Raw genomic sequence first — 121,896 nt, forward strand, 5'->3', positions numbered from 1 at the left:
CAGATGGGTGGAAAGGACTTCGCAGTGACTCAAAAGTGACTGCACGTGGACCCCTAAGACTTATTTTTCTTAAGGTATTCAGGCACTAACTCAAAGTTGAAAATATATGTCTATCAGCAATAGGTCTGTGGTAAAATGCAGCGAACTTTTGCAACAGAAATCTACTAGATAAGAAACAAAAACAAATGAAGGTTTCATTTGACTCTCCCGTTTATCAAATAAACCACCTGCCATATTATCGGAATATCAATCAACGTAATGATCCAGAAATCCATAAACTGGATTATTGGACGCATAATCCATCTGTTCATATCTTTAAATAGCCTTGATTTTTGTCGAATGTCTGCACAAAGAAACATTACAACCACTTTTTCAAGATAAGCTGCATTTGGCCAATAGCAAGCAGGATTTTTTTTAAAAAAAGTTTCTTACTCAGCGGATTCTGTAATTTCTAATATGGAAGTACAATGTGTATTTTTTTTGCAGGATGGTACTATCATATCTGAACCTGAATCTAGGAATAACATAAGTGTGTCAGTTGTTGACGCAAGCAGTGCGGAACTACAAAGCCTTCGAAATACTTGTTAAAAATGGTACAATAAATAAAAGCTTTTTGTACATTTTTAAAAATTGAAAATAAAAAAAAGAAGTTAAATTGTTTACTTGCAAGAATTACCTATAAAGTTCTATTATTTTTCTAACGTACTCGTACATGAACACACAGACACACGATAGGCTATATGTATATCAGTGTTTATGTTCATCTTGCATCCACATATTTATTTGAAATTGGCGCTGTGTGTCCTGTCGACTTGTGCATGCTCATTTGATTTGATTTAGTTTATTTTACTTCGCGTTTTGTGCCTCTTGGCTAATTTGCGAAGATGGGGATGAGTGATGAAATGATGAAATTGATGAATGGACATTCACAAACAACCAAGCCCGACCGGGATTCGAACCCGGGACCCTTGGCGTCGCAGCGCGATGTGCTAACCAGTCGGCCACAGGGTCGGGCCTTGTGCATGCTCATAAGTTGCAGCACTTAGAGACAGACAATGTCGGTTATTTAACAAATACAAGAGCCTCGCCGATGGTATAGTGGTAACTTCGTCGCCTTGTAATCAAAGGTTCGATTCCCGGTTCGGATCCCACTTGAAACTGTAGGTCCAGTCCCGATTAACATTCCTGTGTACAAGGTGGACTTAAAACAACAAATCTCTGGAACGAAAACAAGTCCTCTGCGCAAGTAGTGACTCGAGAGGAGAAACTCCGCTGCAGCTACCGGTTGTTTGCAGCAGCTCGCCCTGCTTTGCTCCGCCCACTCGCTTTCTCCCCTTCCCTATCGTTATGCGCGGCCTTGCTCTACAGATTCCCGAGAGAGAGTGTAATTGATGAAGTCTCTGTGTTCCCTACTCTATTGTTAGTCCACCAACTGACGCTGCGGAGTGTCCTATTGTAGATGTGGTCAATGTAAAAGGGAGCCAGACCGAAGCGACACGCACCTCTTGGAAACCAATCTTCAGAAATAATTGCAACTTTTCGAACCGAAGAGACACGACAAGCTGCATGTATCGCTCGGGCTGGGCAATTTTCTCAATACCACATCGCCTCGGTCTGTTCGCGCATAGGCATCGATTGCTTTCTCACACTGTAGGGGCCGGTGTCGCTTCGGTCTGAAAGTTCCCTAGGAATATTCATATCAAAAACAAGCTGGCTGACATAATCAGACCACCTTATTTATTTCTGTTCGTAAATCAGATTGTGCTTAGTTTAATTTCGTATCAACAGTGTTGTTTTGTGACGCACGTCTTTTTGGAACGTGTCCTTTATCACCAGAGACTTAGTGACATAAATAAAACCAAAGCGGCAATGAGACTGTCATAAAATAGAGATAAGGTTGGTAGCATATCCTTGTATTGTTTAACCTTTGCAAATAAGATAGAACAAGATTGATATTTACAGGAAAGACCATAATCAGGGAATACTTCACATACGATGACTCATTGGTTGATTGACATGGGCGTCCGGAAAGGGAGAGGGGCAAGGGGGGCCACGGCTCCTTGGAAAATGGATTTTACCATGAAATTATATTATTTCATTTCATTCACACTAATTTATCTTGCAAGAACATGATAGCTTTAATCTGGATATGTGTTTTTTGAGAGGGCAGTACTATTACGTGGGGAAATATGCCTCGTTTGCCCCCCTGGAAAAATTTACCATCCTTGCCCCTCCCTGGAAAAAATCCTGTGGACGTCCTTGTTCATTGAGATCTTAGAAATATTATACTGAAACGGATGCTACCATCTACAGTAGAAGCGAAAATTTGAAGTGTATACAATGGGGGAAATTTTGTGAGCGGTTTAGAACAAAGAATTGTTATGTACGTGAAAACAAAATCGGGCAGAAGTGTAAGGAGACTATTAAGGCTCCTTCATACCGCGACGAAAACGCGCAGTGCAGACGTTCCGTTTTAAACAGATTTTTCAGTTACGAGCAAAGATAGGATCTCGGGGTTTGTTTTCTATCCTTCAGAAAATATGGCTGCGTATCTTCTACAAAGCAGAAATTTAAAAAAGAACCTGCTTAATAAGTAAATTGGGCATAAAAATGGGGAAAACCGTAATTTTCACATGCAATTATCTCGTTAACCACACAAGCTTATGGAAAACTGTTTTGTTGGGGACATGCAATGTTCATTGTTCTTGACATTAACATCATCACTGTAGAAGTCAGTTTTCCTATTTTAAGACTGTTTGAGGAAAACGAAACCCTTGCAATACGTAAAAGTGTCCCTGCACTGTGGCGACACCTCATGCAGATAGTTAGAAGCGCTCTAAACCGCACCCACAGTAGAACGCGGAGGGATACAACAAAATAGCTCGTGAAGACAAAACACGATCGCAAGTGGCAGGGAAGTGTGCATGCGTCAACTGGACGTGTTCAATTTAGTGATGGGTTCAAGCCGTTCATTTGTGCGAGTCGACTCATGAGCGCTCGCTCACTGAGAAGAGTCGTTCAAATGAGTCGTTCAAAAGAGTCGTCAAGCTTCTTTTTCTCGAAACACATGCCTGAAGAGGAGGAAGGGGGGTAGGAGGTGTTGAAGCACATGATTGTATTTAAATAAACGAACACAACGGAATATATCAGCCTCTGTCCTTCAAGATTAATAAATTGTATTGCATTTTTGTGTATGTGTGTGTGCGTGTAGCCGACTAGATGGCCAAGATTCTGAAGTAATCGACATTTGATCTTGTCACAGAAGTTCCTGGGTTCTAGTCCCGGTCTGGGCAAGGATATTCTTTATGAGTGTCCCTTCATCTATATCATCACGCATCATCCTCATCGTCGCGATTACTTAAAATTTGAAGAAAAGCGGCATAAAATAAGAAAAATACAAATACGAGTCTGTGTGTGTGGATATACATATGTGTAAACAGTAAACACACACGCACAAACAAAATTTATTGCACATACTTGTTTTCATTACTCTGCCTCATGAGTGAGATTTTCTATATTTGTATCTTGTTTCAGTTTACATTTCATGCTGTGGATAATGCAAATTATGCAGTACGATAGCATACACAGAAATGCTATATAATTATATCAACCTTTTATTAGTAATAACGTGCATTTACATATTCTTCCTTTTTTTGCATTCGATCACTGGTTTTAATATCGCAACAAATGTGAGAAAGCGAGTCAACAAAATGCACTCCAGATCTGCGCTGCGACACATGCTTGCATTTCCACGAGCATCGCTCGTTCACGACTCTTGAAACAGCACGAAGAGTCACAGCACAGTCCCACGACTCTTTCCCCATCATTCGTTCACGACTCTCGAGACGGCACGAAGAGTCATTAAGCACCTTAACGACTCGCTCGCCTTAGCGACTCTTCTCCTCCCTCATCGTTCACGACTCTCGAGACGGCACGAAGAGTCATTAAGCACCTTAACGACTCGCTCGCCTTAGCGACTCTTCTGCTCACTCGTCGTTCGCTCGCGAGTCGCGAGCTCTCTTACACAAGGCGCGGCGGCGGCAGTCTCGCCAGCAGACTGGATCTACAGTTTAGAGTAGGATCCACCCGCTCGCTCTCCGCGGATGGCTAACAGCTGTGTTTAAGAAATATATATCGCTCTTGAACATTATCCATGTCCATCCCATGCCCATATCCCATGTCCATAGCTTTTTGTTGTTCTACAGTCATTCAATATAAGTTTCTGCCAATATCATAATGTATGATCGAATTTCTATAAAGCGGGCCAAATTATACGTATGTATTTTTTTTAAATGTTGCTTTCTACTAGTAAAACACCTTAACACGTAGGCTCACCGCAGATGGCCAACAGCTTTTTTTTTTTTACTTCGCTTTTCTGTCACTTTTTTTGGGTAATCGCGAAGATCAGGATGAGTAATGAGGTGTACTAACCACTCCACCATGGAGGCCGGCGCTTTAGAAAATAATTAAAAGTAACAATCGCTTTCCACACTAAGTATTTTGTGTTGCAAATTATAAATTACTCCCCCCTTTTCTGATTCACCCTAATAGCATAGTGGTTAACGCTGTCATGTATTAAAATGCTTTGCTTGGCAAAAATTGTTATAAGTCCACTTTTATGCTCCAATAGGCTAATCGGGTCTCCCCGATGGCGTAGTGATAACGTCGCCGGTAATCAAGGGGTACCGTGTTCAATACAAAGTGGAGGTTCGGATCCCACTTTAAACTGTAGGTCCAGTCCCGACTATCCTATCTGCACATAAAGTGGACTTGAACAATAACAACTCAAAATAGGCTAATCGGAATATTGTAATCAAGAGGTCTGTGCCTAACACCTTCCCAAAATTTTTACAAGACTCCCCTAATATTTTTTACTAACATTTAATTTCTTGTAATTTTAGCGCTAATGGTATGGCCGAACTTGAAATTACAGGACAAATTTGTTGGCTGTTCTTCGCTGCCCGTCATGGGCTGGGGTTGCGCGCTCTCTCTCTGCAAACAACAGTCGCGAGCTCGCGAGTCGACTCTTTCCTTCGTTCAAAGAGTCGTGGCACACTTTAGCGACTCTTTGAACGAAGGAAAGAGTCGACTCGCGAGCATGCTCCTTCCCCTCTCATCGTACACGGCACGTTTCTGCCCGCTTCACTCAACTAAACCGCGTTTGGTAGAACCTGTCCCGCTTCCCGCGCTAGGGAGCGCTCAACAGTTTCGGTGTCAATGAGAAACGAGGAAAAAATCGTCTGCTGGGCAGCGAGGAGCGAATGAAAGCCAGAAGAGAGGCGTTTACGTAGACGCTGTTGCGACGTTGCGTATTTTAATTGGCTGCCTGGCTTTGACTTTCCCCAGCACGGAAACTGTTGAGCGCTCCCTAGCGCGGGAAGCGGGACAGGTTCTACCAAACGCGGTATAGGGGTAGGGAAAAGGAACAGAGAGGACCCCCCCCCCTCCCTCTCCTCTCCAGTCCCCATTTTCTGCCCGCAGAATCGACTTGCTTTCTTTCAAAAATTCCGGCCGCCAGGCGAGTATACACTTGCGCATGCGCCTTCCTCGCAAAATTCGTGGAAAGGAGAGGGAATAATGGAATAATAGTTGCTTGGCGGGCGGAGGAGTCGTGGCACACATACGACTCTTTGAACGTGTCGTTCAATTCTGGTGAACGAGTCGTTCACCGCTCACAAGAGAGAGTCGTTACTTTTGAACGACTCGTTCACGAACGACCCATCACTAGTTCAATTGCAAAATATGGGTGACGGCAGCAAGTGTGTTTGGCGTAAGATGCGGGCTCCGAGAAAATCGTCTGCTGCAGAAACAACAATGAAGTTTCAAGCGCTACAAAATCGCCGGCAAAATAACTACACAGACGTTCACGTATTGTGGAAGGGTTCAGAATGAAATATAAATAATACCTATCCGTTTACTACATCCTCAAATGTGGAAGTATTTATCGCTTTCCATTAGACGTTTACATTGTACGTACGTAAACAGTAATGTTATTTTGAGTAATTCAATTAAACCGGTCTCCTTGGCAAATATTACGCTATAATACATAGAACAAGTTTCCTGGGGGTCCGGATCCCCCGAAAGGATTATAAAGTACTAAATTAAATAATGTTAATATACTCCATTAGCAATTTTTGCATATTCGATGGATAATTTCCTCTGAACGCGTATTGGAATGGAAGGATTATAGCTATAAATATAATACGGCTTTGAAGTATAGCATCCGAAATACTTATCAAGTACAACTATTTTTACTCTGAATATATTGGAAGGCAATGATTAGGATTGACATCATACGGCTTTGAAAGACAAAGGATTTATTTAGGGCGTCTGGACATCCTCCCCCAAACGAAAAGATTACCAAGTAATAAAATAATAACAATACTCGTTTAGCATTAGTGAATTTATTGGAAGGCAAGGATTATATTGGGATCGTACGGTTTTGAATGATATTAGAAAGAAGGTTTATGCATACTACAACTCATAACAATATGTATACAATATTAATCAGAAACTTCACTGTATCTAACATTTATTTCGTTATGCAATAGTATTCAATTCTTCTTCTATTTTACATTAATTTAATTGCCAGGCACTTGTTCTTATGTAAATGTTTCTACTTTTAACTACAGGTAAGCTACAGAATGAATATACAATGTTTGCCTCTTTACCTAGTCACGTAATAATAATATATTAATTTATATATTGAAATTAGTATTACTTTAATTCAATTAAAATATTATTATTATTATTATTATTATTCGTAGACATTTCGTTCATATCCCCCCCAGAAACATTTCTGGATACGCCACTGATTGTGCAGAATTTTCTTTGTTCCACTTCGAAACGGTTTATTACGAGGTGTAAGAGCTATCACGAACACAACACAGCGAGCGAAAATAAACTACACAAACAAACGCACACAGATGAAATATCACAGCATAGGATGACCAGATATTTGTTGACCAAAAAGAGTATAGTCTATAGGTTGAAGGTGCGCATGCACAAAACAAAAAGAAAACTAAAATAAGGGTGGCTATTTGTTATTGCTTCTATTATAGCCCCTATAAAATAGGCCTACACTCTACAGATTTAAATTTTATGGGTCCAATGTAATTAGCTAATTTCAAATACTTTCTCACCAATGACACCATCGTTCATACTTCTGGGATGATTTTGCTTTCTTGAGTATGTTTAAGTCGTCCTTTATTGCCTGTCCAAACTCTTCACAGGTCATGTCCACATTGAATTTCACTTTCATTACTTGTTCGAGTGTTGACACCAGGAGTGTACTTTTTTCCTCTCGCCAGTAAGTTTTAATAACACTGAAGAGTCTTTCAGAACCAACATTTGTACCAGGCAGAGTAAACAAGAATTTTATAAGAGGCACAATCACTTTTAAATTTGACCCAGCCTGTACTAAATCTTTGCACACTGACCTCCACCTCCACATCATTGATTCTTTTCTTTCCCCCCAATCTTCAAGATGTTTTTCAACGGCTTTCGAAATTGCACAGTAAGTTTCAAAAATATCATTATTAAGCCTATACTTTCCAGCATTTTGGTCTTTCACGGGGTCCGCAAAAATCCCGTGCGACTTCTTGACAGTCTTAATTATCCTGAAAATTATGCAAAATTAAAACTTCCTTTTCATTTTAGACTATCGGTGGGAATTGGTAAGAGTATCGCTTCAAAATGGTATCGGCTCAGCCCTAATCATTATCATTAAATTCCAATGAATTTGAAATATGTTTTGCTTGTTGATGGAATATGAAAATGACTCTTGAAATTGTTCATAGGAAAGTCTTGAGTCAAGGAGTAAATACTTCAGTTTGTTGACATCTTGACGTTTTCCGTTCTGTGGATTTTAAGGCATTTTTACGCGTAAAATAACGAATGAAATTAAATAGCAAGGAAAAGAGTATATTTGGGGATTTTTGCAAATTGAAAAGAGTATAGAGTATATGAACCTCTAAAAGAGTATAATACTCTTATAAAGAGTATGTCTGGTCACCCTATCACAGCATTGTTTAGAGCTTGTTTCTACCTGCTTCCCTTCTCGCGTTTGGAATAGTCCTTCCAGATGGTTTTGTCTCCCGTGGCCAGACTGTCCAGACTATAACTGCTACTGAAGTGTCGTGTTCGTTTCATCTTTTAGTGTAGTTTGTAACATGAAGCCGAATATAATTGTGGAGGGCTTTAAACGAAGTTTGGAGTTGTACGGTGTGAAGTTCGCTACGCTTGTGACTGATGGGTATTCAAGCGTGCATGTACAACACACACACTCCATTTTACAGCCTACACAAAGAAATGTGCGCCGAGAACAGCCCAGGATTTTTCACGAAGTTGCTAGAGTCAAGGCGAAAGCGTCGACTAAGCCTCTCCAAGAACCGGCAGCATCCCAGAACCAGAAAGAGGTTGCGACTTGAGCCTACGTCTGTTGGTAATACGCATAACAAGGATTACGGTCCAAATGCCCAAAAACCAGAACTTTCGCCTGATATGCTACAGCAAAGATGTCAAGAGTTCCTGCAGTCGTTATCACGCACAGAACAGGAACGCCAAGAGCTCGAAAGGAGCACTGTAATGCAGAGGATCTGCGGGCTTTGGAAGCAAGAGAGGCGTAAGTTACTCACAGCATCCCATTTCGGGGTAGTGTGCAAGAGCTACACTGGCTGCGAGAAACTAGTCAAAACCCTACTCTACAGTGACTGGGACTGTGAAGCAATGCGGTACGGTAGGGAAAAAGAACTCACTGCCATTGAACATGTGGAAAAGGAGGTTAACGTGACGGTAACACCGTGCGGCCTGTTTGTTGACCCCACCATTCCCTATTTAGGAGCGTCCCCAGACGGCCTGGTAGGTGATGATGGCATTATCGAAATTAAATGTCCCTTTTCTGTCAAACATATAACACCTGCACATGCCATCAAGACGAAGAAAGTAACTTTCTGGAAATTTGACGAAGAGCTTAACGCCAATATCGTGAACACCGCACATAATTACTATTACCAAGTACAGGGGCAACTCCATGTCACACGGAGAAGGTACTTACTGTATCTTTGGTTTGTGGACACAGAAAGGTGTTAAAATAGAATACATCCAGAGAGATGATCAATTCTGGAAGAATAATATGGAAACGCAACTACAACAATTCTATGTTGAGTGTCTACTACCAGAACTTGTCGATCCACGGCACACACGCTCAATGCAGATTCGAAATCCCACAAGAATAATCCAAGCCCAAAACAGAAGGAAGGCGAAGTCGTCAGATGGGAAGGGAAAAAAATCACCGGCAAACTGACCAAGAAGGAGAATCTTTCTGAACGAGGTAACCTTTGTATGTAACGTATGCACTGATTGTGGCATAGTTGAAAGTGGTTATTTCTGGGAGGCCTACACATAACGTACAGCAACAGATTTCACTTTTGTAAGTGTTTAGAGGCTAATTTCTTCATGAATTTGATCTTGTTTATGTATTGCAATGCACAGGAAGCGTTTTGTATAGCAACAGAGAATATGTACCTTTGAGATTGATTTTGTCATATAAATTGTTGGTAAAGTATTTTTAGCTTATGTAACGTAATGTACAGAAACACAGGGCGCTTTCCAATTATTGTGAGAGTTTCGTTGTCATGTATTTGTTCTTATTGTATTACATAGTGTATCTACGTGCGCTGCTGTTCATGAATTTTTAAGAAGCTCGTTGTTTGTGTCCGTGTATGATTATTTTGTAGCCCAGTAATTTGTTACTGTTTGTCAGAATTTTTTCTTTTATTGTTATTTGTACTTCAAATAAGCAAGAATTGGGATAGTATACAGGGTGGGCCAGACTTAATTAGGCAGTTTTCGAACATTAGTAACCAATCAATCCAACAGCACACGGAAAAATTGGAAAGTACATTTTGTTGTCGATAGATTGCTGCATCATACGGTATGCTGTGAACGAGGTTGATCGCTGGATTGGTCATCGAGGACCTGTGGAGAGGCCAGCCCGATCACCCGACATCAACCCACCAGACTTTTTCCTTTGGGATTACCTCAAACACAACGTGTACGCTAATCCCATTGACAGTGAGCAACATATGCGTGAGGTGATTGTTCAGGAGTTCAAGAATGTTCCGGTTAACATGTGTAGGAAGGCGTGTGAAAATGTTGCTTTGCGTCTACAAGCCTGTGTAGAGTTACATGGTGCCAAGGTCGACAACTATCTTGAAAATCAATGACTTATGTGTGTGCGTAGCTATTGGAATTGTTAACATTTGTCAATAAAAATAAAATAAATAAAAAAATAAAAATAACATCTAATCAAAAACTGCCTAATTAAGTCTGGCCCACCCGGTATGTCTACATACGAAACTCTTACTTATGCAAGAAAAATAAATGTACCTTGAGAAAAACCAGTCTACCCCGTTCTCTGCGGTGTAGATGACAATGTTCTCATCATCCCACGCATTACTCTTCACCATGAAATAAACTTTATCTGCAGAAAATAATACACAGGGAGACTACTAATTCAGTAACGCACAACTTTACTCTTCCAGTGTGAGCGTTGTTCGGTGTAAAAGCAAAGTTGTAAAATTACAATTTTAGCATACGTGTAGTTAATTGTGCATGACCAGAATGATATGTGTATAACTTATGGAACACTGTTCATTCAATGAACCTGTTGCGATCACTGAGTGGGCAAACTCAAGAAATGTTTAATTCGGGCCCCGTTTTAAACTAATTAGTGTCACATCCAGCGAAAAAATAATCAGTTCATATTATTAGATTACTATTGTTAATAAATGTTATAATAAAAACAATGTATTGTTATTATTACTATAAATAGTAAAATCTAAACAAACTTGAAAGACCTCGAGACAAAATTCTGCGTAAGCCAATTATAGTTACAAAAATTGTAATTTCTATTTAGAAACTGTAGGTTCAAAATAGGAACAGTTTTCGGTTTTCCCTTCATTGCTCTTTATGGAAGATTAAAAAGAGAAAGAGAGAGAGAGAGAGAGAGAGAGAGAGAGAGAGAGAGAGAGAGAGAGAGAGAGAGAAAGTGCGTTTTTCCTTCCCTGCCTCTCCCACATAATGATATATCCAAGATTCAAGACATGAAAGCGCGGCTGTGTTTACTATTCCATTTCATGAATGTTTGAGAATCTTTTGTCATCAAATTACGGATTTACTATCCATGAAAAATTCGTTACGTGTTAAAAGAACGATAATTCGTTTGTTTTCTTCGCTCGCCTGAGCGCCAGATGGTCAACTGCTTCCTCCCTTGCAAGCGATTGTGTTCGTTTCCCCTCAGGTACCCCACCCCAACTGCTCTCCCGTCAGCCGTGAACAGTAAACAGCGAATGCCTACATTCAACGATCTCATATGAAGATCTGTTTCCATGTGTAGGTAATCTTTTATACTTTTTTAAAATCATTTCGCTGTTTCTTTAACATAACTTGTGTAGGTTCGTTAGGGACTATTTACTGTGTCGGAGCTCTACGAGGAAGTAGAAGCTGAGACCCAAGCAAACTGTGAAGACTGCCAATCTCGTGACGTACTCGGTTACGTCCGAGATACGTTACAGAGTAAGCCACGCAAAAACCAACCCACATGACCCTCCCTTTTTCTTCTTCTTTCTCAGATTCGACTTTCGTCAAATGTATGAAGGAGCCTTAACAAGAAAACTTTCTAAAAAAATATGTGGCAGAAGGACATTTCAAACACCATCTATGTACAACAAAAGTGCGTGATTACTTGTAATTGTGAACTATTCTAATTGAAATAATGAAAATAAAAATCTAATCGCTTGAGTTGAGAGTATACGTAGAGTCGCCGGCAATGAAATTGGGATACTTAGATCCTGAAATACTAACTTCCCTGCAACACGGTATGTGTGCTGCCAAAATCTACAGCTAAATTACGGCAGAAGTTGCCATTTAAAATTTGCTATTAAAATCCACTTTTTGCCATAGAGTTAGGCAACACACATGACGTCTTGCAGGAAAGCGAGCATTTCAGGATCTAAGTGTCCCATTTTTATTGCCTGTGACTGTACATCAAATTTCACCGGCTATCGGCGTGATTTCAACCGTTACACGGGCAGCGTTTGAACGACACAATAACCAAATGAAGGCACAGTCTGTGTGTGTGTGTGTGTCGAGAGAGAGAGGGTGGGGAGGGGGAAGGAGACACATGGTGGTAAAGTGGGACAGTTAGTAATCCCTCTGAATCAATTCCAGGGGTTTGTCATCGTATATAGAATTTTCCAAAAATGAGCATACACTCCCCAGCAAAAAGGAATCGCCCACTAGTAATAAAATGTAAAAATGTTCTTGCTCTGTTGGGATCGTTTCACTAAGCATTTTCATTCTTTATGCCAATTTAATTTTCTTCAAAATATCAACTTTCTTTCTATTGTTTCAATTACATTTACGGCAGTTGGGGTATCCATATTTACTTATTGTTAAAAGGTGCCAGCAATGGTCGACCAAGCCTCATTGTTGGAGAATAAATAAAGATGGATGCCCCCAAACTGCCGTAAACGTGGATGAAACAGTTCAGAAAGTTGAGATTAGGAAGTTCAATAAAATTGGATAAAGTGTGAGAATCCATTGTTATAATGTATCAACAATGGAGGAGCAAGACTCATTGTTGGAGAACAAGTAAAGATAGATGCTCCCAAACTGGTTTCAACATGCTTCAAACAATGCAGGAAGTTGAGATTAGGAAGGAGAATAAATTTTTATAAAGTGTGAAAATCCATTGTTAAAAGGTGCCAACAATGGAAGAGCTAGCTTCATTGTTTTAGAATAAGTAAAGATGGATGCCCCCAAACTGTCGTCAACATACCTGAAACAATAGAATGAAAGTTGATATTTTGAAGGAACCTAAACAATAGCGGAAAGCAATAAAGGTATAAAGCTTAACAATTTAATAAACTAACCTGTTTCTTTGTTGATTTCTGCATTATTACCTTCATTGTTAGAGTAAGTAAAATATCAGAAAATGTTAAAATTACGTACAGTATGTACAATTGTCAAAATAATTACAAAAAAATAAAACATACTGCTTGAAAGAAAATATTAGGTTTTTTCACTAGCGGGCGATTCTTTCTTGCCGCGGAGTGTACTTATAGAGCATCAAATGGGGGAATCCTGTCGGGGAAAAAGCGGTTGCAGTGCGTTACCGATCACATCACCTCCTCAACGACGAAGATTGTGCATGTGTGGGCCCACACCTCCGCACCCCCTTATGTACTCCCATGGCAATGTGCAGGATCAAGCAGGGTTGTAAAAGGTCTCACACAATTTAAATTCGTTCCAACTTGCGCATGGTTTCATTTCAATACTAAACCAGGACCGTATTTAAATTGATCCGGGAAAATCTTCTCGGACCGAATTGAAATAATTTAAAGATATATAAGTTCTTTACTGTTCAGAACCCATTTCCGCGTGCTGATTTTCTCTCCCGGACCGGAATTTACTTTATTTACAATTCCTGGATCTTTAACAACCCTGGGAGCAAGTTTACTGACAACATACATACTTCGTAACCCTCAAATCAGAAACGTTCTTGTGTCACGGACTCAAAGCCGAAGAATAGTACAGGTGTTCTCTAACAGATATTCTGAGATTACAAGCAGGTCCCTACACGGAAATATGGTCAGAGTCAGGCAGTAACTTGGAAAGCTATTGTCTATAAATCAATGTTGATTTATTAGTGAACTAGCATGTTCTAACCTGTTCTTCCTCACGACACTATAATCACATGCCTATTCCTGTGTACTCTTTCCTCCACTAATCTTCACAGGAAAATTGTAAAAAGTTCCGACCCGAAGTTTTCCAGTTAACTTATTTAAAGGAAAAAGAAGAAAGAATTACAAAACTGGTTTTACCGCAAACAAAGGAAATATCTTCAACTGATTGATATTAAAAAAACAATACAAGAAATGTAGTATGTTATGGCTACCGTAGATAATCGTTCCAAGGCCGTATCGGAAAGGTGCAACACTGTACTTGAAGCGAACATTCCCCAGAATGGTCTCGCAGTTCAGTCTCGAAGCCGTGAAGGTCTTTCGAATTGCACTTCGACTGTACACCAAATACTATAACCAATATACCAATTTACCAATTACCCGAATTACCATTACCATCGATCTTTCTACACATTCCCCCGAAAATTTCATTTTTCTCCTCTCTAAAAAAAACAGCTGTCTCAAAAAACCAGCATTCTTGCCACAAAGCCCCTACTTCAAAATAAAAAAAACAATGTGTCCCGCAATAAACTCTCGTATCCATCCATAGCCGTCCCCGTCCAAATTCGGCTCACATCAACATAAATTCAAGCCTAGATGGAGATAATCGCGGAACTTCGGCCATTTTAAAATTTAAAACCCCAATAAAAACCTCTTCATAAACAAAAACCCTCTGTTCTCACAAAAATTCGCAGATGGCCAGGCTCAAAATCAAAACAATTGCTCTACACATAGCAATCTGGACAAAACATCATAACTTCCATGATCACGCCCGCCAGTCTGGCTCAATAACAGCAAAATAACAAAAATAAATAATACAAAATCTTGAACTACATATCTCTTCGTATCTCTTCGACTCAGCGAAATTTAACAATCACAAAAAACATAACTTTACAAAATGTCCAAATTGTAAACAATATAAATTGAATTGTAAGCAATAAAATTTAATTAAAACAAAATACTTTTCATTCTCAAAATCAACTCTCAAACAAAGTGCTATTGTGTTTTTGTGCTACACAATTATTACCCTTCAATGTAAAAATTATCACCCTTCGAGGCAAAAATAACCACGCGTGGGAGGAGTTAAAAATTCGACAACCAATAAAAAAAAGAAAAAAACAATTCTCCTGGAAACAAAAGAAAATTGAAATAAAAACTTGACAAACACAGTTCAATATTCACAGTTGAAAAACACAGCGCAAAACTCACAATTCAACTTTTGAAACTTGAACTCTCGTTTCAATACCTTCAAATCAGCTTTGAAATTTCACACTTAACTTTTAAACTTGATAAAAATAGTTCTTACATAAAAAACTAGTGTTTACATGCAACATCGACCATCAGCGGTCTGCGCTGCTGGATTGTTTTGATCCGGTGCATCATAGATCCGCGTGTGTTTTGTTTTGTGTAGACAAGCAACAAAAAATTGTAAATATATCAACAATAATGCATTAAATATTATATCATAACATATTTCAATGTTCAATGTCTTAATTTCTAATTTCTACTTATAAAAACAATATTTGGCTCGTAAATAAAAAACAATATATAAAAAACCTGATCGTCCTTCTCCATCGGCCGAATTCTTGGACCGTCGACACAATAAATAATACCGTGTCTAATTCTAATAGTACATTTAATTTCTCTTACATAAATAAACATCCATGCCTTAATAGTTAACATAAAAACAAATTCAAACCAATAAAAATACCCCCCTATATTTTTATATCTATTATAAATGGCGCCCGAACAGGGACTTGTTTACAAGCCAAATTTAATGTACCGTTGGTAAAATTCTAAAATCGTTCTAAATTTTATATTTGCTCTAAATTTCATAAAAAATCAAAACACTGCAATAGTTTCTTTTTGCATGCCACGCGAGTGCACTAACCTCGCTAAAACTAACAACAAACACTTGTTTGATATTTTTTCCTCTCTTTTGTAAATTTGAATGCCTATAACTAAAAAATAGCACTGACCATAGAAAAGCTTAGAGGCACCCTAATAGAAATGCCCAAAAATACAAGTGAGAAGTTAGAAGCAAATTTAAGCAAAAAAAATAGATGCAATTAATAGGGGAAATAAAAAATTGGGGAAAAAATAAAAAATACAAAAAACACTAATTCTCGGGTAGAGGCACAAATAAAAAAATATAAAACAACAAAAGAGAAAATAGACCAGTTAGAGAAAAGAGTAGAGAAGTCAGATGGAGAAAATAGAGAGCTAATTGTTAGGGAGGTACAGCAGGCTAAGGGTAGACTTAACAGAAAAACTGTAAACTACATAAACTCATTAAGGGATGCCAGGGAACATAAGTTTAATACTTACAAAATTAGCTTTGAAGCTAGAAGTAAAAAAAAGGCTTAAAATAATTAAACACAGAATAACTGGTATTAAAAACCTTAATAAAAGAAAGTAATCAAATAAATGCTAAATTGGGTAAATTAGAAAAAAAAACAAATTCTAAATAAATTACAAAATAGATTAAATAAAATTGAAAACCTGTCTAAAAATATAAAAAAAATAATAGTAGAAAAATTACCAAATTAAAAAAAAAATCAAAAACCTAAAAAAAAATATAAAAGCAACCAGGGGGAGATTAGCCAATTAAAACTAAAAAAACAAATGGTTAAACCTAAAATTCAATCCCAAAACACCCCTTATGCTTCCTCGGACTCGGACAGTGACTCCGAGGTAGAGCATAAACCAAAGCCCAAAAAAACTACCATCAGATTTGGGGATCTAAAAAAACTCCCCAAATTCAGTGCTGCAAAACCTAAGTACCTAGCCTCTCAGATCCTGGCAGACATTGAAAAGTCGTTTTGCTTGCTGGGTGTGCAGAAGAAGGATATTTTATCCTACCTGCCAAAATTACTAACAGGGGTAGCCAAAAACTGGTACCTCCAAATAAAAAACAACAACTTCGATACATATTCGGAGTTCAAAGCATTGTTTCTGTCCATATATCAATCAGATACATGGAAGTCAACATACCTAGCTAAAATAATAAACAATAGATATACTAACCATAGCAAAAGCTCCATGCTTTCTTATTTTTGGCAACAAATCAACTTACTCAATAACATACAAACTGGCATGACGGACCAGCAAAAAACAATCATCATAGCCAACCAGCTCCCCAACAAAATTAAAAAAACTCTCTTAATCCACCCCTATATTAGCCTAGAAATAGCAGCGGAGATTCTGGCCAGGTTGGACATAGAGTCTGAATCCAGCCAAAAAAAAAAAAAAATCCAACCCCGGTACAACCCAAAATAGACAAAAAAAACTTTCAGGCTAGGCAGATCAAAGTACAAAAACCTAGATTCAAACCCAGTCCCCCACAAAAACCTAAAAATAACTTCCATCAAAGTAGCGCTTGGAATAGCAACCCGCGACGCAACAGTTCATACAAAGGCAGATCGAACACCTACTCCGATAATCATAACGGGGGAGGTAGTAGTTCCAGCTACCGTAACAAAAAAAACTCCCCGGTACATAGAAACAACAATCAAACTAGCCAAAGTCGGGTTCCCATTTATGCACAAATGGTGGCTGCGGATCGAACCCAAACACCAGAACAAAATCCCACCTTAAATACAAACAGCCCTCCATTTAAAACTAATAACCAGCCTACCAAATCTTTAAATGCTTAAACTCCCCTCTTACAAAAAATAAACAAAAAAACTTCATTGATGCTAATAACAAAAAACACAAATAAAACAACTAATAAATAATAACAATAAATATAAAATTTATAAAATTGACAAATTTTTATAAAAATTTTGAAAATAATAAAAAATATTATAATACAAAAAACCTTTCATTGCCAATAAATATCAAAAACAAAATAAAATATAATTAATTTGTTAATATAAATTTCAATAATAAAAAATATAAAACACTTGTAAACTCAAAAGCAGAAATTTCTATAATAGCTAAAAATATTTTTAAAAAAATAACAAATAAAATTTCAAAACCTACCTTGCTTAATACTAATAATATAATACTAATTAACTAACTAACTAACTCTCTAGCCTTCTTAAACCCGAAGGTTCATGGCTGCAGCAACACAGGCCTTCCATGTTTCCCTATCTTGAGCAAGATCTATATACTCTTTTCCATCCCTACCGATTTCCCTTAGGTCCATCTCAACGTTGTCCCTCCATCTTCGTCTTGGCCTTCCTACAGGTCTCTTACCATAAGGTTTCTCAACAAGAATCCTGTAAACTCCTCTTTCCTCTCCCATTCGTGCCACATGGCCTGCCCACCTAAGTCGTATTGATTTAATTATTCTAATAATATCTGGACATGAATACAAATTATGTAGTTCTAAATTATGTAACCTTCTCCACTCACCTGTCTCCTCATCCCTTTTAGGTCCAAAGATTTTCCTAAGGATCTTATTTTCAAATACTCTCAATTTATGTTCCTCTTTCAATGTAAGGGACCAAGTTTCACATCCATATAATACTACAGGCAAAATTACGGTTTTGTATATTTTAACTTTTAGCTTCTTAGATATTAAACGAGAAGACAAAAGTTTATGAAGAGAGAAGTAACATGCATTTCCTGAATTAAGCCTACTTTTTATTTCCTCTTTAATATAATTTTCATTTTTTAATATTACTCCTAAGTATTTGAATTTGGAAACTGGTTCAAACAAGTTATCAATAATTAGATTTTGATTATTACCTAACACTTGGTTTCGGCCTGTAAGCATATATTTAGTTTTCTCTTTGTTAACTTCCAAACCTATCTCTTTAGCAGTTTTGAAAAATATTTTAGCATTATTCTTAATTGTATTCACATCATCCCCCAGTAAGTCTACATCATCTGCATATGCTAACAACTGAATCATACCATTTAATTTTAGTCCTTCTTTAGTTTCTTTTACCTTCCTAACAGTATATTCTAAGGCAAAATTAAAGAGCAATAGAGATAATGCATCTCCTTGTTTTAACCCATCATGAATTGTAAATTTGTCAGACATATTAATACCCACACGAATTTTACTTTCTGTTTCACTGGTGCATACTTTTATCATGCTAACAAGCTTCTTAGGTATTCCAAACTCTACTAATATATTATAAAGTTTATCTCTTTTGACTGAATCATATGCTTTTTTTAAAATCAATGAATAGCTGATGGACATTTTGATTATATTCCCACTTTTTCTCAAGTGTCTGTCTGATGTGAAAAATTTGATCAGTAGTTGATCTGTTACGTTTAAATCCACATTGATAATCACCTATAATTTCATTAGCATATGGGGTTAGTCTTGTTAAAAGAATGTTAGATAATATTTTATATGTTGTTGAGAGTAGAGAAATTCCACGGTAATTATTGCAGTTCATTTTATCACCTTTTTTAAACACAGGAACAATTATGGATTCTTTTCACTGTTGAGGTATTTCTTCTTTATTCCATATTAAACAAATTAATTTATGAATTTGATATATTAAGGAATTTCCACCATATTTAATTAACTCAGCTGGTATTAAATCAATGCCAGGTGCTTTGTTATTCTTTAGCCTTTTAATAGCATCTTTAACTTCAGTCAAGTTAGGTTCTGGAACTAAAGGTTCTGCTGTGTGTACTTTATTCACTTCTGATTTATCTCCTATATGGACATTTAAAAGGTCATTAAAGTAGTTCTTCCATCTATTTAGAATATAACTTGGGTCAGCTAGAAAATCACCGTCTTTATCTTTTATCAAATTTACTTTAGGTTGCCACCCCTTTCTAAACTCATTTACACCTTTATATAAATCTCTGATATTTTTATTTTTGCTGTTTGTTTCAATTTTGTTAATTTTGATTTTCAAGTACTCTCTTTTTTTACTTCTAAACGTGCGGTTAACTTCTCGCTTTATTCTATTATAATTGTTTAGATTTGTATCATCAGAGTTATTTAACCACCTAAGTCTAGCCTGATTTCTTATTTCTATTAGATTATGACATTCATTATCAAACCATGGCTTACTTTTTCTCGGTTAATGGTATCCTATACTTTCTTTAGCTGCTGATTCTATTGCATTACGTATGTGCTCCCAATTCTTATTTACGTCTGTTTCATTTATATTTTCATCATCATTTAAATCCTGCAAAACATCAAATCTATTTGACAGTTTAATTTGGTAATCTTTCTTAATTCTTTCATCAGTAAACTTTCCTGTATCAAATTTTAGAATTTTTAGATTTTGTTGCTTATGATTTATCACTGAGAGTCTTTCTCTTAATTTAGCAATTACTAAATAATGGTCACTGGCACAGTCAGCACCTCTATGTGTACGAACGTCAATTATACTAGTATGCCTTCTCTTATCAATGAGAATATGATCTATCTGATTATGAGTTTTACCATCTGGAGAAGACCAGGTATATTTATGGATATCTTTATGTTTAAAAGTGGTACTTTTCACAATTAAATTCTTTGAGGTTGCAAAAGTAATCAATCTTATACCATTATCATTACTTAATTCATGAAGACTTTCTTTACCAATTGTGGGTTTAAATGTCTCTTCTTTGCCAATTTGTGCATTACAGTCACCTAACAGAATTTTCATATCATACTGGGAAAATTTATCAAAGACCTGTTCTAACTCTGTATAAAAATCATCTTTAGTATTATCATCTTTATCTTCCGTTGGTGCATGTATGTTTATTAAAATAATTTTACACCACCTACCCTGTAAAACTGCATATGATATCCTATCATTAATAAATTCTACTGTTTTAAGAGCCGAGATAATTCTATTATTTATAAAAAAGCCTGTTCCAAAATTATGATTTTCAGTACCACCATAGAAAAAAGTATAATTTTTAGTTTTACAATTCCCTTCTCCTGGCCACCTAACTTCCTGGACAGCTACTACATCTAATTTATACTTAACTATATCATTAACTGTACACTGAAATGCCCCAGGCCGGTAAAGGCTCAGAACATTCCAGGTGCCTAATTTAATATATTTATTCCTAATGTACATCTTATCCTTAGTCCAGAGACCTCCCAAAGTAGTCCCCACCCGGAGATCCGAACGGGGGACTATTTTACCTCCGGAATATTTTACCTTGGGAACATCCATGGCCTTATATTGTTGTTTCTTGACATGTGTTTTTACAGTGCAGAGTTGTCAGCTCTACGCCTAACCCCCAATATGAATGGAGGAACTACTACACAAGACAAACACAAACACATTAGACAGCACAATTACTACACAAGACAAACACACATACATTAGACAGCACAACTACTACACAAGACACACACAAACACATCACAACTATAACAAAATATAAACACAAACACACCACAACTATACTACACAAGACAAACACAAACGAATTAGACAGCACAACTATTACGCAAGACAAAACCAACATACTAGGCAACACAACTACTATACAAACATACTAGACAGCACAACTACAACACAAGACACATACATACACACCACCGATACTACACAAGACAAACAGAAACACATTAGACTACTAGGCACCACAACTACTACACAAGACAAACCCAAACACACTACACAGCACAACTACTGCACAAGACACACAAACACATAACAACCACTACACAAGAAAAAGCACAAACGCACAACTACTACTACACAAGATTATATATATATATATATATATATATATATATATATATATATAAAAAAAAAGTTGTAACGTGAAGGGTAGTTTTCTTGTTAATATCATTGGAAAATTTATTACATAAACTTTTAAAACTGTATTATCCTAACTCAGCATGAAATATTTTTTCTCACACTTTTCTCCTTCAGCAATGTTGAAACATGCGTGAGTTCAATATTACTTAAATAAGGCGAAAATTATTCACATACAAATAATGAACATAAATAATTTTCAGAATAATTTACATAGAGGAAAAATCAGAATGAAAATAGAATTAATATAATAGAGAGGGAGAAATGGTGATTAAAATTGCAACATAGGAAGACAGAAAATGACAGAATGGGTGAAAAATGAAGAAAAAAGTGAGAGGTAAAGATGGAAAGAGATAAGAAAGAAACCAAGGAAGAAAGTAAGAAATAAAGATAAAGAGAAACTGAGAAAGAGAAAGAGGGAAAGACAAAGAGAAAATGGAAGAAAGAGAGAGAATAAGGAAGACAGAAAAAAGGAGGCAGGAAGAATAAAAGTGACATAAGAAGTGAGCAAAATTACGGAAAAGGAAAAGAGAAACATAGAAAAGTGACAAAGGAGAGTGAGAAGGACAGAGTAAAAAATTTAAGAATATAAAGGGAACAGAAGAAGGGAAAGAAAGAGAGGGAAAGGGTAAGAAAGATGTAAGAAAAGCAAAATTACGAAAGAGAGTGATAAAGAGGAAAGAAACAGAGAAAAGGGAGAAAGAAAAGAGAAGCAAAATTAAGGAAGAGAGATAGAGATAGAAAATAGTATATAGGAAGAGAGAGTCTGAAGATCCAAGAAAACCACAGCCCAATGCTCCTTACGCCCGTGACTCCAATGCGAGAAGAAAATTATGTTACCTTGTGACCTCAACTGAAACTGCACTTAGAACAGATGAAATGTGATCGAGAAAAACACAAATATCTTCGCTCGTGATAAATTTTGCTGAAATGAGCGAAGTTAGAAACTGTTTGTAGGAAAAGAAGAGTTTAACTAAAATAAACATATGATAATAACGGCAGCTGATAAGTGTAATTTTCAGACAAATTAAATTAATGTAATTAATTTATTAATATATTATATATATAATATTAATATAATACTAATAAATTACAATAAAAAAATCACTAAAAAAATTCATTACAAATATAAATATTGGAAATAAAAGAATAACCATACAATTTTTAATAATCAAAAAACTACCAGCAAAAATTTTGATTAAATTAAATTTACTTTTTGCACTAAAAACTAAACTAAACCTAAAAAAAATTGTCACTAAACACTAAACAAAAAATAAAATAATACCATTGTTACCCCTACCACTAGCTGAAAACACTCAAAATTTAAATAATCCTTGTAACCAAATACACAAACAACCTAAATATACAATACCAATTAAAAATACTCATTGTAATACACAAACCACATCCCAAAAACTCTTTCAAAAAACACAAAATACAAAAATTTAAAGTGGTAAAGAGACTTGAAGTTGTGACATGTGAAGAAAGTGCTTGAAGATAAATTAAGACTTTCAACTAAGCAAATTCTAATGCCTTTGAACTTTCACAGAATAAGATACTACAGCCAATAAGATGGAAGAAGATATGCATCAAGGAGACCCCGGACACATTTCTTAAGCTGATACGGGAGTTCCAGCCAGGCAGACCAGATGGCAGAAGAAGAAGCCAGGACAGGCTACTATTCCAAGATGACTAGGCAATGAGGGCGGCACACCATTATTACCAACCGTACTCCTGAGCCACTCGACGCCCGAGTTAGCAGTTAGAAGAGGGAAGAAGATGCCATGGACACCAAATGAAGCAGCGAGGGCACAACTCACTTGCCCAGAGCCAATCCAGGCAGGAGGAGAAGAAGCAGCAGTTATAATACGATCAGTAGATAAAAGTAAGGATACATTATTTTTCCCGCGTTTTAGACACTAGTTTTTCACCATAGAAATCATCTTTAAAAAGTTCTTATGGTTACTGTGTTTGGAACAAGAACAAAGATCATGAAATCAGTATTCATCACCTTTGGCTAGAAATTACATAAAGGCGGTGTTAGCCAGGAAAAGAAGAAAAAGAAGTTACATTTCAGCACATTAGAAGAACTACAACAAACATCTGACTGACTTTGGACTCCCACGACTTCAAACAAGTGAACAACGAGTGCAGAAGTCTAACAAAGAAGACTGCATTTTCTAGTCTTGCCTTGCTGCGAACTCGAATGCTCGTTTAATTGGCGATTTCGAACTACACTAGGTGACGTCATTTCCAACAAGACAATACTTCAAGCCTGAATTTTGGACGTTTCGGAAGGAACCTAAATAATAAGATGCAAAAGAGAGAGCCGAGGAGAATTTTTTTGAAGGGGTTTTGAAATGGTCAGCAAGAGAATGACACAGTTTATGGTAATGCTATGCATAAAGTAAAGCAATGATTTTGAGTGCTTACTTGAATGCCAATTTTTGCTCAAACATTAAAATTTTAGTTGTGCTTTTAGTTAGAAATAAAATGTAGACATTTTGAAATTAGTAAATATTATAAATATATTTCTTAAGGTTGTTTCCCCCAAAGCAAAAAATCTGAGTACGCCCATGGATAGAAAAACAATGTCATAAAATAAAATTCAGCAAATAAATATTAATCAGCCCACTCCTTCCTTTTTGTGTGATACGAGTAATATAATATTTTGATTAACTATACTTATGTATATTTTAAAGACTTTCATTACTTTTTCTATTTTTCAAAGTTATATTATCTTTGTTTCCCCTCCCTCAAAATTCCCTACGATCCAGCTCGCTTCACAAACCGTCCTTCTAGGATTACTCCATATGTAGTTGCTTAGTGTCAAGACGAATATATGCACTGCTCGTTTTTGGTCTGTGTTTAAATTTCCACTACAGCTCTTCCATTTCGTGCAAAATCATGTAACAAGATTCCTTATGTCACATCACCATGCACCTACAGTACTAGAAACTGAAATGCCTTTTGTCTGTGTCACACACCTTTATACTAATGCATGTCAATTCTACAAATGCAGCCATGGCAGAAGCAAGCGCTGTACAAGCATTTAATCTAACATTCGGTTATATCAGAAAATAGGATTTCAAATTCAAGGTAAACTGGGTTCGAGTGTATCGTTTTGAATAGACAATCTTCCCATTGCTTATCAATGTGTAGGCAGAGAAGGGAACTGGTACACTAACCTCAATTAGTACTCCGCAGTTTGTTTCTTTATACAGCATATTTGCAGAAGATACAATTCAACAATTCAATTTACAGGTGTATCAATATACGCTGTATACACCTTATTACTAACATCATTGACCCTGTACAAGTTCGTGTACTCTGCTTTGTTAAATCGTCAAGTAAGTAGTGAAATATTCCTCAACATACTTATTCATATTAGTATGTACTTGGTTTTAACGTTTGGACGTTTTCCTTATATTTTAAACATCTGTAATATATCTATATACACAGTGGCGACGATTGGGTTCCGAAACTGGGGGGGGGGGGGCAAGGTGCCAAAACTGGGGGCAAAGACCGTATATTTCCATTGGAAGATAAATGTTTAGCATAGTGCAGGGGCAAAAGTGGCGAAAAGTGGGTGGTACCCGCCGCCCCCTAATCGCCGCCACTGTATATACATAAATATTTTATTAACTTACACCTGACAACAGGACAAGTTCCTCAAAGCATATCCAGGGGTACCCTTGACCCTCTTGTGACCCTGCTAGAAATTAGAAAATTTGCATGGTCAGTGGCGCCGAATCGGTTCCAAAACTTGGGGGGGGGGGGGAGGATGGGGTAAGGTGCCAAAACTAGGGGTGCAAGGGAGGTTTACTTTCCCTTGGTATATAAGGTTTAGCAAAGTGCAAGGGCAGAAGTGGCGATGATAGTAATTTTTGACGCTTTTGTTTGATTGCGGGTGCTATATTTGTTGTCTTAGCATTTGCACGTGTTTTCTTATCGCTTCGCTTTTTGAGTGTGCATACGACAGGTTTTTACGAATAGAAAACGAAAGTTGTCCCTCATGCAAGGTTTTTAACTTACGCAGGGTATACTTTGGAATCGAGTATTTCAGTTATTTGTCGTTTTCGTTTGCGTGAAACAATTTTTATGTTACACAAAACATCGAAATCTATCGATTAAGAAGAATTCGATGTAATTCTCGAGTGAGTACGTACAGTCCGCCAAAGTGCCCAATCTTAGTAGGCACATTGGAATTGTCTAGTAAAGAAGGATGTAAATTTTGTTCGAAACACAATTATACATGTGAAACAAATGATGTGCAATGATGGGCAAACAAGTTAAACTCCCTCTTTGTAGGAAATCACTCATCTCTGCAGGGGTGACCATCCCCACCGCAAGGCCTATGACGCACTCCCCCAAAAAGGTGTAGAACATCCCCCCCACCATTATGCAGAATTATTTACTCAAATTATTTTAGTCAGGCAAAATTTTCAGAACAATATAATACAGTTATATTTAAGCAATATATGTTTTCTTTAGGTATTGTTTACAACATATTGTATGTTACTTTGACATTGATTGAATTAACATTTTACATAAGTGGTATGGTAATAACTTCTGACGTTACAAAGTTGTTGCAGCAAACTTATTGATAATCTCCTCATTTTGTACCACTTTAAAATATCGGACTTATAGGGTGGGATTAAGGTAGATATTAACCACTCATCAGCCATACACGAACGTAGGCTGTTCCTAATGATTCTTGTGACACTCATTGTGCGTTCTGCGGATCAACTTTAGTTGAAACAGCATTTGTACGGTACAGCTGTTGGTTTGTTTACCGGAACTGAATGAACTCACGTGCTAACTACACACAGTGCAATGGGCAGATGACGTCAAATTTAATACCATCCTTTTCTTCCATCCTTCTCAATCCCATCTTCCACGTCGCAATTAACCACAATGTAGAAAAGCGACGTTAAATAACTCAATATGAATAATGCCTTCCATTGCAAATCTTCAGAAACACTTTACAATCAAATCCTGTGAATAGGAACGGTAGTGTAAAAAGTTTTAAAATAATTACCATTCATGTTTCTCGTGGCTCATCTCATTAAGCTGATTTTGTTCACCTGGTCATGAACCTGAACTACATTCATCATTTTTGTAATTATGCCAAGGTCCTCTTCCAAACTTTACTTCAACAATTTGTACTTTATGGGAAAATTATTTATAATTATATGCACATTTTTAAGCTCAGAGTGTTTCTTCCACTTATCCTGGCGATGAATGTAATCCAAACACCTGTTTTTGAACTATATTATAAAACTTTTTGGCATGACTGATCCAGATGCGAAGCGTCCGGTCATTGGGAGATGAGGCGATGACCAAGCAAGATAATAAAAATATTGCATTTTAAATATTTTAGAGAAGAAGTAAAAAAAGTCAGAATACTGGCATATTTGTGCGAAATAAGCCAAGCGACAGCATGAAACAACTCGAAATAAGCAAGAGATTCGCTAATCTTAGCGCATCGAAATGTGGGCCCAGTACTACCCCTCGTGTCGAACCCTCCCGTCAAGTTTCCTATTGAAGGCAATGGTGTTAGAAGCCTCAGCTCATCGCAAAAATGGTGCTAATCCTTCGGCCGGTGGCGGGGTACAGCCAAACGCTTCCGAACAGACAGACCTGGGTCATAACAGGCCCTTTTTTAAGCCCCAATCCCCGTGTTTACAGCCACGGCAGGGTTTCTCTGGAGCCATCAAGATTATTCCGCGTGTCCAGTGGCGTGCTCAAGGAGGGGTTGGTGATGTTCATAATCCCTGCTTAGGCTCAATATTCTTAAAAAAGAAAAAAAAGGTACCGTGACAGGCAGGAAAAGATGGTAAAATGAGGAATTGAGGAATGACTACTAAAAAGTAAATTTAAGAGGAAAATCCCATATTGAACGATATGAAATTTGCTTTTCTTTATCAAAACAACAACTGGAGGCGGATCATAAAGGTTCTTACCTTTAAACGCGACAATTGAGGTGTTTGCATTTCAGTTTCAATCATATTTAATAATTCTCATCGTATGGGATAGAATTATGTCTTTTGTAGTCGTAAGGTCTGTGGTATGAGCTTTTACATTGAATTGGCAGTGACCTTGGCGTTTATCGCAGAGAAATATTGTGCCCCCATCCCTCCGTTAAAAGATCGACCCTGACGTTAGGCAAATCTTGCGATGACTACGTAAAAATCTCACGGATCGCCACTGGACTGTTCCTTTTCAATTTACAGTCAAGAAAAGTATGCTTTATGCAACGAAAACTGAAAGTATTTCACGATTATCCAGACAATCGCAGCACAGGAACACATACAAGCGAAATAAATCGTGCCTGAAATCATCCAACATTAAAATTGAAGTTCGCATGTCTGAAGTTCCGAGCCAACGCAGAACTACCACAAGGAAAACACCAGATATAGTTTACCATTGTCCGAGATGTCAAGAATCGAAAGGCCAAAGGCGCATGACATTCGAAACGTTTCATTGTAGTTGAAATTAAAAGACTAAAGAAAAGGTAACGGTTCCGATTGTTTTATGATTTTTCATAGCACAAAGACTAATGATCGTAGAATTCTGGAAATCATTGTCACACGAAATTTGAACCTTCCTCAAAGTAATGAGCACTGTTTGGACTCGAAAAAGTTATTTATGTTGAAAAAAACAACTTGAAAATTACCTTACGCACTTCTCATGAAAAAGATATTCTCCGTCGACAAGCGACAGTAAATATCGTAGAAGCGTGCGAATGAATGTAGAAGTAAATCAGAACCTTAGTAGAATGCATTTAGGGACTTTATTTTAATTCTAAGGGAACCAAACCTAACCTGCCTAACCTAACCACGAAAGCATATATTGAACAAAACCTTAAGTAATCGCTAAAACTCCGCAGTATGTGTTAACAGACGTACATCAAAATCGAACCATGTAAAAATTGCATTCGTAGCATGATGAAATCACAATAAAACAAAAGGAACTTGGATCAAAATGTTTCACTTTATAGCAGGGGTATAGAATATCAAGGGTATCTTTGCGTTTATCAATTCATTTTAGCAACTCAATTATCGCATAGTATTGATTTAATATATTTATGTATTCAATGAATCAAATCGAGGATATATGTCACTTCAATAACATCCCTGTTTATGAAAACGCTACGCCGTTGAGGCTTAATAAACATAACAAATGCTTACGATGTTGTTCACAAACTCTGTGTTATTTCATAGATTGCACAGTATAGTCCTAAATGCTGACTGTAGTTCTTGTTACCTACATGTATGTGCACGCAACGTATAGGGGAAAGTGGGGGAATTGCAACCACCTAAGGGAGATTTTAAAAATCTCAGAAACTGTACGCAGTGAAACAAAAAGAAAATGTGGTCCTGAAAAAGCAATGTTTGTAGTACATCTCTGCGTATCACTTTAATAGTTATATCTGTAAACGCCAAAAAGTAACAATGTGCGTGTGAGCGCAATTGCCCTATTGGTAGGGTAATGGCACTCAGTAATCATCCTAACAGTAAATCAATACAATTTTTGTACTATACAGAAACTATATCTTTAAGTACTTATATTTATTAATATGCAGATACAAATTAAATTGAGCACAATTCTGCACAAAAATGCACACATGGGACGCTTATTATGAGAAACGTGTTTGCACCCTTCATGTTCCCATCACAAACAGCGTGAGCGTCATTACCCGATAGGCGCCATATTATGTTATTTGTTTATCGTCTCATGAAGAACCTCAAATGTTTACTTTATAATAATTAAGAAATAAACAGGAGATACTATTATTATATCTGTAAAATTTTCAAGACTCTAGCTTAAACGTTCCGTCTACTTACCTTGCACTTTTTCCTTCCCAATTTTATAAGAAAATATGACGAATTCGTTTTTCGCACCCTGCTTCTTAAAAGCCAACTCCACATGTGCCGACTTTTGTTTGGTGCCTCGTAGTACTGGGTTCTAGATGTCAGCACAGGTTACTCTTCAATAACACCCTCCTTAACGACTACAGAGGAGCGAGCGCCATTGCCCGCTGAGCGCCATTCCCCCACCTTCCCCTACACGAGCCTTCCCACTCCGACACAAATTTACTCATGCACTTGTATTTAATAGTTGACACCGATACGATGTAGGCTATAAAACTATGAAGAACATTACAGTTTCAACTCACCTCGACTTGTAAGATGTCACAGTTGCTGTTGAAAACACGAAAGAACGAGCTTGGCAACTAATGACTTTCAGTTAGGATGGATAGTTCTTACTCGTTATTAATGCTGAAGGGTCGTCATAAACCGCTTTTGTTCCTACACGCGACAAAACGTCAGCTTCTTGAAATGTAGGATTAACACAACACATTCTACACGACACAACACAGAACAAGTAGCCACGTTAAAAAGGCAGAACTTAACCACAGCTTCAACTGTCAAACTGAATCTGTTCAACATGAGCTGGGGCCAGTGTTGCCAAATCGAATCCGCATAAAATAGCTAAAAATGACGTTCAAGGGGCCAAGATTTTCGAAGGCGAGAAAAACTGCCTCCTACGGTAACTTTTGGGGTATATCAAGGAGGAGGAGGGCTGGTTTATCATTAACTTTAAAGTGATGACAATTATTCTTAGTTTTCACCGTCTAGATTGGGCGGTATCACAACCATCAATAACCAACCGATGGTCGCATGAAATTGAAAATGAATGATTTCTGGGAATCAGTATTATGTAATCTTCATATCAGAGACGACGCTATAAAAAGTGGCTGGGGAGGTTGGGGGAGCGACACAACCAATCTAACTCATAATATCACATGCAAAATGCATATTCGGGGCAAAATTAATTGATTTATCAATTAATTCTTGCTTTGAGGAGCCCAGTGCTGAATCCAGACACTTTCCTCTGGGAGGGGGAGGATTTAATTTCACGGGGGGATGGATGCCATAGACTTCAAATTACAATACGAATAAAACAATAGTAATATTCTAAAATTACCCCTTACTTCTGATATGTAATGAAATTAAATTAAGTAAAGTGGAGGTAATTGAGTGTCTCTTGGTAGACAAGGTAAGCACTATGGGGGCATAATGCGTGGCAATATGTGTCAAAAAGTGGGGGGCAACTGCACCATAATCACCGTCTTGATTAAGTGTAATTAAATATAATTAACTATCATTTTAAGATTAAGATTGTGATAATCAAAAAAATAATATTATCGCATGCAATAATTTACATTTACAGCAAATTATGGCGTCTAAGCTTTATACAGCTTATCTGTGGATGACGTCATCAATGTAACTTCTCTGTGGGTTCCTCGTCCCCCTCAGTTGACACCTTCACACAAGCTTGAAGCATATCCTGATCCATCATATTTCTTGGCAGTTCTCAAAACGGGCGATAATATAAATACGTTAATAATTTTTACTTTATAAAGAAAACTGAATCAGTGTTTAGTACTAGGAAAAACCCAGAGCTACGTGAAATTAAAGTGAATGAAAGAAAGACCAAGTCAACATGGTTGCAAAATTCCGTAGCTATTGCCCGAATACCATGCTAGGTCACTGAAATTTTCAGGGAGAGGGCTTTTAAATTTCCGTAGGTGTTCCCCCAGCCCCCCTCAAGTCATCACTGGGGGAGCCGGAGCAATGGTGGCGGAATAGGGGGCAGGCTTCTCCAGTTCACAGATAAATTTTGAATACTTGCATTTGTATAGACACGTTTTGAAAACAATAACATTCGTAAATAACATAGGTGTCTCGTCGCAACAGCTGAAGCATACCACCCTCTCCTCCCGTTTTTCTCTTGCTAGAGCTTAATTCCCTGCAGTAAACCTCTTACACATAATATGATCCTTACATAATAAGCTCGCAGCACTGAACGGTCTTAGATATAAAAGAAGATACTGTGCACATGAATATATTGACAGTATAATACTAAATGGGATAGATTTCGAGCTAAATTTACCCTCGTTAGGCTAAAAAGCTCCTTGGAGCACTTCGAAATTTTAGGAACCACACAAGTGTGCGAAAGAGCCAGATCTGGCTTCAAAAGAGCTAAATTGGCAACATTGGCTGAGATAGGCTTCCACTGCAGCTACACAACTTGAGGTGTGTGGGAAAGGTTCTGCTTCGTTGCTGAAGACGATCGGCTAGTGCTTCCTGATAACAGATCAAGGTCATACCGACAGCAGAAGAACGTGTTCCTGCCTTATAAACCGAACCACAAAAAGAGACAAAGTGATCAAACCTCGGAATGGAGGAAATGACATCCCCCAGAATTCAAAGGCAACCTTCCTAAGTATACTAGTCGATGAGTGCCTCATGTATCTAACGTAGAAAGGCAAAACACGTATAGGACAATTATATACAACATGGAAAAGCACAGCACTTACAACCAAAAACAGAATAACGATGTGAACAATGTTAACTTATGCGTGTGTTGTGTGGCAGCACAGTGCCCCAACCTACCAAAGGCCACTACACAGTATCCAGAACAAGGTACCAAGAATAATCTTAGGCGCAGATCGATACGTACCTAACATTCAACATATTTATTTAACGTGATTTAAAAAAAATATATGTGAAATATTTGTTAAAATATTAAAGAATCCCATAAAAAAATTGTGGATTTGAAGATTGCGGATAATGAATGATGTAGAATTGTTCATAATTTTTATTTTAAAAATGGATACAAGAATACATTACAATATACAATAGATATTTTAAGAATTGTTTTGAAGACACTGCAGTTCCGAACCGTCTTCCTCGTTTGCATATACTTTTAAATTAGTCTTAGCTTCAGACTCGAAAATGTCGATAACCTGCAACAGAGTTATTTTATATAAATGTGCACATTGTTTACTGTAATGATTAATAATGTAGACAATAAATTTCTAGAACATGCAAGGTAATTTATGTAGTCTATGAAGTATGTTTTGATCACTTTTGAACAAAGAAGTATGAAAGAGACTAATGAAATGTTTTATGTGGAGTGTAGCGTTGTCTAAGCGAGTGAAACAGACTGGTAGGTTTCGTATGTGGCTATGCCGAAGAATGGAGTGTGTGAAACGGACAGACAAGGTAAGAGTGTTGAAAAGAGTTGATGAAAGAAGAGCAATTCTGGAAGTCATCAAGAAAACAACCCAATATGCTGACCAAGGCAGAAATTTATTTTATTATAAAACATAAACTAAACGTAACGTTATGTTTTATAATAAAATGAATTTCTGCCTTGGTCAGCATATTGAGTTTTTCATATCATAGAAACAAGGCTTAATGGTGTTATAACAAGAAAACAAAAAGAAATAGGAATTATTTAATTCCGGAAATCTCCCTCACCACTTCAATTGAATGTAAAGTATATTCCAACAGTGGTTTTTCACTTTACTCTTAGAGACTCTTCAATATGTTTGTAAGTATTTGGTAACGAGTTGTATAACTAGATGGTCTTACGTAGGTAGCTAGGCACACTTTGAGAGTGTCAAAGGTTTTTTTGTCTGATATTGTAATTGTGTCTAAGTCCTTTGGATAGTTTGAACTAGTTTCTTACATAAAAGTAAGTACTTCAAGTAGATCATACAAACTTGGAAGTGTTAGTAGGTATGTTGTGTACTTTCCTCTCGTTTAGGCTATATTCATGTTTTCTAAAACCAGTGTAAGGTGATAATATCGTCTTTACATTAGTTAATATCTTCCTTCCTCATTTAAAATTCTGTCTATATGCTACATATAAAATGCATATAGCATCTGCTCTAACCTTTCTGTTGTTTGTGAAGTCCAGTCGTAGCTTCCTCTTGATGTTTGTGGGCAATTTTCGAAATACCCAGAGTGCAACGGGAGAGAGCAAATCAGGATCCAACTCTCTCGGGTCTTGCGGAGATGTTAGAAAGCTCACGAGAAGTCCGGTGGCAACGCTAACCACCAAGCATATAGAGGCATACCACATGTAAGAAACTTCGTACAATGGCAAGACTTGTCTGAAATTATATGCATACATTACATATCTACTAATACAAGGTGGTTATAATTAAAGTGACGGTGTTCAGAGTGGTACAGCACGGGCTGTAATGAGAGTAGCAGTCTGAAACTTCGTAGATATGCTAATGAAGCAATGCGCTCGCGAATTATGCAAAAAAAAAAAAAAAAAAAAAATAGTTCCAATTCTCGCCACCAGGGTAAAAAATGGCGCTGTAAGCAGTCAAAACGTGGTATAGTTACAGGAAAAAGGCAGGAAAGATCAAACACATGAGAACAATGGTTCTGGCATGTTTATTAGGAACTATGGTTACAAGAACTGTTCAATATGGCCTCCCAATTCAGCAACATGCTGCATTCGTAACACGGCATGGTCGACGGTTGCTCGCAGCATGTCTGGTGAAATCTGAGCGACATGTCGTTGTATGCTAGCCTTCAGATCAGGCAGAGAGCGGACATGTCCCTGATAGACACGATCTTTTAAATATCCCCACAGCCAGAAGTCACATGGATTAAGGTCGGGGGATCTGGAAGGCCAATCATCTGGAAACTGCCTAGAGATGATGCGGTCATTAGTGAAGGTTTCTCGCAGCAAATCTTTCACGTGGCGAGCGACATGTGGTGTTGCCCCATCTTGCATGAAAATGGTGGTGTGTTCACAGTTCCGTTCTTGCAAAGCTGGAATCACGTGTTGCACTAGGAGGTCCCTATAACGTGCAGATGTCACTGTACACTTAACAGGCCCTCGAGGTGTCATCTCCTCAGAGAAAAACGGACCAAGAATGAAGGAGCTAGTGAACCCACACCATGCAGTCACGTAAACTGAGTGCAATGATTGTTCCTGCACAACATGTGGACGAGTGGAACCCCATATGCGACAGTTCTGAGTATTCACTGTACCGACCAGAGTAAAATGCGCCTCGCCAGTCCACAGAATATTCCCCGGCCACATGTCATCCACTTCCATGCGTGCCAAAAACCGATGGGCAAACTCACGGCGTTGTGGAATATCTTGGGGTTTCAATTGGTGCACAATTTGAATCTTGTAGGGATACCAGTGTAAAATGCACCGCAATACCTTGCGAACGATGGCCGCGGTGGCTCAGTCGGTAACGCGTCTGACTACCATGCTCAAGGTCCCGGGTTCGATCCCCGGCCGGTTCAAATCCGGGAACTTTTCTAACGGTGGAAGCGGCCCCGGCGCCTACCCAGCGTCGAATAACATGGGTACCTGGGGGAAACCCTGGGGGGTAAAGGCGGTCAGGGGCGTGATGCTGATCACATCACCCCCACTCACGACTGGATCAAGAAAGTGTGGGGCGTTACCCCTACACCCCCTATACGCCTTCATGGCGTGGTGCTATGCACAGGGGAACACTTTACCTTTTTTATACCTTGCGAACTGTTGACCAGGGGAGTGACAATTCACGTGCCACAGCTCTAGCACTGGTTGCAGAAGTTGAGGCATGTGCTGCACGGTCAGCTACATCTACAGCAACTTCGTCCACAACTTCCACGGGGATGGGCCGCCTTCCTCTCCCTGGTGCAACACCCAATTCACCTGTTTCCTCGAATTTCTTCATCATCTTCTTCAGCCCATTAATTGACATGGGCCCTCTTCTCAGCCCTTTCTGTTGGCGATATTTCCGCAGTGCAGCGTTACTATTGCTCCCATTCTGGTAAAACAACTTCACTAGCAGTGCACGGTCTTTCTTCGCAATAGCCATTGCTTTTTACACGGGAAAAATCAAACTTTTAATGTTCGGCGAACATTCACATCACTGAAGGAAAAAAGCAACAAGCGTCACCAACAACAACCAGGGAGCTCACACAATGGTTAGGCAATGTCACCGACTTTGACGTCAGAGTTACGGAAAATTCCACGTTTTGACTGCTTACAGCGCCATTTTTTACCCTGGTGGCGAGAATTGAAACTATTTTTTTTTTTTTTGCATAATTCGCGAGCGCATTGCTTCATTATCATATCTACGAAGTTTCAGACTGCTACTCTCATTACAGCCCGTGCTGTACCACTCTGAACACCGTCACTTTAATTATAACCACCTGGTATATATCAATAGATGAAATATAAACACCAGTTTGGTTACATTTTAGAAGTTGCAGAGGTCTAAATGTTCTAAAAATACGACACAAACAAATACCATCCAAGAAGGGAAAGATACTATGAGTTTGTGTAGCTACACTATGTCTCGGGAATCTCTGGAGCAGGCAATCAAAAACAAGTCTCTTCGTAACTATAGCTCTTTTCAGTTGTTACGGCGTGCGCTCTAGAAGCTGGCAGGGGAAGTGGAGAGCGGGGAAACGACCTATCCAGCGCAACGAGACAGGCCGGTTAGAGAGAGAGACTGCAGCGTTGCCAGAGTAGCGGGAAAGGGGAGTTGAAATCGAAAGAACCATGAAATACAGACATCCCATTGTTCGCGTATGGCCTGAGAATGTGTATTATCCCCATCTTGTGGTCAGTAGAATACCGATAAGTGTATGATATCAAGTGTATACGTTGTATGAATTCTTTCCAACTGCACCGAATGGTAGCTAGCATTGTCCATTACAATCACTGCGTCTTTGATGTTCCTTTCGTCAAGCGTATCTAAAAACTGCAAAAACCACTGAAAACTAATTTACATTCCTGTAGAAAACCAGTGTGACTGGAACCTACGTGACAAACAATAATGCGCCCACCTTTACCCACGGGCACTTTTAAACCCCCTGTACCCTCTTTATTTTGCCAGATTTTCGTTGGAGCGTAATTCTGATGTATGTACGTTTCATCTAAATGAAATACCTATATAGGGCAAAGGTTCCTTATTTTTTAGAAGATGCATTTTTCGCAAAAACGTTACTCTGGCTGTAACTATATCGGCTCTCTCCATCAGAAATCGTCTACCGTCATTGCTCTTTTTGTACTTGAACCCCATATACTTCAGTATCCTCCAAAACGACAAAACTCCCCACTGAAAGCTTATTTGTGTATGCAAATCAACGAAAACTTGTTCAGTGTTGGATATTCACCCTTTACATAATACCCGAGGATAATTCTTCTTATTATATCTTTATCGCAACCGTCGATTGCCTTTGTGATACTGTTCCTTTTGATTCGTTTGCGCGGTGATTCAAATGACGTGGAACCCGACGCCTCAAGACTGTCTTTGCCTTCCCTAACAATATGCTGCACAGTTCGCGTCACTCCACAAGCTTCCGACACTCTCTGTTGCACTTTGTGCACACTTACCAAGGGAAAACTGTTTTCTGCTTCCTTTTGAAAATATCCATGAAACCTACTGATTATTTTCCTGCCTTGGCTACGAACTACCTCCTTCCTGTTCTCCATCCTACGATACTTACTGCGTTGATAAACACAAAGCTCCCAATCGAACAGCGAGAGTACAAATAAACGTCACATCACATGCCACATACACGTTTATCGAAGAAACAATGCAGTTAGGCAATACACGACGCGACAACAATTACTCCCACATATGTTATTCCTACATCCCGCTCATAACAAACAGGAATCAACACTGGGGCAAAAGACCATCAGCAACGCGGTGAATTGGCAACACAGCAACGTGCAGAACGAAGTTAGCGCTGCAGCTTCCTCCCGCGACTGCGTAACTCTCGGCTCCACCGCTAGGTGGACGGTTCTCTGGTTGGTCAGCGGCATGTTCACCGCTCCCCACTTCCCCTGCCAGCTTCTAGAGCGCACGACGTAAGAACTGAAAAGAGCTATAGTGACTCGAGAAGCCTCGCCCAGTGAACGCTTAAGAGGGAGAGGTGAGTGAATGGAGGGGAAAACTCGGCTGCAGCTGCCAGCCGTTGGCAACAGCGGGCACCACTTTCCTCCGCCCACTCGCTTTCTCCCTTTCTCGTCGTTATGCGCGACCTTGCTCTACAGATTCCCGAGACAGTGTATAGTAATACATTTATGGTTACTTACCCTTTTACAGGTAGGCTAGTGGGAAGGACCGATGACACATTGCAGGCACAGCCTTCAACTGACACAGGCTTCGTGGCGTAAACGATCAGCCCATTGGCTCTTCCTAGCTGAGCACCAATCACAATCCACAATATAAACGCCATGCCAGATACTGATCCAACCAAAGCACCCTACAACGAATACAAATATATATATATATATATGTACTGTAGATATGTATATTGTAGTACTTACATGGAGTTTGTCACGTGCCAGTTCCGACGACACAATGAAAAAAAAATGCAAGGAACGAATATTTGCCGAAAGCGACGATAGATGGCTGCACGCGATATAAAGAAGAGCAGAGTTCATTGTAGAAACTAGGAGCGGAGAAGAGTGATTATATATATATTATAGTAAATGCAAAATACATAAAGGAAAAGTATAAAAATTATAGAAGGGGTGAATATAATGTTGTAAATAGCGAATTAAGATAATTAAGAATATGCTCATATACGAAACAATTAGGAAAGTAAATAAGTGAGCAAATGAATTCAGAAATGTATCTCCTTTCTGATCCTAGTGATCAAAATTTGATTTAATACCTCTGACGAGGAGAACATCGTCAGCTTTCGTGTTTGTCCGTCCCTCGGTGGCGTTGTGTTCAATTAGATGCCCCGAAGCACTTACGGTTGCGCTTCTTATTACACGCACTGGGCCATAGACAGTGTTTGCTGTTATCGATCCTGGGCTATTCCCTTTTTGGTCGTTACATAGGAGGTGGCGCTATTGTCAGTTTAGACAATAATCTTTCTATAAGTATAGCTTTTGTCGTTTGTATAATGCCAAAGAAGCGGGGAAAACGAGCGCATATATGTAATAAATAAGATTACGCTTTAAAAGGAAAGACAATAAATTAGAAGAAAGAAAAGAAGAATAAGCCTTTCCCAAAAATAGAAGGAAGAAAAGAAGAGGAAGCCTTTTCCCTAATCAAAGACAGAAAAGAAGAAGAAACCTTTTACCAAAATAGAAGGAAGAAAAGAAGCCTTTTCACTAATCAACGATAGAAAAGAAGAAGAAGCCCTTTCCCAAATCAAAGATAGAAAAGAAGAAGAAGCCTTTTCCCAAAATAGAAGGAAGAAAAGAAGAAGAAGCCTTTTCCCAAAATAGAATGAAGAAAAGAAGAAGAAGCCTTTTCCCAAATTACGAGATGAAAGAGGAAGAAGATTTCCTTTCAATTATTCATATATAATTAAGAAGAATATAACCGACTTAAATTTGGAATCAGCATATATATATATATATCAGCATATATATATATATATATATATATATATATATATATATATTTCAATGAATATACAAGCTTAGTTATATATATTCTCTGTATTGTATATAGTTTTCAGAATATAGATCCGCATTTAACTATATCCTCTTGGATATAAAATGCTTTTTTATTTGGAATTCTCGAATAAAGAACCTATCCCCTGAGATTAAGATATCTGTATCCGTGGTATAAGTTTATTTTAAGAAGTGCACTAGAAGGACGTTGCAAGTTTCACTCGCTCTCGGCTCCTGATGTTCCCTCATAACTTTCAAAATAATGAACTTAATTCAATGAAATTTGATATGGTCATTCCTTGCTTTACGAGAACCATGATGACGTCCTAGGGAGTGTTGAAGGTGGTGTTGCCTTCAGCATCGAGGCATGCCTGGACATGCCTCACCATGTAACAGAAGATATTCGTAATCGGGATTCAATTAGCCTGGTGGCGCAACATGAGTTGCAGTAGAGAGCAGCGCCTCCACGTTTGTATCCTTCTGTAACGTGCTTCCCATATGCCAATGTAGTTCGTGTCAAATTTCACTGAATTGAATCCATTAGTGTAAAATTATGAGGGGAACATCAGGGACCGAGAGTGAGTGAAGTACCCAGTAGCAGGGGTGCCCACAAGGGGGGGGGGGTTATGGCGCAGACTGCGCCATCGAAATTTCTAGGGGGATTTTTTCCCTTAATGTAATATAAAATTCAACATTTATATATTTCTCCGAAATAAATGTAAAGACTTTTACACCTTAGGTACACCATATTTAATCCATTAGATGAAGGAAATGAAGTATTTAGAGGTAGCGATGCCCACAGTTTGATGTGAAACAGTACAGCATTTGGCACAAGTTGAATTACGTTATTAACTATCCATTGCTGTTACATAAATAGGATTACTGCCAAGGAAATTGTAACGGGTAATATTATTATTAAGGAAGGGGGGGATATCCAACTTTTACACATTGAGTCCTAAATCGACACGTGGATTCTGGTGGGGGATTGAGGATTAAACGTTGAGGGAAGAGGCAATATCCGACTTGAATATCAGTGTTAAATCTTAGATTATTCTGGGAATTTTAGTTAGGGCGGCTGAGCATTAAATTTGGGGGGGGATATCCAACTCTTGTGTATTAATATTACGTCTGAGATTGTAGCGAAAAATGTGGTTTCGGGAAGGAGATTTTTTTTCTTTTGGAGGGGATAATATCTAGGTACTCTTCAATATCAACAGTAAGTCCAAAATTTTGTTTGGATTATTGAATATTAAATTTGAGGGGAGAAGATATGGATCTCCTAAAAAAGCGTAAAATTTTAGATTGTCAGGGGATTTCTTTAGGGTTCGAACATTATATTTGGGAACCAATATTTAGCGATATGGTATGTGCACGTTTCGCGTCGAACATGGAAAAAGAGAAGCTGGGAGAGAGTAAATATCGAGGGATCCTATGAAAGTTTTGACGTCCCATTAAATTAATATTCTTGCAAACCTTCAAAGAAATGGATGTAAAAGTTTTCTTGCTCGCTTCGCTCTCAATCTTGCGTTACAAAAATACGTGTCTGCCATTGTTATGAGACGATTGTGAAGAATTATACTGTAGCTGCATTACAATATTCTCGATATTTATTAATCATATAATTTCTTAAAATATAATGTTTATGTCTGTATACTGCTTAATTTAAAGCAGGTGAGTCATTTTGATGATATGATTCTATAAGCAATATTATTGTATTATTGATTCCCTGTAGGCTATGCTGCAATAGTTGTACTAACTGTGTACTTCATAGTAACGCCTTGCACATTACTCAATAAAACAGGAAAATAAATAGTGTCAAATTCGCATTTCTAACTTATTGTTGAAGGGTAATTTTGCTTTAGGAAGTGAAATTTGCACTTAAGATGAAATCCATGTAATTATTGGTATGTATTACTAAAATAACTGTAATTACCCTAAGCATAGAGGGTGAGTTCTTTGAAGGAGGCACCTTATTAGTAGTGTGTTTTGTGGTATTATTGGCGCGAGAAAGTATGAACCCCCCTCAGGCAGATTTGGCTACATTTAAAACAAGCTCAACATGCCCATATGAGCTTTTTGCTCAAGTGTGGAACCCTGTCTAATCCAAGATTTTTGTAAAAATGCCCTCGGGAATTTCCCGTGAAAGTATGACACCCCTCAGATTGATTTGCCTACACTTATAAAAGGCACTTCTGTGAGATTGTTGTCCATAAATTTGTTAAAAATATGCCCCTCTTGATATTTTTTTTGGCTACACTTAAAACTAGGCCAAACGTATTAACACACACACACACACACACACACACACATATTTACTTCCGGTTTAAGTTCAATTGGGCACCTGGCTCAACTTGTATATCTAGTATTAAGATAATGTAATTCTTCTAGAATTGCTCTGTGACTCTCTCATTTCTTACATCATAAACATATGATTTTTCACCTATGAGAATAACACTACATATGGTGTCATCAGGGAGTGTATCGTGGAATTCACAGATAATTTTAATGTTTGTCCTGTCATTAACCACAACTTGTTTCCTTTTTGAAGTATTGATGACAAACATGGGTCTCTGTGCTTTGAATTCATCTGGTGTGTAATACATGTCAGTATTGCCAGTACTGACCCTTTTGTATGCTGTAAATGCTTCATATAATTTAAGGAAATCATCCTTGGACATGTCTAAATTATAATTTTCTCTAGGGAATACCTCATTTCTGCCATTTTTAAGATATATGTTCTTGATGTTGCAGTTATCAAATCTACTTGAATTTTTTTCCTGATTATTGTGTCTTCCAGTCTGAAACAGTACCACCACAAAATCCGGCATGTCATATTGTATACTGGAGAATGAATTTGTAGCATCAAACTCATAATAAGTACCAGCGGCAGGCTTCTGTACACATTGATATGTATAAAATTGTAAAGGAATCTGTGGATTTTTTATTATATCTGCTTTGTATTTAAGAGCATAACTGGCTTCATATTCAACAACTGGGATTCTTAGCTCCATAGTCTGAATAATGCATTTGCCTCCATCAGGTAGGGTATTAGGCAAAGCTTCCCCTGTAGAGTTTAATGTGCTGTACCTCATCAAAGCATTATTATCATTGGCAGCTCTTCTAAATGTGATTCTTAAACCACCCTTCCACATAATATCTTTGTAATCTGAGAAGAATCCTGGCAACAGGCGCATAGGGAACAGCACTGTGTGGCTCTTAGACATTATTTTATCACCAGCCTCAAATCCACCTATTTTGTAGTAAGAAGCCTCGGTTTCGGATAATTTTAGTGTGGCCAAAGCTGTGGAGGTAATGCCGGGATAATCCACTCTGTTTATAACAACACCGTGCTTTCTGATCTCAATTTCAGAGAACAGATGCGGCACAAAATTGTCCACCAATCTTATATTTGAATTTGCCGGATAATCTGTTTTCATCGAGCTTTACAGCATCAAATTTGATTTATAGATCTGCTCTGTGGGGGTGTATAAAGCCATCCCCTACATCAAGATCAACCTCAATTTCTGTGTTGGGTTGATTTAAATTTGCAAATGTCCTCCTGTTTGGGGGGAATGATTGTAGCTCATAACTCTCAATATTTTCCATTTTTTTTGTATGTATTTTTATTTAAATATTAATCTCTATGATTGCAGTTGTTGTGGCTCCAGCAAAATCAACTAATTCTTCTTTTTCATTAGTGACCATCAATTCAATGTTATCTATTCTATTATGACACACAGGAAAATATAATGTTGGGGATGGAGTGTAGATGATTGGCTCCATAAATTCAGAATTAGGTTTGAATGTTGCAATGATGCCAGTTTGATTGTGAGTGCCTATGCCATTTGATTTGGTGATCATACCCTCGGCCACATTACAGTGAATATTCAGAGTCTCTATGGCTAAGAATTTAGGTATATTAATAGCAGTGTGTTTGATGGCCGGTTCAAGTTTTGTGTTGTTCTCAAAGCCTAACAGCTCTCCTATAGTACCCAGATCCACTGTTTCTGTAGCAGATACAATCTCTACTCTGTGAGTGACAGAATTTTGAGTTAAGACTATACCTCTGGGTAATTGAGCATTTAGAGTGGACAGATTATATTGCCCTGGAGTGATGACAATTTTTTGATCCCCTACTGCAATTTTGTTGTTGTGGTGAGTAATATTAGGGATCAAGTACATGCCATAAAATGCTCTGAGAGCTATTGTTTTGGGATACACTATATCATCATGTAATTTGAGTTTCAATATTGAATTTTGGCTGGTGAGATGGAATACCCCCATGATGTTTTAAATACCAGAAAGCCTTTTGAAAATTTTCAATTGATGGTTTATTTATTTGAGACATATATCTAAGAACAGATAAACACAAATGTCCACAATTAACATCTTTGAAGTTTTGAACACTGGCATTATTGTAATAAAGATTAGCTGATTTTAGATATTTTATTAAATTTTCAGGTGGAACACCTCCAAATGAATCAAACACAAATGCCTCATTTTTTAAATATTTAAGATAACAAATCCAGTGAGTGCCCTGATTTTTGTACTTATCCAAATTAACAATGCCACACTCTTTGTTGAGTGGTTGTTCTGGTAAAGAATCAGACATGTACACACCTCTAAAATTTTTGATGCCCAGTGGCTTGATTAAAGCTTCAATATCTTGGTTTGTAAGCGGCTCTTATTTTTTTTAAACTTATTCATGGCTCTCTTAACACCTTTGCCTTATTTCTCCATGGCCAGGTTATGGAGCTTCAATTCATCTAATTCTGCCTTATTTTTCTTGGCATCTATTACTGTTTTTGCTATGGCAGCTGATCCCCCAGCCAAGCTCCCAACAGCCCCAAGTGCTGCTAAGATGGCCGGGATAGTAAATATGAAACCCCTCACATGTGATTTTTTCCTAGATTGCTGTAATTTTTTTAATTGGGGGGTACTAAGCAACAATTTCATACCATGGCCCTTGGCAATACAAGAGCTTTCTTTCTTGCGCTGCTTTTTGGTTAAAAGACTATCAATAGTTTTAAGAGATTTAAGACCTGCATAAGGTATTTGATACATAACACCCTTGGCCTTCATTGTAGGTTTATTATATACATATTCACAGCCCCCACCCCAGTTTTTGTTTGGTGTTCATAGCTATGGTGGTCCCCAATGCTGCTATTCTCTCACTTAAAGAAGCATCTTTGCTTACAAATCTACCAAATGCAGCCTCTTCTAATTTCTTGTCTGCAACATGTCTCTTGTCAAGATCAGAATGTATGTTGTATGCTATGTCATGGTCTCTACAAGCAGCATCTAGGGGATTAACACCAGGATCACCTCTGTTTAATCTATGGTCCAATTTTGTGCCTGGACCACAATACTGATAGCCCGGAATGTGTAGTTCAAATGGCAGCTTGTTTATAATGTCATTAACCAACCCCCGGCCCTCAGAAATATTCCAAAATTTAGGTGGTAGAGTATTAATAATTTTTATAAGATATCCAATCCCCTTAGTGTCAGTCACAATAAAATTAGACAATTTTGTGCTTATCATGTCCATAATTCCAACCTTTTCATTGTAAAAATTGTGGTTGCCAGCATTTTCCTCCCCAGCTATCACCAATAACCTATCTACAAGTTTCCTGACATCATCAACCCAGACAAATTCTTTAGGCAGGGTGTTGTATTGTTTGATTCCACTGCCTGTCTTAATTTGTGACCATATGGGCTTGATTAAATTGTTGTATTTTGCTCCACTGCTAGACTTGACTCTTTTTTGTGTGGGATCATTGTTCTGGTATAGAGCATCTGATTTTATTAATATTTCTTTGTAGTGCTCATAATCTTGATCTGTATAGCTGCCAGGCCTTTTCCTAGTTATCAGTTCCCACAATCCAGGTGTGCCGGGATATTTAACAAAAGCACCTCTTTCTCCAAGATGAGATTCTGAATATACAATTATATCATCTCCCATAAATGTTACTCTGAAATTGCCAATTCTATGTATGATGTTACCATCACGCTCTGTGTCAGCATATAAGCCAAAGACCTCATCTTTGTTGTCTTTAGGTGTGCTTAAATATTTTTGAGCAAGAAGACCCAATTCAATAGGATCCTGAGTAGCTTGAAAGTGGGGTGATTGGATAATCTAATATGTTCCTAGCAGCTACAGGTACAAGCTCTGTGATCAAATTTTGATTTTGCTCTGTAACAGTTTTGATATTTTTACCTAATTCACTAATAGCATCAATAATAGGCTGTTCTGTTTGTTTGTGTTGTTCATAAATTCCTCGGTTCTCTGATTTCCATCCCTTAAATCTTTTTACAAGATAATCTCTTAATTTAAGATCATCAATGATTGGCCTTTTCATGGTTATTTATATATGTTTCAATGTCTAGAAAATTGTTAATTTTATTTCTGTATTTGCCACTATTGGGTTTTCTTGTCATATCAATTGTGACAAACCCATAACTGTCCTGGTTCCAGCACCTACTGCAAAACTTGGAAAAATTATTGTAGCTCAAGTCCCCACCTACATATTCATCATGTATGTGTTTGAGGTTGGTATGATCTTGATGAAACACACATATAAAATTGCTCTTGTCTCGGATCAGCTGCTTCGGAATTTTAGAAAAAGTCTGTGCCAGGTAGAAACAATCAATGTTTTTGTGTCGGCCCTGTGTAAAGAAATTTCTAACCTTGTTTTGATTATCCAGTATAATGTCATCAAACACAACAACAGAATTATCGAGACATTCATGGAGTGGCTTAACATCTGGTTCAAAAGTGGCAATATCCAATCCATCATATAGCTTCATCAGCTGCTGATATTTTAATTGTTCCAAGCTCTTAGAGAAGACATACAAGTGCTTGTTTTTCCAGTCTAACCAGTTGGGTGCCAATAAAAAATTATCAATCATTAGTGTAGTTTTACCACAAGCTGATGGCCCAACAATAAGACATCTAATATTTTCAGGCAGCAACTTGCCATTTCTCTTAATCTGCTGTTCAGGTTCTGGCAGCCTTTTTATAACATCCCAGGTGTTCATATTATCACTTTGTCTGCATCGATCCAGCTGTGTTCTGGAAGTCCTAGCCATTTGACAAATAACTTGTTGCCTTTTCTGCGGATGATTTTTTCTATGAGATATGTGTCAGGCTGTTTAGTTTTGCTGAGTTCATCTTCATAGAATCGGCCTTTGAGAATTTCTCCTCGGTGGTCTTTTATTATATATGTGTTAAGGGTCCCAGGTTTAACTTGAACCACTGTAAATAATTCAGTGCTCCAGTTTCTTGTAAAGCCTCTTTTGAATAAGTGCTTATATTTGCTGATTCTTACTTGATCACCCACCTTGTATTTGGCTTTTCTTGTTGTTGGCTGGTATCTAGGATAATAAACAGTCCTGATCAATTTTTGCTCATCAGATGAAGTTACTTCAGAGGGTTTCATGTTGATTTTGGAATGGACCGAGTTGTTATATTTATGTAGAAGTTCTGGAAGAATATTAAGCCATTTATAATTACCTTGAAGTGTAAATTGTTTATACATAAGATTTTTTAGGGTTTTGTTGAATCTCTTTACAATTGAGGCCTTGAGATCACTGTAACTCGAATAATGTTGTATTGACTGGCTTTTAATAAATTGTTGGAACACAGAATTATAAAATTCTTTGCCATTATCTGTTTGCAAATAGCGCGGTGATCTTCCACTCTGATTGATGATTGTCCTGAAGGCTTCTGTAACACATTTTCCAGTCTTGGATTTGAGTGGCACAGCCCAGGCAAATTTTGAAAATGTATCTATGACAGTGAGTAGATACTTGTAGCCCTTGTTGATTTTGTCTAAGTTTTTCAGCTGTCCACTTGCCATCTCAATCAAGTCGCACTGCCATAAATCATCTATGCCTTTTGTGACTACTGGCAGCCTCTTATAATTATGTCTGGCTTGTCTGTGTAATTCATCAACAATAATTTGTCTAGACATAATATGAAAACAAGAATATTGCAACTATGGGGTGTTCAGCAGCTGATACTACAGGATTTTCTAAATATAATTTGTCTCCTATTTGTATATGAAATTCCAGAGAGCCATCATCTTCAGCATAAGATGTTTCTAATGTATTGGGATCTGTAAAATCCTCTAACTCTACACTGGTGATTTTTGGTTTGTTGTCAGCATTTGTTATTGATAAGGTGGGGTAGTGGTGTGCCTGTGGTTGAAGCCAATATTTGATCTTGATTGGTCTCAGTGTGCCCCCAACAAAAAACTGGTAATAAAATTGTGCAGGGGACAGCATATATATTTTGCCACCTGGTGTAAATGGTGAATCATATTCTTTGTTGGGGATGCTGTACAATTCAAGAATTACTGTATGTTTAGGATTCTCGATTATGCCTGTTATTTCTTTTTCTGCTGTAAGCAATCTACTTGTTACAGATTCAAGGTGCTCATTGATAGTCCTAACAACATCATCATGGCCTGGCTTGATCTTTATGTCCACAACAAGTTTCTTGTACTGTTGCACAATGTCTTGAAGCTGGGTGGCAAAAACAGACAAAGCATTTGCTTGATTGGATTCCATGGTCCCTAGCTGTTGCTTGATATTAGCTACAATTTGCTGTAAATTTTCAACAACTGCCAATTTTGAATTTTGAGCAGTAAGATCATGGACTTGTCTTCTGATATCCTCAAACAGGGCATGCAGTTCATTAATATGTTGATTAGTTGGTAGAGTGGCCACTGTCTGAGTAAGTTGTTTGATCTCTGTCTGGATATTCTTGATATCTTCTGATTTCAATATGCGATTCACAGCTCTCTTAATATTTTTAAGTTCCTGTGATGTAGGCAGATTTGATACAGTATTTTGCAAAGATTCAAGTGCCAATTTTACATCATTTAATTCAGAAGCATCAGCCACACCACGCATAGCATTTTGGAGCAGGGCTATATCTGCCTGAGTGGGTGTTGATTGTTGTAAAATTTCAAGTTTTGTTTGGATATCATCGATCAAGAGATGAAAATGAGATAGCTCAGATTCCGTGTTGAGGTTTTCAAGCTTTGTGATCTGTTGCTGGACACTGACAAGTGTGTCTACAATACCAGGCAGGCGGGATTCTTGTACATTTGTCAAATCACTTTGCACTGCTGCTATTGTACCCTCAAGATGGGTTATGGTACTTTGAATTTTTCCAAAATCTTCATATGTTTCAAGTTGCAGCTTAATATTGGCAACACTCCGAGTTATTGCACTCAAAGCATCAGAAGATGGCAAGTTGTTCATAAAATTTTCAAGTGTCTCAATTTTTTCTTTAACCTCGGCTATGGCATTGTTCATTGGTCCAGATTAGGTATCTGTAATGATTGAATCTGTTCCTTTAGAGTGGAAATCACTAGATCAAAATCTTCTTGTGATTTTATGCTTTTGACAATTGTTTGGAGCTGTGTCTGGACATTATTTATCTGCTCTTCCAATTGCTGTTTCAATTGCTCAGAGTTGGTGGCCTGGGTCTTAAATTTGGCTTGAAGAGCTGCTACAGCCTCTTCTAAACTTTGAAAATTATCTAATGTGGCCAAATCAGTATATTTTTGAAGCAGCAATTTGAGTTCAGAATCAATTTTAAAAAGAGGGTCCATGCATTGTGATTGCAAATTTGTAATTTCTAGTTGAAGACTGGCATTGAGTGTGGTTTGTAAAGCTTGTAAATCACTTCTTAATTTCTTGACTCTGACATCAAGCATCAGAATCTCATCACTGTGATCTTCATGCCTTGTATGGCCAAATATATCATTAGGCATTTTGTTTTAGTGGTTATTTATTATTGAATATCTGATTCTTAATTCTATAAAAAAAGGTATAAGCTTGTCATATGATCCCGGGACCTCAATATATAAGCAGTCACCAGCAGAAACAGTATATACAGTGCCAGAAATCATGTTTGAGTGCTTAATTCTATAAATATTTCTCCCTACTGAAATCTTGACATTACCCTCAGGGGTTGTAATAAATTGCAATTGACCACCTACAGGTAATTGGTAATAATTTAAATTATTGTTAAATATGTACAATGTTTTACCTGTTTCATCATCAACATCTGTAAGTATGCTGTTCAGATGAATAATTAACAAAGCACTTAGTTTAGATATTATATCAGAAGAGGGTTGTGGTGTTGGCAGGTCCACAATAGCCTGTTTTTTGAACCCAAATAAGTTCATAGGCATGTTTATTTATTTCAAATCATGCTCTGTAATTGGGCATTGTTTGCCACTTTTCAAATCACAATGACCCCATTGTAGAGTATGTATGCCACATGATAAAATGCATCTCTTATCATCATGTGGGTCCAGAGCCACTTTTCTTACAATATTGCTAGTCAACAAGTGATCCACACTCTGAATTCTATTTTCTGATGTTCTGATTGTGCTACATGATTTGAGGCAATTTTTGTAATCTTCAAATTCAAGCTCTTTGTCTACAGTCACTCTGCCAATGCCCTTGGCCTTTTTGGCAACAGCGCCACTACATGTTTCAAAACTGTACATCTTGGCCCTTAACCCAGCAAATGCCACAATAACATCACCAAGTGTCTCATCTTTTAACTTGCCAGGCACCTTTTTGTTGTGGTGTTGAATCTCTGTATGTTCACTGGTATCAAAATATTTAAACAATTCAGGCTGTGTTATATCTTGATAAACATCTTCTTTGAATATCAAGAACAAAACTATCTGTGTCCATGTACATCAGTTTTACACGATCCTTATAAAAAGACTTCAACACATCATAATACAATTTTAACATGTGTAATTTGGCCAATTCCAATATCACAGCCCCTACATAAATAGGCTTATCAAACTTAATCTTTGTTTTTTTCATGTTGAAAAGTGCCATATTCTCATCATAAATTCTTCTGTAATTGAAGTTGGGCTTTGCTATCAATTTTTTGCTCCGGCTGGGGTCAGTAATTATTTTAACATCAATATGTTTTCTGACATTTTCAATAGTTTTGCCATACACTGAATTGACCATCAATTTAAACAAGGTCTTATCAAATTGGCTCTTTGCAGATGTTCGAAGCTCTGTGTTTGTATCAATATATGGCTTCAACCATCTTGAGTGCCTGAACCTCAAAACTTTTCCAACTTTGATCACTTGAACACCATGATTCATCAGGAACTGGAGGTTATTGTAATATATGACATAATCCTGTTTTGGCTGCAGAGTCATCATCAATTTCTTCTGTTTAGAGCCAGGTGAACACTTAACCTCAGGAATTGGGGGCAGATCAGAAAATGTGTTGTGTAAATCATCAGGAATTGTCAGATCAACCTCTAAGAACAGGCCATAGTGACTGTCATCAAAATCCTTAAGATTTTCAATATTGAAATCTTCAACCCATTCAAGCCCTGCATATGGCAGTTTTTTCATCATACCATAACCATAGAGGCTGTTGGCATCTACATACAGTATATAATTTGATGGCAGTGCTGGATCATAATCAGGAATATATTTGTTATTTGCTCTGGCATATCTCTGAGAACATTGCACCATGCCTCCTCTTATACATTGTTCCATAAACAGATACATATCTTGATCTTGGATCAGATCCAACTGCATTTTAGTGTTTAAAAACATTGCAGACCATGCTAGGCCCGGAGCACTGTAAAAATACATTGGATCCAGCTTATAATTTTGCATGGAAGATTTTTTAAATGCCTGAAGTATATCAGCTAAGAGAGTGACATCAAGTTTTAAATAAGCCTTGTGATAATCACCAAATGTCTGGCATTTTAAATTGTTCCACATCAACTGGGCATGGTGATAATCTTCATCAGTGATTCCAGATCCTCTGATTTTGCTGTAAAACTCTTGTTGTGGTGGCAGAGAACACTCATCAAATTTAGAAAAATCTGTAACATAATCATATGGATATACACCCTTCCGCCTAATTAATTTCAGCTCCTGATTTGGAAACAAAGCACATGTGATTTTGAATTGATCATCAGATAATTGACTGGCCAGTGTAGCCAGGCTAGAAGACAGAATTCTGTAGGAATCAAGAAATCTTAAGTGAATAGGAACACCATTAACTTTAATTATTTTGCTAATGGCAATATATTTCTCATTATTTTCAGCTAAAATATTTAAATTCTGCTTGTCAAACCCCTCGTACCTGATCAAATGATGAAAATCATAATTGGATGCACCATGGCAAAATATAGGGACAAAATTTGGTCTTTGGATCTTAATATTACAGCTATTACACAGGGCCATTAAGAATTTACCATCTGTATGAGAATGGTGTTTCACCTTGATATTTGCATCTGAAAATTCAGAATCACATACCGGGCATTTTTCTGCATTGTTGAAATCTTCAATCTGTTTCTCTGTTAAAGGCAACATGGGTTTTGATTTTAATAAGACATTAGATGCTATGTTATGGCACTCATTTTCTATTCTATGTGCAAATTTTTTGATGGCATCTGCTCCCATGTATAAATCTTCTTTACTAACAACCCCATCCTGTACAACCACATAATAAAAACTAGAAGGTTCATGTAGCTGGTATGATGTAATTGAAGATTCATCAGGATCTGGGCTACAGAATGCAAGGGGTTTGAGGTTTGATTCAAAATCACAGACTATATATGCTGGGTGTTCCAACAAGGCTTCAAATTTTTTGAATTTGGCATTTTCATTTGGATTAGACATAAGCATATGAACAGGTTTATGGTTGCCACAGTATTTCAGATGCTCAATTAACTTGTTTTTGGCAATTTCTGCATTCTCTTCCCGAACCCCATTCACCATTTTTCTACCATCAAATACAATTGAACATCTTCTGCACAACTTGAATATTGTATTGGATTTGTCTAGTTGTGTTCTCACTAAAGCTTCAAGAATATGTATCAGAGTATAATGGCGTGTAGCATCCCCTTCAATTAAGAGCAGATCAATCGGAACAGCAGAATCATCATCAAATGTACTGATTCTGAGAGGTGCTATCAAGCAATTGCCACGGCCAGTAGAACAAATAAATACATTAATAGATAATTGTTTACCATTGATATTCCGGGCCTTTTTTTCAAATTTATCAATATTCTGAACAGACATTGGATATTCTAAACCCTCCATTGCTTCATCAAAATCATTTTCATGCTGTTTATAATAACTTATTCTCTCAGGATCCCTTGAAACTGGATACAAAGCAGCTAAAATACACCACAAAAAGCATTTCTCATCATTATTTTCTATGTTAACCACGGCTCTTTTGTTTTTAATATTGGCAGGTAATGGCATATAAGTGGAACCTTGTAATGGGCTGAATTCAGAAATATTAACATATAACTTGTGTGGAGATCCGCATAGGCTCCATCCAGACTCTTTTGCTGCAAATTCAGAGTGTTTAATATTCAATTGATCTATCAAACTGCTTATTATTTTGTCTGAATTTGCATTTGAATATATAGGTACAGTTTCTGTTATGTGGGGCTGTGTAAATTTTGTGCCATTTGGCTTCTTATATTGTGTAAACAATTTGAGGAACAGCTTATAAGAGCCATTTTGTGCATTTAGAATTGCCTGCACATCAGGATTTACACTGTTCAAAAAATTCTTAATGTCACATTTTGGCTCTGATACAAACCGGTGATCCCTAAGTTGGCCATTAAAACTGCTATGGATAGGTGGTGCATAGCGTGGCTGCTTTGCTGGTCCAGCATTAACAGGTGTTTCATGCTTCCTTTTCAGACCAGATGTAGATGGTTGTGGGGGCAATGTTGATGACTGTGCAGAACAAGTACCTTTATGTTTATATGTGAAATATTCCAGACTATATTTTCTATGGCATTTTGGGCATATTTTTGTGGGAGTTCTGCATTTGTCTGGATTACAATTCTTTTGATGCTTAGCCCAATTGGGGCTGGATATATTCTTATTGCATTGATTACAATATTTTTGATTTGGCATTTTTTGTTGTTGGTTTATTATATATATTTCTTGGGGTTCAAATCAAAATTCTATACTTAATAAAAAATATCAGTTGGGTTCAGCAGTGTGTTTTGTGTGTGTGTGTGTGTGTGTGTGTGTGTATGTGTGTTAATATTTTTGGCTTTGCTATTTATATAAAATTTCTTGGGGTCCAAATCAAAACTTTATACTTAATAAACCTATGACAGGTTGTTAAAAATTCTGTATATTAAATCAAATAGATTTCTAATTCAATTTATACAAATCTGCAATATTTTTGTGTTTAAAAAATATAAGCAGCACTGCAACAACACATCCTTACTCTTCAACAACTCTCACAATACTGGCTGATATGCAATGCAAAATCTCTTTATATAGCCTAAGCACAGACCGCATTGAAAACATCTGAAACAATAAGCCAATCAGAATATAACACATCATCACATTATGTCATAACCAACCAATCAGAAAACAACACATGTCTAATAATTTATTGCTTAATATTGGGTAATAATTTGTTGCAAAACATGATGCAATATAAATAAACCAGAAATAGGCCACAAGTGGACCGGAAGTAGGCAAACCGGAAGTGGACCGGAAGTGGACCGGAAGTGAACCGGAAGTAGAACGGAAGTGAGCCGGAAGTGGACCGGAAGTGGACCGGAAGTAAATGTGTGTGTGTGTGTGTGTGTGTGTGTGTGTGTGTGTGTGTTAATACGTTTGGCCTAGTTTTAAGTGTAGCCAAAAAAAAATATCAAGAGGGGCATATTTTTAACAAATTTATGGACAACAATCTCACAGAAGTGCCTTTTATAAGTGTAGGCAAATCAATCTGAGGGGTGTCATACTTTCACGGGAAATTCCCGAGGGCATTTTTACAAAAATCTTGGATTAGACAGGGTTCCACACTTGAGCAAAAAGCTCATATGGGCATGTTGAGCTTGTTTTAAATGTAGCCAAATCTGCCTGAGGGGGGTTCATACTTTCTCGCGCCAATAATACCACAAAACACACTATTCTTATTATATTCTCGTCCCGGCCTTAGGAATTTCTAGCTAGGGTTCTGTAATTTTCGATCTTAAGTTGTGTAAGACTTTGTGTTAAACACCCAAATTGTGGGTTATTAAAATCTTGTTCTTGAACCACAAACAATGTTTAAATACATATTTATATAATTATGACACTTGAGATTGCTAGCTGTCCGTTATTTCAAAAATTTGAACTATTAAAAAGATATATGGATAGTTTAACAGACTATTGTATTAAAAAAATGAATTATTATGTATTTACCCAAAATATTTTGAGCCGGACCCTGTGGCCGAGTGGTTAGCACATCGAGCTGCGACGCCAAGGGTTCGAATCCCTGTCGGGCTTGGTTGTTTGTGAATGTCCATTCATCAATTTCATCATTTCATCACTCATCCCCATCTTCGCAAATTAGCCAAGAGGCACAAAACGCGAAGTAAAATAAGCTAACTCAATCAATCAAAATATTTTGAGGGGTAATGCATCCACGGTCTAGCTGGGGGATGGAAACCTCGGTTTAAGGAGGACGAGCAGATCAAGTTTCGTATTCAATAAAGCTTTAAAAAACGTTACTTTTAGTAGATACAGTATCGTAATTAAATACTTCATGTGGATTACCTCATGATTTGGGGTGGAATTGCGGCATTGGCCTTTGGGGGGATGGGCACCCCTGCCCGATAGTTCAATCAGGTGTCAAAAGTAACTAACAATACACATTCATTCCACTTCCCTCCCTCCCCCTTCTCTCTCTCTCTCTCTCTCTCTCTCCTACTTTTAATATCTTTTGTTTGTTGCAATTGCATATGTGACTACGAATTGACACTGATTGTATGTGATAGAAAATTTAGCTACACAGCTTGAATTTACATACGAATATTTTGTACTCGCTAATACACGGTTGCACGCCAGTAAAAACTTTAAAGAGAATCAAATGCAATTCAATTTGTACTCACCGTTGAGTTGCACCAAGGATAGAACATCCCTAAGGTAAACATTGAACAGATTCCCGAAGTAACAATGCTTGTTATGCCCCAACTCATCTGAAAATACACATAATATTTTTATCCAATGACAGAAATGTGCAAATATTGAGTACACAATATAGAAATGAAAAAAAAAATGGTTACTAAATATAGTAGATATTTGTGGATTAACAATTTTTCTCTGTATGTGTAAAACTAACTATGTCGATCTCCGTGGAGGAGTGGTTAGCACAGCGCACTGTGACGTCAGGGGTCCCGGATTCGAACTCCGGCATCAGCCACGGCTCATGAACTGACATATGAATTGGAGTGGGTGTTCCGTGTAACCTTCAAAGCAGGGATGTCAACCACGAAAACGAAATCATTCCGAAGCAACCGAACGCCACCGCTCTGTAGTTGGGCGTGTTGTCTCCTTAATAAAATAACTTCCTATTTCCTTAAGTCTCTGCTGTTTATTCTCCACATTCGTTTACAAAACAAGGAGACAATGCTTCTTTCGTAGTCCTCACGGGAAAACTGAACAGCTACGCTGTTTTGAGAGAGAAAGGACAACAATGCAATGAACAATGTACAGATAATCTTGAACTTGACGTGTCATGTCAGATGCTTGTATCTTTTGAAGTAGAGCGATTTTCTCCTGAGTGTAAAAATATTATTGCGTAAATCAGGAGTATACAGCTTGAAAATTTGAGGTATCATGTTGTAATCAAGTGCTGTCATGATAGGTAAGGAATGTAATTTTCATTTCTTTTATAAAGCAGCAGTGTAAATAAGAGTGTGTGGAAGAATTCAGAACTATAACTTTGACGTTTATTACAAGGTCAAGGTTAAATCGTATGAGATGAAAAAAGAAAAAAAATCTATTTACATGTTGTGTTTTTGCGGCAACTCAAAGAAAAAAAGTGCATATTTGCATGCATATTTTAAGTGCATGACTATTTGGCCAACTTGGACTAAATTCATCAGACCATAGACATTAATTTATCACATCACGCAACAACGGAGAAAGTTTATAATTTTTTTGTGTAATAAAGAATATGTACCTGCAATAAGGTCCCCATTCTTTCAACCAGAAATATTAGAGCAAATCCTATCAATCCATAGAGCACTGATAGCCACTTGGCCAGTAGCAACTCCTTCTCGTCAGACAGCTTCCAATTTGGCATTACGAAGTCTTTGACGGTGACGGTGGCCATGGAGTTAAGTTGCGTTGACACAGTGCTAGGAAACAGAATGAAAAGTATAGGAATTTATTTCATGTATGCCTAAGTTTATTTCAAATTAGATTAGTTAGATAGCGCTGTCCTCCCAGCGTAGGGATGTTAATTCATTGAAGATCAGGCACACACAGGAAATGTACTACGTAGAAATTTTCAATGAAAATGCACTAACATCTCTACGCTGGGAGGAACCAGGCAATGTCGAAGTGTACTGTGTTTCAAAGGCAACAGATCCCATTGCGGTAGCACTGACAGAGACGATTCCACACATGTAAAACAGCGACAGCGAGAGATCAAGCGAGGCCAGGCCAGGCTGGCTCAGTAGTTAGAGAAATCGTACGGTATGCCAGAGACCCAGGTTCGAGTCTTGGCCGAGCCTGCATTTTTCGCTGAAAATTTCTACGTAGCACATCTCCTGTGTGTGCCTAATCTTAAATAATAATACCTAGGGGCATGCATATTTCGTTTTTGACGAAAAAACAAAATTTGAAAAAAAACAAAACAACATTGTAGTGTTAATTTTTCATGTTTTTGAAAGGTGTGAGATGCATTTTGTGGCCATGTATTGTCACGAAATAATGCGAAATGAACTGCAAAAAGCGAAATTAACTCTTAAACACGAAATTCAGGGTTTATTCACCGACGCGACACCTTCAGAGGTCTGAATTATCCTGGGAGTTATGCGATTCCCGGAAAATTGATTAATTCTGCTGTTAATATTGGAGAAGCAAAAATGGACCCCTTTACACAGAAATAAACTTAATACTCTGATAACTACATAAATGTGCTTAGAAGTGAAATGTTAATTCTGTGGAATAAGTGTAGTTTTTAAATCGAATTTAGGATTATATTCACAATTTTAAAACCAGAATGTACTTTTATGTACAACTTTTCATCCAATTTTTCACCGCTATAACACCGATATTTTATTTTCTTTACAGCTTTTGAACCCGAAATTGACTCCATTTTTGTACTGAAATGTTGCTCTTTTATTTACCAAAAATATGTGCCTCTAATAATACTAACTCTTAACAATTTGTGGGACTAGCCGTAAAACAGTTGCTTTGTGAGGTACAGCAGAAACAGGGCATTTTCCTTGGAAAACCTCTTGCACATGAGTGTAAGAATGAGTAGTAAAATACTCTTCAGCAATGCACACGCGCTGCTCCAAAGAATACGCCATGCTGAATCAATTAAAAGAATAGGCATAGTAGCGTCGAAAGTGAGCGAAGAGAATTCAGTGTAACCAGAGGCAGACTATACCTGCCGCAAAATTAGTTTGGTATTGAGAGCTGAAGGAACACGCGTCACGGTGTTGCCATATCATGCGGTACGGTACGGTACGCAGGGCAGCCGTCTGACGCTGTGTCGAGGAAAACGTGTTATGAAAAGGAACAATGATGAAATGTGTTATTGTTTTTCGAGGAAAACGAAATAACAATGATGACAACAATGATGAATGTGTTATTGTTTTCTCTCTTCATTTCCATCTCCCTTACAACATGAACGAATTAACGAAACGAGCATTGTTTACAGGTTACCTTTTCAATCCATTCTGTATATACACTTTCAATAATCATTTCTTTCCGAAGTCCCCGTTAAAGTCTGCCCGTCTTTCAATTATACCGCAACTGAGTTGGTGGGGCGTCTGACTTTCACGTGTGAGACCCGCGGTGGTTTGTGGAACTTTTTCAAATATCCCGAGCGGCTCCGGGGTCGACTCAGCCCAAGTGAGTACCTGGGGCAAACCTGCGGTAAAGGCGGTTGGTGAACCACATCACCTCCATAATATGGCCTAGGTCGAGGTCGAGGTCGAGAATGTGTGGAGCTTTACCTCCACATCCCCATATGCCTACATACTTTACTTTATTTTGCGTCCATTATTTTTTTTTTGTATGAGAATCCCAGATATTTTATGACTGTCCTTAAAGATGTTTCCCCACCTTGAAAAAATGCCGAATCTTTCAACGAAACTCGCAGTTTCCCAACAGTGGGATAATCTTTCCTCCTATAATAAGAGTTGCTGAAAGGTATCTAAATTTGTCACGCGTTTATTGATATTCCTCTTCTTTCCTGGGGTTTCCAATTTTGAAGCCTCGCATTTATTTATTTATTTATTTATTTATTTCTACCACATTATATTTTTCTTTCCCTATGGTAACAATAGTGTTCTTAGACAGGCCGAAAGCAGCAGCAGTCCTGTCCAGAACTTTATTTACAGAAATGATTGGACCCCCATTGTTTTTCTCTTGCTCAAATTATTTGCGCTCAGAACAAACCATCTCCCGCGTTTGTCCTTTGAGAAGAATTCCTTTTTCTTTTAGTGCATGGCCTCTTTGGTACATTGTCATATGGAGTATTGCCTCCTGTGCTTGACGTTCTTCACACAAGCTCACGACACACTCAAGAACACAGAAAATTATGTACAAAATATAACAACTAAAACAACACGCTATATACAACAAAGAATGCTCTAAATTCAATAAACACAAAACAACGGACCGGTTAAAATATCACAGCAACGCAACAAACAAACAACACGTCCTCTCCCAACAACATGAAATCTGATCGCAGGAAGAATCGCCCGACAAGCGGCAACACCGAGATAAATGTTTTCTGTTGCTAGGTAACCAGGGCTTGGGTGAAGCACTGGGAAGATTTTGATTGGCTCGCATGCCAGCATCCCACCCTCCCGCAGTGCCGTAGACCCGATTTCAACACGTGCTTCCCAAGCGTCAATACCAAACTAATTTTGCGGCAGGTATAGGATTCTATCAAGAGTCCAATTTCGGCACAAAATCTTGGTTTATGATTTTTCACGTAAATGTATAGCCAATATTCAGGCACATGTGGCGTGCGTCTGTTGATAATATTTCGACCTGCTAGCATTGCCATATATGTCCAAAAAATGGCACTTTTCACTCAACCGATAAAATCGCCAATAAAAAATGCATCAAATGTTGCACATGAGCAATATTGGTCGCTAATTATAGATTGACATGGCATCAGTCATCAGACATCTAATTATTACCCTTCGATAATTTCTTACGTATTTTCTAATTGAAAAGTGCATTTCTGGAAAAAATTTAACGCTGCCTTCCGCCAGTTATTAATTTATCTAAATTTCCTGTATGGAGAAAACTGATAATTTTAAGCATTGAAAAATATCTCAATGGATGAGACTTTATAATGCAGAAAACCGGGTGTAAATATCTCTTACGGTTTTCATGATATACATTTTCAAAGTTGGGGTTGTGCAACTTTTGAAACACTCTGTATAAGAAGCTGAGCATCACGGAATTCAAAACATCGCTAAATCATTCGAGAAAACAGGAAATGGTGTGTTGGGGAACAAAGAGTAAGAAACTCACTCTCTGGAATGTTCACAACGTTGATTTAAAAAAAGGATCATTTGCTAACTTACGCTGTAGTGCAATATGAACTTGAACCATCAAAATTTCGTACATATTACAGCACAAGATCACAGTCGCCAGGCTGAAATTTTTAGTCGCCATGGCGACCTTGCGACCGGAATTTTTCGAGCCCTGGGCATCACAAACACAAGAGAATGATAATAAACCAAACAAGGGAACGCATACAAGCGAAATACTACAGCTTCAAGGGCGCCCGCAGATTGGGGGGTTCAGGGGAGCACTTCTTACCCCCTCCCTTGAAGTAGCTGGGAAGAATCCATGTAATTCGAATGTTGAACTTTTCACTAGACACGGTGAAAATCTCGACTTCCACACACTATTCGCCCCTCAAGTAAGGGGGGGGGAGGCAGCTCCGAAAATGTAGGGGAAAAGATATCCGAAATGCTGCTGAAGTAATACATATGACCACCGACCCGACAATCAGCTTACAACGACTGAAACACGGTACACAGGTTGGTGCTTATTATTTACATTCAATTCTCATCAGTATTCGAATAGTATTCAGCAAATTAATGTTGTTTTCATTTACCAGCACAATTGAACAGTCATCATAATTCTATCTTTAGAATATATTTATAAATTAAATGATAGGGAAGGTGGGGGACTTTGCAACACTTTTCAGTTTATTTTTTTTTATTCAAAAACTGTTACAATTGGAACAAGTTACAAATATGCTATGAAATGGTACATCTTTTGGCTACTTAAGAAACAAATATGAAATTTTAATTTTGAACGTCAAATAAAAAAAGTCTGTTAATTTAAAGCAGGTCCGAGTGTTGCTATGTGCCCCATGCATGGGGTAAGTTGCAACAGTGTTTGGGATACGTTGCAACAGGGATTATGCGTGGTCTGAATGACACTATTTGCAATCAATGCACACATAATAAGGATTTCTCTCCGCGCACAGCCAATGGGACCACATTTTGCATTGTTTGCACTGCACCCAGTCTTCTTCTTCTTTGTAGGATTCTCCACACACTAAACAGTGATATTTTTTGCAAGAACTTTGGAATAATGTTTTCTTGCACATAATTTTCTTCTTGCCCTTTTCCTTTGCACTACTCTTTTTTGCATCTTCCAAAGCCTTTTTTTCAGGTGTGTCTGTTAGAATGGCACTTCGTTTACGTTTACGATTCGTCGTTTTCCTGGGTTCAGCCTTTGGGTATGGACGAACATTTTCAGGAGAGAAGGAAACTTTAGGTCTACTCACTACTGAAGACATTTGTGTGCCACTTGGACCCGGCATTTCAATTTGCGAAGGCAAATGTTCATTTTGAACATCACCTGAAGATGATTTTGTTGGCAGTGCATCGCACCTGGCAGTTTGGACTATGTCATCACTTTCAGATACGGGAGGCCTACTATCTACCTGTCGTGCTGGATTTGGTCGATCTGAAACGAAACACGACGCAAAGTCGCTTTCTTGGAATACCTCAGAATTGAAGGGAAATATTCCTGTTTGAACAAAACCTGATGTTATGTTGGTAGGGGTAACTGTATTCAAAAATGCTGTTTTAACTATCTGTGGTATGTCGTAGATTGTAAGAGTTTTTCCTGGATGATTCTTATGCCAAGAATAAATTGCTCGGCCACACACTTTCTTAAATGGACCAAAAAACACTGACATCTAACGGTTGTAGTCGATGCGAACAGTGTGGAGGAAATGACAAAAGGGTAATATTATTATTTTTGCATTCATCTAAAGCTTCACAGCTGAGATGGGAAGAGTGATTATCGATGAAAAGAAGCACAGGGGAGTTTTCGTTAGGATTCACCTGAGAAATGAAGTGTCGAATGAATTGGACAAACGTTTCCTCAATCATCCAACCTGAACCAGTAACTGCTCCAATGCAGTCTGTTGGGCCATCTCGAATGAAATGGTCCCGAAAGTTCTTACGTGGAAATATTAGCATTGGAGGTATAAAAGTCCCTTGAGCACTAACTGCCACTGCAACTGTCACAAGTTCACCTCTTTCTGCACTGCTCACTATGCCAACCTGTTTTGTTCCTTTTCGAGCTACAACCTTATTTGGTTTCATAACAGTTGTGACACCAGTTTCATCCATGTTCCAAATTCTTGAGGATGAATAATTGTTTCTGGACAGAACTTCGGAAACTTTGTCAAAAAAAATGCGCACATTTTCTTTGTTGAAACTGGCCATTCGTGCTAAAGAAGTTGATTCAGGCAAGCGCACCGAAAGATCTTTGTTTCTCTGTAGGAATCCCCTGAACCATTCAATACCAGCCATTCCGTTTACCGACCACGATGAAGGAGCACTTATATCAAACTTAACTGCACAGAGATGAGCCAATTTTCGCACTTCCTGTGGTGTTAATCCAAACATAATCTCACTGGAACGCTGCAAGTACATTTTTAAGATATTCTCCTCTTCCTCTGAAAACACTTTCCATGGTTTCGCATAACCACAACTTATGTTCTGTCCCTCACGAGGACCACTTTCTTGTAATTTCTTCTTTTGTATGTATCTTGAAAGGGTTGAATAATGAATGTTGAACTCTGCAGCCACTTGTCTTAAGCTGACATTTTTGTCATCTTCGTGTTCCAGGACTAAATTTGTTGCTCTATCCATCACATCAGGCGGTGTAGTCCCCTTTTGGGTCTTCCTCTTGTAGTTCCTCATCTTGCAGGCTACCTGAAACAATATAAATAATAATAATAATAATAATAATAATAATAATAATACGGCAACGATTATACAGCAATTCGACAACAATAGTTTCGGCGGGAACATAAGGAACAATTTTTTAGAAATAAATCTGCAAGACCAAGACAAAAGAGACCATATCAGAAAGCATAACAATATTAATGTTTCGTGCTGCTAGTAGAAATTACATGCACATGATTATAAACAAAAATTCATTCACAATTTACGTATTTATTTATCTAGCACTACTAAGTGAAATATAGTGTTTTCTTGCCGTACTGACGTGCGTGTAATTTTGTATAAGAATAAATAAGTGAAAATTCAAAATATGTGTTGGTTACTGAATATAGGACTAAATATTTGCGATCACATTTTTCTTTTACTTGAAAAGATTGTAAAATTAGTAAACAATAAACCTTATTTCGATTTATCACATTCGGGACAGTGAACAATTACATTCAATATCTTATTAAAGCGCTGGTCTGTCATGGGGCAGTTTGCAACATTGTGGGGTAAGTTGCAACATCTGTTGCAACTTGCCTCACCGACATGTTTGATTACGAAAGCTATTCTTGCCTCCACAAAAATTGCATAACATAAAAAGAAATATCACTTTCCACACCTTCAATAAACATGCTTTCAATTGACCACATGTCGCATGCTGTGGTCATTTATAGGAATTGCGTATTAAAAATTGTAAGAGATTCTTAAAAATTACTCACCGTCCTCAAAATTCTTCTTTCTTCCTCCACTCTGACAACATCTGAAAAACTGGCGTAACGAATGGTTCATCAGAGACACCTACCAACGTGTGTTGGAACGACAGTAAGCGCAACGTAGTAGAGCCATCCTACATAACAGAAAAAGCACTGTTGCAACGTGCCCATGTTGCAAAGTGCCCCACTTTCCCATACCTATTAGCAATAATTCTAATAATGAATTCTAAATACGAGTTAACAAAAAAACTGGAATATTTTCGCATCACTTCTGAAGTTCGAGAAAAGGTCGGAATAGGAATTTAAATCTGGACATCTGGTAGCTTTGCATGAATGTTTACGAAAATAAAATTTCCAAATATTGCGGATTTCATACTTCCGGAACCTGCTTCCCTCCAGAAACAACCCATTCATTTATGCAAGGACAAAATTGAAATTCTTGAAAAATCTGAAAAATGTCAATTTCTCGGTGGGTTTTTACAGGTTGAAATTAAATTACTTCTCAGTTCGAAGGGGACCATGACCCCCATTGAGTACGGACCTGGACAAAAGTACTTATATAATTATGTTCACAAACTTTAAATATAAGATACGTACCTTAAGGCTGCACTAAAGATCCCGGCCACGAAAAATCCTGGGAATCCTGGAAGATCTCCCATCACATCCAGGACAAAAAATGGCACCAGCTGGTCGGGCCTTTTAACTTTCTGCATTCAAGAACAATCATCATCAATTGTTAGAAATAATGAGCTCGGCATTTTTATGTACCTTAATTAGAATTAATTTAGAATATTAATAAAATAAACATTTACTTAAAGTTATTACAGATGTATAATGTCTCAGATTTAATCGTTGATAACACTTACTGAATCTAGCATAACAAGTTCTAAAATAAGAAGTGGTTAAAGAAAATGGGTTACTTATAATAATTACATAATTAAGAGACACACAGCTAATAATAGAAGAAAATCAGCCACAAATACATACAAACTATTGTTGATTTGTTCTAATATAGTACATCTTGCAATCTTTACTAACAATTCAACCCTACATGACTTGTAAAATGACAAAAATGTTACAAAAATTCTCACAGATAAGAGTTGAAATAAGGTAACCAATATCAAATTTCAACTGATAGTTTGACAATCTCAAAATTGAAACTTTTATTTCGCAAAAAAAAAAAAACTTCCTAATATATCTTTCAATATGATACAATTACTTTACAACCTATAAATAACACATTTCCCAAATTTCAAACTTAAGCATTATTTAAAAATGTAAAGGTTGCTTATAAAAGTTGTTCAAACTTCACGGCAGTTGTGCTTGGGTAAAATCAAGCACTAAAAATGCTCAGATGAATTCTAAAACTTAAATTCCTTGCTCTCAACACCTGGATTGAATATAGTAACAATATAAAACTAATATAATACGACGAGAAGAAAGAACTACATAATTATGTTATATGAAGAATTTGAACACTAAAATTTAAGTTATGCAGAACTATGGAGTTATTTTTAATGTAGTTTCCTTTTCAGTGATATAAATGTTTTTTCAAACGCACATTGAATGTTTCAAAATGTATCCATCTTTGGAACTAATGACGACACAATTACAAACGACAAAATTTGGTACTATTATAGTATGGGGGTAACACCTATAAATCATATATTTCGCACTTTTTTTACATTGCTAACGTACTATTTTGGAATGCGGAACATTTGCTAAGGTGAAATAATGCACTTCTAACTAAGATAATGTCTATTTCTTACATATGCGAGTACTTACTGTTACTTGTTATTTCGATTATGTAACACATTATGGAGGGCGATAGCGTACTGGTTCAGGGCGCGTTGTGCGAGTGTTATGTCGATTTATGCAGTGCTGCAATCTCGTTCACCGGAAAATATCTACTTTCGTGCCCGGATTTGAAATTATGCTAATACGTCACAAACCATTGACGTTAGCCCCACAAACCATTGACGTTAGCCCCAAAAACCATTGACGTTAGCCCCAAAAACCATTGACGTTAACCCCCAAAACCATTGACGTTAGCCCCAAAAACCATTTTCCGTAAGATTAGGTTAGGTTAAGTTAGGTTAGGCAAGGATAGTTAAGAAAGAAAAAAATACTCGACACGTCATGTTCTAGTGAAAATACCGCGAGGCTGAAACACTGACTATGGTGTTGCATCACCTTAACACACGGAACATTGTACTCTCGTGCAGAAAGCAAATGGCGGCAGCAGAAACAGCGTGATTTCCGTAAGTACTTTCTCCTGTAAATTTGAAGAACCCCTATACTATAATGTTACCCAAAATTTAATTACTTCATTAATAAATATGCGGAATATTATTCTGAATGTTCTCGAAATCATCTTTAAAATTACGTTATTATCAGATATGTAATATCCACGTCTACAATTCCGAACCCCTCCGAAATAAATGCTGCGTACATTAGCGGTTGTGGCTGGGCTTCCCGTATATCCCAGAGGATATAAGTTAGTTAGCAAAAGCATGAAGTATGAATATCGACTAGAAAGAGAGAGAGAGAGAGAGAGAGAGAGAGATTCTTACTTTAGCAGCTAATGGATCACAGTCGTAGTACTTCGCAAACAACAAGATGGCAACGTATGAACTCATGAGAAGGGAGGATCCAACTAACATCGATCCTGTTACAAGAGACCTGCGTAGAAAGAATTATTCATTATTAACTTCAATCTAAAAGTATTGTAAAAACCTGTACTTGTATAAAAATTCATCAAACATTACTACATTATCTCTGAACTATTTAGAGTTCTGGATAACCTCAACACGTAAGTGCCTAAATGAAAATCAGTGAGGTATACTTTTCTGAACATCCAAAAAAACTACATTCGGATGTTATCATTAAAATCAAAACTTGAACGCCAGTCTGCTTCAAGACTGCCTCTCTCTACCTCAAACGTACAGAATTTAGATGTGATGTTGAGGGGTATAATGAAAGTTATTGCTCCCCCTCTCCATACCTAACACCACCTTCTTTCATCACTAATGCTGTTCTACAATCTAAAAAATAACCAACTGAGTTGCCACCAAAATGTGGAACAGCTCACACTTAACCATTGAATAGTTAACTAAACTATAACGGACATTCCATAGTTAACTAAGGTAATTTTAATGTTAAAGTCTTAACGGTCATTAATTGAAATAATGTAATTTTAAAGTTAAAGTCTTAAGGCATTACATATTTAACTAATGTAACTATTTCTAAATATCTATTAGAGGCGTATATACGGGGCTATCTAGGCTATCTGCGAAGCCCAGACTCAGTGAATAAAATACACAAAAAATATCTATCAGAAAATGTACATAAAATTGTTCATTTCAATAAGAAGATGAACCTGAATTCTTAGAGGAGTTGGAAACATTGCCCACTTTCTTTGAATTCGCGAGACGGCTGGCCCATCGCCGGCGGGCAACTCCACGGGGGTTACCGTGGTCAAGCTTGACAGCACCCCAATCAATGTTGCAAACCAATGTTTCCCAGCATGTAATTTCCCCAGGATCGGGGAATTGTGGAGCCAACTGTTACAGGAGAGAGAACAGGGTTCCATATGGCGGGGGAAAAACCCTCTGAACTTCCTCAACAGCCTGGGTCAATGTTGCAAAACAATTTTTCCCAGCATGTAATTTTCCCAGGAATAGGGAATTTTGAAGCCAAATTATCGCAGAAAGGGAGAAGTGTGTCACATGGAGGGAAAAGAACACCATTGAACGCTTGCAGAGGAGTTGAAAAAGAGGTCGTTTAACTTCAAACAACTAGAGATACAGTGGGGAGTAGACAATTGTTGGCTGAGAGGGAATAGTTTATGAGTGCATCTAAAAATTACCGAAATGAAGGACCAGATCTAGTCTAGATCGCGTCGAGTGGTCTTGGTGCGTGGAATTTATTTACAGCCAGCGTGTGAATACAGTAGTGAGTCGATTGTATTTTTGTGAATGATATGTGCTGTGTTGAACTGAAACGAGGCACATAATTAACAAGCTGTCTATTCGACTTACGAATGACGATAAGCTCCAAATCGTTGTGGATTTTTCTTGTATGTCCACTTTATGAACAGATAAGCTAATGAGGATCGGACCTACAGTTAAAGTGGTATCTAAACCACCATGTATCGAACCCGGGACCCCTTAGATTAAAGGAAACTACGTAACCACTGCGCCAAACTTAAAATCATGAAAATAGGTAAGTTGAAATTTTATTTTTATTCTCGTATATAGGCCTACATAATATTTCACAATATGGGCCTTTCATTTATGCAAATAAGAATGAAATTCTTGATATCCTTTCCTTACTGACAGTGTAGATCCATGTTTTATTTATGAGGTATATATTTTTAATCAGAGTCACATCACTTCAACCTGCCACCCCAAATGATTAAAAAAACAAAAACACCCCCACCAGCAAATTTTTGTCCATTGGAACACTATGATATGGTGCAATAGCCCAGGTTCTTAACCCAGTATATGTCACTGATATCCATATATATGGTACAGTCAACTGCAATGTATGGGTCTGACTGATAGTGTATTGGTACTATCGCTGTAATTAAGGCATCCCTGGTTCAATACCCGGGGGAAGAACATGGTAGATCGGATCCCACTTTTAAACTGTATGTTCAGTACCGATTATCCTCCCTGCGCATAAAGTGGACTTAAAACTGAAGTTCATACACACTTCAATGTATAATCATTATCTCTCTTTATGTATGAGAAAATACTCAAATTAAGTAAAAAAAAAATAACGATAGCATCCCGTGTTTGTAAATTGACAGGTAGAGAGGAATCTTTTACTTTTAATATGGTATTTAGTATTTACTAATATTTTAATAATAGCCTCAAGCTTCCTATTGTATCTTAGTGGAAACAAACTCACCAGTGCGCTGTCTTCAGTGTGGGAACTGAGAGATACCGCTGAATCACTCCCTGGTTGGCCACAAGAAACGAAATAGCATGTACCATGCCTCCCACAAAGGTGGTCCAGAATGTGAATCTTACTGTTGGGTCAAGGTCGAGGCTGCGAAATGAAAATAGCCATGGTAAGAAAGTATTTCATAATTAAAACTGCCACATTGCTTATACAAAAAAAAAAAACATGTACAGTCACAGTCACAGATCCGGTCATTTTTACCCTGAAAAACAACAAGAAAAGAAAACATGATTGTGAAGAAGGTTAAATATACACAATCAATGACAATTGTTCACTCCATTGGCACGCCTAGGCAAAAATCAGTGTTGCCAATCCAGAGAAGATTACAGCAAAAGTTCATACTTGTTGACCGAACTTCGTATATAGAATTGTAGAATTATTTCTTCAAATTTCCACCTTTTGGCATTTTTCATTTGATCTGTCCTAACGCTGGTGAACATTCCTGGAAAAATATTTTCTCTAGTATTTAATTCCGGGTTGGAGCAAAATTTTAGCTAATTCCACCATACTAATAGCCTCAAAGTATAATAAAAAGACACGTTTGCAGATCAAAGCAATGTGTTAGTGACAAATGAGGTTTTTTGATTCCTGGTACCAAGTCTACTAGCTTCGTCTTTGTGTTGTGCTAGTCACTACTATATGAGGAAGTGGTGAAGGTTCGACACTTCATTTCGACTATGATAGTCCTTGTGATATCATCCCTATCGTTGCGGTTAACATAAAAACTTGAAAATGAACATGCAATAATTTTAATAGCCATAATAAAAGAAATTGTGTTACTTGAAAAATTCAATTCGTCCAAAATCTTCGTTGCGTTTCCATGCTTCGAAAACTCCTCCAACGTTGCTGGTTCCTCGAATGATGATTGCTATTTGAGCTCCACATATGATTAGCGCTTGCAAAGTGTCTGTCCACATCACTGCCCTGATTCCACCCTAGAAAGCAATGGGATATGTGCACATGTACTTCGGCACTCATAAACTTGTTAGCAGTGCTAGGAAAGTTACTTTTAAAAGAATCTGAGTTACAGTTGCAGTTACTGGTTCCAAGAGTAACTCAGTTACTTTTACAGTTACTTTCGGTTGTAAATTATCTTGTACACAAATTATACATAATAAATTATTGTTAATTGAATGGATTGGGGTTAAAACATGGTAAGTGACATTTTGGTTATTAATGAGTTACAAAGTAAAAGAAACCATCATTCAATTTCCACGTGTAATTTTAATGTTGCAATCTGCACAAACGTGTCTGAAATTGGTAAGCGCAACACTGAAACAATTTATCTAAAGTACAGCTTCTAATAACCTTAATCACTGGTAAAAAAAACTGTAATCTTGTTAATAATTTCACATATTATTTTAATTATGTATCGACGTTTCTTATGCTTACCACTGACGTGTAAAGTATGCACACACCAAATGTAATGGAAATAACCACGTAAATATTCCATCCAGTCACTGAAACAAGTTAAATACCAATTATTAGAAATAGTTAAAATCACATCACTAGCGATATAGTAAGTATATTCAAATTGCAAAGATCATAAGTTAAAATAAGGGGCAGTGATTCCTTTAGTATATTCGTGATAAATTTGTAACGAGTTAATAATGGTGATAATTTATGTCTGATTAATTACCATTAGAATCCGATTTCATCACAACGTTTAGTAGTATAAAAGTATATACTATTGGCGCGATAAATGATGAACCCCCCTCAGGCAGATTTGCCTACACTTAAAACTTGCTCAACATGCCCATATCAGCTTTTTGCTCAAGTGTGGAACCCTGTCTAATCCAAGATTTTTGTAAAAATGCCCTCGGGAAGTTCCTGTGAAATGATGAGCCCCCTCAGATTGATTTGTCCACACTTACAAAAGGCACTTCTGTCAGATTGTTGTCCATAAATTTGTTAAAAATATGCCCCTCTTGATATTTTTTTTGGATACACTTAAAACTAAGCCAAGATACACACACACACCCACACCTACACACACACACACACACACACACACACACACACAAAGCATATTGTTGAACCCAACTGATATTTTTATTAAGTATAGAGTTTTGATTTGAACCCCAAGAAATTTTATATAAATACCAAAGCCAAAAAATATTAACACACATACGCACACACACACACTAAATATACAAAACACACTGCTGAACCCAACTGATATTTTTTTATTAAGTATAGAGTTTTGATTTGAACCCCAAGAAATTTTATATAAATACCAAAGCCAAAAAATATTAACACACATACGCACACACACACACTAAATATACAAAACACACTGCTGAACCCAACTGATATTTTTTTATTAAGCATAGAATTTTGATTTGAACCCCAAGAAATTTTATATAATAAACATAACAAAATTCTAATATTTATTTTTGTTTAACAGGTACAACAAGTTCTGAGCACATAAGCAGTTTCTGAGGAATACATGGCAGCAGCAGCAGCAAGCAAGTAACTTATAGAAGGCAGTGTGTATCCTATCTAATTGCATGGATAATCTTGACACAGGATTTTTTGAGAGAAGATGTATTTCAAAATACATAAAATCTAAGTCACTTGTTGATGATTTAAAGCTTAGATTCTTTGGCCTGTCCGAGTATGACCTGTTTACAGTGCAAAATGAAACTGAAATGCAGTGGGTGCTTGCCAGTGACAGGCCATTCCAATGCCTATTTCTCAATTTTATCAGCAAATTTGAAAGGCTTGTATACAACAAGTACAAGAGAATTGTTGGATTGTTTGTTAATTTTTATACAGACAGGTGCCATTATTATTTAAGGTTGAAATTGTTTGACAATTATTGGTTCAACAATTGCTATGAGCATTGTTTAGAGTATAGGATGCCTATGATTGCATCTCAGAGTTTAAATTGGAGACATTATAAATATTCAAATAAAATTATTAACAGGATATCTAAAGATAAGAAGATTGAATTTGTTACAACTGATAATGGGAATTTGTACAGTGGTGAAGATTTCAATCCAGAGTTTGTATCATATTCCAACTATATATATTTGAATGAGCTTGTCATGTATTTTATAAGGCAAAAATTTAGAGATTGCACTTATGATTGTATTGTTGAGGCACTGGGGCAGAATAATTTGCATGACATATGCAACTGTGGGAGAGTTTTGTCCAGCCTCTCAGTGTGATTTCAGGCACAGGAATCTGGCAGTTGGGAATCAACCCGCAGCAGGCAGCCCTGATTATTTCAGCAGAGACAGCAATCAAGGTAAATAAATATTTGCTGCAAGTGTAATTTAATTCTCTTCTCATCAGTGTAACACATTTCCTGTCTTATGCAGTTCCAAATCCCTGCCCCATCAGTGCTGTAGAAATATCAGCCAGGCTCGGGTCTGTATGCAGGAAGAGGCAAGACATTTGTTTGAAATCTGTTTTGAAGCCTGTACCTAATCACAGCACAGCTCTGTCAGAGATAGGGACAATGAGTAATATCTGTAATTAATAATTCAGTAATCATTTCTAACAAGTTTAATTTTCAATAGGCTCTTCTCATCAGTGTAACACATTTCCTGTCTTATGCAGTTCCAAATCCCTGCATAGCAGTGCTGTAGCCAGGCTCGGGTCTGTATGTAGGAAGAGGCATAATTGAAATCTGCTTGGGTTTAATTTTTTGAAGCCTGTACCTCATCACAGCATAGCTCTGTCAGAGGATAGGGACATTGAGTATAAAATCTATAATCAATAAGTCAGTAATCAATTCTAACAAGTTTAATTTTTAATAGGATCTTCTCATCAGTGTAACAAATTTCCTGTCTTGTTTCACATGCAGTTCAAAATCCCTGCCCCATCAGTGCTGTAGAAATATGAGCCAGGCTCGGGTCTGTATGTAGGAAGAGGCAAGACATTTGTTTGAAATCTGCTTGGGTATATTTTTCTGAAGCCTGTACCTAATCACAGCACAGCTCTGTCAGAGATAGGGACATTGAGTATAAAATCTGTAATCAATATTGTCAGTAATCAATTCTAACAAGTTTAATTCTCTTCTCATCAGTGTAACAAATTTCCTGTCTTGTTTCACATGCAAATCCCTGCTCATCAGTGCTGCAGCCAGGCTTGGGTCTGTATGCAGGAAGAGGCAAGATATTTGTTTGAAATCTGCTTGGGTATAATTTTCTGAAGCCTGTACCCATCACAGCATAGCTCTGTCAGAGATAGGGACATTGAGTAATAATTAATAATTATTCTTGTCAGTAATCAATTCTAACAAGTTTAATTTTTAATAGGTTCTTCTCATCAGTGTAACAAATTTCCTGTCTCATGCAGTTCCAAATCCCTACCCATCATCAGTGCTGTAGAAATATCAGCCAGGCTCGGGTCTGTATGCAGGAAGAGGCAAGACATTTGTTTGAAATCTGCTTGGGTATAATTTTCTGAAGCCTGTACCTAATCACAGCACAGCTCTGTCAGAGTGTAACAAATTTCCTGTCTTGTTTCACATGCAGTTCCAAATCCCTGCCCAGCAGTGCTGCAGCCAGGCTCGGGTCTGTATGCAGGAACAGGCATAATATTTGTGAAATCTGCTTGGGTATAATTTTCTGAAGCCTGTACCCATCACAGCACAGCTCTGTCAGAGATAGGGACATTGAGTAATATCTGTAATCAATAATTAATAATTATTCTTGTCAGTAATCAATTCTAACAAGTTTAATTTTTAATAGGCTCTTCTCCAGTCTTGTTTCACATGCAGTTCCAAATCCCTGCCCATCAGTGCTGTAGAAATATCTTCCAGGCTCGGGTCTGTGTGTAGGAACAGACAAGATATCTGCTTGGGCATAATTTTTTGAAGCCTGTACCCATCACAGCATAGCTCTGTCAGAGATAGGGACATTGAGTATGTATTATTACTGCACCTGCCCCATCTAACATGTTGCTGTGTTTCTTCAATACATTAGTCATAATCAATAAAATATTCAGAACAAACCTCTATAAGATATGACAACCTGCAACAATCTGGATGTATGAGATGTTTTATTTTCTGTGTTTTTCAGGCTCTCTTGTTACAATCTTGTTTCTCTCTCCAACATTGCCATCACTATAATTCCACATGTTCTATGCTAACAACTTCAAACCTGAAAACATATCTGTAATCAATAATTAATAATTATTCTTGTCAGTAATCAATTCTAATATTTAATTTTTAATAGGTTCTTCTCATCAGTGTCCTGTCTTGTTTCACATGCAGTTCCAAATCCCTGCCCATCAGTGCTGCAGCCAGGCTCTGGGTCTGTGTGCAGGAAGTTTGTAGTTAAAATCTGCTTGGGTATAATTTTTTGAAGCCTGTACCTCATCACAGCATAGCTCTGTCAGAGATAGGGACTTTGAGTATAAAATTATTACTGCACTAAATTTTAAAACCTGCCCCATCTAACATTGCTGTGTTTCTTCATAATCAATAAAATATTCAGAACAAACCTCTATAAGATATGACAACCTGCAACAATCTGGATGTATGAGATGTTTTATTTTCTGTATTTTTCAGGCTCTCTTGTTACAATCTTGTTTCTCTCTTCAACATTGCCATCACTATAATAATATCTGCAACATATGTTGAAACGTTTATATAGGAACAATGGTGGAAAATATCAGAATCAGATTATCAGCAGCAGCTATAAAGCAGCAACAGTGTCTTCTGGATTTACCTCCAGGGTCACTGTCTTGCCTGTCAATATTTTCACAAATATCTGCATTATATGTATATTTATAATAGCTGCTTCTCTATCAGAGCTATGCTGTGATGCTATTATTAGGTACAGGCTTCAGAAAATTATACCCAAGCAGATTTCAAACAAATATCTTGCCTCTTCCTGCACACAGACCCAAGCCTGGATGATATTTCTACAGCACTGATGGGCAGGGATTTGGAAATATGAAACAAGACAGGAAATTTGTTACACTGATGAGTTAGAATTAATTACTGACAAGATTATTATTGATTACAGATATGTTTTCAGGTTTATTTTTTTGCATCGATTATGAAGTTGTTAGATAGAACATGTGGCAGATATTATTATAGTGATGGCAATGTTGCAGAGAGAAACAAGATTGTAACAAGAGAGCCTGAAAAATACAGAAACAAAACATCTCATACATCCAGATTGTTGCAGGTTGTCATATCTTATAGAGGTTTGTTCTGAATATAATTAAATTTATACTCAATGTCCCTATCTCTGACAGAGCTGTGCTGTGATGAGGTACAGGCTTCAGAGCAGATTTCAAACAAATATCTTGCCTCTTCCTGCATACAGACCCGAGCCTGGCTGAGCACTGATGTGAAGGGATTTGGAACTGCATGTAAAACAAGAAGGAAATTTGTTACACTGATGAGAAGAAAATTAAACTTGTTAGAATTGATTATTGAGAATTATTGATTATAGATATATGTCCCTATCTCTGACAGAGCTGTGCTGTGATGAGGTACAGGCTTCAGAGCAGATTTCAAACAAATATCTTGCCTCTTCCTGCATACAGACCCGAGCCTGGCTGAGCAGTGATGTGAAGGGATTGGGAAATGTGAAACAAGACAGGAAATTTGTTACACTGATGAGTTAGAATTAATTACTGACAAGATTATTATTGATTACAGATATGTTTTCAGGTTTATTTTTTTGCATCGATTATGAAGTTGTTAGATAGAACATGTGGCAGATATTATTATAGTGATGGCAATGTTGCAGAGAGAAACAAGATTGTAACAAGAGAGCCTGAAAAATACAGAAACAAAACATCTCATACATCCAGATTGTTGCAGGTTGTCATATCTTATAGAGGTTTGTTCTGAATATAATTAAATTTATACTCAATGTCCCTATCTCTGACAGAGCTGTGCTGTGATGAGGTACAGGCTTCAGAACAGATTTCAAACAAATATCTTGCCTCTTCCTGCATACAGACCCGAGCCTGGCTGAGCACTGATGTGAAGGGATTTGGAACTGCATGTAAAACAAGAAGGAAATTTGTTACACTGATGAGAAGAAAATTAAACTTGTTAGAATTGATTATTGAGAATTATTGATTATAGATATATGTCCCTATCTCTGACAGAGCTGTGCTGTGATGAGGTACAGGCTTCAGAGCAGATTTCAAACAAATATCTTGCCTCTTCCTGCATACAGACCCGAGCCTGGCTGAGCAGTGATGTGAAGGGATTTGGAAATGTGAAACAAGACAGGAAATTTGTTACACTGATGAGAAGAGCTACTGACAAGAAAAATTATTATTGATTATAGATAAGTTGTTAGAGCATATAATCATAGAACATGTGGCAGGGCAATGAGATTGTAACAAGAGAGAACCTGAAAAATACAGAAACATAAAAACAATAAAACATCTCATACATCCAGATTGTTGCAGGTTGTCATATCTTATAGAGGTTTATACTCAATGTCCCTGTCTCTGACAGAGCTGTGCTGTGATGTTATTATTAGGTACAGGCTTCAGAAAATTACACCACAGCAGATTTCAACTATGCCTGTTCCTGCATACAGACCCCCCGAGCCTGGCTGATATTTCTACAGCACTGATGGGCAGGGATGGAACTGCATGTGAAACAAGACAGGAAATTTGTTACACTAATAAAAAGGAATTGATTACTGACAAGAATAAGGATTATTGATTACAGATATGTTTTCACAATAAAGTTTATACTCAATGTCCCTGTCTCTGACAGAGCTGTGCTGTGATGTTATTATTAGGTACAGGCTTCAGAAAATTATACCCAAGCAGATTTCAACTATGCCTGTTCCTGCATACAGACCCCCCGAGCCTGGCTGATATTTCTACAGCACTGATGGGCAGGATGGAACTGCATGTGAAACAACACAGAGAAGAGCCTATTAAGAATTAAACTTGTTAGTGACTTATTGATTACAGATATGTTTTCAATTAAGTTTATACTCAATGTCCCTATCTCTGACAGAGCTGTGCTGTGATGAGGTACAGGCTTCAGAAAATTATACCCAAGCAGATTTCAAAATTTTATGTACCACTGCAGGTATCATGCCTCTTCCTGCACACAGACCCGAGCCTGGATGATATTTCTACAGCACTGATGGGCATTTGGAACTGTATGTAAAACAAGACAGGAAGAGCGTATTAAAAATTAAACTTGTTAGAATTGATTACTGACAAGAATAATTATTAATTGTTGATTACAGATATTACTCAATGTTCTTATCTCTGACAGATCTATGCTGTGATTCTGTTATTAGGTACAGGCTTCAGAAAATTATACCCAAGCAGATTTCAAACAAATATCTTGCCTGTTCCTACACACAGACCCCCGAGCCTGGCTGATATTTCTACAGCACTGATGAGCAGGGATGGAACTGTATGTAAAACAAGACAGGAGAAGAGCCTATTGAAAATTAAATGTTAGAATTGATTAGATTACAGATATGTTTTCAGGTTTATTTTTTTTGCATCGATTATGAAGTTGTTAACATAGAACATGTGGCAGATATTATTATAGTGATGGCAATGTTGAAGAGAGAAACAGGATTGTAACAAGAGAGCCTGAAAAATACAGAAAATAAAACATCTCATACATCCAGATTGTTGCAGGTTGTTATATCTTATAGAGGTTTGTTCTGAATATTTTATTGATTATGAAGAAACACAGCAATGTTAGATGGGGCAGGTTTTAAAATATAGTGCAGTAATAATTTTATACTCAATGTCCCTATCTCTGACAGAGCTATGCTGTGATGAGGTACAGGCTTCAAAAAATTATACCCAAGCAGATTTTAACTACAAACTTCCTGCACACAGACCCAGAGCCTGGCTGCAGCACTGATGGGCAGGGATTTGGAACTGCATGTGAAACAAGACAGGACACTGATGAGAAGAACCTATTAAAAATTAAATATTAGAATTGATTACTGACAAGAATAATTATTAATTATTGATTACAGATATGTTTTCAGGTTTGAAGTTGTTAGCATAGAACATGTGGAATTATAGTGATGGCAATGTTGGAGAGAGAAACAAGATTGTAACAAGAGAGCCTGAAAAATACAGAAAATAAAACATCTCATACATCCAGATTGTTGCAGGTTGTCATATCTTATAGAGGTTTGTTCTGAATATTTTATTGATTATGACTAATGTATTGAAGAAACACAGCAACATGTTAGATGGGGCAGGTGCAGTAATAATACATACTCAATGTCCCTATCTCTGACAGAGCTATGCTGTGATGGGTACAGGCTTCAAAAAATTATGCCCAAGCAGATATCTTGTCTGTTCCTACACACAGACCCGAGCCTGGAAGATATTTCTACAGCACTGATGGGCAGGGATTTGGAACTGCATGTGAAACAGGACAGGAGAAGAGCCTATTAAAAATTAAACTTGTTAGAATTGATTACTGACAAGAATAATTATTAATTATTGATTACAGATATTACTCAATGTCCCTATCTCTGACAGAGCTGTGCTGTGATGGGTACAGGCTTCAGAAAATTATACCCAAGCAGATTTCACAAATATTATGCCTGTTCCTGCATACAGACCCGAGCCTGGCTGCAGCACTGCTGGGCAGGGATTTGGAACTGCATGTCAAACAAGACAGGAAATTTGTTACACTCTGACAGAGCTGTGCTGTGATTAGGTACAGGCTTCAGAAAATTATACCCAAGCAGATTTCAAACAAATGTCTTGCCTCTTCCTGCATACAGACCCGAGCCTGGCTGATATTTCTACAGCACTGATGATGGGTAGGGATTTGGAACTGCATGAGACAGGAAATTTGTTACACTGATGAGAAGAACCTATTAAAAATTAAACTTGTTAGAATTGATTACTGACAAGAATAATTATTAATTATTACTCAATGTCCCTATCTCTGACAGAGCTATGCTGTGATGGGTACAGGCTTCAGAAAATTATACCCAAGCAGATTTCAAACAAATATCTTGCCTCTTCCTGCATACAGACCCAAGCCTGGCTGCAGCACTGATGAGCAGGGATTTGCATGTGAAACAAGACAGGAAATTTGTTACACTGATGAGAAGAGAATTAAACTTGTTAGAATTGATTACTGACAATATTGATTACAGATTTTATACTCAATGTCCCTATCTCTGACAGAGCTGTGCTGTGATTAGGTACAGGCTTCAGAAAATTATACCCAAGCAGATTTCAAACAAATGTCTTGCCTCTTCCTACATACAGACCCGAGCCTGGCTCATATTTCTACAGCACTGATGGGGCAGGGATTTTGAACTGCATGTGAAACAAGACAGGAAATTTGTTACACTGATGAGAAAATCCTATTAAAAAATAAACTTGTTAGAATTGATTACTGACTTATTGATTACAGATTTTATACTCAATGTCCCTATCCTCTGACAGAGCTATGCTGTGATGAGGTACAGGCTTCAAAAAATTAAACCCAAGCAGATTTCAACTATGCCTCTTCCTACATACAGACCCGAGCCTGGCTACAGCACTGCTATGCAGGGATTTGGAACTGCATAAGACAGGAAATGTGTTACACTGATGAGAAGAGGTAAAAGGTAAAGGTAAAGTGTTCCCCTGTGCATAGCACCACGCCATGAAGGCATATAGGGGGTGTGGGGGTAACGCCCCACACTTTCTTGATCCGGTCGTGAGTGGGGGTGATGTGATCAGCATCACGCCCCTGACCGCCTTTACCCCCCAGGGTTTCCCCCAGGTACCCATGTTATTCGACGCTGGGTGGGCGCCGGGGCCGCTTCCACCGTTAGAAAAGTTCCCGGATTTGAACCGGCCGGGGATCGAACCCGGGACCTTTAGCATGGTAGTCAGACGCGTTACCGACTGAGCCACCGCGGCCACCAAGTCATTATATAATCTCACTGATGAGAAGAGCCTATTGAAAATTAAACTTGTTAGAAATGATTACTGAATTATTAATTACAGATATTACTCATTGTCCCTATCTCTGACAGAGCTGTGCTGTGATTAGGTACAGGCTTCAAAACAGATTTCAAACAAATGTCTTGCCTCTTCCTGCATACAGACCCGAGCCTGGCTGATATTTCTACAGCACTGATGGGGCAGGGATTTGGAACTGCATAAGACAGGAAATGTGTTACACTGATGAGAAGAGAATTAAATTACACTTGCAGCAAATATTTATTTACCTTGATTGCTGTCTCTGCTGAAATAATCAGGGCTGCCTGCTGCGGGTTGATTCCCAACTGCCAGATTCCTGTGCCTGAAATCACACTGAGAGGCTGGACAAAACTCTCCCACAGTTGCATATGTCATGCAAATTATTCTGCCCCAGTGCCTCAACAATACAATCATAAGTGCAATCTCTAAATTTTTGCCTTATAAAATACATGACAAGCTCATTCAAATATATATAGTTGGAATATGATACAAACTCTGGATTGAAATCTTCACCACTGTACAAATTCCCATTATCAGTTGTAACAAATTCAATCTTCTTATCTTTAGATATCCTGTTAATAATTTTATTTGAATATTTATAATGTCTCCAATTTAAACTCTGAGATGCAATCATAGGCATCCTATACTCTAAACAATGCTCATAGCAATTGTTGAACCAATAATTGTCAAACAATTTCAACCTTAAATAATAATGGCACCTGTCTGTATAAAAATTAACAAACAATCCAACAATTCTCTTGTACTTGTTGTATACAAGCCTTTCAAATTTGCTGATAAAATTGAGAAATAGGCATTGGAATGGCCTGTCACTGGCAAGCACCCACTGCATTTCAGTTTCATTTTGCACTGTAAACAGGTCATACTCGGACAGGCCAAAGAATCTAAGCTTTAAATCATCAACAAGTGACTTAGATTTTATGTATTTTGAAATACATCTTCTCTCAAAAAATCCTGTGTCAAGATTATCCATGCAATTAGATAGGATACACACTGCCTTCTATAAGTTACTTGCTTGCTGCTGCTGCTGCCATGTATTCCTCAGAAACTGCTTATGTGCTCAGAACTTGTTGTACCTGTTAAACAAAAATAAATATTAGAATTTTGTTATGTTTATTATATAAAATTTCTTGGGGTTCAAATCAAAATTCTATGCTTAATAAAAAAATATCAGTTGGGTTCAGCAGTGTGTTTTGTATATTTAGTGTGTGTGTGTGCGTATGTGTGTTAATATTTTTTGGCTTTGGTATTTATATAAAATTTCTTGGGGTTCAAATCAAAACTCTATACTTAATAAATATATCAGTTGGGTTCAACAATATGCTTTGTGTGTGTGTGTGTGTGTGTGTGTGTAGGTGTGGGTGTGTGTGTGTATCTTGGCTTAGTTTTAAGTGTATCCAAAAAAAATATCAAGAGGGGCATATTTTTAACAAATTTATGGACAACAATCTCACAGAAGTGCCTTTTATAAGTGTAGGCAAATCAATCTGAGGGGTGTCATACTTTCACGGGAAATTCCCGAGGGCATTTTTACAAAAATCTTGGATTAGACAGGGTTCCACACTTGAGCAAAAAGCTGATATGGGCATGTTGAGCAAGTTTTAAGTGTAGGCAAATCTGCCTGAGGGGGGTTCATCATTTATCGCGCCAATAGTATATACTTTTATACTTCTACGTTTTATGTTTAAAACCATTATGGATCGCTAAATGTTCAAATCGATGTAATTACTTCTTTATTAAAATTACTAGAAAAAACATACTTCTAATTTTATTGGTTGTAGATAGTTCGCTATAAAGGTTTATTGATAATTTTTCACCTGGGAGGTTACTTACTGTATTTATGTTTGTAAGTGTAAATTTGGAGCCCACATGTTAGGTGCTACTTGTCAATGATAAGATAAGTTTGAAAGGTGAGGAACTCAGGACCCCTTGATTACAAGCCGACGATCTTACTACTACACCATCACGTGTAATTGCGTCGCAAAAACACTACACAGTGATTCTTTCTACGTAACTGACATTTTATGTAAGTTCATACGGTTCATACTCCATTAGTATTTATCTAATTTTAAATAATGCTTTAACGTAATTCTAAGTATTATTTTTAAGCATGTATTCTTTGACACTCGGTTCGTAGTTATATATTTCCAAACTGATATTTCTAAGATTCTTACATAATCTACATAACCTTGAAAAGACCAATAAGTACAACAATAACAACCTTCCAAATTGCACTCTGAGTAAAAATTAAAGATTTTTCTTCAATAACATTATATATAGCATGTAACATATATGAACTTCCACATTGTCGTTTCGCTAGCGTTCACCTCTCGCGCGCGCGATCCCGGATTCGATTCTCGAGCTTACTTCAGAATTTCGGCGCTGACCCAGCATCGCGATGACAAACTGCAGAGATATTTGAAAAACAAAATTAAGCGCACTCCTGTCTCCAAAACCGTAAAACATCGGCGATGGGACTCGATGCTCTGACCATTCTCTAGAGAAAATCCGCTTGGCAAGCCCTATACAGGGTGTCTCATAAGTAATAGCGCAAACTGACACAGGTGAAAGCACACGATAATAGAAGCAAAAAGTCTCAACAAACATGGGTCTGCAAACGATACGTTTTCGAGACAATCGCGAATGTGTGATAACAAGCCGCCATTGACTTCATTGTTTGTAAACGTCGTTCTAATTGGTAAAATGCTAATAATGTGTGCGAATGTGTGGTTAGAAACCGTCACTGATTGCATTTTGTAAACACCGATTACTTTACTCCTTGCGCGTTCCGAGGTTTGCTCTTTGTTAACAAAATAGAAGATTTCCGAGAGGTGGCGTTGTAATCATACAGGATGGATACAATCAGTACACAGTCTAGTCATACTGTGGGAGTCACGTCAGTTGTGCTTCACTGCGTAGTGAAAATGTAAACTTACAGCAACAAAGAGTATGCGGAAATGCATTCATATATGATTTTGCTAACCACAATGCACGGGAGTCTTCACGCTTGTACCAAGAAAAATACCCTGCTCGAAGGCACTCCGAGAGTCGCACATTTACAAGGGTACGGTACATCAGCGCCTCGAAGAACATTATTATCACTGTATTATTAGCATTTTACAAACTAGTACGACGTTTACAAACAATGAAGTCGGTGGCGGCTTGTAACCACACTTTCGCAGTTATCTCGAAAACGGCTCGTTTGCAGAACCATGTACCATGAGACTTCCTTGCTACTAGTATTGTGTACTTTCCACCTGTGTCAGTTTGAATTATTACTTTTGAGACACCCTAGATACTATAATTGTGTTTCACAGCAGACGCACAGCTATTAACGGAATCTTTAATTGAACAGAAAGAAACGTATCCCATAAACAATCAGTAATTTTGTGAGAAATAAGTTCTTCGGAATAGAGCTAATGCTGTTGCGTTTCAATCGAGGAGTGTCGGGTTCGATTCCTAATAGAGGCACATCATAATTTCGACTGTCATTCTAGTCTCGATCAGTATATCTGAGCATAAAGTGGACTTGTCCAATTTGACCTACAAATTTTGAGGCAGGAAGAACTCAACCCTTCAGATATACTGTTTGTTCTATCACCACAAAAGGATGCGATAAATGTTGTGTTTTTGTTATATAGAGTCGCTTTTCCTTGCCTAACAGAGACGTTGAGGATGAGTGACGATTACATTAATTGCTGAAGGGGCACTCACAAATAACACCCATTTCATGTCTAGGATTCGAACCCGGGGACTTCGTGGCGAGTCCGAAAATTGACCACTTAACACTAACACTTGGATGGCCATGGAGCCATCGGATTCGATAAAGATGGTTTATTTTCTGAAAGAATTTTAACTTAGAATTTAATAAAATTACTTTCTTACCCTGATTTAATGCCATACTTGCTGCGTATATAGATATAGCAGAAAACAAAGTCTGAAAATAAATATTAATTGTGATTTTAAATTTAGTATATAATAATCTCTCTGTCTCTCTTTTACGCACACACATATACTTTTGATAAGTAGAGAATGTGGTGTTTTATTCACTGGTGAAATTATTTGTAAATTTATCCAACACAAAACTGCTACGTTTTAATTTCAAAATACATTTTCTCCCTTATACGGGAAAACATCATCGCTAAATTCTGGCTACTATAGACTCTCAAAATATCAAAAAATGATAAAAATCTATTGAGGGTGTATTTGAATTCAACACATCGCACACTTGATCGAAAAGCTTTCCAAATACTAATTTTACGATGTAAAACGTAATATTGAATCATCATCCACAAATTTCTAGCAGCAGACCTCCGTGGCGAAGTGGTTATCACATCGCGCTACGACGTCAGGGGTCGCGGGTTCGAGTCCCGGCCTGGGCATGTATGTTTGTGAGTGTCGACTTATCAATTTCATTTCATTATGTCATCTTCGCAAAATAGCCAAAAATGGCAGAAAATGAGAAGTCAAATTAATTAATCAATCAACCAAATTTCTAGCTCTATTCATTTCGAGATATAAGTATTTGAATATACTAGGTTTCAAAAATAAGGGATTTATTAAAAAAAAACGTGACAAATGTAATTTTTATGCAAAGTCCCTGTAGTGAATTTCATAAAAGAGGATCCACACAAACTCATCAAAAAAGGTCAAATTCAAAGAGGTCAAGGGTAGACGTCTACCCGATGGAGGCACATAATGGTTCGGATCAAACTTTACTATAGGTCCAGTCCCGATTAGCCTTTCTGTCCATAAAGTAGACTTAAAACACAAACTCCACAACAACAAATATATGAGTTATTGGATGCAAAGGAAGTACCAGTAACTTACCCCAATTATGATAGATGATCCTGATGCAATGCAGCGCAGTAAGTTGTTGAACCTTATATTCAGATACTGAAATAAATGAACATACACATACATTACACATATGTATACAAACACACAGAAAAGTCCAAAGAAAGAGGCAGACAGATAGAAATTTCTTCTTCTCTCCCCCACCCCTTCTGCTCTTCCTTTGTCTCACTCTCTCATATCATGCTGCAAGTTAAGGGATACATTTAATTTTTAAAAAAGAATATCCTTCATTGTAAATTTATTTTCAAATATAAGAAACCCTAGTTAACACAGTAAGCTTGCTTCACACCTGAAACAACCTCTTCATGTAATGTAAACAAGCTTGTAGCAAGCATATAACGGCAAGCTGTAAGTTTGCAGCAGGTTTGAATCAAGCCAACTAGTTACCGCGTGTCAACATGACAGCAATCCTGCATCAATCTTGTCAAAGAAAACTGCATGCTTGATGCAAGCTTGTCAAAGCATACAGTCAGTTTGATTCATGCTTTTCACATCCAACTGGGTTTGACAAACTAGAATAACTGTATAGCTTAACACATTAATGTATGAAGGACACACAGCATTTTTATATAGTTAGAATCAGTAGAATGTAAAGTACTGGTAAAACGAAAGTTTGAAGAATATATTTTATAGCAGACATTTACCTCATATGAAGATGTCAACGATAATTTACGAAATACAGGCATATAGAAGCAGGCTACAATAAGCACGATGATGAATCCATTGAAGCAATGTACAATTATCTGTGTACCAAAGAGGTATATTTCAACGGGCAGTCCCAGTATCATAATTCCATTGGTTAAACTGGAAAGTAAATAAACAACTATGTCTCAATATTAAAAATTTCATACTTAGATCAGTGAAGCACAATGTAATTGATGTTTGCGACAGTTCAAATTAATATAAATGTTTCTGTTATCACTTACTTGCAACCTTAATGCTTATCACAAGCTATCTTTTAAACCTTAAATTTCTATAATGAGTTAATGGCCGATGCAAATGTACAGTAATGTTTTACTCTATAATAAGATGGATAATACTTGTTTATTTAGCAACACTGACATTGTTGTGATATAGACATAATTTACTGTCATGGCTAATAAATTGAATTTAAGAAGGTTTGGTTTGCTATATTTTCCTATCTATGTTATACATTCCAGATAATTTGATACTGTAGTTAATCCACAGAAATCCATACTCAGATTTGTGCGTTCGTAGAATATTTTGCCTGAAAAAAATATAATTGCGAACAGTGTTTATTAATGTGTGTTTTTTAGAAATACTAAAATGATTATATGTTGTACATTTCTTACATTTGAATTTCGGTGTTACTAATAAATAGTAACGTTATCTGAACATTTTTATTCGAATATTTCTCTCAAAATTTAGATATAATTTCCACCTCTCAAACTTCATATCATCAATAATATCATCAGTCTGAACGTTATATTCAGAAAAGTATTCGCATGTGATGACATGTATTTTCCCCTTTCAAGCAAACTGAAACTTCAGTCAGCGTCATAATATTAAAATGATCAATTAATACTATCTGCTTACGTTGCGTATATGGACATAGACGCTGGCAAATAACTCATTTTCCTGCCACCAAGAAAGAAGTCATTGGAGGTGTTTTTCTTCCTCCTAAAGAATCCGTAGAAAACTCCAACGGCAGATGACACCACCAGCATTACCCCGAATACAAGGTAATCAGCCCATCCTATCCCTGGTAGGGCGCCATTTTCAGTACAAGTGTCTTCCATGCTGCAAACCTATTTTAGAATGAAGAAAGTAATCTCTTGTAATTTAATACAAGTTTAAGTATAAATATGAAGAATGTTATCAACCAATGAAATTATTTATTTAATTACTGCCTTCAACAGAGATAAAAAACTACAATTACAGTGGAGTTAAAAATATATTATTTCCTGTTAATTCCAATGGATGACGTCTTCACGCAGTGTACTCAAGGAAAAATTCCCGGCAAACAGATTCGAGTCTGTTCAGAAAAGCGTATGAGAAGCCTTCTTACAGCAAGAAAATTTGCATTTCACCACCTTACACATCTTTCACGGTTTCTACGGGGCTTCGGAAATGGTAAAAGGCACACATTCCTCATGTGATAACGATCATTATATCTTGAATCACTTTTCAACGCGAATCCACACCGTCGTATGCGACACCAGCATTACTGCCGCCATATGCGACACTGTATGGAAAATATATTCCATGACAGTTGCGACACCGTCATCTGCGACACAAAGTCTGTGAAAGCGTCGGCCCCCTGTCCCTTGTTTTCATCCGGCCCTCTGGATTACTTCCTACTTTAATCCCTCAAATCTCTCCTTTCACCTCACCCTGAGTGCCAAGCGAGCAGATTATATTGCACCGGAATTACAAAAGGGGGGTTTCACATAACAATTTATATTTTTTAGTCCCTGGTTCGTTTACACATGTACAGCAAGTGAATATACAACTGGTTTATAATGGAGAGTACCTTATTTCTTGGAATCATAACATTTCTAGTAGGCTATATTGGTTTATTATACGTTGTTATATATATATACATATTACTTAACCCTACACCTTGTAACTAGCCAGCAATTAATTAATACAAAATACCAAAACCAGTAATGGTCAATCCGACCATTACAAGTGTAAATAGCTTCCCGTCACACTTTATCCAGGCTTAGGACTGGCAGCATCATGGAAGCTGGTGTGTTTTTTTAAAACCTTTATTAGTTTTCCTTCACACTGGCATCATGGAAGCTGGGTGTTTAAAAGCTGAAAGTATTTATCCTTTGTCAATGACGGATTTTTTAGATCCCTTGTCCGTATAGGAGCAGACTGCAATCCCTTGTCAATGTAGAAATGTAGAATGCGTCGTTTCTCTTGTAGTTGAACCAACGTCTTACTATTTTCATTCTAATTTCTGAACGTACGCCATTCTCCTCAAAAAGCGCTTAAGATCTCTATGCATTTCATAGTCGGCAAACGCTCTTTGTTGTCTCTCATCTAATGTAATATACTCCTGTCGTCTACTTTTCCCTTTAAGATCCAAGGCCCTCCTCTCACATAAGAAGTCGTTGTACACAGCTTCTAATCTTAAAGTATTCACTAATTGGTACACGTTAGGACTTGACTTTTCCGTCAATACATTAACTGTATGCTTCCACCCCTCGACTGCATTGTTAGTCCTGTGCCGCTGTTGGGAACAGTTCCACATGCAAATGTCGAAAACAGAGTTGTTCATTCACAGATCAACGAAATAATCCCAAAAAATTCTCAATATGTTGTGGTTTGGCGCATCTTCCATCACACACAGTTATCCATCATCGACGTCAGCCACAGGGAGGTAAGCCAGAGCTGAACACATTGTTATACACAGCCGCACGTTTGGATCTGTTTTGTAATAGTTTGTCAGTCCCAACTCCTGCACCTATCGCCACAAACATTGGTAAAAGTGATAATTACAACCACTGATCTGAGCCCTTGGAAGTACTTTCTTCAGAGACGCTATTGCTGCTTCACGTATGCAAATGTTGCTAATTCTGGTAAACAAATTAGAAATCGTACGGGAAAATCCAAGCAGTGTCGCTTATGACGGGAGAATATCAGTTTTTGCCTTAGTGTCGGAAATGTCGGAACTCCTTCAACGCAGGAACAGATCTGTTTGCCAGAAATATGCGAAATGATTTGTGGGGGAAGTTGTTTGCTGAATATCATCCACTGGGATCGAGTGCTGTAAGTCGACTATTTTTTATTTCTTTAGTTAGAATCGAGTACTGGCCCGGAAAACAGCATTACTAAGATAGTGTGTGATAAATGATGAAGGAATGCAACTGTATTAATATGAAATATTGTCGTACTAGTTAGTGGATTAAGTGTTAGGTAACATAATAGTACTAAGAAATAGACTAAAAAATGAAACAAGAGAAATAACATTAGAGATTATTATTCTTCAAAGTGTACTGAATTATCAGGAACAACAAAAACAGATTAGCTGCACAGTGAACATTAGCAGCTATTTTCCGCTTATTTATGTTTCTTGACCCAGTCAATGCAAGTTCTACGCAAGCTGTCAATTCCACTGACCTTGGCCTCTTTCGTACATTTCGGTACAAAATCTTTCCGATGGACGACACATGCATATCAGAAACCACTTGCCACAAGTGTTGGCTTGTTTTATCACATACTCATATCCTGCTTGTGTCTATCTCTCTCTTTTGACGTTTCCCAGCAAATTCCTTGTACTCAATGTTTTTCGACCTTAGAGTATGGAAGGGTATAGAGAGAAAGCATGTGTGACGTCAGCTGATGCCACAAACGCATGAAGCGGCAGCCATGATTGTTACTCGTAGTAGCACTCACCTGTTATGACCACCTGTTAAGTTTCACTAGAGGTAATTTAAATCATCAGAAACTTTAATCAAAAGTTCTTGAAAACTAATTTTGAGGAAAGAACAAACAAATCAAGACATTTTATATATTGTGGTGCGTTAATTTACCACATCTGCTGTATTATATTCGGGTAGTAAACAAGAAAATATTTCAATAATATAGTTAACAATAGAAAATCCAATAAAAAATATGAGTTACAGTATTACCAAGGATAATATACATGTAATCCTTGGTACTACTCTTACACTCCTAAATACAACACAAAACAGTCTTATCGGATTACCACATATTACGCCACAATAGTTGTCAAGCTCTTGATTAATATACTAGCATTCTCGAAACTAAATGTTCCCAGTTAGCTCTCAGTTTCCTTGCAAGTGTATCTTTATAAATTTTATCCAATCACAGTTCATCATCTTCACGATTATAAAAAACGTGATATACAAGCGAGGTAAAATAAGAAAATTGAAGTTCAACACATTTTAAACGGAATTTAAACGATTTTCTTGGATGGGTATAAATTATCAATTCTCTCGAGAGGTGACACTGTGTTAAAGTAAAATAATTTATTTTTATTTAAGATTTAAAGCAATGTTTCAAACAGTCGCAAATATTAGTTCTTGAATGAGCATTACATGGGAATAAATTTATAATTAAGAGGCTATTAGAGGTGGGAATAACATTTTGTATTGAACTTTAATGTCACACACATCTACCATTCAAACAGAAATTATTATTTGGAACCTTCAAAACAATTAACTTTAGAGAAGATTTACATAACTTTTAAACTTCTTTGGAAAATCGAAACTAAGAGTCTGCATGATGAAAACAATGATGATACAAAGAACACATCCATGCTTTTTGCTGGATTTGAACGCCGGACCACTACCATCGTAGTATGTTACACTAACCACTTAGCCACGAACTAAGATAGAGATTTGAAATCCTATCACATGGTTGGTTTATTGATTGATTTAGTTTATTTTACTTCGCGTTTTGTGCATCTTGGCTAACTTGCGAAGATGGAGATGAGTGATGAAATAATGACATTGATGAATGGACATTGACAAACAACCAAGCCCGAGCGGGATTCGAACCCGGGACCCTTGGCGTCGCAGCGCGATGTGCTAACCACTCGGCCACAGGGCACGGCTCCTATCACATGTTTTACTTACCTGTCTTTGGGTATTCTAAATCTTATCGTCAATTTGACTGTCAGTCAAAAATATGTGTGTCCTTGTTCCCAAGTCATTGTTGGTTTGAACATGAAACTATTATCCTAATAACGCAGAGTCGTAATCAAAGATAATACCAGGTAAATTTCAACCGAACACTTGCATTTTCACCACCTTCCTTCACGTCTCTGTCTTCTACCGTTTCCCAAAATTGAATTTCAAGTGACAGCATATTTTGCAAATTAGCAAAATGTAGGTCTAGAGACAAAATACAACGCAACAAATGTTATAATCTGTCCCAGGAATCTCTGAAGCGAGCGAATGAAAGCAAGTCTCTGCGAAGGTAGTGACTCGAGAGGGCTCAACCAATGAACAAGTAAGAGGGGAAGTGAGTGCACGGAAGGGAAACGCGGATGCAGATACCAGTCGTTTGCAGCAGCGACCACTGCTTCACTCCGCCCACTCGCTTTATCTCTTTCTATACCGTTATGCGCGAACTTGCTGCAAAGATTGCCGGTATAGAGTATAGGTGTGAAAGAAACAAGGTTAACCAAAGACACAAAAGCTTTTCGTCCCCGGAGCAATTGCCGGTTCTGCCTTTGAACGCGCTTGAGGGAAGGTTTCGTTTTGTTCCCCTCTCATCTCAGTTACGGCCACTTCCTTCAGGGGTCCCGGGCAGGGTTTCGGAGCGGAGCTGATCAAACATCCGGCTGCTGCACACGTTCCGGAGCAAGGAGCGAGATTCTAAGAAATGGTTCGCTCTGCTCGGGAGTCGCTATCAGAGCGCTCCGAGCTTGAATGATACGAGTGTATACAAAAAACTAACGATCAAAGGTTCCGAGTACATTTGTAATTATGTTTATGGAATTTGTACGGCACTTGAACATCGCCCGTTATTGTTGTTATAAAACTGATCATTACTAAAGCTAACGCCAAGAAAACAGTCCAGTGAAGATCACATCACCCACCTAAAGTGTTGCCAATAAGCAAGGAATAATCCATACACAATACACCAGACGAAATCAACCGCATACGTACAACGCGCAATGTGTCAACTGTGAAGCGTAGGAGTAGTGTGGCAAATCTTGAGGGACAGGGGTGTGGAGGAGGCAAGGGGAAGCTCTGACCTTGTCTGGAATGTTTTCGTGAAGATAGAGATAATACTATTCATATTATTACTATTTTTATTATCACTTTTACTACTCTGTTACTACTTCTGAGAACAATATATTTCAGTAGCAAGTGTGCCACCTGTGGTTTTATAAGTTGAGAGAATGCAAGCCACTCTCCCACTTCCTGTCACCAGGGACAGGGGTGTCCATCCCCCCATGGTCAATTCCGCATTCCCCCCAAAAGCCAATGACGCATCTCCCCAAAAGCCAATGAAGCACTCCCCTCCAAGTTCATATAATCCCTATAAAGTATTTAATTAGGACTATTTTTAGTTTTAATGAACACTTCTCTTGATATTGCACGTCCTGAGTTATTCCTTTCTTCACCTAACATGCCACTATTACATGAAATACTGTGTAGTGCAAAGTGGAGACTCGATGATCTGTTTTCTTTCTAGTATGAGCAAGATTTACCATTAATCAGGACATAAGAGATGAATTGCCACATCAAACTACATCTATGCATACATATATATATATATAACTCTTAACATATTTAACGTCATATAATGCATTATTATTTTTAAACTGCTTAAATTTATATGAAATAACGATATACGAGTTCTGTTAAGAGAAAATATGCTGCATATTTGGAAATACAATAGGTAATAATAATTATATGAATTTTAGTAAAGATATGCATTGACTTTTTACTATTAATTTCTTGTGCTTATTCATTAGAAGATGTAGATGAACAAAATGTAGAATTGCTTTCCTAGTAAGAACAAAAAACATGATGTGTTTGTCCTGTCTTGTAAATAAACACTAATTTGAAAACAGCACAAATGTTCTACTTCTGACATTATTTTTCACTGAGTAATAAAAAACCAAAGCAAAAAGAGTAATATGGCTTACCATTCATGTGATGGTGTTTTTGTCTTGTGTAGTAGTTCCTCCATTCATATTGGGGGTTAGGCGTAGAGCTGACAACTCTGCACTGTAAAAACACATGTCAAGAAACAACAATATAAGGCCATGGATGTTCCCAAGGTAAAATATTCCGGAGGTAAAATAGTCCCCCGTTCGGATCTCCGGGTGGGGACTACTTTGGGAGGTCTCTGGATTCTTGTTGGGAAACCTGATGGTAAGAGACCTGTAGGAAGGCCAAGACGAAGATGGAGGGACAACGTTGAGATGGACCTAAGGGAAATCGGTAGGGATGGAATAGAGTATATACATCTTGCTCAAGATAGGGAAATATGGAAGGCCTGTGTTGCTGCAGCCATGAACCTTCGGGTTTAAGAAGGCTAGAGAGTTAGTTAGTTAGTTATTCATGTGATAATCTGAGAACTTAAGATTTCTTATTTCTTATATGTTTGTAAGCAGTAACCTGGAAATCGGCATGGTTGTTGAGAAAATTGGAAAATTTTGGAAAAACGACGAATGTAAGGTTACTATATTTAACTTTCGGAGTCTACAAAGCCAGAAAACATATACCTATGAAATAAATGTGCCTTTTTATTGGGTACGTTGTACACAGCAAACTGAAAGCAAGTTTTCAGTAATGAACAATGTTTAGTCAGCAGATAAGTCGAAACAAGATGTAGCCTATGAACCTTAATAACTGTGATAAACACAAAATGTAATATTACCTACTTGCATATAGGCATGTCCTGAATTTTATGGTTTCATTTTGAAAAACAGAGCTGCGAGCAATACGTGCCTCACTGTTGGCATTTGATTTGATTCTTGTTACATAGCGTTGCATTTTGGCCACTTTTGGCTAATCGCGACGATTATAATGAGTTTCACCCTCCTCCCCTCTTGAAACGGTCACAAGACCAATGCGCTAGCCGATTCCACTGACGTCAGTCACCTGCAAGGAACACGGAGACGGAATAAGGCACAAAACGAAGCTGTTGTATGGGGGAGGTGGGTCGGACAACTCAGCAAAGCAGAAAAACTGATTGCTTGAAATGATTTGTATCCCATTCAACACATAACATTCAAACTCTTATATCTAAGAGTCACAATACAAAATAGTACATCTCAATACAGAAATACTATTTACGTAATTCATATTTCAACTGATATCAAATGAAGGATTTACGTACTATAGCTCTCTCTCTATTGAGCCAAAACAGCATTCTTGTATTGTTTTACCAATGTTTAATGTGTATGATTGACTGATTGATTTGGTTCATTTTACTTCTCTTCATTGTACCTTTTGGCTAATCGCGAAGATGGGGATGAGCGATGTTATGAATAAATTGATGAAGGGACACACTCAAAGATTGTACAAGCCCGTGCCGAGATAAGAACCACCCCACGATTGTAGGGCGTTGTGCTGTAAGGCGAGCACAAACAAAAGAGCTTCGGCCAAAAGTTCCCAAGCACCTCCCCTTCAACCGTTCCACTCGGGCCATAAGGAAGCATGCTCCACTCTGTCCCTCCCCTCCAAGCGGGGACGATCATGCAGACAAACCACTAGAGTACGATGCACAGGAGAGCAGGCTCTTTTGTATGTGGTTCCACTATAACCACTCCGTCACGGAAGTCGGCTTTAATGTACTGCACATTCCCATTATTCATAGTTGCATTTCAGCATTCGTGTAAAGCACCACGCTTCGGATCGGAGCGTGTGTCTCAAAAAGCCGAACCACTCCGTTCCGAAACCCTGGTCTCGGGTTCGAACCCGGGCCTGGCCATGACTGTTCTTTATGAGTGTACCTTCCATCAATTGCATCACATCAAAACTCATCCTCATCTTTGCTATTAGCTAAACGTGGCGGAAAAGCGAAGTAAAATAAACTAAATCAATCAACCTTTATACTTAATGTCTACTGGCTATAAAGGGTTGGTGAATTGTGGATGAAAAACACACAAAAGTAATGTAACTCACTAGTTCGCCCAATGCTGAATACTCTACCACTTGCGATTTAGAAGAGTTTTCCACTTCTAATAAAGCTAGTCAAAAGTTGCCTCCACCTTCTAAACTCCACGTCTCTTTTTCTGGTTTCGAAAATGATTCCTGGTTGACAAGAACATGTATGCTTGCAGTCACGACACCAATTATGCACGTGCCGAAGATATACACGTGTCAAGATAAATGTAAGAATGCACTCATGGCGTATTTCTCACCAGGAGAGGGCAAGGGGTTTGTACCGGCGCCTTCAAGATACTATAGGCCTCAATCTATAATGCTAAAAAGGCTGATGACGTCAACAGAGTGGTCCTATGTATTAGGGACATATATCTACATTTCAGAAATTTTATTTCAGAGTAAGAATACTAAACGTAATAGCAAATTAAATATGATTATATCCTGATCAATTACAGGTAAATGTGTGCCTTTGTATGTAATACAAAATACCTTAATTATATGTAAGTGCTAGTGTTGCCCACGAGACGAGATGAGACGAGACTTTGGTCTGTCCCGTCCCGTCTCGTGAAAATGCTGTCTCGTCTCGTGTCTCGTCTCGAAGGGTTCTGTCTCGTCTCGTCTCGTCCCGTCTCGTTTTGTCCCGTCTCGTCTCGTAAAAGTGATTCGGGATATCATGCCAACAAAAGTCAAAAGTAGCAGAAACACGAAATATTTTTCCGGAAAGTGGAATAAAGCTCCAAATATTGTACCCATTGCGTGGTGAGAATAAATAAGGTTCGTTAATCATGAGGACATTAATATTAAAAATGCAGTTTGTTGGTTACTGATTGCTAGGTATCTTATGAACTCTACCTTGTGGTTTTTCTCGCTTCATACAACTGTCTATCCATCGTACATTTATACCAAGTTTGTTAGAACTTGTCCCGTTTCTCGCGCTAGCGATCGCTCGACAGTTTTGGTGCCAATGAGAAACGAGAAAAAAGTCGTCTGTTGGGCAGCGAGGAGCGAATGGAAGCCAGAAGAGAGTAGTTTACGTAGACGTTGTTGCCACTTTGCGTATTTTAATTTGCTGCCTGGCTTTGGCTTTCCCCAGCACGGAGTTCAGGCGGTCTTCAGCAGCAACACCGCTTGGTTTATGCTAGAAAAGCCAGCGATCAGCTACCGCGGGAAGCCGGACAGGTTTTAACAAACACGGTATTAGTGAGTGCTCTTTTTCATTACTGCTAAACCTTTTGGAAGTCTTGAAATGTTTTCCAATAGACCTTCTTTCTTTCTGAATGTCGAACTTCCGTGCACTATGAAAATGTACATTTTTTGTTTAAATTCTAAGCTTGGCGCTGGGGAGCAACAAAAAGGTTTTTAAATGTGTAGTACGAACACAATAGACTATTTAAAATTTCAATATTTAGTATATTACAAATAGAAAGCATTTATTGTTCTTAATATTGTTAAACATCTTCTATGACATAAGTTTCAACAAGTGTTTCTTTGTGATATTGTGCTGTTTCTTATGCTCAGCTTATGACGCACATACTTCTTTGTTTTCCCTTTAGCCTCTAAGTCCGGTACCACCACCGCTTGATCTAATTTATCCTTCGGCAGGCACGCATCTAGAAATATATGTCGGGGGAGGGTGTCTGAGCCAAGTGTTTCAGAAAAAATGATAATTATAACATTAACGACAACAATTAAGCAAATGTTTAAATTAATGCATTAATATAATTCATAGGTCTATTCACTTGAATATGTAAATTAATCAATTCTATTATTGTTATTGCATGACATGTTACAAAGATTGTAGAAGAATAGTAATATAACAGCACAAATATTAGCTAATATCTAGTTTACGTGTAGTTAAGATCGTCAAAATCTGCATAAAAACAGCTGTCCTGGCAAGAAAATTAATGTCAAATATATGATGAATTGAATATTTGCTGAATAACAAAAAAAGATGTTACATCCAGTTGACGAAAAATAAAGTTTCTGATTAATATTTTATGCTCATTATTATAAGTAGTAGCGTACATAAAACTTCATTGATACTGTTATTCAAAGCAGTATGATCCCAATAGAATCCTTGTTTTCTAGTAAGTTCGGCAGGAATATGTAACCCTCGATTATGCTAAACAAATATATTTTTTGTTTAGCTAGAGCAAGGCCCCAGGAGGATGCAAGAAGCCTTTCCTGCAAAAGTGTATGTTTCACGAAACGAAGAAACGTGACAAAATCACCACGTATGGAAGGCAAACCTGCATTAATTTTATATCGCACGTTTACAGAGCCGTGCCTCCTGAAGTTATAAAAATCCCAACTTCAATGATTCTTTTAGACATGCTATAGTTGAAAAAAATATGTTTAGATACACCCAAAGTGCATCATTATCAGATTATGCATATAACGTGTTATTGGAATGAACATATTTGTGTAAATTGGGTGCCTCCCCGATGGTGTAGTAATAACGTCGAGGTCTTCTAATGAAGGGTCCTCGCGTCGATACTCAATGGAGGCACAAAGTGGATCGGATCGCACTTTAAACTGTAGGTCGGTTCGCGATTTAGCCTATTTGCGAATCAAGTGGACTTAAAAAAAAACAAAAAACAATATCAACCTTAAGAATATTAGAATAAACTAATTCACCCGCAGGTAAGTCAAATTTCACATATCCTTCCCCATCTTCGTTCATAGACTTCCTGCAATACTCTTGTGTTGCATCCCACCAGGTGCGAAAAATGTGAAGTTATTATTTCCCCGTACTGCGTTATTTCTTTTCATAACAGTAAGGCTAAATTCTCGTTTTATCTGAACTTTTAAAAAATGTGCAAAATACGTCTCTATCTTTAAACAACCACCCTTTCCCATGTATGTGTAAAATAATCCCACTCTGTCTCAGAAAACCTCTTCCTAAGATCAAATGAGGGAAACAACTCTCAAGTCTCAACAATTATAAATTTTTGCTTACATTTCCTATCATTTATACAAACAGTAGCACATATCACGTCCTTTGGTGCAACACTCTCAACAGCTAATGTTACTTTCCTCGTCCTAATAAATTTACTTCCAACCAGTGACGGCGCCAGGGAAATTTGACTGGGGGGGAAGGCTGGCAACAAAATATTGTAAGGGGCAGTCACATTAAAACGCCCGGAAACACTACACATATATATACTTATATAATAATAATTATAATAATAATAATTATTATTATTATTATAATTATTATTATATTCATGTATGGTGTTTTGTGTGTGTCTTTTATTTAGAGTGGACGTTTACTGCCTAAATTTACTTCTTGATTACGAGTTTATCTCCACATGATTCGTTTTAATAAAAACATTAATTCTTTTTTATTGGTAAGTTGCGTTGTCTTTAGTGACCTATTTCAGTATTGAAAGACATTCATAATTTTATAATTCATCGTCTTTCTTGAGATGAAACTACTGATATAAATATTTAAGTTATAAGATAATAATATAAATGATGAAAATTAATCCTTCTAAGAGTTTAATTTTCTTGCAAAATAAACGTGACGTTGGAAGAAATGAATCTTCTTAAGTATTAGAAACAATGTGAGGCGCTTAGTGAAGTGCAATTCTCCTGTAGGATAATTCTGCTCTATGTGCTTTGGAGAACACATAGCGCACCTTTGGTACGTCCAGGACTTGACATTTCTTCTCAATGGCAAGAACAGCCAAATGAGGCAGTTTGCATCCAGCATCCTGTTTCGAGCAAGCCTTTTCAAAGATTTTAAGGACAATCATCTTCGTAACGCAGAAGAGTTTTGGGCAAAATTTGTGTTTCACCTTTCAGGGAAATGTTATCACAGGATAAAAAATCAGACAAAGGTTACAGTTATCTCATAATTCAAGAAATATTCTGACCCTGGCAATACATACTCTTACTCTACCACTCCAACGTATGTCTGTGCTACCCAATTACAGGCACCTATGGAGTTCGTGGGAAGAAGTTCTTCGATTTTGATATGTACGAGAAAGAGCGAACCTGCATCTAATGATTGAAGAGTGGCAAATGATTATAAGCGTTCTTTTACCTGCCCGCGATATGTTTTGAATCGAACTTTAAGTGTAATTTGCATTTGCATTTTAAGGTTCACGTTCAATACATTTCCAAATAATATCCCCTCATTAGCTTCAAGAGTATCGAAAAAATCTCATTTGTTAAGGTTTCCTCAGACTCATCATCTCGAAATTCAAGTCCCTGAATAGTAAGAAACCGCGATGAATCCAATACAACTGACATGTAGTGACGGGTTTTCTCCGATCACCTTTGGTCCTGGGTTCGATACCCAGTGGATGCACTTTAAACTGTACGTCCAGTCCCGATTAGCCTTACTGTGCATAAAGTGGACTTCAAATGCCAAATCAACCAAACAACCAAATCTTGAATCAACTTTGAATGTCTTTTAATAATTAGCGTTGTTACTAACGACCACGATTAGAATAATTTGCCCGTACTACAGATGATGTCTTGTGGTCCTGAAAATATTCGTGATGTTTTAGAACCATCCACATTCAACACTTTTACCCAGTCCTTAAGACTGGTTAAAACTTAGGTTGATCTCGGCTATTACAGGACATAAATGAATGAGAAATCACCTATGCCCAGGATCTCGAATCTCGGACGAAGCAAATTAATATTTGTTAATCAAGTTGGTATTATAAGCAGGAAAGTGATATCATGCAGAATACACCACTTTGAAAAGGTGAAAATCGTCATACTCTTATAAATGAACTCTCTTATTATTCTATATTTAATTTACTTCAGTTGGGGGACCCGGGTGGGGGGCGAAGTGTCTGACATGGGACGTCCCCCTGTCCCCTCTGGCGTCGTCACTGCTTCCAACCCTCTAATAACTTCACTGCTGATAGCCTCACCTTCGAAATGGAAGCTTAAGTGTCAGCGAATAATACATACAAAGAACTTGTGTTCACTGTCCCTCTTTCATTCAAAGTCTGCCGTTTTCCTTTTCAGCTTTTCCTGCAAAACTTCCTGTCAGCAAGCAAACCAAATTACAGAATTTTTATTTCCCCTCCCTTGCATCAACTTTCATTCCTACTTTAGGCCTGGATTTATGGCACGTACCCGCTACTGCAGGTCAACCTCGCCCTATGTTTGGTGTTTGCCCCCTGAAGCAACGGTGTCCATTGTTCAAAGCGAAACCTTTGTCAGTGGGGAACGGCGAAAAATAGTCTCGGAATACACCCTGGTCGTAAACAAGCTCCCGCCACCCTGACATTGCTGTCAGCTTCCCTCTGAAGTTCGATAAAACTACTTTGTGAAATGTGTTTAATAACGAGTGAAAATGTAGACAGTAGATACTACATGTATTTTGCTCATAAACTTGAAGGCTAAATTTACGGAATAAAAATAACAGCTACAACATTCCTTCATCTGATTTACAGAAAGGCTAATCGGGACTGGACCCACAGTTTAAAGTGGGGTTCAAATCACAATGTGCCTTCACCGAGTATCGAACCCGGGACCCCTTGATTACAAGGCGGCGATGCTACCACTGTACCATCGGGGAATCCCCTCATAGAACAAAGTTTCCTTCTACGGCGATTATACAGAACTTAGTGCACTTCCTTCATTTGAAATCTATTCTATATCAGCCTCAGTATTTCGTTATTACAATCCAAGGAATAGTATTCTCCTTAAATAAGAAATAAAGAAATTAAAAAAAAAACATTGGAAATAATCTTCAAACGGACGTAAAAAAATCGAATCCAACACCTGCAGAATGCCTGAGGGAAACAACAAGAATTTTCTCAACAAAAACATATCCGAAATTTCCATAACATTCTAATAATTTCGCAACCCGTGCAAATAATCATGTGGTAAAATCTTGTCGTGGTTCCCTGTAAACACTAAAATCACCAAATTACTTCTTTCCATATTTCCCGTATTTTCTCCTCTTTAGCTCTCGGCTGCTCGGAGTGGGATAATCCAAGATTATTTGTCCCTAATTATCTCCTTCTCTTAGTTTTGCTTATATCTTGGACTCCTTAATAACTTTCCCAACAACTCCTTATCAATTTGTACTGCCATGTTTGCTACAATGCTTTTCCTACTTCCTAATAACAATCACTTCTGTACACCCTTTGATGTAAAAATTAAATACTAAAAATAATCCATATCCGTCGGTCCGTTTATCTTTCCAACCTATAGAGCTGAGACTATTTTTACAAGATAAACCTCGGACGCAGACATTCCACGATCTTTTGGCCCCTCCTTCCACCTTCTCTACCTGCCCTTTTACTTGATGTTATTCAGAATTGTATTAGTATCTGGAGTAGTATCGTAACATAAAGTTATTAACCTGGAATATTTTTTTTAAAAAAAATGGGGAGTAACGCTGTGTTTCGAAAGAGTATAGGAAATAAGTTTAGGTATTCATTCATGCCTCTCTCTAGAATAGTCTTCTTATTTTGACTTAATACACGCTTATCAACGTTTCTAATTCAAATACTTTATTCCAAGCAAACAAGTATTTGCAACTGATTAAAAATTTTGCTTTTATTTTTTTCGAGACATTCGAGACGAGACGAGACTTTTCAAAAGCCGTCCCGTCCCGTCTCGTGTCCCGTCTCGAAAACGAGACGAGAAAAGCATTCCGTCTCGTCCCGTCTCGAATTTCAAAAGGCTTGTCCCGTCTCGTGTCTCGTCTCGTTTTCGAGACGAGACACGAGACGGGACGGGACATGTCCCGTCCCGTGAGCAACACTAGTAAGTGCAATAAGTATTTTTGCTCAGCCAGGGCGAAGTATGACATTTAAAAAATTGTGAACTAGCTGATTGGTAGTGTTGATTACATGGATGCCCAATTTGTAACTAGTCGAAATAATAATTAATTAATTTAACATGAAAAAAGAAGTGATCAAGATGGCAAAAGAGGTGATAATCAGGGGAGATAAGTCGGGTTAATATGGTGGGTGAGGAAGGGTTTCATATGAGAATCTCTTATGCGTCATGTGGACGGGCATTGTCTTGCAACATGAAGAAACCGTGTATTGATCCTAGATAAAATGTTGATTGTGGTTGGTATGTCCGTATTATTTTGCACGTTTTCTCAAATTGTAAAGTTTGCAGCGTAAAGGTTATTTATTTACTTTCTAGCAATACTTTATAACAAAAAATAAATACTTCACGCATTACACGTATACAAACAGGTATACAAGTGTGATGTATACATTATACTTGTATTCTTGCAAATAGACGGTACTCGCGTTAAATTAAAACAACCATTTCTTGTTACATCAAGAAAATAATTTAACCAATTTTTACTATTATTCACACATTGCAAGGAGCAGAAACAATTCTCAGAAGTTCAAATTTTCATAAACTTTTATTAAAAAACCATCATTTGTTAAAGTTTGTATTGTTCTAGTATTTCCATCAACTCTGAAGTCTTTGTAGCTCTGCACAGTTTTCCTCAATTACCGACACGCTTAGGGCACTCCTAGTTTTCGATTCAGACGTGTTGTCTCTATTCTGGAATATAAAATCATTATTCATTATTAGCGTTGCTTCTTAATTTTTCAATCCAAACGTTTACAAGGAATTTTATTTGAAATCATTAGCCATTAACTACCAAAATTATTTTTCCTTTAATTAATGATTTTTGTGTATAATTAACTGTAGCTACAATGCGGATATATTTCATGACTTTCTCTACAGCGTAGAGACTATTATTTACTATTTTACAACGTATCTACTATTTACATGTGAAATCGTAGTCTGACTTTTGACCTCCACTGTACAAGTTGTCATAATGTATAAATGTATCGGTTACGAATGATAATAAGTTAGGATATTTGAAACACTTAATATATATTGTTATTTGTGATTCTACAAGCTAATACATAATAACGGTTTAGAAACTTCACCAAATACTTTTAAAATATAAATATTTCTTAATATTTATACAAATTTTTAACAATCGCGTAACAGTAAAAACGTGTATGTTATATTTGTTCGCGTGTTGCTACTCTGAGAGTTTATCATGTTCGTATATTCTATTAAGCAACTTTGGTCACCCCTGAAAGTATCATTAGTCATTAGAGAGATAAATGTAGTGTAGGTATGCTGCATATCTGTTTCCCCTGTCCATTGCGAAATAACAGTCATTGTAACGTATCGACAATTTAGAAATTACCAAGTAAACAAGACAAAAGTTTGATAAACACCAGCAACACGTTTTACGAGTAGCTACTATCTTATTCAGTGAGAAATTTGCCAGTTCTTCTGTTTGTAAGAGTCAATAACTGAGATGTTGTATTACTTGAAATATGAGGATAAAGTTTTGTTTAAAATTTTCTATGTCGTTTGCTATATAAAGGGTCTTTCATTAAGAGTTATACTTTTGAATTTTTTTTTAAAAAATAAACCACTCAACGTATCAAAGTAAATTGTGCTTTATTTTGAAGCTTAGACATTGCAGTTATGTTCTGAACAAAATACCGTTCGAATGTCCACCACGGCTTTGAACACACCGACGCACACCATGGCTCCACTGATCCTGATTTCAGTGGAAAAATCATCTTCTCAGACGAGCCGCATTGTTGTCTTAGTGGATTCGTCAATACACAAAATTGTTGTTATTGGATCGAGAAGAACCCACAAGTGGTCCATGAGGTGCCATTGCATTTAGAAAATCTCACTGTGTGGTGTGGTTTATGGCGTGGCGGCGTCATTGGACCTTATTTCTCTCGAGATGATGAGAGAACCGTTACCGTCAATGGCAACCGCTACAGATCCATGTTACGCGAATTTCTGTGGCCAGAAGTTGAGACCATAGATATTGAAAACATGTGGTTCCAGCAGGATGGCGCTACGTGCCACACAGCTAATGCTACGCTCGATTTGCTGAGGGAGAAGTTTGGCGACCGGATCATCTCAAGACGTGGATGTGTGAATTTGTCGCCACGGTCGTGTGATTTAACACCCATGGATTTTTTTCTTTGGGGCTACATCAAAGCCCAGGTCTATGCTGACAAGCCATGAACTTTGGAACATTGGAGGCGAACATTCGTCAGGCTATCGCAGACATAACGCCACTAATGTTGGCCAGAGTGATTAACAATTGGAACTTCGTGTGCGTCAGTGTGTTCAAAGCCGTGGTGGACATTTGAACGGTATTTTGTTCAGAACATAACTGCAATGTCTAAGCTTCAAAATAAAGCACAATTTACTTTGATACGTTGAGTGGTTTATTATTTTTAAAATTTTTAAAAAGTATCACTCTTAATGAAAGACCCTTTACACAGATAGGATAATAATCAGATCTGAAGCTATAGTTTTGAACTGAGGTAAGAACCACAGAAGTATACTCTACAAGGAATCGAACACAGACCCTCTTGATTACAAACCGTCATTAAACAGATCTTCTAATAGGAACAATGTCAAAAACTATTATTTTTACTTTTCACTATTTACCTTCCTGCATTTTTTGAAATCCAGTCGTAATTTCGTCTTGAGATGTTGAGGACATTTTTCAAACAGCCAGAGTGCAAAAGGAGACAGCAAATCTGGATTCAGTTTCCTTGGGTCTTGTGGAGTTGTCAAGAAGCTCACAAGAAGGCCGGTGACAATGCTAACCATCAGACACAGTGACGAATACCAGAGATAGGACACTTCGTACAGAGGAAATACTTCCCTAAAGATGTATATAAACACTTATTTACAACAAACACTTATCATATACATACATACATTTATTTAACTTACAATCCAGATAGAACTATGCGGTAAGCACAAGTTCACATGTTTTTCCAGCCAGATAACATGGGCCACACATGGCATGGATGGTGTCATGGAGAAAATATGGGCCGATGACTCTAGTGACACTCATTCTACACCACATGGTCACACTTGGACGTGTTTTGAAATTCTTAAGTAATTACCAAACCCTACATATTGATGTATATGTATGCAAAAAATATTATGATTGCATTAAAATTACAAAACCTATAACCATATTTTAATGCCTACTTACTTTACTCACCCTGTATGCAACCTTACCTATATTTGCATTATCGACACTTTTTATTCATCTTGTAATTTTTTTGTGTATTGCCATGTTTTCTTTGCTCTTCTCCCTGTCAGTTTCTTATGGACAAGAGTTGGTTGTAAGAGCGGACCAAGACGCCAAAATACGCTTGTTTTAATAAAGGTGTTATTATTATTGTTATTATTATCATTTGTTAATAACAACAATAATAATAGTTATTGAAAGACATGAGGCTTGCATTCGTATATCAAGCATTTTACACCATTCAAGTGGCATATGCTTCTTGTGGTAAACGACGAGTCAATTATCTGTTCCTGACTGAAAGTAAATTTCAGTCCACAACATAAGTACCATGTTTATGATTGGTGATTTGTGTAGAAATATTAATAATATGTTTGTGTTTACGTACCCTTTGACAGGTAGCCTAGTGGGAAGGACAGACGAGACATTGCAGGCACAGCCTTCAACTGACACAGGCTTCGTGGGGTAGACGATCAACCCATTGGCTCTTCCTAGCTGAGCACCGACTTCAACCCACAACACAAACGCCATTCCTGCGATTGGACCAATCAAAGCGCCCTGTAATTCATAAAACATTCTGTTTGTCACTTATTCTATTGTGTTCTATTCATAATTTAACTATTAATAGTTACATGTTACGGTAGTTAAAATAATCTAAAATAATGCGAATATTCATCCCTGATTTAAAATAAAATTGAAGGCCCCTAACATGAAAATAAAATATGACTGTTAAAAAGTTCCTCCCTCAAATTTGAAAACTAATTCATCCATTCGTTACTTAGGGAGGAATGAAACTATACTATCTCTGGGGACAAATCTTTTTACCTAGGTCCAAAAATGAGGGTGTAGAGGAGTTCTCAGCACGCAGAATGACAACACAACCCCAGAGGCGCAGTGGCGGCGAATAGGTGGGGCGAGGGGGTGCAGTTGCCCCCAAATTTTCGCCACTTTTGCCCCCGCACTATGCTAAACCTTATATACAAAGGGAAATATACTGTCTTCCACCCCCCAGTTTTGCACTTCGACCCCCCGGTTTTGGAACACAATCGCCGCCACTGCCAGAGGATTATACTGATCGTGGGTCCAGGCGCCAGAACCTAGTTGGCCTAGAAGATGCAGTTACCGGAGTTTACCAAGTGTAACCGAGGTTGACTTTGAGTGTCTTACCACAAGGCCAGCCTTTACACCCGGAGTCTGCACCATGTTCCTGACGTCATCAACACAAACACACACACACATATACTGTACTCACCGTTGAGTTGCACCAAGGGTAGAACATTCCTAGAGTAAAAATCGAGCAGATAGCTCCGAAAGCAATGGCAATGAGGCTCCAAGACATCTGTATTCAAATAAAGAAACATCAAAGAGCCTTAGTCATAGTTTGTAGAAACAATATATCATGGTTCATACTGAGAGATAGTTCTAAATTCCTTAAAACATACAGGGTGGCTCAATAAGTCACTTAACACCCCCAGTACAAGGCCACTGTGGCATGACCAATCGCATTGTGGATGCTTGTACTGCAATAACTCCTGAGGTTCTTCAGAATGTGGTAAGGTCATGGGAGAGACGATTACACGTGTGCGCAACAGCGCAAGAGAGACGTCATATTGAGCATGTGTTATACCTTTGTGGTATTGTTAACTCTGCAACAATTAAAGTTAGGTGAAAACAAATGTCACAGTTGTTTTCCTGGTGAAATTCAAGCCCATTTTGATATGTCGCACGACCCCCTCCCCATTTAAATTTCTGAAGTGGATTTCAAGATGGCGGACATCAAGATGGCTGCCGACCATGAGGGTGACCTCAATGTGGTTCCCCCTTGGCCAGGCAACGATTGGTCATCGCCATTTTCACGTTCCATGCCGCAGTGGCCTTGTACTGGGGGTGTTAAGTGACTTATTGAGCCATCCTGTAGAATCTTTCTTGTTTTAATTAACGAGATAGTTGAGACACATGTACAAAATAAGAAAATTCTAGAACACTTGCAAAAATATGAAGATCCTCTAACTCAGAAGTAAGAAAACTATTATTGATCGCTTACATACACTTGGTCCTTTAATAAAAAAAGTTTTCAAAACTGGAAGTCAAATATCAGTTATTTTAAATGCGATTACAAGTACAAGTTACCTGAATAATTATTGTACACTATGAATTGGTTCAGAGATATGTGCAATTTCTAAAGTTATACTTAGCTAGCGGATTGTAAAAATATAAATATTTATTATATAGTTAATTTATTGAGTGTGAGTTATTATATTTAAGTCCGATTTACGTTCATATATGGGACTGAACCTACAATTTAAAGTAGGATTTGAACCGATCCCGGGGAGTCAAAACAACTCCTAAATAAATTTACAGTTTACCACTAAGCCATCAGGGACGCTATTAGTTAATTGATTAGATAATTTCATCCATGAATGTCGTTTAACAAATCATTTAAGTATCTTTAGTATTAAATAAATATTCAAATGAAAAATGCACCGTTGCAAACACTAGACAAATAACTTTGCCTCTCTGAGCGAGCGCTGGTCCCGGGTTCGAGTGCTGGTGTGGCCACGGGTGTCTCTTTGCGAGTGTCCCTTTATGAATTTCATCAAATCACCATTCATCCTCATCGTCGCGAACAGCCAAAAGTGGCAGAAAAAGATGCTAAATTAGAATTGATGAAATTACAACAAACAGGGAATGTTAAAATTCATACATATTATTTTAATATTCAGTAAGATAGAAGTAACATGCATATAAATTTACTTTTGTACAAAAATATTTACCTGCAATATCGTCCCCATCTGCTCGATAAGGAACACAAGGGCAAAACCAATCAATCCATAGACAACTGATAACCACCTGGCCAGTTGTAGCTCTTTCTCGTCAGTTAACTTCCAATTTGGTGTCACGAAGTCTTTGATGGTGACGGTTGCCATCGAGTTTAGATACGTGGAAACAGTACTAGAGAATATGATATTAAATCAATAGCTAATGTTTTCATATTACACAAATTTAAACACAATATGAGCATTACCAGTGTTTGTAAGTAAGTAGTTAGGTTCTTGTAAACACAGTTATAATGAACAGCTACTTTTTTATAAGAATTCTGTTACTAGATACTTCCAAAATCAAACAGCTTGAACTGTAACAGAGTTACTTATCTGCAATAGAAGTAATGTTATCAACCGTTAATTTAAGACATTAAATTGTTAGCTGGATAATTTGTAAATAATGTGATGCTGAAGTGAAAAGATTATCGTGGAATCGCCTGAAGCAACGAAGCTATACTTCGTTGCCTGCTAACTTTATATGCTTTACACGTAATTCGTCATTTCTAATTGCGTGCGATGACTTCAGTGTTTTGGATGGATTGCTGCATTCATTTGGAACGTTATAATCAAGCTTGAGAGAAGTCATTGTGGAGAAAATCGATCGTGAGGATCTTCATTTAAAAGTGAATGAACGTTCGTGTTTAATTTTAAGGTATATCGATGCAGAGATGATACAATGAAATTAATAATCTTTGAAGTAAGCTGACGTCTTATAACATCCTTTTAAATTAGTAATAATATAAATATATGAAGATTTATATTATGTATTACAAACATAAATAAAACACAGGTAAATCTTCATCTATTTATTTTATTACAATTAATGATCATTGATTGTGTGCAATTTGTGGGCAAGAATATTTCCAGCAGAAAATATCAGCATAAGAAACTCGTCGCTACCTTTAATTTCTCCTTTGCTTTGTAGTTTATTACTGTAAAGTAATAACACATTTACAACTGCAAATAATGTCCACAAATATTTAATTTCTCTGTGTGGACGTTTCCAAATATTACCATTTAGAGAAATAAAAAAAACCAAATAGAACAAGTTCTATTATACGGCTTTAGGCAGAACTCTGTTCTCTTCCCGCCACTCAGTGTGACGTCACTTGGACGGTGTTACCTATTTTTTCGCATCGTTTGTCTCGATGCAGAAGCAAGCAAGAACACTCAACCTTCCTCACTCTTGCAAGATTATTTTTATGGAAGAGGAAATGTCATGACATGGAGAGTCCATTGAGACTATCAAAGCCTCTTTGACAAGGTTTGGCAACGGTGGTAACCGGCTTTTCGTCGTGATTGGCTTTCACAGGCACACCCTTATATATTATTGCATGCAGCTGTGGCGGGAAGTTACAGAGTTATGCCCCCTATCCTATAAATTGCCTAGTTCTAAAATATATCAAACACTACCTCAAAGCTGCACTGAAGAGTCCAGCCACAAACAGTCCAGGGAACCCAGGAATATCTCCCATCACATCCAGAACAAAGAGAGGTACCAACTGGTCAGGTCTCCCAACCCTCTGCGTTCAAAGAGAAAATGGCAAAAGTAATAGAATAATTACCAAAAATAAAGTGAAATTGTACAGACAGTGCAAGAAGTCAATAGATACAGATGTTCATTTACTATCAATTTATGTAGATATGGTATACCCATGCGTTATTGAAACCATACACACGTCACTAGCCCTTCCATAGCATTTTCCCGCTCACATCAGCAACGGCGGAACAACTGACATATGAATTCGAGCGAGCGTTCCGTGTGACCTTGTGAGCAGGGATGCCAACCACGAAACTGAAATCATTTCCAAGCAACCGAATACTGGTCAATTTTGAACACAGTCGTAACAGGATACATGCAAGTAGGGACACGAGGACTTCTCGGACACGGTGCACAATTAGAAATGTTACTTTAGCTCGGTTCAAGATACATTCAAATGTAGTTATCAGCGTTTTAATTCCTACGAAACTTTATCTCTGCTTGAAATAGAGAGAGCAACACACAAAATTAATTTCAGAAAATGAATGTAAAAGAATGGAAACCAAAGTAACTTGCTTTAGTCATACCTTAGTAGAAACTGGGTCGCAGTCGTAGTATTTAGCAAACAGCAGCAACCCAATGTAGGAACTCATGACTTTTGAGATGAAGAATGACACCGTTCCTGTTACTATGGCCCTGTAAAGAACAATATTTTTCAACTTTACTAAGAATATTGTAAATAGTCAAGACATAAGCACTAATTTCAAAATCATAAAATATATAACCAAATTATTTCATGATGTAAAAAACTAACATCTATACTCTGTTCCAGGAGTATGTGGAACAAGCGAACGAAAAAATCTCTGCACAAGTAGTTACTGGAGAAGGCTCGACCGATGAACACGTGAGAGGAAAAGGAATTGCATGGAGAGGGTAACGCGGCCCCAGCTACATTATTCTTTAAGAGAGAGGAAATGTTGTACGATAGACATACAAATATATTTCAGCAATCGTTTAAATTCGTTGTTTATGGTCCCGGGTTCGATACCCGGTGGAGGCACATGGTACAGTGGATCGGATCCCACTTTAAACTGTAGGTCCAGTCCCGATTAGCCTTTCTTGCATACCGTGAAATTAAAATAACAACTAGTCGATTAATCAAAATCCGTTGTTTATGTTTAAAGATCAATTTATACACAAATATTTTGGATATACGAGTAAAACTTAATGATTAGCATATGCATATGATGAACGCGAGAGAAAGTAACGTAGCTACAAAACCAGAACTAAAACATCTGACCAGACAATAAATGCCACCGTGTACTTTTACCAGCTGGAAAGTCTTTACGAGAAACTGGAAAACGTGGCGCTAGCGTTCGAGAATCTCTACTTGGCGGATAATGCAAGGCCACACGTGGTTAAGAGGTTAACCCTGACACCATTCTCCCGCTTGGTTGGGAAACACTGATGCATCCGCCTTATTACCCAGACTTTGTCCGTCCTGTTACCGTCTGCTCCGTTTCACTTGACATCTATATTAGTGAACGACAGCTCTGAAAACTAGAAGAGAGAAGAGCCACATTTGATGACATCTTTGGTTCACGTTCCGCAGAGTTCTCCCACGGTGGAATCCTTGGTCTTATGCTGAGGGGGACTACGTTTGACTTTCATTTTGCTTTTTGGAGTTTGAAGGTGATGGATGAAAATTCAAAACAAATTCCTTGATTACCTTTAAAGAAACTTACATCTGAGCTATCCTCAGCGTTGGAACTGACAGGAAGCGCTGTATCACGCCTTGGTTTCCAATCATAAATGTCAAGTATTGCACCGTTCCCCCGACGAAGACTGTCCAGAAAGTGAGTCGAGTTGTTGGATCTGGGTCCATGCTACAATACGGGAATATCAGTTATGAGTAAGCAGGAAGCAAAATATATGACACTGTTATCAAATTATTTCAAAAGAAATAAAATCTGTGATGGCTTACGGCTGAAAACCTGGGGTTACTAAACAAAAGGTATGGAAGGAAAGATAATGTGGAAAGAAATTAGCCAACAAAAGTCGACTTATGGAGTGCGGAGATGGTTATCTAATAAAAACATTCAATCTTTAATCAAATACAGATATATAGTAATAGTCGTCAAACCGCTAAGAATTACTTGGCCCTGGCATGTTATAATTACTGAAGTTGCTGCTTTACTTTTATTTGGAATGTCAATTATATTTTGCACACATTTAGAATAGGCCTTCGTGTACGGTAGTAATTGAACTATTGTTGAGGTAAAATTACAGTTATTGTACATTAGGATTGTAGATATCGCTGTCATTGTAAGTGCATCGTGGGATTTACCATCCTTAGTCATTAGTAATGCTAAAACGTATTTTATAAAATGTCTAGAATAAAAATAGAATATGCAATCTTATGATTAAATGTGTATAATTGAACTGTCATTTTACTAACATCTTTCAAAAGACAAACGTGATAAGATAACGTATGACATTATATACTTATAGTGTTAATAATATATAGATAATTTCAAATTTAGTCTTCCAATACGAGAATAGAAAGCAAATTTCATTTATCATGGAATAAGGAAAAATAAATAACTGTGCAAATATAATAACGACAATTGTATTAATTAACTCTTTTTAATTCAAATATAAGAACTCACGGTGTGTCTCACGGACACTTCTGGTTATGTAACAATAATATTTGTTTTCAATGGGATGGGATAGTTACAACGCAGAATTGTCCGTGACTGTACGTTCCGTTTATTTAAGTGCGTGCGTGTGCGTACTTGTTTGGAGTTTCATAGTGTAACTGATTTCAATTAGACTTTGACAGGTAATGAGTGCAGGTAAGAAGAATAAATGCTCAATAAAATAAAATGCCATTACTTGAAGAATTCCGTTCTTCCAGAGTCTTCGTTTCGTTTCCACACTTCAGTCCAACCTCCAACCTTCATGGAGCCCCTCACGATTATGGCTATTTGAGCACCTATGATGACTACTGCTTGTAAAGTGTCTGTCCACATCACTGCCTTGATTCCACCCTGAAAGAATACAGACCAAACTACCAGAGATATATTTGCATCGGCTTTAACCAATGTCTAGTATCCCATTTGGAAAATGTATACACTATATTAGGTATAGGTATTAGGTATATCTCGAAGTAAGTACTGATATTTATTTAAGTACTTGTATTATATTGCTGAAAAACAACATATAACAGTTGGGCTGAAAAGTTCATAGGCTGACTCATAGATGGCGTTACTAGAATTAAATCCATGTGTTTTTACTTAGTACTAACCTTCAAAAGATACGTGTATAAATTTCACAGCTGCCGGATAATTAGTTCGTGAGATATAGCATTGTGAGTGAAGCAGCTTTTGTTATTGTGAAAAAATGGATAAAAAAGAATTTCGTGTGTTAATAAAGCATTGCTTTTTGGCGAAAAAAAATACTGTTGAAGCCAAGGCTTGGCTTGATAAACATTATTCGGACTCTGCACCAGGAAAATCAACCGTTGAGAAGTGGTTTGCTAAATTTAAACGAGGCGAAATGAGCATCGAAGACGATGCACGCAGTGGATGCCCCAAAGAGGCTGTTACCGATGAAAACATCAAAAAAGTCCACAAAATAATTTTAAATGATCGTAAAGTGAAGTTGATCGAGATAGCTGAGACTTTAAAATTATCAAAGGAACGTGTTGGACATATTGTGCATGAATATTTGAACATGCGATAGCTGTGTGCAAAATGGGTGCCGCGCGTGCTCACAATCGATCAAAAGCAATAACGTTTTGATGATTCGGAGCAATGTTTAGCGATATTCAACCGTAATAAACACGAATTTTTCCGTCGATATATTACAATGGATGAAACATGGCTCCATAACTACACTCCAGAGTCCAATCGACAGTCAGCCGAGTGGACTGCACGTGATGAACCGAATCCAAAGCGTGGAAAGACGCAACAGTCGGCTGGCAAGGTTATGGCATCAGTATTCTGGGATGCGCATGGTATTATATTCATCGATTACCTCAAAAAGAGCCAGACCATCAACAGCGATTATTACATAGCGTTTTTGGAGCGTTTAAAGGATGAAATCACGAAAAAACGGCCCCATTTGAAGAAGAAAAAAGTGCTGTTTCATCAAGACAATGCACCGTGTCACAAATCAATGAAAACGATGGCAAAATTATATGAATTAGACTACGAATTGCTTCCCCATCCACCATATTCTCCAGATCTGGCCCCCAGTGACTTTTTCCTGTTTGCAGACCTTAAAAGAATGCTCGCTGGAAAGAATTTTAGCACTGATGAAGAGGTAATTGCCGAAACTGAGGCCTATTTTGAGGCTAAAGAGAAATCATACTATAAAAATGGCATCGAAAAATTGTATGACCGCTATAATCGTTGTATCGCCCTCAAAGGCAACTATGTTGAATAATAAAATCGAATTTTGTCAAAAAAATATTTTTTACTATGTTAGCCTACGAACTTTTCAGCCCAACTGTTATTTCTAATACAGAAGTTTAAGAAAAGTTACATATCAATTCAAAATTTCGCAAGAAAAATATAATAAGATTAGCACATACTAAAATATTACACTTGAATAATAAAATCAGTTCTATTAATTACATATATCCATAAGAGCTTACTATCAGCCTAAGACTCACGTTACGTTGGTGAAATTAAACGTGTTACATTGATGATAAAAAATCATTACCATCCAACAGATTGTAGTAGCATTGTGATAAAAGGAAATTAGGATATCTATTAGAATTAGAAATGGCATAAATTGCAGAGTAGTTAGTTCTAAGTTCCCTTACAATAATTTTCGATTATAAAAATGAAATATCAAGTTGTGCATTAACTAATTTGCAAACAAAATTGTAATCATGAGCATTTCTTATATCCAGGAGGCTCTCAATATGGAATTTATCTAACAACTTATAATAATCATGATAAAACCTAGAAAGTCTGAATTTATAGTGCAAAAATTAAAAAATTGTCTAATTTGTTGTTTAATAGGAGCAAGTTGCATTAGGCATTAGCTCTTTTGCATGAGTGATGCTATTCTGAATGAAATTTGTAATCAAAATATTCGACACACGGCATGAAAATCCATGTGAGCAAATGTAGTACCAAGTGTAATGTTCAATATTTCTTCACAAATTATGACATCCTTTGAAGAGTAGTTTATTATATATTCAGACTTATTATTACCTACAACAAGGTAAAAGTGCTTCCAAGAGTTTAAATATGAAATCGAGGAGTGAAAAATATGAACTAAATAAAGAAGATTGTCACAAAACATATACTTACTAATGAAGTATAAAGAATGCAGACACCAAATGTGATGGCAATCACCAAGTAGATATTCCATTTTGTCACTGCAACAAAATTGAATATATATATATATATATATATATTAATTGTTCCAATTAACAAATGATCAAATGTTCCTGTCCTAATCTAAACAAAATTTATGGATTCTCTTAAAATAAAACTACAGCCCAATATAGTTGTTTTTTTTAAAAAAAACTATTTATTACAATTGCCTATATAATAAATTTGTATGCTAGAATATTACGTTTCTGTCATTTGAGTCGCGTTTATTTTGCATTATTCTTGTACCAATCGGGTTAATTGCGACTATGAGGATGAATAATGAACTGATGGGACAAACGTAAGAAGACATTCATGCCTGAACCGGGTTCGATCCTCGGACCTCTAGCTTCGTAGCGCGTTACGATAACCACTCCCCCGGCGAGGGTTTATATTTAGAGACAATAGTTCCTTACCTTGGTTTAAGGCCAAACTTGCAGCATATATAGACATAGATGAATATAGAACCTGAAAAATTAAGGTCTGTTATGGTTGACATATTCATTGTAGGCACAATTATACCAAACTTATAAAAATGTCTGATTTAAACACAAATTAGCACTACTTTGAATGAAACTTTGAAACTAAAAAGATTCCATTATCGCTATGAATGTCCTAGTGTGTGTGTTTGTGTGTTAATACATTCATTTGTTACATTGATTGATTGATTGATTATTTTACTTCGCTTTTCAGCCACTTTTTGCTAATCGCGTAGATGGGAATGAGTGATGTATAAGATGAAGGAACACTCTCAAAGAACACCCATGCTCAGACCAGGATTCGAACCCGGGACCCCTGGTGTCGTAGCGCTTGTGCTAACCACTCCTCCTCGGAGGTTGAAAAGTTGTTTTATTTTACTTCGCTTTTCAGCAACTTTTGGGTAATTGCGAAGATGGGGATGAAACACGATGAGATGAAATTCATGAAAGGACAATCACAAACACACATGGGCAGGATACAACACATGGGATTATAATGGTTCTGAGTCCAGACGTCAGAATCTCGTTAGTACTCAAAAGGCAGTCCAGGGTGTACTACGTGGATCAGAGATTGACATTTGAGTCCTTAGGGTCAAGTCACGTCACCAATACACCAATTTATTTGTGTGTGTGTGTGTGTGTGTGTGTGTGTGTGTTTGTGTGTGTTTGATATGTAGGTGGTATGTATGTATCTTAACATACGAGGTTGGTTCAAATGAAAACCTTAAAAGTAAAAGTAAAGTCTCCCCCTGTGCTTAGCACCACGCCATGAAGTTAAAATTGCAATAAAATTCCAAAACGTTGTACGATTGATTTGAAAGTTGGCAGGAGTTATCCTTGTGGTTGAAAGAATGACCAACAGGTGGCAACATGATGCTGCAACACTGAAGAAGGAAGCAGCGTCAGTGCAAAGATGGCCGCCTCATTGTCAACATGCACCACGTTAGAGCAGCAATGTGTGATGCGTTTTTTGAGTAGCGAAGGTGTTACATCGCAGGATGAAAGCGCAGTACGGTGATTCGTGCGTATACCTGCAGCAAGTGCACGAGTGGTGTAGAAAGTTTAAAAGCGGCGTAACTTCTGTCGAGGATGCCCCGCGATCGGGCCAGGCACACCGCGTAGTGACGAACGAAAACATCGCCGCAGGAGAAGAGCTTCTGAAGGAAAACAAGCGTATTACTGTGAAGCAAATAGCCACCATTTTGGATATTAGTTTTGGTTCAGCACACAATGTTGTCCAGGATATGCTGCGATTCAATAAAGTGTCGACGAGATGGGTGCCACATCAGTTGACTCCTGAATTGAGAGACCATTGCGTCGATGCCCTTGAGGAACTTTTGCGTTGTTTCCAGCTCGAAGATGATGGATTTCTAGAAATAATTGTTACAGGAGATGAAACCTGGGTGCACTATCACCAACCTGAAACAAAATGATCGAGCAAGGAATAGCGCCATAGCAATTCGCCAAAACCCAAAACATTCCGCACCCAACCATCAACAGGAAAAGTCATGCTCACTCTCTTCTGGGATGCAAATGGAGTAATTTCTTAGCATTACATGAAAAAGGGAATAACAGTGACCAATACTTCTTATGCAGAACTGCTCCAAAATTACCTTCGACCTGCAATGAGGAGTAACCGACGAGGATTTATCACTTCAGGTATATTGTTACTGCATGGCAATGCCCGACCGCATGCTGCCCGTTTAACGGTTGCTACAATCTAGGTTATGAAATTTGAATGTCTTAGACACCCACCTTATTCACCAGACCTCGCCCCCAGTGACTTTTATATGTTCGGACGGCTCAAAATGGGAATGGGAGACAAGTATTTCCGAAGCAATGAAGACGTGAAAACCGCAGTGTACGAGTGACTACACTCACAACCAAAAAAATTCTTCTCACGAGGTATCCATGCACTTCCGAAGAGCTGAAATACATGTATTGCACGTCATGGGGACTACGTCGAAAAATGATGTATGTCTAATTTTTCTGTATTTCTTCATTTGCCTCATAATAAATAATTAAGGCTTTCATTTGAATGCACCCTCGTATAAAGGAATCAGTCCTCATTGATTGACTCATCAAGGTACACACCAAACCCCTCGACCAAATAATCATTTAATGATGCAATGAAACGCATAAATGCCAGAAAATGATGAAGTAATTCTTGATTCAAGTACAAATAAGCATTCCAGTGTCTCTCTTGATTAATCCTGACACTTTTTCTCTTGGTGCATTCAAAATGCGTCAATTTAGATTTACGATGTAGCAATTTATGCATTTGAAGTGTATTAATTATATCTGGTGCATTTTATTTTCTGTGAATATTCCCAGGGGTATGAGATCTTCGAAAATATAAAAGAAGATTACAATAGGATTAAATACCTATGGGAGTAAAATGTAAGAACGGATTTGCAAAAGTAATAACGTCATGAACAAAATTAATTCCAGATAGCACGAAAGCTTGTGGCAAGCTTGCAGTAGCTTGTCAAAGCCAGTTCGATATGGCTTGAATCAAGCTGGCAGTGGGCTTTGACAAGCTTATATCAAGCATGCAGCTTTCTGCACAAGCTTGGTGCAGACTTGTCATGTCAAGGTTCCTGCAAGTTTGATGCGTGGTAACTATTTCGCTTTATTCAAGACTGATGCAAGCTTACAGCTTGCCAATATATGCTCGCAGAAAGCTTGTTTACTTTATGTGTACAGCTTTTTCCAAGCATGTTATCTGGGATGCTTGGGAGAGAATCCCTATTGATGGTCCATCACACCACTCATTGTAGCTGACACCCATTTCACACAACTATAAGTATAGCATTGTAGTAAGCAATACATATAATAAGGATAAGGTTGGGTATGGGAAGAGGGAGGAAAGGGCATCTCAACAGAAAATCAAATCAGAGACAGGTTACTGGACATAGACAGACAAGAAATAATAGCAGACTGCCAAACAAAGACCTCAATCAGGAAACAGTTAAGAGTAAGAGAATGGGGGGAAAGCGAAATATATCTAGGTTGTGGGGAAAAAAAGAAAGAGGCGCGCTGGCATGGTTCAGATTAGGGGAGGGGGTGGAAATAACTAAGAAAGAGAAACGAAGCAGGGGAAACGATATGTCCTTTGTGCGATGGGGAGGAGACGGACAAGCATATCCTACTTAACTGCCCTTCTACACGTGACCTAAGGGACAAATGGATGAAAAACTTAACAGGGAGGGAGGTGATAGAAGTGGTACACGACAGAATAAAGATAAAGGAAGCGGGGCAGCAAGTGGGGAAATACCTGGGGGAAGTAAGAGAACGGCGGGGAAAGCTATTAGAGAAGGCAGCGAAATGAGTGATCATGCTCCAGACGAGCCATCTTTATAGGGTAAGTGTGTGTAAAGCAAAATGTAGGCGTGTTTTGGTGAGAGTGCAGGAAAAGAGAAGCGGGGCGAGGAAGAAGGAAGAAAGACTGGAAGAAGAACTGCCGAGGGAGGGGAAGAATGTGTATATAGGGACAAAGTAAGAGACAGCTTAAAAGAAAACTAAATATAACAAAATATTGTAGAAAAATCAAAAATATGTAGTGCGTACAGTCTATGGCTCGCAAAAAATAAAATAAATCTGATTCTAATAAGGATTGGTCTTGTGGATGTCATATACATAAGGAGTCAATTGGCGTTGTCACGAACTTACTGAAAAACACGCCGAAATTCATACAATTCTGAGAAGCAACCTTGCATCGTGTTTTGACACTTGTATTTTACTCTTACCTGGATTTTCTTCCAAAAAGAAATATAAATTATATCGAATTTGAGTTGTGTTTTAATGATTCGATAACAAAGTTTTCTCTTCTGGCTGCACAAGAACTGCTCAGAATGGCTTTATTGTATGCGGCAGTGCGAGGGGGAGTAATACGTGTTAAAAATCGATTTTGAGTTCGTTGCATCCTTTACATAAATTTATCTATTCATTGTACTGAAATATTAAATATTTATTTGCCGTTCACGTACATTAATAAGGATAGTGACCATCTTAATGTATTTTTAAGTTTAAGTTTGAATCAAGCTTGATATGCAATAAGTCTTTACTTACACATTATATTTTCATAATCCCACAATTAGTCCTTACTTTGTTTTAACCATATACTTACCAGATTAAATATGAGAAGAAAAAATAACTTACCGAGAGAACAATAGATATTCCCGAAGCAATGCAGCGGGGAGAATTATTAAACCTTATGTGCAAGTACTGAAATGTAGTACAAAATACAAAATTTTATTGGAAATAAAAATTTTTGAATTTTTCTTAATATTGGGTAGCTATATTTTAGCGTTATACATAGGAATTTAAGATAATGATGTATTAGAAGGAAAATATGCAGAAAATATATCTTTTGTCTTTTCTACACACAAAACTTAAGAAAAGAGGTCCTAATTATAAGGCACCATAACCATATATTAAACCACTGTCATAACTTACATATAAATGAGACAATCATTTTAACATTAAGGTAGGCAGGAAATATTTCACATACAGTAAAACCTCGTTAAGCCGGACTTTGCTTAATCCGGACAGTAAACAAAAGCAGAATGCAAGGTTTTAAATGTGGCTAGAAGTCAACAACTTCCACAGCAAGAGTTTTGAGTGATGCAGAGCCTGGTCTGTCGGGCACATCATCATAATATGGGTATAGCGTATGTACGTACTGCATTGTATCTACAGTATTGCTTTACATTTTACTGTACCGTATAGTGTATTTAGGCCTATGCCCTTTAAATACACCATAATAAACGTGTTTTGTTACTATAAACACAGTTTTAATGCACTTTCTACTGTTCTTTTAGGTTATTTCAGTTAATCCGGACTTTCGTTAAACCGGTCAACTTATCCCCCCAATAGTCCAGATTAACGAGGTTTTACTGTATTTCTTTGAAAGATCTGCAGGTCCATGTTCACTACAGAATTAAATTTTTAAATGTAGCCGTTGTTTTGGTCCTACTTTAAATTGTAGTTTTATTATAAGCTATTGCTCAAGAGCCCTCCAAGGTCCTTCGCCTATCTCCCGACTGCCAGTCTCCCTCCCACAATCCTAGAGGTGTGGAGATCTTTAACAGGTAATATGGTGACGTAGGGTCAGCACGTCGCCATGCCGTTCCACAGTTGGAGTTCAAAGCACAGCGCCTTAGACCGCACGGCCAACAATGAGGACTGTAGGTTTATTCTTTAATAGTTTATCTTAGCATAAAGTGCACTTAAGAAATGTAAGTCTTCTCTATTTGAAAGTTTAGTCGGTGCTAAGCCTCCTAGTGTTGTTTTCTTTGTACAATTTTAATTTTTTGGTTGATTTTGACTCAATTTAAATTGAATGTACATTTTTCAAACACAAAATTTTGGTCACTAAAGTGAAATTAAATAAACAATACCTAATATAATGAAATAATTACCTCATATGAAGATGTCAGCGAAAATTTTCGAAACACAGGCATGTACATCCAAGCCACAATAGGTGCTACGGTGAAGGTAACAAAAGAATTTACAAACATTTGTCCTCCAAAAATGTACAATTCAGCAGGAAATCCCAGCAACAGTATTCCGTTGGTTAAGCTAGAAGAAGAACGTTAATATTTATATTTTCAAACACAAGAGGCAAATGCCCAATTATGTGTTCCACGTTCTCTTCTTCGAGTTTACAAAAGTTCAAGTAATTTGATGACAAGAAATATTCTTGCAATTACAGAAAGACAAGCAGACATGCATTATTTTCTTTCTCGTAAGCAAGGAAAAAATAAAGCGTGTCAAAGCTAAAACAAATGTACACAACATAAAATATAGACAATGCAACAATGAATTTTAATAAAAAAATATAATAATTACAATTTAAATTGAAGAGCTGGATATAAAATTGTAAGCCAGCGTGTATAAAAATAGCCTAGCTATATGCATACAAAAGTCAAATTTTACGGGGCCTCCCCGATGGCGCAGTGGTAGCGTCCATGCCTTGTAATCTAGGAGTCCCGGGTTCGATACCCGGTGGAGGCTGATAGTGGTTCTGATCACAATTTAAACTGTACGTCCAGTCCCGATTAGCATTTCTATACATAAAGTGGACTTAAAACAACAATTCAGTGGCCGTGGTGGCTCAGTCGGTAACGCGTCTGACTACCATGCTAAAGGTTCCGGGTTCGATCCCCGGCCGGTTCAAATCCGGGAACTTTTCTAACGATGGAAGCGGCCCCGGCGTCCACCCAGCGTCGAATAACATGCGTACCTGGGGAAAACCCTGGGGGGGGGGGTAAAGGCGGTCAGGGGCGTGATGCTGATCACATCACCCCACTCACGACCGGATCAAGAAAGTGTGGGGCGTTACCCCCACACCCCCTATACGCTTTCATGGCGTGGTGCTATGCAAAGGGGAACACTTTACCTTTTTATCTTTTTTTAAAACAACAATTCAATCAATCAAATTTTACGATTCTCAACGTATTAGCTTTTCACAAAATATTACATGCACATGTAATTGAACCACCACGTGCAGTCAACGGCAAAAATAATTGTAAGCAAATTGTCAACTGCTTATCTCATTACTTTTTTATTCTATATCCTGTGTTGTTTTAAGGAATGAAACTATGTTGGTTCGAAGAAGGCTTTGTTCTCTGCTAATTGGCGTCTTTATTTCAATTCATTGTCATCACATTGTGTAATTCAGAACGAATGAAAATGGTGATGGACAATTCGCCTACTGTTTCTTTCGCCGTTGGGTGTACAAAACAGTATATTAGGAAATATCAATATTATAAATTACTAATTATAAGAAAATAATTATAAATTACATAAAATATGGAAAATATACGTATAAACACAGTGAAAATCATGGACAGAGTATATAACTGAAAGTTACAATGTAAACCTCCTTAACGCGGAAACGGAACACCATTTAAATACCCAACGAGATGTTTTTATTCTCAGTAAGACGGAAATTTCTTCCTTTATTTTTTTCGCTCGCAAAAAAACAATGCAATACTGTAAGTGGAACACGCCTCTGTTGCCACTCGTTTATCGGTAACATTGTCGATATGAAAGAATGCGCTACAATACTCATAGCTCTTACGATTTCGTTTCTTTCTTTCATCTCTTCCCCCTCTTTCCCCCCCTTTCTTTGTCTATTTCTCCTCTGTTCTTGCGTCATCTTCCTATTTTTCTTGTTATCTCTCTTTGTTTCTTTCTTTTTCTTCACTTTTATCTCACTCTTTCTTCACCTCTCTTATCCCATTTTTCAATCTTTCTCTTTCCCTCTATGCACATCGCGCTACGACGCCAGGGGTCCCGGGTTCGAATCCTGGCATGGATGTTTGTGAAGGTACATTTTACTTCGCTTTCTGTGCCACTTTTGGCTAATTTGCGAAGATGGGGATGAGTGATGATATGATGAAATTGATGAATGTATCGCATTTTTATTCATGTGCGTACATGCATTAGTACTTTACATTATAAGTAATGCGAAATGTAAATCTGTCTTTCCATTATTTCCTGCAGCGCTCTATACTGTATTTAAAGTCAACCCTGTATAAGAAGGAAAACTGTTAAGACGAACAATTTTGCTCGGAACCATCATGTTCCGGGATAGACTGGTTTTACTGTATTCAATTTGACGTCATCACGCAGTGTGCTCTGGAAAAAAATAGGGTAAACGTACGAGAAGCCTTCTTGAAGCTAGAAGGTTTGCATTTCACCACATTACACACATGGTATCTGTAGGGATACGAAAAATGTAGAGAGTGCGCATTACTCATATGATCACGATTATAATGAATCACTTGGGCAAAGACGACACGCACAATACTTACCTGGCATGCTTTCAACGCAGGATCTGATGTGTTTGCTCGAAACATGGCGCAATGAATTGTGGGGGAAGTTGTTCGCTGAATATCATCCATTAAAATTAAAAATTTCTTCTGAAAATATGAATGTTTTGTTGTTACTAGAAGACGGAATTATATAAATTGCACATCCTCCTCGTGGGTATCATTTCACTGGTTTCTACTCACCTGGCAGCAATGGACATAGACGTTGGCAAACACCCCATTTTTTTTCCACCCAGGAAGAAGTCGTTGGATGTGTTTTTGTTTTTGCTCAAGACCACGTAGAACACTCCCACTGCCGAAGACAGTAGCAACATCCCCCCGAACACAACGTAATCTGCCCATGCTATGAGTGTTTCTGCTCCATTATTCTGGCAATTTCCTTCCATCTCTTATCCTGTAAGAACATTCATAAATTATTCATTTCATATTAAACACGGACAACAAAATTACAATAATTAATTTTTGTATTGTATCGTCAAATCAGAACTTATAAACAAAATGAAGAACTGAAAATTCCAAGATACATTTAATATGAACACCAGTAATATACTACTACGTGCAAAAAGCACCCGGAATTTGTGAATAAAACACAAAATACGTGGTTAATCATCAACATTTATTTTGTCGCCTTCAAAATATACCCCATCAGATGCAACACACATATGCCAACGCTTAACCCAGTCTTCAAAACACTTTTCAAACGCAGAAGACGGTATTGCCCTTACTTCCATCTGCGAATTTCCTTTCATTGATTCAATTCATTCAAAACCCCTTCCCCGAAGTGGTAACTTGAGACGCCGAAAGAGAAAAAATCGCACGGAGCCATATC

The 121,896-nt window shown here is 37.5% G+C and overlaps 3 protein-coding genes across 3 annotated transcripts; all 3 read right to left on the bottom strand.

Moving 5' to 3' along the window:
* Positions 1-32,147: 32,147 nt before the first annotated feature.
* On the bottom strand, positions 32,148-85,198 carry LOC145978998 (sodium-coupled monocarboxylate transporter 1-like). Its single transcript, XM_083112058.1, has 14 exons — positions 84,996-85,198; positions 84,083-84,242; positions 83,412-83,477; positions 82,467-82,518; positions 69,036-69,103; positions 68,424-68,578; positions 67,590-67,730; positions 65,249-65,357; positions 63,273-63,382; positions 55,683-55,860; positions 54,610-54,696; positions 37,358-37,527; positions 33,182-33,401; positions 32,148-32,246 (listed from the first exon to the last, which is right to left on the bottom strand). Exons 1-14 carry the CDS (start codon positions 85,196-85,198, stop codon positions 32,148-32,150), a joined length of 1,818 nt encoding a protein of 605 aa, XP_082968184.1.
* Positions 85,199-100,414: 15,216 nt separating this feature from the next.
* Positions 100,415-103,595, bottom strand: LOC145979024 (sodium-dependent multivitamin transporter-like). The gene is made up of 3 exons (XM_083112094.1): positions 103,444-103,595; positions 102,461-102,680; positions 100,415-100,516 (listed from the first exon to the last, which is right to left on the bottom strand). Exons 1-3 carry the CDS (start codon positions 103,584-103,586, stop codon positions 100,421-100,423), a joined length of 459 nt encoding a protein of 152 aa, XP_082968220.1. The 5' UTR covers positions 103,587-103,595; the 3' UTR covers positions 100,415-100,420.
* Positions 103,596-104,271: 676 nt separating this feature from the next.
* Positions 104,272-121,382, bottom strand: LOC145978999 (sodium-coupled monocarboxylate transporter 1-like). The gene is made up of 11 exons (XM_083112059.1): positions 121,251-121,382; positions 118,650-118,809; positions 117,388-117,453; positions 113,164-113,215; positions 112,685-112,752; positions 110,253-110,407; positions 109,103-109,243; positions 107,945-108,053; positions 107,291-107,400; positions 105,830-106,007; positions 104,272-104,394 (listed from the first exon to the last, which is right to left on the bottom strand). The coding sequence occupies exons 1-11, from the start codon at positions 121,379-121,381 to the stop codon at positions 104,272-104,274; spliced, it is 1,293 nt and encodes a 430-aa protein (XP_082968185.1). The 5' UTR covers position 121,382.
* Positions 121,383-121,896: the final 514 nt, after the last annotated feature.

This window comes from Lepisma saccharinum, chromosome 25, assembly GCF_977018435.1.
Source record: "Lepisma saccharinum chromosome 25, izLepSacc3.1, whole genome shotgun sequence".
NCBI lineage: Eukaryota > Metazoa > Arthropoda > Insecta > Zygentoma > Lepismatidae > Lepisma > Lepisma saccharinum.

What these genes read in the sequence shown, in the direction of transcription:
- LOC145978998 (XM_083112058.1), bottom strand. Translation starts at nt 85,198, where the DNA reads ATGGAAGACACTTGTACTGAAAATGGCGCCCTACCAGGGATAGGATGG. An exon ending in CGTTGACATCTTCATATGAG is followed by an intron (nt 83,478 to 84,082) that starts GTAAATGTCTGC and finishes CATTTATTTCAG; the next exon opens with TATCTGAATATAAGGTTCAA. An exon ending in ACACTGAAGACAGCGCACTG is followed by an intron (nt 65,358 to 67,589) that starts GTGAGTTTGTTT and finishes CTTTCTACGCAG; the next exon opens with GTCTCTTGTAACAGGATCGA.
- LOC145979024 (XM_083112094.1), bottom strand. Translation starts at nt 103,586, where the DNA reads ATGGCGTTTGTGTTGTGGGTTGAAGTCGGTGCTCAGCTAGGAAGAGCC. An exon ending in ACTAGGCTACCTGTCAAAGG is followed by an intron (nt 102,681 to 103,443) that starts GTACGTAAACAC and finishes ATACATCTTTAG; the next exon opens with GGAAGTATTTCCTCTGTACG. An exon ending in ATTTCAAAAAATGCAGGAAG is followed by an intron (nt 100,517 to 102,460) that starts GTAAATAGTGAA and finishes TTTATATTCCAG; the next exon opens with AATAGAGACAACACGTCTGA.
- LOC145978999 (XM_083112059.1), bottom strand. Translation starts at nt 121,381, where the DNA reads ATGTTGCTACTGTCTTCGGCAGTGGGAGTGTTCTACGTGGTCTTGAGC. An exon ending in CGCTGACATCTTCATATGAG is followed by an intron (nt 117,454 to 118,649) that starts GTAATTATTTCA and finishes ACTACATTTCAG; the next exon opens with TACTTGCACATAAGGTTTAA. An exon ending in AAGTTTGGCCTTAAACCAAG is followed by an intron (nt 112,753 to 113,163) that starts GTAAGGAACTAT and finishes ATTTTGTTGCAG; the next exon opens with TGACAAAATGGAATATCTAC.